Raw genomic sequence first — 144,179 nt, forward strand, 5'->3', positions numbered from 1 at the left:
AATTGATTTTTTTAAAATGTTTATTTATTTTTGAGATAGAGAGTGAGCAGGGCGGGGGGAGGAGGGGGAGAGAACGCGCACGAGAGAGAATCCCAAACAGGCTCCACGCCATTAGCCCAGAGCCCAATTCGGGGCTTAAAACCATAAACCGTGAAATTTTGACCTGAGCCAAAACCAAAGTCAGACAACTGACTGAGCCAGCCAGGGACCCCTGGTCAGTTGATTGTTGACAGTGATGTTAAGGCACTTCAATGGAAAAATAATAGCATTTTCAACAAATGGTGGTGGAAAAACTGGACATCCAAATGCAAAAGTATAAACTTTGATTCATGCTTTGCATCTTATACAAAAATGAACTCAAAAAGAATTATAGATCTAAACAAAGCCTAAACATGTAAACTTTCTAGTAGAAAATATAGGAAGCTTTTGTGAACTGGGTTAGCCACTGATTTCTTAGATACAACACAAGAGCATGATCCATAAAAGACAAAACTTATAAATTGGACTTCATCAAAATCAAGAACTTGTGCTGTTTGAAATACTCTTTTTAGAGAATGAAAAAATAAGCCACAAAATGCGAGAAAATATTTGCAAATTTGAAGGAGTTATATCCACAGTATGTAACAAACTGCAAAACTCAATAAGGAAAGAATTCAGTTAAAAAATGGGAACAAGTTTGAACAGACACTTTACCTAAGAAGTTGTATGGTTGGGAAATAAACATGAAAAGATGCTCAACATTTTTAGTCAAGAGAAATGGAAATTAAAACTACAAGGAGATGCTATCGTACATAAATGTCTAAACTTAAAAACATGGACCATATATAGTCGGTTAAACATCCTGACTCTTTTTTTTTTTTGCAACTTACTCTTGATTTTGGCTCAGGTCATGATCTCATCCTTTGTGAGTTTGAGCCCTGACTGGGGCTCTGCCTTGATGGTGTGGACCCTGCTTGGGATTCTCTCTTTCCCTCTCTCTCTCTGCCCCTCCCCTGCTTTCTCCCCCCCTCTCAAAATAAGGTAAGTAAACTTAAAAAAATAAAAATAAAAATACAGAAAAAGAAAAATAAATCTATATATGGGGCACGTGAGTGGCTCAATCGGTCGTGTGTCCAACTTCAGCTCAGGTCATGATTTCACGGTTCATGAGTTCGAGCCCTGAGTCAGGCTCTGTGCTGACAGCTCAGAGCCTGGGGCCTGCTTCAGATTCTGTGTCTCACTCTTTCTCTGCCCCTCCTCCATGCTCTCTCTCTCTCTTTCAAAAATAAACATTAAAAATAACAACAACAACACAGACTGTATAAGATGATGATGAGGATACGGGGCAACTAGAACTCTTAAACACTGGTGTGGGAATATAAAATAGTAAAACTATTTTGTGAAAATAGTCTAGGAGTTTCTTAAAAATTTAAACACATGCAATAATATGACCCAAACATTCTACTCCTAGGTATTAACCTGGGAGAAATGAAGGCATATGCCCATACAAAAACTTGCACATGAATGTTCGTAGCAGCTTTATTTGAAACAATCCCAAACTGGAAACAATCTAAATATCTATTAAAAGGTAGATAAATTGTGTTATATTCATGTAATGGAATAGTACTCAGCAATAATGGGCAATAAACTGTTTATACACATGACAAAATGGATGAATCTGAAAATAATTATGCTGAGTGAAAGAAACCAGACAGAATATACATAGTGCATGATTTCATTAACATCAAATTCCAGAAAATGCAAACTAATGTATGGTGACAGAAAGCAGAACCTGTCACTTTGAGTGGGGGTGGGGGGGAAGCCAAGTATTTTTCTGGGGCATGAGGATACTTTTGAAGGTGGTGAAGGAAATGTTACCTTGATTGTGAGGATGATTTCAACAGTTGTATACATATGTTCACCTATAAAATTGCATACTTTTAATAACTGCAGTTTACTGGACATTAATCATACCTCAGTAAAGCTGTTAAAAATTAACAGGGATGGGGTGTTTGGGTGGTTCCGTGGATTAAGCCTCCAATTCTTGATTTTGGCTCAGGTCATGATCTCACAGTTTGTGAAATCAAGCCCAGAGATGGGCTCCATTCTGAGAGGAAGAGAGAGGAAGAGAGAGAGAAAGAGAGAGAGAGAGAGAGAGAGAGAGAGAGAGAGAGAGAATGAGAATGTTAAATGAGCTCATGCTAAATTCACGTGACATGAGCCGAAATCAAGAGACCAGGGCTCAACCCAGCTCAACCCACTGAGCCACCTAGGCGCCCAACAGAGATAACTTTCAACTGTTGTGCAAAGTTTGCCACAAATAGGTGCATATAACAGCTAAGCTCTACTAATTTTTGTTCCTTATTGTCCTGAAAAAAGGCCGCAACAAGAGAAAGATCTGATGCCAAGGTTTGGCTGGGAAGTGCTTGTAAAGCTACTGATTTAAAAGTCACATTTCATTTACTTATTTTCCAACTTGTATAACAAATGTTGGGATTCTTCTATTTCGGTTGTTTTAAAATTTAAATCAATATGAGCAAATTAGTAGACTGTGGAATCCAAACCACTCTCTTCCGTCATTATTTGAAGCCTTGTAAAATTAACCTCCCACCTGCCAGCGCGCGTGGAGCGCGGAAGCTCAGGAATCCCCGCACTTGCAGCCTCTGTGCGCAGCGTTCCCCGTGCGTGACCCCGCCCAGCACGCCGTGCCTCAGGCCCCAGGCTTTGGCGGCCACGTGAACCAAGCAGCGGCTCCCGAAAAGCCAGGGTGATGGCGCAGCAACGTGGGCGCAAGCGCAGTGCGGGGCCTGAGCGACCTAGGCAAGCGCGGTAAGTCTCTCTGCACGTGCGCGACGGCGGGCTGACGGCAAGCCGCGGTGGCGGGCGGTGGAGGGCTGAGGGCCCAGCATGTGGGGTCAGGGGCACTTTTCTGGAGCTTCTGTGGTGGAAAGTGTGAGGTCAGTGGTAGTCTTTTTGGTAGGTGCGGTTGTAGCCGCCGCAAGGACCGTCTTTTCACCTCTGCTTGCCGTTTAGGGCTCCCAAGTATGGGGTAAGGCCCATTTCCCGGCCTTCCTTCGCCTTGGAGCCGCCCACCTATTTCTGAGGGTGCCGGGCACCCCCGGTTTTGAGTGCAGGGCTGCGAGGCGAAACCTGTTTACAAATAACTTGGGCCTACGTAGTCTCGGTGGAGATGGGGATTTGCAGGCCTGTTGTGGGGTGGAATTCTCTTCCCGCAAATTCTGTGCCATTTAAACTTCAAAATCCCTCAGAAAATAGGTGTCAAGGGGCAACCTGGACTCACTTATTCCGAATTTTGCCACGAATTGGAGATTTGGAAGTGCCATCTGGTAATCCACTTTTGCTGGAAGCGGGTACAGCGCCGGTTTCTTCATAATCATCGCGGGAAAGTCTTTTTGACCCCTTTTAAAATCAGATTTTATGATGAACCATACAGCTTCTCGGCATTTCCAGATATTTTCAGTTTTACTAAATCTAAGCCAATGGCTTACAGAGAAATACAGTCTCTCTCAACATTTCATCTTGGTTTTACGACTTTTTGCTCTATTAAATAAAAAAGTATTTTTGACCAGTAGTGGAGGTAGGATACGTATTTTGAACACCTTTTCATGCAGCTTAATGTATGTGAAAAAACTATATAAGGTATAACAAAAACCAGAAGAATAAAAGTTTAAAATTTTTGACTTTTTTTTTTTTTTTTAACCTGGGACAATTTTTCTCTTTCTGTAAGTACTTGAGGGAGCGTTTGAAACTCTGGTGTAACACAGTTCTTCGGTAACTTTTAAAGCTCTTAAAAAGTCTGTTTTCTGTTTCCTTCCAAGAACTAACATTTATGTAAAGGGCAGTATTCTAGTATATTAATGATAAAGTTATAAACGAGTAGACATTTATTTTGAAATATTTTGGAGTTAGAACGTATAATACTATATAATGAAAATTAGTTTTGAAGTAATAGGCAAAATTTGATTTGATTTTGCAGTCTTTAATTGAAATATCTCTTCAAAAATAGAAATCACTGTATCTTTTAAATAAAATTGATTACCAGTCTGAAGCGTTTGGTCTCTATATATTTGTAGTGTTTCTTTTTGTTTGAATTGTAGAAGTCCTGCTCTCCTTTTGGGAGGGCATCAATTTTTTTGAAAGAATATGCATATTGTTCTGAAGTATTGATTTATGTAACTGACTAGAATGTGTCTAGATATCTACTTCAGTGTAAATTTGTAAAATCTTGGCTAAAAGAGATAATTTCAAAAGATGGAGATTGTATATGATGAAATGGCAGAGTACAGTATACTCAAGACAAGAATTATTGGAGAAAATCTCTCAGGTCATGTTTGATATAGAGGTTGAATTTTGATAACTTTATTTAGGAACAAAACATACTTGCAGGAATTTGAACATTATATAGTTTAGTCTTTCTTGATTTACTGTGAATGGACAGATTATTAGAACTTAATTTAAGGTATTGAATTGTTTTAGTTTTTCAGGAATTGCCCAGATGGATGAAGATACACATTACAATAAAGGTACTGACACTAAAAATTATTTTTGGATGTAAGAGCTAGATAATCTTGATTAATTTCTAATTTTCTTTGCATTTTGATTTGGTTTTAGTTGAAGATGTGGTTGGAAGTCATGTGGAAGATGCGGTAACATTTTGGGCCCAGGTAAATAGCCTGGTTGATTTCTTTCCCCATCCCTTTCCTCCACCAACCCAGGTCCTGCTCAACAGAAACAAAAACAAAAACCCCAGAATATAGATATCCTTGTCATTCTCAGTGCCTAATTATTGAACATTTAACACAAGCCATTTTTGGAAGCGCACTGGTTACAGCTGGGACTTACTACCTGAGTTATGAGTAGTATGCTTATAATGCACTGAGTTAAAAAAGAAAGAAAGCGGCAAGATTATAGTTGTGGTTTCAGAATTACACTCAATTTAACACCAACAATCTAGGCTGCATAAATTACTGAATGCGCTAAGAAACTTGTATTTGTGAAGTTATAGCCCCATCTAGGGGTCTTTTATAAGATTGTTTCTTGAAAGATATTACCTTTTTAATGTCATTTTTTTTAATACTTTAACTTTGAATTTGGCATATAATCTCTTTTTCATCATGAAGTTGGAAACACTAGTGGAACATTTATAGTTTTCTACGGACTTCAAGTCAGATAAGTTTCCTTAGGTTTAAATATAAAGCAAAGTACCAAAATGCTTGTGTTCTAGAATTTAAAAAGGTGAATTCCTCTAATTACACAATTACTCACTAGTTTTTAATTTCGTGAACTACACATAATATGGGAGGGAAAGGTATGGCATTTTTCTGTAAGAACTGCAGTATGAGAACTCTTTTGTGGTGGTGGAGCGAATTGGCGATATAGGAAATAGAATTTACGAGAAGAAAAGTTGTAGAAGAATTCGATTAACCACTGTTCTTATATCTATATAGAAAACACTGTGGAAGGGTGGTATTCATAGAAAACTTGTGGTAAATTTGTATTTCTGCTTATGCAAATATTTTCTGCTTATGCAAATATATTCTACCCAAATGTTTTATGCATGTTGTCTCTGTATTAATAGCAACTGTGTCACTCAACAATGTCCCAGGTTAGATGATAGATATGTTTAAGCTCATAGCTTAAATAAGATTTTCTAGACCAGCACTGTCCAGTAGAAATGTGTGAGCCACATAAGCAATTTAAAATTTAGCAGACTCATGAAAACCTAAAAAGAAAGGGTGAAATAAATTTTAATATACTCAATATATCCAAAATATTTCAAAATGCAGTTAACACAGATATATTTACAAGTATTTTATTTTCCTTTTCATATTAAGTTTTGAAATCTGATGTGTATTTTAGATTTACAGTATACTCTATCTCAAATCAGACTAGCTACATTTCAGGAGGGTATTGCCTATTGATCAGTGCAGCTGTAGACTTTGATTTCAACTGACCTTTTTGTGAAGCTGTTGATTGAATTTGGAGTTATTATTTTTTAATTTTTAAAATTTATTTATTTATTTTGAGAGAGAGAACCAACAAGGGGGGGCAGAGAGAGAGGGAGACAGAGGATCCGAAGCAGGCTCCACGCTGACAATGGAGAGCCTGATGTGGAGCTTGAACCCACGAACTGTGAGATCATGACCTGAGTCGAAGTCGGATGCTTAACCGATTGAGCCAACCAGGCACCCGAATTTGGAGTTATTATTTAAACCAGGAGTCAGCAAACTATTCCTGTAAAAGATTAGATTGTAAATATTTTTAAGGATAGTGGGCCATATAGTCTATAGTAACTATTCAACTCTGTCAGCTCTGCTGTTGTAGTGCAAAGGCTTATGAAGACAGTACATAGATGTGGCTGTGATCCATTAAAACTTTATTTACCAAAGCAAGTGGTGGAGGCCAAAATTTGCCAACCTCTGATATCAACCATGAAGTGGAGGCCTTGTAGAAATTTAAACATTTTAAGAAGTTATGAAACATGTCATAAATGTATGAAAAGATTAAGAGTTAAAGCTACTAATGGCATTCATATGAATTGAATGATTATTTCAAGAAGCAAATTATAAAATTTGACTGGAGTTGGAATGGGATATAAATAAAGAATAAATATTCACAAATATGTGGAGGCTGATCAAGATGAAGTTCTTCTCACCTATACTCTCTGTTTTTCTGACTCCATGGATTTCTGCCATATAGGCCACTTATATGAGAATTTTTGGTAGGCCAAGTGGAATGAGTAGCAGCTGAAGGAATCCTAAGTGGCCTTCACCTTTTTTTGAAAGAAAGATATTTCCTTATTTTAGTCATATAGCTACAAAATATTTTGTTGCTATATTAAGAACATATATGTACATTTAATTATTTATTTTGAAATAACTTTAGATTTATGGGAAGGTCATAAAATTAGTACAGAGTCTTTCTTTATACCCTTCATGTAGCTTCCAGTACTGCTAACATTTTACATAACCATAATACAGTTAAACAAAGCCAGATAATTAGCTGCAGCCTGTATTCAACTTTCAACAGTTTTTTCATTGTCTTTTTTTTTTAATTCCATTTTAAATTAAAAAAATGTTTTATTTATTTTGAGAGAGTGTGAGCGCATGCATGCGTGAGTGGGAGAGGGGCAGAGAGAGAGAGGAAGAGAGAGAATCCCAAGCAGGCTCTGCACTGTGAGCAAGGAGCTTCACTCAGGGCTGGATCTCACGAACCTTGTGAGATCATGACCTGAGCCAAAATCAAGAATCGGATGCCTAACCAACTGAGCTACCCAGGTGCTCCCATCTTTTTTTCTAGTCTAGGATCCCTCATTGTATTTAGTTGTCATGTTTTTTTAGTTTCTTCTAACTTTGGTTTGTTCTTTTATTTATCCTTGTCTTTACTGATTTTGACATTTTTGATGAGTACTGGTCACTTATAGACTATTTCTCAGTTTAAAGTTTTGATGAGTACTGGTCACTTATTTTATACAACATCTCTTAGATTTGTTTGATGGTTTTTCATAAATAGATTGGCTGTAATACTACAGAAATGATACTTTGTTCTTTCTAGTGCATTATCTTGGGGATTCATGATATTGATAAATCATTATTGATAATGTTAACCTTTATCCACTTGGTTAAGGTGCTATCTGCTGGGTTTCTTCACTTTAAAGTTACTGTTTTCCTTTTGTAATTAATAAGTGTTTTAGGGGTGCCTGGGTGGCTCAGTCAGTTAAGCGTCCAGCTTTGGCTCAGATCATGATCTTATGGTTTATGAGTTTGAGCACTGTATTGGGCTCTGCACTGACAGTGTGGAGCCTGCTTGAGATTCTCTCTCCCCACCCCCCCGCTCTGCCCCTCCCCCACTTGTGCCCTCCTCCCTCTCCCTCCCTCCCTCCCCCTCTCTCTCTCTCCCCCCCTGAAAATAAATAAATAAATAAATGTTTTAGAGGGAGATATATTAAGATTGTCTAGTTGTATTTCTCTTCAACTTTTCACCCACAAATTTTATTATTTATTACTGTAGTCATTGTCTAATGATGATTTTTTTAATTTTTCGTATGCTTTCTGCATGTATTAATTGGAATTCTTCTGTGAGGAAGCGCTGTATCTTCTCCAATCATTTACTCAATTATTTAGGTTAATATGGACTCATGGTTATTTATTCCATGGGCTATAATACAGCACTATCACTACTTATTTTGTTGTTTACATTGTTGCAGCTTTGGGCATCAGGAGATTATTCACATAGGCTGTTGTGCCTTTTAAAACATATCCCCATTTATTTTTTTTATTTTTATTTTTAAAAAAAAATTTTTTTTTTTTCAACGTCTTTTATTTATTTTTGGGACAGAGAGAGACAGAGCATGAACGGGGGAGGGGCAGAGAGAGAGGGAGACACAGAATCGGAAACAGGCTCCAGGCTCCGAGCCATCAGCCCAGAGCCTGACGCGGGGCTCGAACTCACAGACCGCGAGATCGTGACCTGGCTGAAGTCAGACGCTTAACCGACTGCGCCACCCAGGCGCCCCTCCCCATTTATTTTTTGAGCATTTCTTTACTTTCTGGCATGACCAAAAATTCCAGGATCATCATTTTCCCTATCTTCATCCTGGAATCCACCACTCTCCAGAACCCTGGTTCCTTTTATTGGAGAATGGTGTTTAGATATCAAGATCTGGGCACTAGTTGTGCTTTTTGCTGATGGAGTGTCATTGCTTTTAGGCCCTGTCAGCAGACAGAGCTGGAAAAAATATGTGTATAAAAACGTACACATGTACATATCTATATTTTTGTATCTTTCATATATGCATGTATATGCACACAAATGTGTATATATACACATACATACTATGAGTTCATATGAATATCTTCCAATTCTAATCTGACAGTGCAGGTTCATTTTAGCCTTCTTTCTTTTTTTTGTAACTTCTTTCCTGCTATCATTGTCTGTGGTATATTTACTTATTTGTTCGATCCTAGTATACACTTCAAAATTGTTAGCCCATACCCATGACAAATGAATTTACTAACTAGATGCAGTATTTGTGTATAGAGGGTTATATACATTTAACTTTTTTTTTACATCTGTTTTATCCAACAACAAATATATGAGAAGACTCATCATTTGACCAAAATATGCTATCCATTTTGAACCATTAGATGTATAGTAAAATCCAGACACAATTGTTTATATTACATTTTAGGATTTAATAGTTTTTGCTTTCTTAGTTTGAATTCCAAGTAATTTGAACTCACTGCAAAGTAAAGATTTTCTAAAGCGTAGTACCACTTCTTAATAAAGAACTCATTTGAATTATGAAAAAATGTTACTGTAAGAATTTGATTTAATCTCTAATGCTCCAAAATCTTTTTTTAATGTTTATTTATTATGTTTTGAGAGAGTGCATGAGTGAGGGAGGGGCAGAGAGAGAGGGAGTGAGAATTCCAAGCAGCATCTGTGCTGTTAGCGTGGGGCTTGATGTCCTGAACCGAGAGATCATGCCCTGAGCCGAAATCAAGAGTCCCAACGCTTAGCCAACTGAGCCATGTAGGTGCACCTTGAATGCTCCAAAATCTTTTAAGTAATGCTTAGTAGAACTCTCAGTTGTATAGCACTGTCAAATAATTTATTGAATTTTACACTATAGCTATTCTTCCTTCTAGAGTATCAGTAGAAATAAGGATATTATGAAGATTGGTTGCTCACTGTCTGAAGTTTGTCCCCATGCCAATTCAGTTTTTGGGAATCTTGATCCAAAGAAGGTGAGCCATATTCTCGGGTATAATTATTCCCTCTCTCCTGATGGCTTTCTTAGGTCTTAGATTTTATAATTGTTGGAAGTTTTGATGTATTTGAAAAAGAGAGGCAACTTTTTAGAAGTGATATAAACTATAGTCCTAATAAATTCTTTCAAAAATACTATGGACTGTGTGCTCTTATGGTGGTAAGCATTGAGTATACAATGGTGAACAAAACACAATCCTTGTCTTCGACACTGATTGGAAAAAAATCTGTAAAAGTTATCTTTATGGAGAAAATTTTGATGATGTTTTTTTCTTTTTTTTAAAAATTGAGGTATAATTTACATACAGTAATGCACACAAGTCATAGCTGTACAGCTTAAAGAATTTTTACGCAGATCAAGATATAGTAATCACTCAGATCAAGATATGGTTCCCTCTTCCTGGAAAATTCCTGCAGACCCTTTCTCAGTCAATTCTTCATCAGTAGTCCTTCTAACAAGAAGTAATTATTCTGATTTCTGTCACTGAAAATTCACTTATCTGTTCTTAAATCATACAGTGTGTACTCTTTTGTGTATGTCTGGCTTCTTTCATTCAGCAGAATTTCTGAGATTCTTCCATATTATTGTGTGTATTGGTATTGGTAGTTGTTCTTTTTCAAGCTATGCAGTACTTGTATATAAATACACCACAGTTGATATGTTTGTTCTCCTTTGATGGCCGTTTGGATTGTTTGCAGTTTTTGGCTACTGTGAATTAATGCTACTATGAAATACTTACACAGTTTTTTGTTGGATGTATTAACTTTTTTATTTTCACTGCATACCTAGGAGTAGAATTGCTAAGTCATGGGGTAGGCATGTTTCACTTTGGTAGGTACTGGCCACAGTTTGGCAAAAGTATTGAACCAATTTTTATTCTTACCAGCAAAGTATGAGGATTCTAGTTCCTCATTGTCCTCATCAATCCTTTGCATTGTCATTCTTTTAAATTTTAGCCATTTGGTGGGTGTAGTGTGGTGTTCTGATTTTATTTTCCTGAGTACAGAGCTTCACCATATTTTCATAGTTGTAGTTTTTCATAGGTTTTTTTTTTTCTTTTTTTTTTTGAGAGAGAAAGTGCACATAGGGGTGTGGCAGAGGGAGAGAGAGAATGAATCTCAAGCAGGCCCCCATGCCCAGCACAGAGCCTGATGTGGGACTCTATCTTACAGCTGACCCTGAGGTCATGACCTGAACTGAAATCAAGAGTCGGATGCTTAACCAACTGAGCCACCCAGGCGCCCCACTATTTTCATAGTTTTATTAGCCTTTTGAATATCCTCTTTTGTGAAGTGCCTTTTTACATCTTTTCCCCATTTTCAAGGTTGTTTTAATTGATATGTAGGAAGTTCTATATATATTCATTACATAATTTGGATATGAGTCCTTTGTCTTACATGTGTATTGTTAGTATCTATTCCTTATCTGTGTCTTCCCTACTCACTTTCTTTATGTCATTTGTAGTCTAATTTATAATTTTTTTTTTTTTTTGGTATATACTTTTTGTTTCCTATCTAAGACCCCTTTACTTAACCCAAGGTCATGAATATATTCTATGTTTCCTCCCAACCGCTCAAGCTTTTATCTTTTGCATTTGGGGCTGTGGTTTACCTCCAGGAAAATTTTGGTTATGATGTGAAGTAGGAGTCAAATTTATTTTTTTTCCCATATGGTTATCCAGTTATGCCAGCATCACTTATCAAAACAGTCATCCTTTCTTTATTGAGTTGTACTGGAATTTTTGTTTTCAAAAATTCCAGGTGATTGTAAATGAGTGTTTTTGAAATAATAAATGCTTATATTCTTGGATATATCAATTTCTCTGTCAAAAATTTACCCTTTGGACATTTTTATAAGTACACAAAGAAAGGTGTTTTATGATTAATTGCAGTATTATTTGTAATAGGTAAAATGGAGATTAACTAAATATCTACTAGTAGTAGTAGTAGTAGTAGTAATAATAATGGTAGCTGGCATTTATTGAATCTTATCCTTTTGAAACAGTGTTCTAAGCACTTTACACGTATTAGCTCATTTAGTCCTCATAGCATCCCTATGAAGCAGATGCTGTTATTTTATGTGTTTTTGAAAATTGAAGCATGGCTATGATAACTTTATGAAAGTCACCCACTAGTTTATAATGGATTAAGTATTCAAACTCAGAGAGCCCACCCCCTTAGATGTTAATCTGATACTGGAATAATTAATGAATTGTGGTAGATCCTTATTTTGGAATACTTCGTTATTTCAGACGCTGATACTATGGTAAAGTAAATGGAAATTTTAAGGAGGCACTTATATTTAAATTAAAATTTAAGGAGGCACTCTAACGTACACCTCAGAGTGAGTGCCTCTTTAAATTTTGGCCATGGGTGCCTTGTTTGCCTCACCCAACTCTAAGCTCTGTTTGTAAATAAGATCTCTTATTTAAGATCTCTATATTTTAATATGGAATTAGGTGTATAAAATAGTGGATGTAAAATGAGCACATTTGTGTAAATAAACATATCCTAGTATATATGTAAAATTAGTGTAAGTGTAAAATTATTTTTAGGAGGTGTATGTTGAAGAGTGTTGGTAAGGAAGTCTTACTTTTTTTGATGTGCTTTGATTGTCTTTTAATAATGTGCCTCTATTACTTTTATTTTAAAATAATTACAACCCCTCTTCTTTGTGTAAAAAGAAGAGATTAGAAGGAAGGAATGTAGGTTGGAGCTGAACATTAGAATGGTTAACTAGAATTTGTGAAATTCTAGGGTTTTTTTAAGCATCCTTGTAGCCTAGGACTGTGTTTACTAGTGTTATAAATTAAAATATACCCACTTTTCCTCTGTTGAATGCAAAATAAATTACTTGCTTTACAAAATACTCAAACTAGTTTCAATAATAGATTTCCTATTATAAATGATTACTCAGCCACTCTGGTTACTTATGAATGGATTATACTTTGTAAATTTTCCGAAGTGAATGAGTATCTGCCTCTCATCCTGTAGCTGGGTCATGGGCTATAAATAGTGGAGCTGTGAGAGGAGAAGATTGGTACCTGGCACAATGGGAGTGCATGTGTAGTTATGATAGTGTTTGAAAGTTATGAAAGTGTTGAAATTTCCTCAAGATAGAGTTGTATTTGTGCTGGTTTTTGTGATTATTCACACTAACAGAGTCAAAAACTTCAGATTCCTCAGCTTTGTTGGGTCCCAGCTCTATTCTTGGATACAAGTATCCCCACCTCTATGTACACTGGGTTGCAGTGATGCTCCATTTGTGTCACTTACTTAATATTGAATTTTTAATTATATTAGCATATTATTACAAAGTCTTAACTAAAGGTTAATGTGACCTTTTGCAGAGTTTGAAATTGGATAGGAGCTATTTTTGCTACTAAACCTTTTTGCTTGCTGAAAAATGAAGTAAGATGGTTGGGAGAATGTACCCTGCCATTTGTGCTCTCTGTTGCTCTCCAGTTTTTGAATGTTAGCTGAGGGAACCAGAGTTAAGTGCTAATTTCATACCTATCCTTTGTAATATTTGCTTTGTTAGATATCCATTGTGTTTCTGAATTGATTTGTACTTTGTTGCTTTGGGAAGTTGAGGACTTTTGTATTTCATACTGTATATATCTTTGCTTCAAAATCTGTGAATTTGTCTTACTTCAGAGTGATACACTTAAAATTAATATTTTTTATTTAAATGTTTATTTTTGAGAGAGAGTGAGAGAGTAAGCATGCCTGAGCAGGGGAGGGGCAGAGAGAGAGGGAGACAGAGGATCTGTCTCACGAAGTGGGCTTTGTGTTGACAGCAGAGAGCCCAATGCAGGGCTTGAACTCACGAACTGCAAAATCATGACCTGAGCCAAAGTCGGATGCTTAACTGACTGAGCCACCCAGGCACCCTTAAAATTAATTTTACACTTCACTTAAGGCAGTGTTCCAACCTTTCATATGCCCTTTTAAGGTATTTTTTCTCTAATGAGTCTCCTCACCTCAAGACATATTAACACCATAGATACACTATTTATCTGTTTATGCTGTCAGATAGGTTTGAACTTTAGAGGGCTACAAACAATTGTAATATTGAAGACACCCCTCTCTTCCAAACGAGTTTTCACTTCCTTGAGAATAGTATTTACCCTGTTGAGAATGTATGATTAGAATGAATGATTTAAAATGGCTGTGTGGCTCAGTCGGTTGAGCATCCCACTCTTGGTTTTTGCTCAGGTCACAATCTCATGGTTCATTGAATGAAGCCCATGTTGGGCTCTGCACTGACAGCATGGAGGCTGTTTGGGATTCTTTCTCTCCCTCTCTCTCTGCCTCTCCCCCGCTCATGTGTGCTCTCTCGCTGTCTTTCTCTTGATTTCAAATAAGCTAAAAAAAAAAGAAAAAAAGAAAGTCATTATCAACCTAGGGTGATTTTGTATCCCCCACCCTCACCCCCAGGTGATAATTTGGCAGTGTCTCGAGACATTTTTGGTTGCCACACCGGAGAGGGTGCTTCTTGGCATTGTAGGTGGAGGCTAAGGAGGATGCTGCTAACTATCCTACAGTGCACAGGATGGGAATGAGCCCCTGCCCCATCTTCCTGCCAAGGAATTATCCTGTTTGAAAATGTCAGTAGTGCTAAGATTGAAAAATTGACATAAAGTATGTAAATTTTCCTTTGTTCTTTTTTATAATTTTTTTAAATGTCTATTTTTGAGAGTGAGCAAGTGAGAGAGACAGAGTGTGAGTGAGCAAGGGAGGTGCAGAGAGAGAGGGAGACACAGAATAAGAAGCAGGCTTCAGGCTCTGAGCTGGTAGCACAGAGCCTGACGTGGGGCTCAAACTCATGAACGCAAGATCATGACCTGAGCTGAAGTCAGATGCTCAACCGACTGAGCCACCCAGGCGTCCCTCCTTTGTTTTTATATTTGACATAATTAAATTAAAATATAAATTTAAAATAAAATTCAGTATTAAGAATATTATCTAATTTAATTTTATCCATTTAATAACACTAGAGTCCTTACATATAAAGTAAAAAGTATAAAAATCTTTCTTGGCTGGTAGGATGTATGGATCCCACATGGTTGAGATTTATGGTATGTACTTGGCATCTTTATATTTTAAGAACAATTAATTGTACCAGTTATGTCTTCAGACATTAAAATAGCATGATTTTAAGTCTTTGATGCGTATGCTTTTTTTTGAATTTTGTTTTTTATGTCTTTTTTTTTTTTTTTTGAGAAGCAAAATTGAATTATGGACTCTGAAATCAGATTGCCTGACTTTGAATTGTAGCTTTATGAGTTTGGGGATATAATGGTGAACAGAAAGTATCTGCCTTTTACAGTTATTGTGAGAATAAAATAAGTTATTATATATAAGGTGCTTATTGCCATTTAGTAAGTGCTTAATAAATGCTAACCATTCTGATCTATGTAGCATACTTTGAATCATTAAAGTGCCAAATAATTTTACTTTCTTTTTCTCTTTATAGATTTATGGTGGATTATTTTCTGAAGATAAATGTTGGTACAGATGCAAAGTACTGAAAATCATCAGTGATGAAAAGGCAGGAGCAAGTGTTTCGGGTTTTTTTTGCCCTGAGTGACAATTATTTTGGTTCCAAAATTTGATGCTTATTTAGCCCTTCATTCCTTATACATAGTAGTAATAAGATCTGAAGATCTGGTTCAAATGAACTTATAAATTGATTAAAACATTTTTTTTTTTTTTTACCTAGTGAACACAAAGGAGTGAATTGCTTAAAAAAAATCCAGGTTAGATTCAGGAATATCCTTCTGAATTTAAGTTGTCATATAATCACTGCACATTGTCCTAGGATAGATTACATAATTTGTGAATGATTTTTGCTGACCAGTGGGCTCTTTGTGTCTCAGTTCTTAATCGTCAAGTTTGGTTCTTGCTAAGTAACTTTAAAAGTTCATTCTATTAAGATTGAGTAGGAAAAGAACATTTGATCTACTCAAAAGAAGTTCTCTTTATCTTTTGCTTAGTTGATTTGCAGATTGTTAATGAAGATTGGCTTACTGCTTTTTCATGCTTTGGTTAAATGTGATGAATTTTCTTTGTGTTTAGCTATTTGATTTTTTTAAACTGAACTTGAGGGAGATTTTAAGGGGATTTGTGGAGATGAGATTCTGAATGGCTGTTTGATGGCAGTTACACATTACAGGCTGTGTAAAAGCATCTCTGTAGGCTTTCCTTTACTGTTTTTTTCCTGTATCTGCTTTACTGGAGTTAAAATATTTTCTTTTTTTTTTTTTTAACGTTTATTTATTTTTGAGACAGAGAGAGACAGAGCATGAACGGGGGAGGGTCAGAGAGAGGGAGACGCAGAATCTGAAGCAGGCTCCAGGCTCTGAGCTGTCAGCACAGAGCCCGACGCGGGGCTCGAACTCACGGACCGCGAGATCATGACCTGAGCCGAAGTCGACTGCTTAACCGACTGAGCCACCCAGGCGCCCCTAAAATATTTTCTTAAATGTATATGTTTTATAAAATATTTTTCTTGGTGTAAAAGGATATGATAAGATAAAACAAGTAATGCTCAGAGTAACTTAAAAAAAAAAAATCTCATGATTTATTACCATCACAGGTAATGGTTTATCTTGGTGAAATAGATCTTTCTAATTAGATGTTTTCCCCACAGTTTGACACCTGGAGATGATATATTGTGTTTGCTTTTGCTTTGGCTGTAACTTTTTAAAATTAAGGGGCAAGATGGCTTTGACCTCATGATAAACTCATTTTCTTTTTTACTTTCTAAATAGAGCTGGATGTGAGGGTGAATTTAATTCATATCCTAGGTCTAACACCTGGGATGGATTTAATTTTACCAAAGGAAGTTTGAGAATTTTGCCTTTCTTTTCAGGTGTTACTGTTTCCAACTTGGATTTAGAAGTGTTGATTGATTTTAACATTTGAGATAGGGGAGGCCATAAGCTTCATAGATTTGTTTATTTAAATATTAGCTGTTTCTTTACCTTTTTATTTATTATTATTATTTTTTAATTTTAGAGAAAGAGAGAGAGCATGAGTGGGGGAGAGGGGCAGAGGAGGAGAGAGGGAGGAAGAGATAGAGAGAAAGGGAGAGAGAGAATATCTTAAGCAGGTTCCACTCTCAGCATGGAGCCTGATGCGGGGCTCAATCTCACAACCCTGGGATTAAGACCTAAACTGAAATCAGGGGTACTGTCTGATAGTAGTACTGTTTGATACTAGTATAACTAGTTTGATAGTACTGGTTGATACTAGTATAACTAGTTAACTTACAACCAAACGGAAATCACTGGAATCTCATGAACTATGGATGGATTTTCTTTACTTTGGGGGTATTGTTTGAGCTCTTGTTTCTGAATACATTTTGTCAATTTGAGGTGAAAGGCTGTCTTGACTTACAGGTAATTAACAGAAAGCAGCAAATTGGTGGTTTCTTTGGAGATGTTTAATCTAAGTTCCCTTGTGTTAGTATTTGTCTAATTTTTTCTCAGTGTCTGGTGAGATACATTGACTATGGAAATACTGAAATTCTAAATCGATCTGATATAGTTGAGATTCCTTTGGATCTGCAGTTTTCTAGTGTTGCCAAAAAGTATAGACTTTGGGGACTACAGATTCCTTCTGGCCAAGAAGTTACCCAGTTTGATCAGGCAAGTCACAGATTTTTAATATTTTTGTTAATAGAGGTAAAGCTGTGTGGTTGAAACAAAATATAAATGTAGTTAAATTCTTCTAATTCTTTAATATTGAAGCCTGTATAAATTAGTGAAAAATATGAATTATAGAATGATTCAAAAACAATTATTTGTGCTCATCTTTGCCATGTAAACATTTGTGATGATCAGAGTGATATGTATGTGTATATATATTTACATAGTAAGTGTAAATAGTTTCTTCTCATGTGAAAATTTAAGAGTCTCTTATGATGGAGAAAATGATAATATAATTATTGTTATCTTTTGCTTTTGAGAGAGTATTAAATAAGAGTGATCTTTAACCTAGCCCTGGCCATAAATACCACAAAAAGTGGAGTTGTGAATTAATCAGATTTTATCATTTTGGCAAGGGTTTATTCTGTTTGGTGTAGCAGTTGGCAATGATGTTCTACTATCTAGATTCTAGTTTGTATTCATCCCATTAAATTTTGGATTAGTAGCCTAATTCTGGCAGATATTTCATAGTTTCAGGGGTAGTCTTAAATTCTACCTCTTTTTAAATCTCCTGTGCAGTAATGATGTTCTTTTGGTGGGTGTTACTGTTGTTGAGGAGATACTATACTGCTAAGTAATCAGATTTATATTTTTTAACTTAGTAGCTCAAATAACATGTTAAAATGATTTAATCAATACCATGAGGAATAGTAAAATTCAGAAACCTATTTGCCTCCTTTTTTTTTTTTTTTTAATTTGAGAACCTTGTAGGTTGTTGGGTGTAATTTTGTCTGCACTATAGTTACTTCGAAGAAACATTTCTGTACTTGGAACTTAAGACTTTCAGAAATACAGAGTAAAGCATAGATATTATTATAAATTGATAGCCCTAAGTTTCTGGTTTAAAATCTGAAGTTTATTATGTTTCCCTTTAATGCAGATGTTTTGACCAAGGTAGAGGCTCGTCTTGAATTTCTTGCAAGCCTAGAAATTTATTGACCTTAGAATTCATCTGCTCTCACCTCATTATTTTACAAATAAAGAAATTGGCTCTAGAACAATTAGATGACTTATTTAAAGTCATAGGCTAATTATGGCTGAGCTAAGGCTGGAACTCAAGTCTGTTCTGTTCTCATAGTAAGATGATATAAACTTTATGTTAATTGAAACAAACATGAATCAAGAATAAAAGGTCATTTTTAAAAGTTGGTTTTGGAACTGAGGAATAAACATTAGTTATTGGTAATGTTTTGTATGCTTCATAGGTTCTTTACAGGTGGTACTATTTGTGTTTGTATGTTTAAGTTCAATAAAAAGACTGTTGATTGGAGTTCAGCTAATTAGCAAACTGAATGTTTTCTGGAAAGAAATAGTTATTATTGAGTGTCTCTGCTCAAGAATCCCATGTCTAGCCATTAATTTTCAGTTTAAGGCTCAAATAAAATTTCCTGTATAATGTCTTTGCTAATACCCACCATCCATTCCCCTGCAGCTGTTTTAATCACTCATTGTATAAGGCATGCAGAGTTGTGGTCTTTTTCTTGCTCCACAAGATAGTGAGCTTGTAGAGATAAGACTGTCTTAGTAGAGAAAAGTATTTTATTTATTTTTGTATGCCTGATCTCCCTGCTCTTGCCTGTTACGTGTTAGATCACCATCCAATTTATCTAACATTTGAACAAATGAATAGTAGAGATTTAGTTAAAAAGAGAGAGACTTCCAGAGGGTGACCTTGGCACTAAAATAACTTCAATACATTTTAAGCCAGTACTTTTATACCCATGTTACAACACAGTTGAAATTGATACTCAGAATGGTGGTTACAAATGCTGACGCTCAGCAGATTTATGCCCTAAATGCCTCCCTTGTTTTAAAAAATTTATCAGGGATACTTTTAAAAAGTATCAGGGAATGAGAGGTAGAGATTAGAATTTGGGTATAACAGATTAAAGGCCTTTTTGCCTGTTTTCTAATATATCCAGACAAGATTAGGTAGACTAAAGTAGAAAGAAAGTTATGCTTTCTTGTTTCTGAATAAAGCTTACCAGTTTGGGAAACAGAATGAAATATGTCTTAGAAAAATGACCTCATCTTTTTAGTCATTGAAAGCTCTGTGTTCTAAAACAATGACCAAATTTATTTAACAGGTAAATCTTATGCCTTTTAAATGCCTAAATATGTTTTGAAAATAAATATATCTCTTTCCAGCATGCAAGATTTAATGAGAACTGTAACACATTTCTCACTATAAAAATTAAATATTTGACATTTAAAAAAGAATATGTAGAAAATATATTTATGGTAAGTTATAATATTAAAACACCCTTGTATCATCTACTGGGTCATTCTTTCTGTTAGTTAGAATTTAGGAGAACTTAGATTTTATTCCAAATTTAGGGTTCTGTCTTTGTGATTATAAATGATTCAGGGAGAATTTTGTTGAACAACTAATTGTTATTGGTGGCCATAACTAAAAGGAATTTGACTTCAGAGAAAAGTCTAAAATCAGATTTTTGCATAAAATATTCTAAGCAAGGAGTAGTATACCTTTGGAGCATTCAGCTTTAGGTAATTGGAACTTTTGTACAAAGTAGATTATTTCCATTTAAATCCATATGTTGCCCAAAGACAGAGTTACTTGATATTAAGAATTCTACATATTCCAGTAATAATTTTCAGACACTGTCACTTCCATTAATATTGGTTGGGAGTGGAAGTTGTACTTGATTTTATTTTGTTTTTATTAAAATCTTTTTTTAATGTTTATTTTTGAGAGAGACAGAGCACAAGTTGGGGAGGGGCAGAGAAAGATGGAGACAGAGAATCTGAAGCAGGCTCCAGGCTCTGAGCTGTCAGCACAGAGCCTGATTCAGGGCTTGAACTCACAAATTGCAAGATCATGACCTGAGCTGAAGTCAGATGCTTAACTGACTGAGCCACGCGGGTGCCTCAGTTGTACTTGATTTTAGATAAACTTTCAGCATAAAGGGTTGAAACCAAGGGGTTTTGTATGAAAGAGGTTAATCCAAAACTGTGTTCTGATTGATCAAAATCTTAATCTGATATGTTTCTATGAGTTGTATTTTGAGTTTGTTAGCTTTGCTTGCTTCATCTCATTTATTGGTGATGGCTTTTTTTTTTTTTTTTTTTAATGTTTATTTTGAAAGAGAGAACAGGGGAGGGGTAGAGAGAGAATCCCAAGCAGGCTCTGTACTGTCAGCACAGGGCCAGACTTGGGGCTTGATCCCATGAACTGTGAGATCATGACTGGAGCAGAAATCAAGAGTCGGACACCCAACCAACTGAGCCACCTAGGTATCCCTCATTTGTTGGGGATGCCTTCTGAACCACCTTTGCTATCTATACTGGTATTCTTGGTAAATTCAAGCCTCTCAGGATGTGTGTATTTAAACATTTTGTGGTTTGAAAAATTGATAAAAACTGTGTTTTTATAAACTTAATATACTTTGTAATTTGGTTTGTGGATGCTTGATGATCCTTGAGCATATATAGTTTGCCTTCCTGTGCCCTTTCAGATATATTCTAGGTGCAGGGTTTCTTAACTTGGGGTTTAAATGTATCACAGTGAAATAGTTTTCTCTGCATTTAAAAACATTTTTCTGAGGGGTATTCCAAAAGTTCCATCAGCCTGATAAAGGAGCCCATGGCTCAGAAAAGGTTAAGAACTTCTACACAGGTTTCACTTTTACTCTTCACATACACTTTTCTACTCTTCTATTGTATAATTAAAGAGAAGATAGTTACTTCCTACCAATGTTATTTAGTTTCTTGACATTTTTTTTTTTTTCTTTCTGTAGCTCCTCTTCCTCCTTGGACCTTGAAATTTTTTCTTTTCCCTCCCTCCTCCCCCTCTGCCGCCCCTTCCTTTTTTATTTAAATGTAGCCAGCTCATATTTTCTAGTTTTTAGTTTGGTCTTTATGCTCTTGTTACCTGGATTATTACTGGTATGATTTCCTTTTTTTATTTTTTTTCTCTCCTACTGTTGTCTTACTTTAAAACCAGAGTACCTAATTCTTTTTTTTTTTTTTTTTTTTTTTTTATATTTAATTTTTAAGTAATCTCTACATCCAAGGTGGGGCTCAAACCCACTACCCCAAGATCAAGAGATACATGCTCCACCCACTGAGCTAGCCATGTACCCGTAACCAGAGTACCTAATTCTGATTCTAAAACTATTTTTAAAGTTTTGTTGAATTTGAGCCCCTTAACTAGATACCAGAATTCATTTTTATGTGCTGTACTCCTCAGGACACCATTTCATTTCATTGGGGCCAAAATGGTCAACACAGTCTGTTTGCTTTAAAACAACTATTCTAGGATATTTAATTGGTACACATTTAAAAATTTAAAATTTATAAATATGGCTGCCTATACAGGTGCTAGTTCTACTTCTGGAAAGGAAGATTTTATTAAGTGTGTAATTGGAATATATGCATACACATGCAGAAATATATTTGTGTACAGTCAACAACAAGGTAAGACTACTTTTATAGAGATTTCAGCATGATAGAAGTATGGTTGTTTGAAAAACTGGGTAGAAACAAAATAAACATGTTGGTGTAGTTGGTTTACCTCTTTTTTTCCTCCTCATCTTTCTTAGGGAAGAACCTTTCTGGGGAGCTTGATTTTTGAAAAGGAGATAAAAATGAGAATTAAAGCAACTTATCAAGATGGAACAGTTATTGCTCAGGCTGAGTATGGCAGTGTGGATATAGGGGAAGAGGTGGCTAAGAAAGGATTTGCGGAAAAATGCAGACTTACTTCCAGCACTAACATCTGTGAGGAAAAAAAATCAGATCCTGGTCAGCTTGTCCTCAGGAACCTCAAAAGCCCCATTCCTACATGGGGACACAGATCAAACCAGTCAGCCTTTAGCCGACCAAAGGGGCGTTTAAGTGGGAGGATGATTCTGGACTCGAAGAATGAAAATGATGCAGGAAATCACGTGACGTTTCCAAAGTAAGACTGTTGTGGGGATTTTAGTCTTAACCTAGTTTCTAATTCATGGTAGAAGCTCTTGTCATAGTAGAAGGAAGGCTTATGTTTTGGAGTCCTCATCTACATGTCAGTGATTTTGAGGGATGATACTCATTTCTATTTTTCTCAAACATGTATTCCTCTCTGTTTTAGCAGGAATATTTTCATTAAAAGCCACTTTGAAAGAAAAGTCGTTTCTCAGTTGTTTAAAGTTCACATACCAACTCCTCATACTAATTCTTTTGAATATGTTTATCAAAAATAAAAATCTGTCCCTAAATCTGAATTATTTGGGCAGGGCCAGAATTTCAGTTAAACTTTGAAGTTTTCCTATGGCTTTAAGAATATTTTAATGGATTTCAGGGAATTGCCTTTCCTTTTTAACAAAAGAGAAACTCTTTGTTCTTCCTGTGATAGCTTACTGTGGTAAAATTTGATTATTATAAAGGGAATTCACTTTTTAGTGAATTTTAAACTTTTTGAATTATAAACTTGAAGCAGAAAGCCAGGTTTAATGTTTGTAAGTATCACACCATTTGTATACTTCTGTGTAATGATCCAACAACTGGAGTGGGGTTGATGGGGAGGAGGAATTGGAAGAAACTGATATAGAATGCACTTTACTGTATTTGCCTGAGTTGATATTGCTACAAGGCAGTTGGAATATATTTGAGTGTTGGTAGCATTGTTTTTGAAGTGTGACCTTAGTTATAAAACCTAGTTTGCATTAAAATATTTTATAATGTTGAACTAGATAAAGGTTAAAAAATTTTTTTTTAATGTTTATTTATTTTGGGAAGACAGAGAGACAGAGTGCAAGCAGGGGAGGGGCAGAGAGAGAGGGAGACACAGAATCTGAAGCAGGCTCCAGGCTCCGAGCTGTCAGCACTGGCCCGACGCAGGGCTTGAACCCACAAAGCAGAGGATCATGACCTGGGCTGAAGTCAGATGCTTGACTGACTAACCCACTTATGTGCCCCAAACTAGATAAAGGTTTTAAATTAGTTTTCAAAATTAACTTAAGGTATAGTGTGGTATAAAAAGTCTAGGATGATTTAGTTTATGATCTCTGTCAGCCTTACACAATTTGGTTTTTAAAATGAGTGAATTTGTTTTTAATAGGGACAGTTTGGCTGTTGGAGACTTTAATCTAGGGTCTAATGTCAGCCTGGCAAAAATTAAGCAGGACCAGAAACTGATTGAAGAAAATGAAAGGCTTAAAACAGAAAAAGAGGTTCTTCTTGAAAGTTATAAAACTTTAGAATCCAAAGTAGAACAGACCATCCAGGAGCTGCAGGTATGGTATGTTCACTGGTATAAGGTAAAGAATGACCAGCTAGGAAATCTGTGTACTCCTCTGCTCTTCTTTGTTTAATTTTCTGTTACTTTGTGTTGTCTTCCTTTTCTCTCTCCCTTCTCTCACTCTGTCCTTTCTTTATATTTGTTTACAGATGAAATTTTGTCTTACACTCCAAACTAATCATCTTTGGATTTCATTGAATGTTTGAAGGACTAATTAATAATTTCTCATTTACATTTCCTTTTATGTTTTTTAAAAAAACTTAACTATGAGAAATTTCAAACATTCCAGAAGGAGAGAGAGAATTGAATAATTGATCCTGTGTACTCATTACTTAATTTTACAATTATTAAACACATGGGCAATCTTTTTTAAAAAAAATCTGTACTTCCTGAGTTATTTTATTTTTTTAAGTTTATTTCTTTTGAGAGAGAGAGAGAAAGCACAAGCAGGGAACGAGCAGAGATAGAGGGAGAGAGAGAAAATCCCAAGCAGGCTCTGCACTGTTGGGCCTGAGCCACCTAGTTACTTCCTCCTGAGTTATTTTAAAACAAATCCCATTCATAATATTCTACTGTATATGTTTTATTGTGTATCTCTAGTTGGAAATAATTTCAAAAAAGACAACCATTATATTGTTCACACTTACAAATTAACTGTCATTCTGTAATATCTTTTAATATCCAATGTTCAGATTTCTTGGATTTCTATGAATGCTCTTTAGTTTCCTCCACTCAGGATCTCAGTCAGGCCTATGCATTGCATTTTGGATGATAAGTCTCTTTAAATTGCTTAATCTGCATCCTTGGCGTTGCTTAAGAGGCTCCTTTATCTCCATCTATTTCCTTTTATGGTAGTTAGGTCTCAAGGTTTGCTTAGATTCAGGGCATTTTTTCCCCTAAGAATACTGTGTATTTTTTAAATGTGTACATTTTTTCTAATGTCCGTTAGAATAAATGTACACTAAATGTACTATTCCAACACTGTTTCTACAGTTCACATCACCACCTGGATGTCTGTCCTGCATTTCGTTTGTGACACTAAATACCAGGAGTTGGCACAGACCCACAAGTTAAGGACTCGGTCCCATAAGACTTCTGTTTCAGATACCAGCCATGATCATGTCCCCCAGCTACCCCACTTCTGCCTATAAATTGAGGGTTCCTATGATCCCTACTCTCTTTGTTCAATAATTCACTGAAACAACTCACAGAATTCAGGAAGGTGCTATACTTATGATTATAGTTTTATTATAAAGAATATAATGCAGGAACAACCAAATAAAAGGAAGAGATGCACCGAGGATGTTATGATGAGGGTGGAGGTGGGTGGGGTAGGGGAGCAAGGGTATTTTATTTTAGCTTGCCACTCTCCCAGTACATTGGTTCACCAATCTGGAAGTTCCCTAAAATCTAATTATTATTATTTTAAAGTTTATTTATTGAGGGGAGAGGGGCAGAGAGAGAGTGGGAAAGAGAATCCTTGGGATTCTGAACAGAGTGGGGCTTGATCCCATGAACCGTGAGATTGTGACCTGAGCTGAAACCAAGAGTCAGACACTTTACCAACTGAGTGAGCCACCAGGCACCCCTGGATTTTTTGTTTGTTTGTTTGTTTTTTGTTTTAATCAGGGTTTTGTTAGGCTCAATAAATCAATGGTCAGCATTGGTAACTGAACTGAATTTTCAGCCGTTAAATCCATAAACCCATATCCATAGGGAGCTCTGCCTCATAAATCCATAAATCTTGGGTTCTAACTATTATAAATACTATTCATTTATCTAGGGACATCCTCCTAAGGGCATTTCAGAGATAAGAACTCTTCCTCTTAGAAAATAGTCTGTTTTCTTTAGAAGTCTAATTGACAAGGAGATTAATCACCTGCCTTTTATTTCTTTTCTCTGAGTGTGTTCCTCTGTCCTTTTCCATGAAGACTGTAAATGGATTAAAGGCCATTTACTTTACCTACTCAACATTAAAAATGTTTAGTTCAACTTTGTAAAGTTCCTTGGTGCCTCCTTATAGTCTGTTCTCTTCCTCCTACCCAAGGCAACCACTATTCTGATTTATATCACCATAGTTTAGTTTTAGTCTTGTACTTTATATAAATGGAATATTCTGATATATACTCTGTTGTGTCTGGTTTCATTAACTCAACATATTGTTTGTGAGATTTATCTATGTCGTGTGTATTAGAAGTTTGTTCATTTTTTATTGCAGAGTAGTATTCATTGTAGCAATATACCACAGTTTGTATTTAGGTTGTTTCTGGTTTTAGTTGTTATGAATGAAACCACTGTGTACTTACTTTTGTACACCTCTTTTTGTGGACATATGAATTCACATATTTTGGATTACAAAGATTCTTTCCTCAGCCGTGTCCAGTCTACTGATAAGTGCATCAAAATGGTTCATTTCTGCTATAGTGTTTTTGATCTCTTGCATTTCTTTTTGTATGTTTCTTAGAATTTCCATCTCTCTGTTTATAGTGGCTGTCTGTTCTTGCATGCTGTCTACTTTATGTGTTAGAGCCCATAGCATATTAATAATACCATGTTTAAAATTTCTGGCCTGACAGTTTGAGTATCTGCCCATGCCATGTCTGAGTCTGATTCTGATTCTTGCTTTATTTTTTCCAAATGTGTTTTTTTGTCTTTTACTATATATTGTAATTTTTTATTGGTAGTTGGGCATGATGTCCTGGGTAAAGGGATTTGCTGTAATCAAGCCTTTAGTAATGTGGTGATAAGGTGTGGGGGAGGAAGGAGCATTTTATAGTCCTCTGTCTCTGGACTTTGAATTTCACACAAGCTTCCCCCCACCGCCCACCCCTTTTAGGTAGGACAGGGTGGCTAGAGTGGGCTAGAGTTGGGTATTTTCCTTCCCTCAGGTTAGTCTCTGATAAAACCCCAGCAATTTAGGCTTGGTTTAAATAGTTTCCATGAGGGCAGATCTTGTTAAGAATAGAATACTCTGGCATATTTCAAAATGGTTCCTTTTCCCCTTTGCCTGGGAGCTTGAGGGGACTTTTTTATATTTATATTATGAGAACCTGGTAGAGACTCACAAAACAGATGGACATCCTGATGACAGTTTGCCTGGAGTTTCTAACTCCAGGTTGTTCACCTTGAGCCTTCAGCATTTGTCAGTTAAAGTTGAGGTGTACCTATACCAGACTGCTTCCCTCAGAAGTTTCTGCTCTAGTTAAGTTGTGGATGGCTTTTATTTGCCTGTCTCTCTAGTTTTGGGGGTAGCAGTTTTGCCCTGTGACCTCACCTCATGTAAAGTTTCAAGACTTGTTGCTGTTTCAGTTTATTTAGTTTTTTTTACTTGTTAAGATGGTGTGGTGATTTCTAGGCTTTTTACATGCTGGACCAGAAATGTGAAGTTTTTAGTGTTTTCAAAGAACTGATTTTTGGATCTCTTGGTTAAAAACATTTTTTTAATGTTTATTTTTATTTTTGAGAGAGAGACAGTGCAAGCAGAGGAGGGGCAGACAGAGAGAGGGAGACATAGAATCTGAAGGAGGCTCCAGGCTCTGAGCTGTCAGTACAGAGTCCTATGTGGGGCTTGAACCCATGGACGACGAGATCATGACCTGAGCTGAAGTTGGACACTTAACTGACTGAGCTACCCAGGCATCCTAGATCTCTTGGTTTTTTAATTTATTGTTTCTTTTGTATTGATTTCTTTGCTTTATGATTGCCTTTCTTCCTCTTTAATTTGCCCCTCTAGTTTCTTTAGATGGAAATTGATACCATTTTTTTTAAATCTTTTGTTCTTTTATAACATTTAAAGTACTTTTAAAAAAATTAAAAAAATTTTTTTTCATCTTTATTTTTGAGATACATAGACAGAGTGCAAGTAGGGGAGGAACAGAGAGAGAGGGAGACACAGAATCCGAAGCAGGCTCCAGGCTCTGAGCTGTCAGCACAGAGTCTGATGCTGGGCTTGAACTTGTGAACTGTGAGATCACGACCTGAGCGAGATCATGACCTGAACCAAAGTCAGACATTTAACTGACTGAGCCACCCAGGTGCCCCGAAAGATACTTCCTTTTAAGCACCACTTTATTTGTAGCCCACAGATTTTGATATTTTGTTTTTTATTACTTAAACATTTTTATTTTTTAATTTAATTTATTTTACTAGCTGTGTGATTAAAAAAATTTTTTTTTAATGTTTATTTATTTGAGAGACAGAGAGACAGTGTCTGAGCAGGGGAGGGGCAGAGAGAGAGGGAGACACAGAATCCAAAGCAGGCTCCATACTCTGAACTGTCAGCACAGAGCCTGACCCAGTGTTTGAACTCACAAGCTGTAAGATCATGACGTGAGCTGAAGTTTCACACTCAACCAACTGAGCCACCCAGGTTCCCCTAAACATGTTTTTAAAATTATTTTGTGATATTTTTGAATTATGAATTATGTTGCCTAATTTTAACATATTTGGAGATTTCCCCCCAATTAATTTGGGGGAAATAGTTAATTTTTTGGTATCAGAGAGCATACTCTATGATTTCAGTTCTTTAAAATTTTTTGTATTTGCTTTATTACCCAGCATATGGTTTGTCTTTGGAAATGCTCCTTGTACTTTAAAAAGTTGTGTGTATTCTATAGTTGTTGGGTAGAGTGTTTTATAAATGTTAGGTAGTTCGAATCAGTTGATAGTGTTGTTGAAGTCTTTTGTATCCTGACTGATTTTCTGTCTATTTGTCTGATCCATATCCAGGGAGGAGTGTTGAAATCTCCAAATATTATTGTGGTTTTGTCTGTTTTCTCCTTTTTTGTTAAGTTTTACTGTGTGAATTTGAAACTTTGTTATTAATTGCATACACATTTAGGATTGGTGTGTCCTCCTGATGAATTGACTCTTCTTTATGCAGTATCCCTGGGAATGTTTCCTGTGTTAAAGTCCACATTGCCTGATATTAATATAGCCATGTTTGCATGGTATATCTTTTCCATCCTTTAATTTTTACCCTTTTGTGTCTGATTAGTGTGTCTTAGCATATAGTGGAATGTAAGCTTTTTTATCCAGATTGATAATCTCCTATCTTTTAATTGGAATGTTTAGCTAATTTTCATTTAATGTGATTATTGATGTGGTTGGGTTTAAATTTGACATATTTTCTGTTTGTCTTACTTGTTCTTTGTCTTAAAAACCATACTGTTTTTATCTGAGTTCTATTTTTTTATAAGTGGATTAATAATAAATTCAAGATGTTTGAGTTTAATTTCACAGTTTTTTTAGATATAAATGATTCTTTCCCTCATATTTTATAGTTCTCATCCACATATAATTCATTAGCAGCTTGTGTTAAAGATTTGTTTTAATGTAGTCTTTGTAAATCAGTAAGCACATTTTCAAAGATTTAACTACTTTTTATTTTCCCACTTCTATTTCTTATGTTTATGCAATTTTGGAGTAATTATAAGAACAATTCCAGTAGTTGTAAACAGAGTTAAGAACAAACATAACTGATTCTTCATGGTCTCCTGTTCAACAAATGAGAGCAGAAGGGCATGAGCATACCTGAGTGTAGCATATTAGTAATAAACATTCAGTATATGCTGGTTCTCTCTTTCTTTTTTTTTCTTCAGTTTTTTAAATGTTTTATTTTATTCTTGAGGGAGAGAGACACAGTGTGAGTAGGGGAGGGGCAGAGAGAGAGGGAGACACAGAATTTGAAGCAGGCTCCTGGCTCTGAGCTGTCAGCACAGAGCTCGACGTGGGGCTTGAACCCACAAGCTGTGAGATCATGGCCTGAGCTGAAGTTGGTCGCTTTACTGACAGAGCCACCCAGGCGCCCCCTCTCTCTTTTTATTTAACCGAAGAGCATGTTGTTCAAATACTGAGTAATATTTCTATGTTTAACCGTATAATATCTGGTATGTAGTATAACTGGAATAAAACTGCCAGATCTTTATATTATTGCTCTGTATGTTATTTTGGATGATTATGGTAGACATGTATTTGAGATACCACTCAGAATCAGGGAGTTTAATCTAGTTTGGGTCAAGCAAATAATGTTTTTGATTCTTTTGTAATGTAGAATGACATAAGACTTTGTCAGAAAATAAATTGTCATTGAGAATCATTGGGTTTCTATGGGGATCTTTTACTTATCTTTTTAAAATTTAAGTGTTAAGACATGTATTATATGAAATTTGTTTCTGTTTGGATTATTAGGATGAATCCTAATCTGACTCAATGAATGAGTCCCTAATCTGTGTGAAGGCAGAAGCCTGGAATATATTATCTTTTTCAGATCCCAATTTATAGGGAAGTCAGTTGTCCTCTGGCTTAACATTAAAAAAATTCTTTTAAAGTAATTTCAGTGCCCAAAGTGGGGTTCAAACCCATGACCCCAAGATGAAGAGTTGCATGCTCCACTGACTGAGCCAGCCAGGTGCCCCCAAATTTTTTAACCTTTAAAATTTTAGTTATGCCTTAAAATCATGTAAGTGACAGTAGAAATACAGTTTCCTGTTTGAGACTCACTAAGATGTGCTTATTTTTTGTTGCAGCAAGAGAAAGCAACTACCATGGATTTGACTAAACATTTAGAAAGCACTCTGAAGACTCGTGTAGGTACCAGAATGAAAAATCTGGCAGCTAAGGTTGAAATACTGAAAGAAATTAGGTAGGTTTTTTAAGAAGGACAATTTAAAATAATTGTTAATTTGTTAGTGCTTTATTTAAATTGTATGCCCACCATTTTTGCTTTGAGACTTAATCTTTATATTTTTATGCCTCAAAGAGAAAAACTAAAACTCCTGAGATAAATTTTATAGTATTTTTGTCAGCATTCCTTTGTCATTACATGTAGTTATATTCTTAAAAAAAATTTTTTTTTGAATGTTTATTATATATTTTTTGAGAGGGAGAGAGAGAGAGAGAGAGAGACAGAGCACGAGTAGGGGAGGGGCAGAGAGAGCCAGAGAGAATCCGAAGGAGGCTCCAGGCTTGGAGCTGTGAGCACAGAGTTCGACGTGGATCTCGAAATCACCAACCATGAGATCATGACCTGAGCCGAAGTCAGACCCTTAACCAACTGAGCCACCTTGGCGCCCCCACATGGAGTTATATTCTAAAGTCATCTATGAGAGTGAAATGTAAAAATTAACAAGTTCTAAGTGGTAGTTTGATGGGAAACTACTAAGTCCAGTTGGAGTTCTTAGTGTTATTTTCAGGCTTATACTGAAACTAAAGATTTCAGTAATTTATTTCATTTTATTTTTTAATGTTTTATTTATTTTTGAGAGAGAGAGAGAGAGTGAGAGAGAGAGACAGACAGACTGCAAGTGGGGGCGGGGCACACAGAGAGGGAAACATAGAATCTGAACCAGGCTCCAGACTCACCAGGTGCTGACAGCTCAGAGCTTGATGTGGGGCTTGAACTCATGGACTGCGAGATCATGACCCAAGCTGAAGTTGGGCACTTAACTGACTGAGCCACCCAGGTACCCCATAGATTTCGGTAATTTAAATACTTAATAGTACTCTATCTAAAGAAAGAAAAAAGTGGTTTTCATACAGTCAGAAAAGTAGTCTTCCTAGAGTCAGAAGAAGAAGAAATTGGTAAGCAAGTCTTGTACACAGTTTATTTGGCTTTTCTTAGACTCCATATATGATTTATGTAGGTATTTTATATTAATAGAGAATAGCTTTATTGTTGGTTAGTGATAATTTGTCACCCTGTTCTGGAATATGGAAAAAAATAGTTCTCAAGACAATTTAGTTCCCTTTCCAATCTACACAAAGAACTTAACTCAGTAATTCATTTTCTCATGTACTTTCAAACACTAAGAAGTTGGTGACCTGAATTAATACTGTGTGTTGGTGTTTTGTCCAGTAGAAATTTATGTACTCTGGTATAAATCCATCAGTTGTCATCTGGTTTATAAGCCTTTAGATAGTTTGAGTAATTTTGTCCTTCTAGAACCTAATCAACTTTTGATGCACTACCAAAAATTAAGTGGCTACACTGGCACAGCTGTGAGTCAGACTTAGGACCAAAATAATCCAATAATTTTAATCCATCTTTGAGGAAATAATGTGCTGTTAGAATGGTGGCAGTCTAGTTGGAAACTAGAGAAAAGAATATGGATGGGCCTCATTGGTTTTGCTAACTGGCCTGCTTCTCCAAATGTTTTTTGTTTTTTCTTTTTTCAATTCCACAAATGCTAATCTGCATATTAAGGTACAAGGACTATGTGGCTGTAGTCTTGGTAAGCAAGATTGGCCAAGTCTAACATTTTTAAGGAAGTATTCAGAAATCTAATTGTAGACCGAAATTTAAGGTCTGTTTGATATCATTTAAAGTTCTGCAGACTTCGAAAGTTATCCTTTATGTAAAGGTTTTTTAACAAGTTTTATTTGCTCTTTTTCTCAATCAAATATTTTTAAGTTTTTAATGTTTGTTTATTTTGAGAGAGACAGCACATGCGTGTGAACAGAGGGGCGGGGGGAGAGAGAGGGAGAGAGAATCCCAAGCAGGCTCCATGCTGTCAACACAGAGCCTGATGTGGGGCTTGATCTCATGAACTGAACAGTGATGTCATGACCTGAGCCAGAATCAAGAGTCATATGCTTAACTGACTGAACTACCCACGTGCCCCTCAATCAAATGTATGTTTAATTATAAGTTATACCAATTATTTATGATTTTACATAAGGTTTTAAAAAGTACCTCTTCATGTTAATGTTGTACGTAGTTACTTTAGACCATTATTATTTAAGTGTAACTTCTTCCCACATCCATTAAAAAAATTTCTTTTTTAAATGTTTGTTTATTTTTGAGAGAGAGAGACAGAGCATGAGCAGGGGAGGGGAGGAGAAAGAGGGAGACACAGAATCTGAAGCAGACTCTAGGCCTGGAGCCTCATCTGGGGCTCAAACTCACCAATGGCGAGATCATGACCTGACCTGAAGTCAGATGCTTAACTGATTGAGCCGGCCAGGTGTCCTGAACTTAAAAATGTTTTGATCTTTTCCTTTTTGCTTTTGTTTTTGAATAGACGGGTCAACATCAATGTTCGTTTTGGAAATGACCTTTCAGATGCTTTGCGAGTGTTAGAGGAAGAGTGCTTTACTAACCCAGCTTCTTTGACTGAATTAGAGAGAATTTGGGCAGAATACAGTCTTGCTCAGGAGAACATACAAATTTGTGAAAATGTGGTAGGTCAAGAATTTTTTTCTGTTACGGTTTTATTTGTTGAACATGAGATATCTTTTGAAAAAGAAGAAGGATTGTAGATACTGTAGTGCTACTTTGTATGAAATCTTTAATTTTTATAGCATCTTCATGTTAATTTGATATCTTTTATTGCCTTATTAAAAAAAAAAGTAGGATAGATAATGGTGACTGTGGATAAAGAGTCAAAAAAATCTTTTCCCCTTTTGCATGAGAATTTGACCTTTGGATAATTCTCTTTCTGTTCCCTTGGTAATTTGATAAAATGATAATTCATGTTACTAGTTTAGATAAATAAAACTTCCTAGTTGGTAATTTATATCTGGACTTGAGCTATAAAGTACAAAGAATTGGTGGAGGCTTTTGCAACTGGGCATACCATCCTTGAGGGATCTTGGAAGCTATGCTTATAAAAGATGGTGCTTTTGAGGGGAGTGAAGCTTGTAAGCCAGGGTGACTTTGACACTTGCTAATGTATCTTGTTTTTGGGTCTGATTGGTGTCTTTTAAGCTTCAGTATTCAACTCTGCCTTACTATTAAATGCTATTAACGCACCCCTTGTTTAGAGGTGATTATTTGTGGGTAGGGGAGGGGTATGGAGAATGGATTATTTCCTATGAATTCTTTATTAGCATAGGTACAAGTATATTTATTTCCTCTCACAGTTTTCTTTAGTTTATCATATTGAGCTGAACAGAACTCCTTGTTTTTCATGTAAAGATAATTCACCACAGTCATAGCTTTCCAAAGTACCTGTAAGCTCTATACTTGTGTTTGGAGTTGCCCTGTTGTAAGTATTGGTGATTTCTGCCTCTGGGGATTGTACTCTGAAAGTCTTCTTCCCAGTTCATACCTGGGCTGCCCAGTTGGCAACCTAGCTGGCTCTCAGTTGAGAAGTGAACAGAATCACTAGGCCTTTGGAAATGTCGGGGATGTTTAATTTGGAGAAGCGATTATATTTGTGTCATTTTACATGTTTGACCGTAACTGATTAATTCTGATGATGGAAGAAAAAAAAGTGGCAGAAGCAAGAAGTTTTGAATCTCTATGACACACAGGTAGTGTTAATAGGTACTTTATAAACTTTTTCTTACACTTTTAAAAGGACATTTTTGCTCTTATTTATAAATGAGGAAATTGAGGCCCACGTAGCTTAAGGAAATTGCTGAAGATTACTTAGCTCTAAGTGTTAATATGGAATTTCAACCCAGGTATGTCTGACTGCAGAGTATATTTATTCTCTCCCCATTTAAACTGTATCATCAATATTAAAATATTTCATAATGTATTTTCATGTAATAAGATGAATAAGAACTGTTTTTTAACTTTTGTTTTTCTGGTTTGAGCATAGGACAGTGATTCAAGACAGAAAGGAAGAGGGCTTAATGTAGCTCCAGGACTTAGTATTTTAGTAGAACAAATGTGATTTTTTTATTAAAGTGATATATGTTTCTACTTATTGCTAATATTTTCAGGACTTACTTTTAGGCTTCATTGCCCTAAAGCTCATTTGATAGGCCGAAGAGTGGATTATTGGATAAATACAGAGTCATAACTGCCACTCAGAGTTGCCATTTTATTGCCCTTATTGAACTTAATTTGGGTCTTAGTATTGTTATTTTCATTTATGTATTTGTATTTTTGATGAAGAGATTCTTTTCTTTAGTCTATAGAGCTATAAAATGGTCTGATTGGGTGGACACAAAAAATATTCTAAAATTCAAGCTTTAAAAATTTTTTTAATGTTTATTTATTTTTGAGAGAGAGAAAGAGAACACAGCATGAGTGGGGGAGGAGCAGAGAGAGAGGGAGACACAGATCTGAAGCAGGCTCCAGGTTCTGAGCTGTCAGCACAGAGACCAATATGGGGTTTGAACCCATGAACCATGAGATCATGACCTGAGCCAAAGTCAGATGCTTAACTGACTGAACCACCCAGGAACCCCTAAAACTAAAGCTTTTAAGTGTTCATGCCAGATATTGTTATAGGTAGCAAAGATATAGATTTGTTTAAGACATGATCTTCTCTATCCTTCTTGGGTATGGGATAGATATACAAATAGTTTCAATATAGTTTGATAAGTACTATAATAGAAATCATGTATGGGGTTCTTGGATATCTCTATCTACCTAGGCAAATTGGAGGTTTTACTATGGTGGTGATTAACTGAATCTTGAAGGATAAGTAGATGAAGGAATTGAGGGTGGAATGGGAGTAGGAGGGAGGTAGTGTGTAATTAATAATAGAACTTGTATAATTTTCTTAAGAAAAACAAAAATTTCATTGTTGCACAAATAACAGGAAAAATTAGCAGGATTGTTAAATAACTTATTTCTAATTAAGGGAAAGAACTCTGAGTTTGGCGATCTCAGGAGAGATATAGTTGTCTTTTTTTGTTTGTTTTTGAGAGATTTGTCTTAAAGGCTACTGTGTTTGAAGAACATAATGTTAAATTTTTTAAAATTAATTTATTTATTTTGAGAGAGACAGAGACAGTGCAAGTAAGGATGGGCAGAGAGAGTGGGAGACAGAATCCCAAGCAGGCTCTGCATTGTCAGTACAGAGTGCTACCTGGGGCTTGAACTCATGAAACTGTGAGATCATGATCTGAGCCAAAACCAAGAGTGGGATGCTTAACCGACTGAGCCATCCAGGCGCTCCTATAATGTTAAATTTTATTCACTTTAAGAGATAATTTTTTTTAATATAGGTCAGTATGTAAAAAAAAAAACCTGATGTATTAATGACGGTTATTCTTTGTTTTCTTTTTCCAGAATGAAGTGAGTATTTTGATTGCCAGAAGAAATGAAGTGCAACAGAAGCTGAACATGGCAGTAGAAGTTTTTATTCTGGAAGTAGATGAGTTACCTCTTAATAAACGCTTGAAAACATTGCAGGTTAGAATTCAAAAATATATTATATATACATTAAAATACGTTTATCATTTGAGAGGTGAAATGAGCATTTACCAAGAGACCTCAGATAGTACTGATGGCTGCTAAATTTTTTCTTGTCTTCTTTGATGAATTCTGATTTTTTTAATAAAATTAAAATTTTACATTTATCTATTTAATATTTATATATATGTGTGTGTGTCTATCTTGCAAATAAGGTAAAATGGTCAGACACATCATGCTTGCTAGAGCAGCATTCACTGGGAAAACTCATAGAGACAGAAGCAGTAGCAGGCATGTGAATCCCTGTTTTTAGCAGAAAATCTGGTAGGGTCACGTCAAGAGTTACAAGAGTCCTGATCCTTGAGTTTTAGGGCTTTTAAGATCCAGGATTAGGAGCTAGAGTATAATAGCTATAGGATGTTATGGAACTTTGTCTTCAGCCCTTTCTCTCCATCCTAGCAATGACTTTAATTTGGAGTTAACGGGCATGACAGTATTATCATTCTACCTATTAACATAATTTTTCTCCTCACTTATTCCGATCTTTTTTTTTTTTATTGTCTCCTTTAATGATGTTTAAAATTTTTCTCTAAAAGTCCTCAGCCTTTCTTCATTTAACTCCGGGATGTTTATTTATTTATTAAAAAAATTTTTTTTAATGCTTATTTGTTTTTGAGAGAGACAGAGAGAGAGAGGCAGAGAGAGAGAGGGAGACACAGAATCTGAAGCAGGCTCCAGGCTCCAAGCTGTCAGCACAGAGCCTGACACTGGGCTCAAACCCACGAACCATAAGATTGTGACCTGAGCCAGACTCAAATGCTTAGCCGACTGAGCCACCCAGATGCCCTTAAACTTGGTTTTCTTTTTAACCACTATATAACTTTGTTTTTCCCTTGTGGTGTTAAAATATTGTTTCCTTTAATAATTCCTATTCCACCTTTTTTTTTGGTTAATAATTGCTTTGTAGATCTTTCCTTTTTCCCATCCTTTGTTTTAAATTAAATGTCTTTCTTAGACAACATGCTAATGGCTCATTTTTTTTTTTTTTTTTGAAGTTTACTGATTTTGAGAAAGAGAGAGAGAGAGAGAGAGACTAAGCTTGAGCCGGGGAGGGGCAGAGAAAGAGGGAGAGAGAGAGAATCCCAAGCAGGCTGTACACTGTTAGTGCAGAGCCTGATGTGGGGCTCAAACTCATGAGCTGTGTCATGACCTGAGCTGAAATCAAAGGTCGGAGGCTTAACTGACTAAGCCACGTAGGTGCCCCAACTAATGGATCATTTTTTAAAAGAATCTAATGTATAAAATTATCTTTTGTTGGGTAACTTGATTTATGTATTTGTAATTACTGTTTTAATAGAACTTATTTCTGTAATTATTTTGTATTTTTATCATGGATTCTTTTTTTTCCCTTCTTTTCTACCTTCTCCCCCTGTATCTTAGAACATTCTCACTTGCCTGTGGTGTGTCTTCCTCCTCTGAATTTCCCTTTCCCAGTTCGGGTAACCAAACAACCACAGTTGTTTAGGATTTTAGGCACAGAGTGTTATGGGTATTGTATAGGATAACTCAGATAAAAAATATTAGAGTTATCGCCTCATTCTTGTTTTATAAGTTGTTGGTATCTTTTGATCTTTCTCTGTGTATGAAAGTATTTTCTCTAAGAGTGCTTTCAAAGAGGTCTTTGTGGGGTTGATTTTTGTGAGGTATTAAATGTCTCAGGATATCTTATTTAAACACTAAAATAATTGCTTACATTTAAGCACTTTAAACATTTGTTTAGTTGGCTATAAAATATTAGGTCCAAAGCCCATTTTTCCTTCAAGCTTTTGACAACAGTAATCCGTTGTTTTCTTATTTCCATTGTTGTTGGTATCAGTCTGCCTTTTGTTCTGTGACCTTTTCCCTCACTGGAAACTTTAACATTTGCCCTTGACTTTGTTCCTTAAATTGCACTAAACATATTTAAGTTTAGATTTAATCTGAGTCAATTTAGTCTGAGGTTTTATATCTTTCTTTAGGAAATATTTGATAAATATTTGATAACTATTCCTCCTTTCCCCCCATTTACTTTTTCTCATTCTGAGACTTCTGTTGAATGGAGATTTAACAGAATGTTCTCTACATATTTTAATTGTTAATCCATTTTTTTCTGTTTTTTATCCTTTTCTGTGTCTTTTTGGAGGTATCTGAGGAATCCTTGACTTAACCATCTAGCTCACTAATTGGTTCTCTAGCTGTATCCTTTTTGCAGCTTAACCAACCCATTGTGTTATTTATTTCAAAGATTATTTTTTTATTCTTAATAACTTCAGTTGGTTTTTGTTTGTAAATAATTGGTTTTGCTTTGTATTTTCAATATTTCTTTTTGTTGAGAGTATTTGTTATGCTTGTTTTGAGTTCGTGACTTTCCTTTTTATAAGGTGACTTAATTTGTTATATTTCTTTCAGAGTTCTTGTTTTATTCACACATTTCACCCTCCTCTGAACCTCCTTTCAAAGATCTTATATTCCCTTTGAAAACTATAAGCTGTCTTAGTTTTGTGCTGTTTTGTAGGTATGGGATAGGGTGGTAGAGGGGTCCTAGGAAGGGGTGAAAGTTTGGACCATAACTTAAAAGACTTCGGGTGGTTTAGGGAATAGGATGGGATAGTTTGTCAGAGCTTCTAGGGTTACAGTCTGGGTTCAGATACTTCCTGTTGGCTTTTCTTGTAGAGGATCTTACTGTTCAGTGGACCTCCCAGTCCCTCTGCCTCAGCCACTAACTACTGTTTTCCAGGGCTACTACTCTTGGGTGTAAATGCTACCAGGTATTCATGGGAAAAGAGAAGAAAAGTGTTTAGGAGTGGGCAACTTTTCTGTACTGGTTATCAGTTTTTGCCTCATCTAGGTTCCTATACTGTACTTGTATAAACCCATTGCTTCTTGCTTTGTACTTCTGCTTTCTGGTGTGAGAGAGAAGGGCATATGAAGAAGGTTTACTTTTCCTACATGCTATTTTCTGTTGTGGTGCAGGCTTTTTCCCACTTTGCAGTGATTATATTCATTGTTTGCTAAGCACCAACTGTCTTCTGTCTTTCCAAAGGTTTCTTAAGAGTTTTGTGATAAAAATTTCTGGGACCTTTTAAGTTTTCCTCTTGCTTCAGTGACATTTCTAATTTTTAAAAAATTTTTTTTTAAAAAATTGAGAGAGAGAGAAAGAGACAGAGCATGAGTGGGGAAAGGGGCAGAGGGAGAGAGAGAGAAAATCCCAAGCAGGCTCCACACTGAGCATGGAGCCCAATGTGGGACTCAATCTCATGATCCTGAGATCATGACCTGAGCCGAAATCAAGAGTTGGATGCTCAACTAACTGAGTCACCCAGGTGTCCCTCAGCAACATTTTTAGAGTTTGATTCCTAGAGAGAGCAACTAAGCTCTAAGGTCTCATCTAGTCCTTTAAAAAATGCTTTTTAAGTACATGTATATGTTCAGTGTCTTCCTTAATAGAATTGTCTAACTTACACTATTATAGTCCAAGTAAATCATCTTCTAGGTAGTTTTATGCTTTCATACCTAACTTTTTCTAAGTTTTATTTATAAGATTCTCAAGGACAGGGATTCAACATACTACTTTTATGTCTCACAGATTATAATATAGTGTTTGAATCCTAATACGAAGTTAATAAACTTTAATAGAAATATCTTTCTGTAGGATTTGTCAACCTCTTTAGAGGCAGTATATGGAAAGGCCAAAGAAGGGGTGAACTCTGAAGAAATACTTAAGAAATTTTATGGCTGGAAGTGTGATAAAAGAGAGGAGTTCACCAGTGTTAGAAGTGAAACAGAGGTTTCTCTACAACGTCTTGTAGGATGGTTCCAGAACACTGTAAAGGTAATAAGAGCTCCTGCCCAGTGGTGGTGTTGGTGTTGCAGCATAAACCAGGGAATGTGGGCTTTTTAGGAATAATTTTTCAAATATAATTTACTACTTTTCTGAGGGAAAAAGGAGGAAAGGGATTGAGGAGAACAGGGCTGGGGTGAAGGAGTGAGGGATCTACATATTTCTATTGTCTAGGAGTATATATGAAAACAGCTTCAGTAAGCTGTTGTGGGTATAAGACAGTATTACTGGAATTTATTACAAGTTGTAGTGTATATTCTATAGCTGTAGTGTAACTGTATATACATGTGTTTTAGAGGGTAGTAGAGCTTTCTCTTCGTTTAGTTTCCTTTTTAGCAAGACATGTTTTAACATTAGTTGACTGACTAGTCATGCTTAAAATATGTGAATTGTTTGGCAGTGTTTAAATCTTTTCCATTCTAGAGATCTTAAATACCTTAAAGATATCTGAAATAAGTGAAGAACACTAGTCTTAGTTGATACTAGATATTAGAAAAGGTGTTTTGTGTATCATTCTTTTTAGTTCTTATTTATTACTGTAAAAACACCATGTAATTTTCTAAAAGCTATGGGGGCATATGGTTTTGTATAATGAGCTCAGAAACCTAGTTAAATTTCAGCCTCATTTTGATACTGATTCTCTGTTTTTTCTGTTCTTCTGTCTGCTTTACAACCTTCTCAGCAAGGGCAGGGACATCCGTGGTGGCATTTATCTGTGTGAATGATTTACAAATATGCATTTCTAGCTTTGTTTTGGAAAAAAAGTCTTTAATCTCCAGCTACTTCCAGAACTCTTCATTTTTGGCACTTCTTAGTAGATATATTAGTATAACTAAGTTATTTCTTTGTCTTCTTATGTTATTGATCAGAATTGTCTCTCTGATTAGGTTAACTTTCACTTACCCTTTTCTTTCATTTCCATAGCTGTTTCCCAAATCCATATCTCCATAATCACATATCTGAATCTCTGAAATCAAAGTGACTAGTTATGACCTTTATGTTCTATAATTTGGGCCCTTGATTTTATTCTGTTTAACACTTTATTTTAATAAAGTCTATTTCCTGATAGAAAATACCTTTGTTTTCCTAATGAGATGGAAGTCATCTGGGTTTAATTTTTAGTTTTTAATCTCCAGATTGCTAAATACTTAGCAGGTCATCACCAAATACCAGGTATAATTATAGGCCTTTTTTATTTGAAAGGCCTGACATTGTCTGCTTACTGTTTATCAGCTTTTAACTTTTCACCTGAGCACTTAAGTTTCCTACCAGTTTTTTGTTTTTTGTTTTAGATAGTGTGAAAGCATGTGTGTGCATGCGTGTGTGTACATGCACTTGGGGGAGGGGCAGAGGAAGCGAGAATCCTAAGCAGGCTCCACCCTCAGCATGGAGCCTGATGTGGGGCTCCATCTCATGAGATGGACTGTAAGATCATGACCTGAGCTGAAATTGAGAGTTGGTCACTTAACTGACTAAGCCACCCAGGTGCCCCAAGATTCCTACCAGCTTTTAGTTAGACTGCTTCTTTTACTTTCCCCTCTCCCCCCAAATCTTGGTCTTATTTCTGTTTGTTTGTTTCTTTTCATACTTTTCCTCTGTATTGTCCTCTTCTGTCTCTTAACCACAGATTATGTTAAAAAAAATCTGTATTTAGTGTGTAATATGTGTGTACTTTTTTTTTTAATGTCTATTTATTTTGAGAGTGAGAGTGTGCATGTGAGCAGGGGAGGGGCAGAGACACAGGGAGAGAGAGAATCCCAAGCAGTCTGCACAGCCCAGCGTGGGGGCTCAGTCTCACGAACTGTGAGATCATGACCTAACCCAAAATCAAGAGTTAGATGCTTAACTGACTGAGCCACCCTGGTGCCCCTTACCTTTTCTTCTTTGATGTGTAAGTTTTGTGAGGGTAGTTTATCTTTCTTGTGTATCCTTATTTCTGCCACATTGCCCAGTGCATAGGCTAATGCTCTGTTCTAGGTATAAGGACACAATACTAATTGAAATAATTAAATGAGATATTTCGTGTTTTAATTTTTTGCAAATGAGGCTTTCGATCTCTCTGTGGAAGAACCACTAACTTCTGAAGACACAATTGGTGTTATTGATGAAATCCTAGAGAAGACTGAGTCAAGTGTCTGCAAAGAGCTGGAGCTATCTCTGATTGTGAGTATTGTTAGTCTTTATTATTGCTTCCTTTGAAGCAATATAGTTTCTCTTCCTATTTAGAAAGTATGAAGACTGATCTTAGTTTTCTTCTTATAGACCTATTTAAAATAGTAACACTGTCAAGTTCTTTTTTTTTTTTAACCCTGTCAAGTTCTAATCCAAGTTCTAGTCCAAGAACAATGCAAACTCTTATTCTTCCACAGAGTAATATTTTCATTTAATAGGACTTTTCACATTAAAAATAAAGCCTAATGTTTAATTCTAGGAAAACTCCTAGGAAATTAATTCTAGGAAAAATTCTAGGAAAATTGTTCTTAATCTGAGTGTATCAGCTTTCTGTGTCATTTGATTCTTGGGTTTATCATACTCAAAGAGAAAGACTCTTTAGAATTTGTGAAAAATTGAAATAAAATCTGGGAGAGCTTTCGAAGTATATACACAAGACTGATTAGTATCTTCCTTTAGGTACTGTGTATGTTCTCTATTGCTGTGCCAAGTTAGAAATTAGTATAACTCCTCAAAAGAGCATTTTGTAATGTTATTATTGCTTACTGGGACTCCTTCCCAGTTTTTCAGGCGGCTTACAAAAGTCTCATTGGTTATGTTGTTCATTTTACTTATTTCTTTTTTACCTCTTGCAACCTTATTCAGATTAGCGTTAAAAAATACATCTATGTTACTATATTTCCCTATTTTCAAATAGTCTGTATTTAGAAGGTTTAGTCAAACTTTAATTTTATTATTTTATTATTTTATTGTTGAAGTATGATTAATATATAGCATTATATTAGTTTCAGGTGTACAAAATAGTAATTTGACAATTCTGTACATCACACAGTGCTCACCAGGATAAGCTTAGTCACCGTATGTTTATTTTGTAACATTATTGCAGTATTATTGACTATGTTTTCTGTGCTGTACTTTTCATCTCCATGACATATTTATTTTATAACTGGAAGTTACTTCTTTGTCAGACTTGATTTTAGAAGTGTTTAATAGATGATTTCTAAAAATAATTTAAAGTGTTGAAGTTCTGTTTAGTTCCTACATTTAATGGAGTGGTATCCCTGATTTCCTTTAGTACTACTCTAGAAAGGTATAGGAATAATAGTGTAATGGGAGCAAAATTTCCTATGTGAACATCTTTGACATCAATCTCTCTTTTGCTTAGAAAAAGATACATGCTTAAGAAATACTTTGAAATAGAAATTTCTTAAAGGCAACATTTTAAAGTTTATTCATTGTTATTGTAGGTTTAAATTATTTTGGATACTCTTTTGTCAGTAATTCCATATGTATGATTTATTTCACTTAGGAGCAAGGTGATGCAGACAAGGAGATCATTTTAAATACATATAGTCAAGTACTACAAAAGATCCGTTTAGAGGAAAGGCTTATCGCTACAGTACAATCCAAGTACAAGGACAGTATTGAGGTTGGATTATGCTTTATTTTTTTGGTCTTATATATTGATGCTTTGAATTTTTTAGGACTTAAGTTTTTTTTCAAATAGTTTAATATCCAGTGTGTAGGTAATTATTTATTATTGCTAGGAAAACAGTGTAGCCATTGTTAGCTGATTTGTAATTAAATTCACCCTACAGTGGAAATAACAATTTAGTTGATAAAAAATGTTGAATTTTTTGATTGTTATAAATCTTTGATTTCCTTGTATTCTTTAAAACCTAACCTTTACCACATCTTCTTTATTAATTCATTAGTTGTTGGACATTTGGGTTCTTTCCATAATTTGACTATTGTTGATAATGCCACTATAAACATCAGGGTACATGTGCCCCTTTGAATCCCTATTTTTCTATCCTTTGTAGAAATACCTAGTAGTGCAGTTGCTGGGTAAAGATGTGGGGGGTATATATATCCATAGACACATATATATGCATAGACACACAATGGAATATTAGTCATCAAAAATAATGAAATTTTGCCATTTGCAATGACATGGATGATGTGGATGGAGCTACAGTGTATTATGCTAAGTGAAATAAGTCAGAGAAAGACAAATACCATACGATTTCACTCGTGGAATTTAAGAAACAAAACAGATGAACATAGGGGAAAGGAAGAAAAAAGAAGAGAGGGAGACAAACCATAAGAGACTCTTAACTATGGAGAGCAAACTGAGGATTGCTGGAGAGGAGGTGGATGGGTGATGCACTAAATGGGTGATGGGTATTGAGAGAGCACTTACTGTGATGAGCCCTGAGTGTTCTATGTAAGTGATAGATCACTAAAATCTATTTTTGAAACTAATATTAAAACTCTGTGTTACCTAAGTAGAATTAAAATAAAAACTTGAAATTTTTAAAAACAAAAAAGAAAGAAATCTGTGTCAGGATCTGTGAAGATCCCAATTTGGTAAATCAAAAAACAAAACCAAAACCAAAAAACCTTATAGTTAGAATGATACTTTTGAGGTTTAAATCTGTATCATTGGGGTTTAACATTTCCCTGGTGATGGGTATCCAGAACATGGATAATGTTACTTGTGGTAATGTTACTTATGTTTAAACTTAGTGTGGTTTCATCTGTGGGACTAAATTAGAGGCAGTATGTAATATTCAACTAAACTTGATGAGTCCTTGCTCTATTCTAAATGTCTGTGTAGAATAATCAAGAATAAAAAAATAAGTATAATGGAGACAAAACAAAAAAAAAAACCATTGTTATCTTTATGCCTATACAAGTTTACAGTAGAAAATTTGCTAAAAACAGAAAGATAAGGAGAAGTAAAAATATCGATTATAATCCCCTTGACTAATGATCAGTGCCAGTTTCAGAGTATTTTCTTTTTGGATGGTGACTTATACACACACACACACACACATATGTGTGTGTGTGTGTGTGTGTGTGTGTATTTATATATATATATATATATATATATATATATATATATATATATATATATATATATATATGTCTTGTGCATTGATTGCATTGTGTTGTAAGTTGTTTTGAAGATGTTTCTTAACGGTGTATTATGAATATTGCCTATGTGATTAATGATTCTTCTATACTGTCATTTTGAGCAACTGTAACATCATCATTTGCATAGATGTATAACATGATTTAACCTTTCATCTGTGTTAGATATTCAGGTTACTTCTAATTTTTTTTAACCATGAGTAACACTGTACATACTCTTTTGCATAATTTTGTGTGTTTTTAAGATAGATTCCCAAAAATTGTTAATTACTAAGTCAAAAGGAATGAACATTTGTCTTTAGAGCTTATTATGAGAGAGAGAGAGAGAGAGGGAGAGGGAGGGACAGAGAGAGGGAGAGAGAAAGAATCCCAAGCAGGCTCTGTGCTGTCAAGGAGCCTGATGTGAGGCTGTATCTCACGAAATCGGAGATCATGACCTCAGCTGAAATCAAGAGTGTACACTTAGTCTACTGAGCCACCCAGGTGTCCCAAAAGGAATGAACACTCTTAAAACTTGATACATATTGTCAAACTACTTTGGGGAAAGGTAATTTCAGTTTACATCCTCACTAGAAATCCCAGTTTGCATCATCTCTAGCAAAATGTGTCTCATTGTGGGTCTCAGCGTGAAATATTTCTTTGCCCTTTGCTACTTTGATTGCTGGGACTGATACTCTTCTGAAAAGAAATGTGGTAACTAAGAAATCAGTTAGTAGAATTGTCTTGTTGAAAATTGTAGAATTTCTTATTTCATTCTGAACTCAGTTCAATACTAGTTGAATTTTAATAGAAATATAATAAATGGTCAGTAAGTGACTTCAGTAAATATTGTTGTCTATGTTTTGAAAATACAGTAACTTTTTTTCTTACTAGTTTAAGAGGCAGATTATCGAATATTTAAATAAAAGCCCCAATGTGGATCACTTGCTGTCCATTAAAAAGACACTGAAAAATTTAAAAGCTCGACTGAGATGGAAATTGGTTGAAAAGAATAATTTGGAAGAAGTAAGGAAACTCTTGGCTCTTGCTGAATTCTGTGTGTACCTCATTTTACTCTGCTTCGTCAAAGTAATGTGTAAATACATTCTTTAAAATAGGAGAACCATTATTTACATTTTGTTTTATATATTTCATGTTTTTTCTTTGTATGTAAGTAAAATTATTATATTAATAGTGTAAACATTTTACCATGTCATTAAATGTTCTTTAGAAACATTTTATATTGCTGCCTTGGTTTTTAGTAACTGTAAATCCTTGAAAATAATTTAAAACTTCTTTTGGTTTAGACTGTTACAATACCTGTTATAATATACACCTATTAAAGCAAGGTACTCCTCTAAAGGTAGAATTTTGTCCTAAAGTATTTTTAAGATCATGATGTTTTTTGTTAGCTCTCTTTTTAATGGCTAGACAAACTATTTCTTGTGAATATACTAAGTTGTTTTCATGTGATAATAGAACTGGAAGAATTAAGACACTCTAATCTGGACTAACCTTCTTCTTTAGGTTTGAAATTGAATAAATTTGTAATTCCTTGGGTTCCCTTGAGGATTTGATTTACAGACAAAAGGAATCCTCATTATATCTTAATCCAACTTGAACTGTCTCTCTTCCTCTTTGGAGCACTTAATTGGGCTTGAAGTGAAACTAATTTAATGGTTTAAAGATTTTTCTAGCTTCTTATTCTATTTTGGGCTGTGGGGAATGGGGTCTTTTTTAGTTGAAATTTTTTAACTTGGAGAAATACAATGTTGAAAACACACGTACTTTTTAAGGTGGCTAATTTATTATTGGAGTTTTGTGGAGTCTTTGTGAGTCCTACATTGTCTTTCCTTTAATAGACATACCATACATTTAGTCATTTTTTTTTTTTTTAACCAAATCTCATGTAGAAAACAATTCCAGGGAATGTAATTGTATTCTTGTTCCTATTCTTGACATTTACTTTGTGATGGCAGTTGGTCATCTTCTTGGAGAAAATGTATAGCAAATTAAGAGACCAGAAAAATCTGTGTTGATTTATGTCTTTAGTTTTTAATCCTTTTTGTAGGTTTGGGAAAAATCAGTGTTAGAATAAAGTAATAAATATTAATTCAGTGGGTGTTATGAGGGTCTGTTATGTGCTAGGTACAGAAGGATACATAGAAATCAGAGCGATTTGTTATAGAAGTTATATTCTAGTATACTAGGAAGACTTGTTTTGAGTCTACTTTAATAAACCTGTAAGGTCACTTTTTTCTTTCTGGTTAAAGTCGGATGACCATGATGGATCTGAAATTGAGAAAATAAAACAAGAAATAACTGACTTGCGCAATAGTGTCTTTCAGGAAGTTTATCGTGAGCAGGAGGAATATGTAAGTATTTAATTCTTTGAAGTTTTGAATTAGTTCTTACTCTAGAAATTGAATTCATATATCTATTTTATGAAGTAGACTATAATGACAAGGCTAGAGATTATATTGGCATAGTTATGTTTGCATAGTAATGTTTATGTGACTTTAGAAATTAATTTCTGATGAGAAAATAATTCATAACCATTGTACCAAATGTGGAAATCACAGAAAATTATAAAGAGGAAAAAAATCACCTGTAACTTTTCCATACAGTTATAACAGTAGTAATCACTGTTAACTTTTTACTTAACTTCCTTTTAGTCTACTTTCTGCCTGTTTTTGCAAGAATCAAGATTATAACACAAACATACTTTTGCATACTGCATGTTTTCTGTTTCATACAAAGCTAAAGATTTTTTCCTTTATTAAAATCTAAATGAACACTGTTTTAACGTAATGCTGCAATGAAAACACTAATGGGGCAGCATAATTTAGTTGAAGAATATAACAGAATGCAACTACCTGATTTTTGGGGGGAAATTACCTCTTTAAGTCTCTATTCTTATGCTAATATTTAGGAGAGTTTGTGAGTGTATTTTCTTTTTAAAATGGAAGGATCTTTTCCATTTTAAAATGGAAAGACTATTTTATGTTTCATGGATGTTATGGGGAACAAGTAAGGTAGACACTGCTTTGAACATTAAAAATACAATGAAAATAATACACATTTAAAGTGTTATAGTTTATAGTAATCTCATCTGACTGTGTATTTAATTATTTACCTTATGTGTATTTAATTATTTACCTTATGAACCTTGGATAAATAGCTGTCTCCCAGTGACTTGACAAGTATCCAAAAGTTTTACTTAATAAATGTGACAAGTGACTTTTCTAAGTATCCTCAGTTTTCACATTTGCTTCACAGTAGCTTTTGTAGGGCTGCATATTTGTTTCTTCTTTCAAGGCTTTTATGATTTTTTCTCTCCTAAATGAAATAACTATTATTTTAAAATGTTAAGTGTGTTCTTAATATTTTGAGAAATGATGACAATTCTATGATACAAATTGATGTTATCAACACACATTTTCATTTTAGCTTGGAAGTGATTATATACTTTGATTTTAGGCAAGATATTGTGCCTATTTATGTATACCAAGAGTAAAATTGGTAATTAAGTTTTTCTTCTATTAGTAAGATGGTAATTGAGATCCAAGATGACTCGGTCATTGAGATCCAAGATGATATTTCTTGTGGTAGAAGGCAAAGTCAGTGATTATGTATCTTATTAGGCTGTCTATATACAATAGATTATGTATCTTGTTAGAGATACAATAAGGGAGTTACTGGTATGTTTTTTTTTCCTGAAGACCAACATGTCACAATTGAATATATATGACCTATATATATATATCAATATATATATACACATATATATCCTTAATAAAAATATTTTTTAAATTTAGGAGAAGCTGAATAGCTTGGTACATAAATGGTTTCCTGAGCTGCCTCTCCTTTTTCCTGAAATAGGATTACTTAAGTACATGGTAAGCTTTGTTGCCCCTGAAAATTACTACTCTGCAGAGAGGGTTAAAAGTGATGGTACAATCGTGTGTTAGTGTTAAATTTATCCTTACTATGAAAATGTTCCTGATGAATAGTTTCTGGGTAATGTTAGAACTTTTCCTCAAGATTGTCTTTAGTATTGGCATATTGTATTTTAATGTTTATATTAATTTGCATGTTTGTTTTTGTTTTCTCTTTTCCTCATGTCTATTCAGTACATTGCATGGCACTTGTTTGAATGACAGGTGTTTATTTTCTTAAATGATAAAACAGTTTTAGCTGTTGTTTCAAGAGTTAGAATAGGGGTGCCCGGTTGGCTGAATCGGTTAAGTGTGTGACTGATTCCAGCCCAGGTCATGATGTCACGGTTTGTGAGATCGAGCCCCTGTCAGCTGTGCTGACAACTGGAGCCTTCTTGGGATTCTCTCTTTCCCTTTCTCTCTGACCCTCCTCCACTCACATGCTCTCTCTTTCCCTCACTCTCTGTCTCTCAAAATAAATAAACTTAAAGGAGTTAGAATAAAAGCAGGACAGTGCCACTCATGAGGAATTTAAGCAGAATATATCTTTTAAGTTAAAGCAGGTAGTAAAGAATTCTAGAGAACTGGTCAAGTAGAGATGTTGACATGGGTATAGTTTTCTAGGTAGGCAGGATTCAAAGCCTGGGAGATCAGTATATTAGATAGAAGGGCAGTATAGAACAGGATTGGTAAACTCTGACTCTTAGGGCAGAGTCTATTAGCTCTGTGTTTTATATTGCCTGCTAAGGGTAAGGGACTAGATGAAATATCTATTCTGTAAGATTGTCATTAAACTCATGATAATAGCTTAAATGTAGTACAGAAAGGGTTGTACACATAGACTTATGAACTATAAATATGTAAAATTAAAGTCTCCTTAAATTGTTACAGCAATTACTATCAAATTTTTCCAGACTAGACTTTAAAATAATGTGGTGTTTTCCTCATAATTATTTAATTCTAGCTTAGACACTCTCTCATGTAGGATGCATGGTGGGTGAGTATGTGGTGCTGTGTAGGACTTGGAAATTAGTTTTTAAAAATGTGCTGATCTCTTCATTGTGGAACATTATAAAACATTTTAATCATAGCTGATGGACTCTTTTATTGATTTTAAGTTGTTTGACTGTGATGTATGCCTAGGAAACCCCTGTTGGTTGATTATATTTTGTGGTTTACTTAAATATATTGACAACACATAAAAATAAAAACCAGAAAACACTTTTGCAACCCTTGTTACTAAAACTACACCACGATAAGATTTACCTTGATCTAAAATGTTGGTGGTCAGGTTTTAGTGCAAAAATTTTATTCCTTTTGAAAAGTGGCAGAAATATCTAATAGAATTAAAATATTTGAAAGCCATTTTCACTTTTGAGGATTCCACTTCAGAGGCAGAGGTGTTAGAATTACTTCATAGGGGTCATAATTTTTAGAGTTCTCATTCTCATTCTGCAACCTTCTTTGTATTTGTTATCATTTTAATATTTTTTAGGAAACACATGAAGTTTTCCAAGTAAACATCAGGGTTTTTTGGATGCATGTCTGATTAACCCAGTTATATTTAGAATTTGTTCTGGAACTGTAGCAGCCATTACATGTATGTTGATTATACTTTGGGTGAGAGGATTTTAAGAGCTAGGAACTAGAAAAACTAGGAAGCATTCAGTATTTTTATTTTATTGGTTTCTCTAGTAGGGTTGATGATGTTCAAACCATCTCATAGCATGTAGTTAATTATGTCGATGATTTAAAAGTAGTGGAATTGTTTGGATTCTTCAACTGTAACAAAAATTTGTGCCTAGAAATCTGGTGGTCTTCTTACTATGAGTTTGGAACGGGATCTTCTTGATGCTGAGCCCATGAAGGAACTTAGTGGCAAGCGCCCTTTGGTTTGTTCTGAGGTAAATGGACAGATAATTCTTTTAAAGGTAAGTTTAAGTTTTGATTTATGGGAGATTCAGACATATTACAGGGGAGTGGTGGCATTACTTTCAGGAAAGTGAAAATCCACTGCTTGTTTTTTGAATTATATGAGTTGACTAGCCTGATGATTATGCTTCCAGTTTGGCTGCCAGAACTAATTTTGAATTCAGAGTTTCCCTCATTTCCCTAAATAACACATGTCTTTAATTGGATATACTTGGTTGTCTATTTTGGGTGAACTTATTACTTTCTGTCCAATTCTAGCCTTTTAAAGTTCTTATTTTCTTATGCTTCTCTTAGAAATCTCAGCTATTTTGCCAATACAGTCTTCTCTTTGGTTACTTTACTGATCTGGGAAACTGTTTATCATCATAGGATAATTAATTTGGCCATTGTGGCAATGTGTTATAGAATATTTATTAAGGTATAGGTAGAATTGTTCTTTCTAAATTATAAAGGAAATTTATATATTCAAAGCAGGTAGAAAAGGTACTTATACAATTAAAAAAATTAGATGTAATTTAATTTATAATTACTATGTTTAAGTTGGAATGATGTATAACTATAGTAGGATTTTTAATGTTGGGATTATCATTGCCTCTTTTTCTGGTATCAGGGCTATTCTGTAGATGTGGACACAGAAGCCAGGGTGATTCAGAGAACAGCTGCCTATCACAGAGCTTGGAGAGAAGCTAAAGAAGATTCTGGGTTGCTACCACTGATATTCCTATTTTTGTGTAAGGTAAAGTTTTTTTTTTAATGTTCATTTTATTTTTGAGAGAGAGAGCATGATGGGGGTGGACAGAGGGAGAGGCGGGGGGACAGAGGATCTGAAGCAGGCTTTGCGCTGATAGCACAGAGCCTGACACAGGGCTCGAACTCACAATCCGCGATATCATGACCTGAGCTGAAGTCGGACACTTAACCGACTGAGCCATCCAGGTACCCCAGTAAAGTTTTTATGCTAATCTCTTACAGAAAACATTTTATTTACAGTAAGTTTTACCTCCAAGCTTTAAAAAGGTAGTTCATTCCTTTTAACAAAAAGAGAAAGTTATTTTGTATAATCACTGTATACTGAAAATACATTGAAGAATTTTTCACTTTGAGTTTCATTCTGTTTTGCTTTTTTAGTCTGATCCTATGGCTTATCTGATGGTCCCGTACTATCCTCGGGCAAACCTGAGTGCTGTTCAAGCCAGTGTGCCTTTAACTTCAGAAGTGAGTAAAAAACACTATTTCTAATAAATGAGAAAATAACACCTAATGTTAGAGGGAATACTACATGCTTTATATATTATGTAAAATTTTGCCTGGTATCAGGCTATTTCATTGTCACATCAACCCTGTGATGCTGTTATATACAGATGAGAAAAATGAGGGTCACAGAGATTCAGTGACTTGCACAGGGTCCTCAGCAAGAGGCAAAGATGAGAATTGAAATTAGGTCTTTTGGTACCAAAGCCCATGCTTATAACCTTTAAGTTGTGCTGTATGTAAATTGCATAGTATAGTGTATTTGATATTATAAGTGCTTAAGTAACAGCTTTAATTTGTATTGTAAATTTGAATTAGTAATAAAAATACAGGATGCCCTGATTCTTCTTATCTGGTAACACTATTTAGTCTCTCTTTCTAGGTGCTTTATATGTTCATTATTTGTAATCTCAATGTTAGGGGCTGTAGTGTCTTAAGTTATATGTGTATGATGTTACATAATCAGGGCTTCAGGTCTTTAATTCCTTCTCTATGCTATATTCTTATTAAAGGATCATTTGGAGGTACTCTCCTGGAAAAGTCTTTTAATTAAAGAAAAGATTCAGTGTTAAAATGATTTGCCTACTTCCTGACTTCTTTTTTGTGTGCTTATCTGTAGGAAGCTTTAAAGGTCATGAGAGGTGTTGCCCAGGGCCTGCATACATTGCACAAGGCTGACATAATTCATGGATCACTTCATCAGAACAATGTATTTGCTTTAAATCGTGAACAAGGAATTGTCGGAGATTTTGACTTCACCAAATCTGTGGTAAAATATAGTGGTTTTACAAATAGGTTAATATTTAATATTATTAGACATTAGTTCAGCATTTTACATAATATGGTAATTTATTATGAGATCTTTGCCTTGGTTAAGACATGTAGCATGTAATATAAACAATTAACTGTTACCAGCTAGGTGCTAGAACAAGAGTTTCTAAGTCTGTGTATTGTATTTTTTAAACCTAAGTATTAGGAGCAGACTAACATTATATTCATTGTCATTGACGACACTACTTGTTAATTATTTTTTCATCATCAAGAAATATTTAATTCCTTGGATATATACAAGGAAAACTCCTGTGTCCCCTTCTGCTTGTGCCCTCCCCCATGTAGATTGAATGTAGTTATAGGTACTTTGCTATTTTTTGATTAATGGGCATTTTTAGTAACTTGAGAACCTTGGACTTTTCTGGGTTTTTTTTTTGTTTGTTTATGTAAAAGTATTTTAAAGTTTATTTATTTTCAGATACAGAACATGTGAGCAGGGGAGAGGCAGAGAGAGGGAGAGAGAGAATCTGGGGCTTGATCCCATGAACCGTGAGATCATGACCTGAGTTGAAATCAAGAGTTGGATGCTCAACTGACTGAGCCACCCAGGCATACCTGGACTTTTCCATTTAGTTTAAGTGCTGGTTCAACTACATTAGTTGCTAATTTGGTGTCATATTACCTCAGAACAAGCAGTTTGTAGAGATAGGAGATATCAGACAATGAAAGAGCATATTGTGGTCTATTTTTTTTTTTTTGGCAGAATGGGTGGCCTCAAAATATATATGATCACAAGGCAGCAGTTTTTTAAATTTTATTTTTTTTAGAGATAGAGTGCATGTGCACATGAACAAGGGAGAGTGGCAGAGGGGGAGAGAGAGGATCTTAAGCAGGTTCCATGTGCAGCATGGAGCCTGATGCAGGGCCTGATCCCATGACCCTGGGATCATGCCCTCATCTGAAGTCAAGAGTTGGATACTCAACTGACTGAGCGTCCCAGGCGGCCCAGGTTTCTTTTTTAAAACAACAGCTTTATTGAGATATAATTCACATATTATAATGTGTACAATCAGTACTGTTTTTCAGTATATTGACACAGTGGTACATTGATCACCTTTCTAATTTCAGGACACTCCCTCCAAAAGAAACTCCATATGAATTTGCAGTCACTCCTCATTTCCTCCTTTACTCAGCCCTTTGGAAACCGCTAATTCAATTTCATCTCTGTGGATGTACTAGTCCAGACATTTCCTATAAATGGAATCATTCAATATGTGGCCTTTTGTGATTGGCTTATTTCATTTAGTGTAATGTTTTCAAGGTTTATGTGTCTTATAGCATGCATCTGAACATCATTCCTTTTTTAAAATGCCCAAGTAATATTTTATTCTGCGGGTGTACCATATTTTGGTTTTATAGTCATCATTTGATAGACATTTGGGTTGTTTCCACTTTTTGATTATTGTGAATAATGCTGCTATGGACATTAGTGTACAGATTTTTGTGTGGACATATATTTTCATTTCCCTTGGGAGTGGAATTTTTTGCTATATATATTTGTTTTGCTCTATAGTAACTCTTCCACCTTTTAAAAATTTTCTTTTAATGTTTATTTTTAACAGAGAGAGAGAGAGAGAGATAGCAAGCAGGGGAGGGGCAGAGAGAGAGGAAGACAGAGTCTGAAGCAGGCTCCAGGCTCTGAGTTGTCAGCACAGAGCCTGATAGGGGGCTCTAACTCATAAACTGCAAGATCATGACCTGAGCTGAAGTCGGATGCTTAACCCACTGAGCCACCTGGGCTCTTCCCACTACCCCCTTCTCCATCATTTTCCAAGTATACCATTTCCAGTGATTTCTAATGTCAAAGGATGATCAGTAACAAGAACATGAACCCTGGATTCAGACCTTGGCTGCAATTCTTACCCTCCCACTTACTTGCTGTGTGACCTTGGGTTTTAAACTCTTTGAGGCTAAATCAACTATAAAATGGGAATAATATCTACCTTAAAGAGTGATTGTAAAGGTAAAGGTAATTAGCATGATAATTACTTAGCACATACCACTAATTGTTAATTATGTCTTCTCCTCCCAGTATGTTTATCCTTGCTTCTCACAGTGTAACCAAAAGACCAGCAGCTACAGCATCACCTGAGAGCTTGTTAAGAAATGCACAGGGTGCCCGGGTGGCTCAGTCGGTTAAGCATCCGACTTTAACTCAGGTCACAATCTCGCGGTCTGTGAGTTCGAGCCCTGCGTCAGGCTCTGGGCTGATGGCTCGGAGCCTGGAGCCTGCCTAAGATTCCGTGTCTCCCTCTTTCTCTGCCCCTCCCCCGTTCATGCTCTGTCTCCCTCTGTCTCAAAAATAAATAAACGTTAAAAAAAAAAAAAAAGAGCCTCTTAAAAAAAAAAGAAGAAATGCACAATCTCCATCCCAAAAATGCTGAATAAAAATTTGCATATTAACAAGATCCCAGGTGATTCACATGCACTGTAAAGTCTGAAAAGCAGTGATCTTGACAACAGACTATCTTTCAAATTTTTCTTCCTGATTAATATTTCAATCTGAAAGTAGTGTGAAAAAGTTGAGCAAAGGTGAGTTTAATCAGTATTTCAGTGTAAATAATTTTAAATGAAAATTAAAACAATGTTTTGGGGGATAACGACAGTTGACAAGTCAGTATAAAGGGGGAAGAATAATTCTTGGAGTAATTATGATATGTATAATATTGCAAATGGCATGCTCAAAAGGTGAGTTAACCAGGACCCTTACCAGTTGAGAACTTTTTAAACTCCTCATTTAGTTGTTTTTCTTAGGACATTATCTTAATTTTCAGAAAAACTAATATAAATATTTCAATAAATATACATTGTATAAATCCTTCATAATCCAGCATTTCTTTATAGTTTTACATTTTCATTTTCTCATCTTTTTGAGCTACCATATGAAAACCATTAAGACTGCATATACACAGGTGGCATTACCGTGTGATTTGCAGATGACTGAAGTATAAAGCATTATGACTTATACTAGTCAAAAGGGAATTGCTCTGGGGCACCTGGGTGTTGCGCTCTGTTAAGCATCTGATTCTTCATTTTGGCTCAGGTCATTATCTCACTGTTCCTGAGTTCAAGACCCACATTGGGTTTGGCGCTGACAGGGTGCCTGCTTGGGATTTTCTCTCTCTTTCTAAACAAACTTAAAAAAAAAAAACTGGTCAGACAATAAAATGTTCGCAAGAATGCAGAGAAATTGAAATCCTCAAACATTGCTGATGAGAATGTGAAAAGATAGAGGAATCACTTTGGAAAATAGTTTGGTACCTCAAAAAAACCCCCAAAAACAGGGGTGCCTGGGTGGCTCAGTTAAGTGTCTGACTTCGGCTCATGTCATGATCTTGCACGGTTTGTTAGTTTGAGACCCGTGTTGGGCTCTGTGCTGACAGTTCTGAGCCTGGAACCTGCTTCAGATTCTGTGTCTCCCTCTCTCTCTGCTCCTCCCCTGTCACGTTCTGTCTCTCTTTCTGTCAAGAGTAAAAAAAACAAAAAAACAAAAAAACAACATTAAAAAAAAAAAAGAAAATGATCACAGCGCCTGGGTCACTCAATCGGTTAAGTGTCCACCTTCGGCTCAGGTCACAAGTTCACGGGTTCGAGCCCCACTTCCTGCTCTGTGGTGACAGCTCAGAGGCTCAGAGCCTGGAGCCTGTGTCGGATTCTATGTCTCCCTCTCTCTCTCTGCCCGTCCCTTGCTCCTGTTCTCTCTCAAAAATAGACATTAAAACAATTTTAAAAAATGAGGTGCCTGGGTAGCTCAGTCGGTTAAGCGTCCAACTTCGGCTCAGGTCATGATCTCATGGTTTGTGAGTTCAAGCTTGGAGTCGGGCTCTGTGCTGACAGCTCAGAGCCTGGAGCCTGCTTTGAATTCTGTGTCTCTCCCTCTCTCTGCCCCTCTCCCGCTCACACTCTGTCTCTCAAAATAAATAAATAAATAAACATTAAAAAAAAATTAAAAAGAAAGCAAATTAAAAAATGATCAGTAAGGAAGGAAAGTACTTTGTTGACTTCCAATTTTTAAAGTTATTTAGAATTTTCAGAATTAGAAAATAGCACTCCTTCTTGCCCTAATGAACTTTATTTTTACAAGAAGTACCAAATATTTAAATAATTGGTGTTTTTTGGTTTTTAATCTACTTCAATCTGTGATGTGAAATGTAACCAAAGTCTCACTATTAATTGTATGAGACTAATTTTAAGAGCAATTTATAATAGCAAAAATTGAATAAAAATATTTTAAAGCAAGAGAGAATGAAATATTTCAAATGAATTTGTTTTTTTGTGTTAATTAAATGCAGAGGACTTAACTCATCTGTGTTGCCTCTAAAATTTTTAACCTGTTGTTTTTGTAGAATCAGCGAGCTTCAGTGAACATGATGGTTGGTGACTTGAGTTTGATATCACCTGAACTGAAAATGGGAAAGCCTGCTTCTCCAAGTTCTGACTTGTATGCTTATGGCTGCCTTTTATTATGGGTATGTAATTTTTTATTGTAATAGATTAGTTTCATATATATATATATGTGTATGTGTATATATATACATATACATATATATATGTACAAACATATGTACATATATGTATATATATGTATATACGTATACATATATACGTATATGTATATATGCATATGTGTATATATATACATATACATATATATGTACAAACATATTTGTATGTGCTTAAGTATATAAAATGATAATTTTATAGTGGTTTTGCTCAACATATTGCTCTGGATGAAAAGCAGTGGTAGATTTTTAGAAGAAAAATTAGAAAAATTTAGTAGAAAATTGTTCTTTTCTTTTTTTTACAGTTTTTTCAAAAACTATTCATATACTTCCTGTCACCTATTGTATACTTTCTACAATTTGCTTGATATATATTTTACATATTATGCTATCAGTTTTACCTTTCTTTAAGGCAAGATTAACAGTGAAGATAATTTTGTCCTATATTAATCTGTAAGCAGTTCCTGCATATGTGGAAAGTAAATGTTAAATGAGCCTTGAGTAAGTGTTCCTGTTTTCATTATAAACCAAATAGCTGTTTTTTAATCCATGGCTTAAACCTATTCTTTCCTGTGAATTTTGAGGGATTGGTATTAACAAGGGAGGAATATCTGTTTTTACTTCTTTTTTTTGTTTTTCTTTTTTTATATTTTTCTGTTTTTATTTCTTTTGCTTAACATTGTTCTGGAGGTTCTAGCCCAGGGGTCAGCAAAATTTTCTATAAAGGGCCAGATGGTAAATATTTTAGGCTATGTGAGTCATATAGTCTCTGCTGCTCCATAAGGTAGCCATAAAATATGTAAATGAATGAATGGCTCTGTTGCAATAAATAAATAAGTAAAACTTTATTTATGGAATTGAAGTTTGAATTTCATATAATTTTAATGTGTCATGAAATAGTATTCTTTTTTTTTCAAGTTTATTCATTTTTGAGAGAGAGAGAGAGTGAGCAGGGATTGGGGCAGAGAGAGAGAGAGAGAGAATCCCAAGCAGGCTCTGCACTGCCAGCCCGGAGCCTGATATGGGGCTTGAACTCACGAACTGGGAGATCATGACCTGAGCTGAAATCAAGAGTTGGATGCTTAACTGACTGAGCCACCCAGGTGCCTCGAAATAGTATTCTTTTCTTTTCTTTATTTTACTTTTTAAATGTTTATTTAAAAACTGAGAATAAACTGAGGGTTGATGGGGGTGGGAGGGAAGAGAGGGTGGATGATGGGCACTGAGGAGGGCACCTGTTGGGATGAGCACTGGGTGTTGTATGGAAACCAATTTGACAATAAATTTCATATTAAAAAAATAAATAAAATAAATGTTTATTTATTTATTTTGGGAGGGAAAGAGCGTGAAGGCAGGGGAGGGGCAGAGAGAGAGAGAGAGGAGAGAGAGAATCTCAAGCAGGCTCTGTGTTGTCAGTGCAGAGCCTAATGTGGGTTTTTATCTCATGACTGTGAGATCATGACCTGAGCTGAAATCGAGTTGGGTGCTTAACTAACTGAGCCACCCAGACACTCCTAATTTTCTATTAAACACTTAAAAATGTGAAAACATTCTTGGCATGTAGGCTGTATAAGAAATAAGCAGTGGCATAAATTTGGTGTGCAAGTGAGAGTTTGCTGATCCTAGTTTTAGCCAGTATAATAAGACTACAAAAACAAATAAAATGCATACAGTTTAAAAATGGAGAAGTAAAGCTGTTTTTATTCAAAAATGACATGATTAATTATGTACAGTCTTGAGGAATGTACTTAAGAGCTACTACGACTAACCAGTAAGTTTAGCAAGGTTGCAGGATGTAGTCAGCATAATAATTAACTGTATTTCTCTATACTAGCAACCAACAATAGGAAATTGAAATTAAAATCATTTACATAGGTATCAAAAATACGGAGTTTTTAGGGATAAACATGACAAAAGATACGTAAGACCTATACCCTGAAAACTATGATATATTGAGCAAAATTAAATAAGATGTAAATAAATGGAGAGTTGCATCATGGTCATGGACTGAAGACTCAATGTTGTATGGATGTGAATTCTTTTTTTTTAATGTTTATTTTTGAGAGAGAGAGAAGAGAAGAGAAGAGAAGAGAGAGAGTGTATGTGTGTGGGAGAGGGGCAGAGAGAGAGGGAAACACAGAATCTGAAGCAGGCTCCAGGCTGAGCTGTCAGCACAGAGCCTGACGTGGGGCTTGAACTTATGGACTGTGAGATCATGACCTGAGCCAAAGTCGGACACTCAACTGACTGAGCCACCCAGGTACCTCTGGATGTGAATTCTTAAATAAGTCTATGGATTCAATACAATTTCAGCAAAAATGCTTCTGGGCCTTTTTTTTTTGAAAAATTGTTTTGATGTTTATATTTGAGAAAGAGAGACAGAGTATGAGCAGGGGAGAGGCAGAGAGAGGGAGACACAGAATCTGAAGCAGGCTCCAGGCTCTGATCTGTCAGCAAAGAGCCCAGCATGGGGCTCAAATTCACAAACCACGAGATCATGACCTGAGCCAAAGTTGGTGCTTAACTGACTTATAAAATATTTTATATAAATTATACCTGGATGTCAATTACTGCCTCAGTGTATTTCTTCTTATTCTGTACTTCTCCGTCAGCCTAAAAATATGGTTAAGTCTGGTGTATCACAAAAACAAAACGGGTGCCTGGGTGGCTCAGTCAGTTAAGTGTTGGGCTTCAGCTCAGGTGATGAAGTTGCACTTTGTGAGTTGAAGCCCCATGTCAGGCTCTGTGCTGACAGCTCAAAGCCTGGAGCCTGCTTCAGATTCTGTGTCTCCCTCTCTCTCTGCCCCTCCCAGGCTCGTTCTCTCTCTCTCAGAAATAAACATTAAAAAATTTCAAAACAAAAAATCCGCAGTAATTTATTTATTTATTTATTTATTTATTTATTTATTTATTTTAATGTTTATTTTGAGAGAGAGGGAGAGAGTGCAAGCAGGGCAGGGGCAAAGAAAGACAAATACGAAGCCATCATGGTCATAGACTGAAGACTCAATGTTGTGTGGGTGTGTGAATTATTTCTTTTTTTTTTAATGTTTATTTTTGAGAGAGAGGGAGAGAGAGAGAGAGAGGAGGGAGGGAGTATGTGTGTGGGGGAGCGGCAGAGAGAGAGGGAGACACCGAATCTGAAGCAGGCTCCAGGCTTTGAGCTGTCAGCACAGAGCCAAACATGGGGCTTGAACTACCAAATGGTGAGATCATATGACCTGAGCTGAAATCGGCAGCTTAACCAACTGAGCCACCCAGGTGCCCCCACGGTAATTTCTTTACTCATTGTTTTCTATGGCACATCTTCTGAGTTCCTTTTACCTTTGTGACTGGGCATTTCCTTTACTCTTCTTTAATGCATGTTAAGTGTTAGTGCCCCCACCATTTTTCCTTACATTCTACTAAAATTTTCACTGTATAGCCTTTCCTTGGGTTTTCTTATTTACTCTCTTAGTGTCTGGTACCATTTATTTGTTAGTAGCTCCCACATTTATGACAGTAACCCAGTTCTCTGGCCAGAGTTTCCAGTAGTGTGTACATTCCTGCTGCATAACTTCATCTTAATTTACTAGATACCTTATATTGTTCCAGAAAGGACACAAGGCAATTCATTCACAGAAGTACTTTAAAATAGAACAAGACATGATAAATTGAAAGTAGATAAAAAAGAGAGGGTGTGAACATAAAATCAAACCATGAATGAGAGTACTACCAAATATCCACCACTGAAACCTGTTTAGTACTGCTGATACACAATTCATGTGTTGCCATTCTTTTCTTATAGCAGACACTGCAAAATGATCATGGTCATGTTCATTGGGCTCAGATATGACCTGAAAATAGCACTCAAAAGGATTAGTACTGATTGAAAAACAAGCCTTTTTTCTATCCTTGATGAATACATTTTCTATGGATAAGCCACTTAGGATAGCTCTAATCTTTCATCTAGCAATTATAAGAAAGGAAGTCTAGTCTGTCATACAAACCATTATCCCTAAGATCAAAGTGGGCCAGTTAGGACAAGCACAACTATTAGTTTTTGTTTTGTTGTGGAAATTTTTACTCAGAAACAAAGAATCATGAAACTCTTTATACTCTTCAACTAGATTCACTATTGTCAACATTTAATTACCAAGCTATTCTTAGGGATAAGACTAGAGGCCCTTATAAAAACAACATTTTACATTCCTAACCCTATGTCCTGAGTTACGTGATACTTAAAAAACAAAAATAGGTAACACTTATTGAGTACTTACTATGTATCAGTTACTTTGCATGTATTTATCCAACCTTATTCTTGCAGTGGCCTTTTGTAGTAGACTCTGGGTCTGGAGTTCTCTCTTGTCCAGCAAGAGAGTGGATGCAGGATTGAAATGAGAGAGAGGCTAATGTCCAGGAGGAGACAAGAGCCTGAGTAAGGGTCCTTGCTCCATTTTTACTAGGATCAGAAGACTTATAAGCATGATGGGCATGCACAAAGAGACAATTAAACTGTGAACATTAACTCATAGGTGTGAGGGAAAGGGGGTTTTGAAGATATGTGGTATTAGGGGTTTTGGTCAGTAAAAACATATTAGGGGTTTGGGTCAATAAAAAACAAAGTCCTGATGCCAGGCAGATGGTTGTTTACAGCAGGCATGAAGTACCCCATCTGTTTATCTTAGCTAGCCTAGGGGATAAGACAGAGCATGCTACATCAGGGTCAACAAGGCATCTTATCTTTTGCTAATTAGCTCCACTCTGGGCAACTTTGCCCTGCTGCTGTCTATAGCCCTGTTTAACTATTTACCTATTTTGGTCCTTCCTTCCTGTGAAAGCAGCTTTCTGCTATTGTGCTAAATTGGGGGGTGCTTCCTCCCTGAATACCTAATCTTGTTTACCCAGTCTTGGGTATTTTCATCCTGAGATTTCCTGTTCCTATACCTTTGTCCTATATTGGGGGCCTTTGCCCTGTTTACCTAATCTTGTTTATCTAATTTTGGATGCGTACATCCTGTGTCTTTCTATTTCTTTATGGCTTGTTGACCCATCGGTGCAAGCTCAGGGAATTCCTAAGCTTATTCCCCACAGCCTTATGAGTGAGGAAACTGAGGCAAAGAGAAATTAGATGATTTGTCTAGGATCCCATGGCTGCTAAGAGGTGGAACCAAGATTCAAACCCAGCCAGTCTGTCTCCAGAATGTGCACTCTTTACTACTATCCCATTTCACCCAACTTTCCCCCAATAGCCTTTTCCAGTCATCTGAGCCAACAACTTGTGTTCTACTTTGATTCTTCCATCTCCCTCATCTTGCCTTCTAGTTAATCATGCCTTGGCATTTTTACCTGTTATGAATTCTCAAAATTTTCTAATTATCTCTTAGATCAGTGTGCTAGTTCATGCTAATAAGAGGCTAATTAGCTTCTTAGTAAGAGGCTTGTTAGAAGATAAGCCTTTGTTAAATAACAAAATGTCAACTGAATAAATTTTAAAGATCTATTAGCTTTATTAATCAATTCATGGATCTGGCAATATCCCGTCTAGTAAGTAGAAGCGAGCTCCAAAGGACTATAGAAAAGGAAAGGTTTTTAAAGGTAAAGTGGAAGTAGAATAAAAGGAATCATTTGCAAAAAATCCATTGTTTTAGGCAAGATCATTCTCCTAAGGGGAACAAAGGGGATTTGTCAGTAAATTTCCTAGGGCTGACCAGGAAATTCCTATGTTGATTGGCTAGAGGTTACATTCCTGGGGGGAGGTTGAAACTGAAGTTAAGTTAGATATTAATAAGTCTTGGTTTACTGACTTGGGAGCTTAACTTGAGTGATACCACTTTTGGGCCTGTAGTTTTCTTTTTATTAACTTCTTATAATCTGCAATTTTCTTTGCTTTGATGCTGGATAGAATGTAGTTTTGAGGACTCAGTTAGGGTTCAGTCAGGAAAACAGAAGCCATGCTTTACTTCACTTCTAAAGAGTTTTAATACAGGAAATTGAAGCTTTTGTTGAAAGGTGTAGGATAACAGAGGTAAGGGAAATAGTAATCTATTTCAGCCTGTAGCACTTGAACCACATGGTTCTTAAGAGTTTGTCTGGATGCTCCTGGGAATCTCAGGAGTCAGTAAGCAAATCTTACCTGCCGTTTCATTTTGTTTTATGTATGTTATAACTTCCGTTGAGATTTCTTCTTGACCATGAATTATTTAGAACTGTGGTATTTAGTTTTCGTGTGTTCAGACATTTTCTTACTGTATTTCTCTATTTCTACTTTGATTTAATAGTGGCCAAAGAGCGTAATCTATGTGATACCATCCTTGAACATTGGTTGAGGTTTGTTTTATTGCTAGGATATGGTCTATGTTGGTGAATATTTCTTGAGATCTTGAAAAAAAAAATGTGTATTCTGTTATTGGGTGGAATTTACTATACATATACATGTAAATTACATCTCGTTAATTATGTTCTTCATATCTTTTTATCCTTATTGTTTTTCTGTCTAGTAGTTTCATTAGTTTTTGAGAGAGCTGCTGAAGCCTGCAACTCTAATTTGAATTTGTGTATTTCTCCTTTCAACTTTACCATTTCTGCTTCCTATATCTTAAGATCTTATTGTTTGGTGTGTACATATTAGGATTGTAATGTCTTTCTGGTGTATTGATCCTTTTATCATTATGTAACATCCTTCTTTGTGCTAATTTTCTCTGCTCTAACATCTACTTTATCTTATAATTAATATGACCATCTCTTTGTTTTTAAAATTAATTTTGTGTGGTATTTTTTTTTTTTTTACCATCCATTTATTTTAAAACTGTGTTGAATTTGAAGTCAATTTCTTGTAAATATGGTTGTACATACTATTGCATTGTGTTTTATATTTGCTAAGTCTTTGCTTTTTTTTTTTTTTTAAATTTTTTTTTTCAACGTTTTTATTTATTTTTGGGACAGAGAGAGACAGAGCATGAACGGGGGAGGGGCAGAGAGAGAGGGAGACACAGAATCGGAAACAGGCTCCAGGCTCAGAGCCATCAGCCCAGAGCCTGATGCGGGGCTCGAACTCACGGACCGCGAGATCGTGACCTGGCTGAAGTCGGACGCTTAACCGACTGCGCCACCCAGGCGCCCCAAGTCTTTGCTTTTTAATTGAGGTAGTAGATACTTATGGTGATTTAAGAAATATTTTTAAAACATGGGAATTTTCTAGTTAACACTAGGAAATTTTATTATTTTTTTAATTGAAATGTAGTTGACTTACAATATTATATTAGTTTCAGGTGCACAATATAATGATTCAGCATTTATATATACACATTATGAAGTGAATCTAGTTGCCATCTGTCACCATATAAAGTTGCTGAATTATTAGTAACCATATGCCCTATGTTTTCCATCGCATCCCAATGTCTTGTTTATTTTATAACTGAAAGTTTCTATCTTTTAATCCCTTTCTCATTTTTTGTCCATCTCCCCCAAATTCCACCCCTTTAACAATCACCAGATTATTCTCTGTATCTATGCGTCTATTTTGTTTGTTTTTTAGATTCCACATTGAAGTGAAATCATATGGTATTTGTCTTTCTCTGTCTGACTTTCCTTTAGTATAATACTCTCTAGGTCAATTTATGTTGTTGTAACACTTAAGGTGATTATTGATACTTTGGGGGTAAATCTATCATTTTATTATTTGTTTTGTTTTTTTTCTTCTGTTTCTTATTTATTGATTTTTCTTGCCTTCCTTTGGGTTACTTGAATATTTTTTAAGAGTTGATCTTGATTTATTATGGTGTTTTTGAGTGTATTGCCTTCTGTAGTTTTCTTAGTTGTTAGTATGGATATTATATGTATGTGTCTTACTACATTCTACTGGTATCAGTGTTTCAACACTTTGAGTGAAGTGTAGAAGCCTTTTGTTTAGGTTCCTTGCCCTCCTACTTTTAACCAGCATTGTCTTGAATGTGAGATAGTGTAATACAATCAGTCATTGTATATGATTTAGGAAACTTATGGTGAGAGGGATAGTCTTTGGTATTCCCTTATATTTCTGTTCTTTCCATTGTTACTCCTTCCTGATGCTCCAATATTCATTTTTCTTTTAAATGTTTATTTAATTTATTGAGAGAGAGAGAGAGAGAGAGAATGAATGAATCCCAAGCAGGCTGTGCATCGCAGAGCGTGTTGCAGGACTCAGTTCCATGAACTGTGAGATCATGACCTGAGCCAAAACCAAGAGTTGGATGCTCAACCAACTGAGCCACCCAGGTGCTGCACCCCGTACTTTTTTCAAAATTTATTTCCTTTTTGGTTGAAGTACTTCCTTTAGCCAGTCTTTAAGAGTATGTCTTCTGGTGACATATTCTTTTAGTTTCCCTTCATCGGAGAGCATTTTGATTTCACCTTTTTTCCTGATGGATAGTTTTGCTGGATGTAGAATTTGTGGTTGAAAGTTCTTTTATCGGGTGAAAGATGTGCCACTTCCTTCTGGTTTCCATGGTTTCACATAAGAAATGCTCTGTTATTCAAATTGATATTTCTCAGTAGGTAATGTTTTTCTTCGGTTGCTTTCAAGATTATTTTGTTTTGTTTTTAGTTTTCAGAAGTTTCATTAATTTGAGTTTATCCTATTTGAGTCACATTTTTTTTGTTTTTGTTTTTTTTATGTGGGGGCCTTAAGACACCCTGTCACTCTCACTCCTCCCGTCCCAGGGTCTCTAATCAGTTTATTTTCCTCTTTTGACCTTTTGGAGATCGCCTTTGGTTGTTATGTTATTTGAAACATAGTTTTACTTAATGGTGAGAAGCAGGAATAAACCAGAAGTCCTTTTGCTCATTAAAAAAAAATGTTTATTTATTTTTGAGAGAGAGAGGAGGGAGGGAGGGAGGGAGGGAGGAAGGGAGAGAGAGAGAGAGAGAGAGAGAGAGAGAGAGAGAGAGAGAGAGAACAAGCAGAGGAGGGGCAGAGAGAGAGGAGGACAAAGGATCCATGCTTACAGCAGAGAGCCCAGTGTGGGGCTCAAACTGTGAACTGTGAAATCATGACGTGAGCCAAAGTTGGATGCTTAACTGACTGAGCCACCCAGGCACCCTGTCTTTTTGCTCATTTTTAAATTACAGTGTGTGGAACTTATTTGGGTATGGATTTAAATAAACTTTATATAAGTAAAGTAACTTACGATATTTATGAGATGATTAAAAATTTGAAAACTAGGGGTGCCTGGCTGGCTCATTGGGTAGAACATGTAACTCTTGATTGGGGTTAAGTTTGAGCCCCATGTTGGGTATAGAGATTACTCAAAAATAAAATCTTAAAAAAATTGAAAATGATATTTTATACAGGCATATCTAGTTTCATTGTGCTTCACTTTATTGCATTTTGCAGATGCTTCATTTTTTACAAATTGAAAGTTTGTGGCAACCCTGTGTCAAGCATTTGTTGGTGCCGTTTTTCCAACAGCATTTGTCTACGTAGTGTCTGTGTCACATTTTGGTAACTTTCATAATATTTCAGGCTTTTTTGATTATTATTAAATTCATTATGGTGATCTGTGATCAGTGATTATGACTCACTGAAGCTTAGATGGTGGTTAGCATTTTCTAACAGTAGATATTTTTTAATTTATATATATATATATATATATATATATATATATATATATATATATATATATGGTTTTTCTTTTAGGCATAATGCTATTGTACACTTAATAAACTACAGTATGATATAAATGTAACTTTTATGTGCACTGGGAAAGCAAAAGATTCATTTGACTTGCTTTATTGTGATATTTGTTTTATTGCAGTGGTCTAGATCCACACCCATAATATCTCTGAGGTATGCCTGTATTAAAGAATTACTAAAAAAAATTTACTGATTTTTAATGTGATAATATTGTGTCACAGTAAAAGACTTTATCTTTTAGAAATATGTACTAAAATATTTACAGATGAAATTATGAGACATATAGGATTTACCTCAAAAACAATATATATGGGTTTGTGCATAGGGTAAAAGTGATCATTGGTTGATGGTTGTTGGTGCTGGGTGAAATAAATAGGATTTGGAATACTTTGTGTATGAAAGAAATTCTCCATATGTAAGAGTTTTAAAAGTTTAACACGTGTTTCTTGAATTATATAGGTTAAGTATTAGGGAGGAAAGAAACATGCTTAATTTATTTGTACTTAATGTATACAACCAACATGATATAAACTGCTGAGTTTTAATATATTTACTCAAAAGGTGATGAAGTATTGAAATTGCATGTAGTTTATTCATCAAATCTGATTGATACTTGAGGAGCCCCAGGAACTGTTATCTGTGAACAAGTAGTTATTAACATGAAAGTGTTTTTATTCTTTAAAAGATAATGTGTGTCCTTTGAGTGAGCCCTTCTTTTTTCTGCAGAATCTGAAGAGTTCCAGATTTGACTGGGTTGTAAGGATTAATGTTTTGTTACATTGGGAATTTATTTGTTCTCATTTTCTTTAACAGCTTTCTGTTCAAAATCAGAAATTTGAGACAAATGAAGATGGAATCCCAAAAGTGGATCAGTTTCATTTGGTATGTGGTCTTTTTGTCATTTACTGGTTGGAAACATATGCTGTAGGTGTAGCAGTAATGTAAAATGTAAATATTTGAAAATGCCCTCTACTTTTTTGTAAGAATGCAAAACAGCATTCACAATAAAGAAATACTGAAAAAATTCAAATGCCTTGTTTACACTACTGCCAGAGAATTATTGCTAGAAAATACTGCTAGATTGTCCATTTTCCACACAAATTATATAAATAATATAAGTAATAATTAAAAATAGTCTTTATGGTATTTTTCAAGATCATATTATATTAAAATTAATGTTTTACTACTTTTTATAAGTATCTAACTTTATCTTTTCTTTGTCGTATGTTTATCATTCATATTGCTTTGCCATTTATGCTGTATTCAGCCAACGTATTTTGAGTATCTATTTTACCCTGGCAATTGAGCTAGATCCTAGATTACCAGGATTGCAGCATTGAATAAATGGATAATTTAGAAATGTGAACAAGTGAACAACCAAGATCCCTAAGGAGGGTACTAAGAAAGTACTTTGGAGAAAGATAATTTTTAATTCTGCAGAGAAAGGGAGAGGGAAGGGGTAGGTAGAAAATGCCACCCAAGTAATTTGAGGAGAATCTTCAACATTGAATTAGGAGTTTACAAGAGGTAGAATGAGATGATGGTAGCCTAGGTAAAGATAATAACCTGCACTAAGACATTAAAATATTAAATTCTTTTGAAAGGGAATAGTCCATTATGACTAGATATTAATAGGTTATAAATATGACAGTAAATGAGTTTATGGAGGTATGATAATCAAACTCTAAAAGTTCTTATGCCATTTTTAAAAAATTTACAGTTTATTTATTTTGAGAGAGAGAACAGAGTGAGGACAAGCAGGGGAGGGGCAGAAAGAGGAGGGAGAAAGAGGATCCTAAGCAATCTCCATGCTCTCAGCACAGAGCCTGATATGGGGCTCAAATTCATGAGCTGTGAGATCATGACCTGAGCTGAAAAAATCGAGTTGGACGCTCAACTGACTGAGCCACCCAGGTGCCCTTCTCATGTCATTAAAAAAATACTTATTTAAAATATTTTACAACTATTTTTATGACTTTATTTTATTAAAGAGAAGTTTTAGGTTCACAGCAAAATTGAGAGGAAGGTACACAGATTTCCCATATACCCCCTCCTCTCACATATACATAGTCCATTAGCATCCCCCACCAGAGTGGTCCATTTGTTATAGTTGATAACCTGCATTGACAAACCATTATCACCTAACGTCTGTAGTTTACATTAGGGTTCCCTCTGGCATTGTGTATCCCTATGGGTTTGGACAAGTGTATAATGACATGTATTCACCATTATAGTATCCTACAAAGTATTTACACTGCCCTAAAAATCCCCTGTGTTTTGCCTGCTCTAAACCCCTGGTACCATCAATCTTTTTACTATCTCCAGGGTTTTGCTTTTTTTAAAATGTCATGTACTGGGGCGCCTGGGTGGCGCAGTCCGTTAAGCGTCCGACTTCAGCCAGGTCACGATCTCGCGGTCCGTGAGTTCGAGCCCCGCGTCAGGCTCTGGGCTGATGGCTCGGAGCCTGGAGCCTGTTTCCGATTCTGTGTCTCCCTCTCTCTCTGCCCCTCCCCCGTTCATGCTCTGTCTCTCTCTGTCCCAAAAATAAATAAAAAACGTTGAAAAAAAAAAAAAATAAAATGTCATGTAGTTGGAATCATACAGTATGTAGCCTTTCCAGACTGGCTTTTTCCCACTTAGTAATATGCATTTAAGGTTCTTCCAGGTCTTTTCATGGCTTAATAGCTCATTTCATGTTAGTGCTGAATGATACTCCATTTTCTGAATGTACCACGGTTTATTTACCTATTTACCTACTGAAGATCATTTGGGTTTTGTGTAGGTTTTAACAGTTATGAATAAATATCCATGTGCAGGTTTTGTGTGGACATAAATTTTCATTCCCTTGGGTCAGTACCAAGGAGCACAGTTGCTGGATTGTATGGTAAGAATGTTTAGTTTTGTTAGTGCCAAACTGTCTTCTAAGGTGGCTGTACCATTTTGCGTTACCATTCCTATTGCTCCACATCCTTGCTAGCTAGCATTTGGTATTGTTAGTATTCTAGATATATAGTGGTATCTTGTTTTTATTTTACATTTTTCTGAGACATGATCTGGAACATTTTTTTCATATGCTGATTTGCCATCTGTATATATCTTCTTTGGTGAGGTGTCTGGCAAGGTTTTTGGCCCATCTTAAGTCATGTTGTTTTCTTATTGTTGACTTTTAAGAAATCTTTGTATATTTTAAAACACAGTCCTTTATCAGAAATGTCTTTTGCAAATATTGTCTCATAATTTGTGGCTTGTCTTCTAATTTTCTTGACAGTGTCTTTTGCAGAGCAGAAATTTTTAATTTTAATTTTAATGAAATCCAGTTTATCAGTTTCTTCTTTCATGGCATTTGGCCTTGTATCTAGAAGTCATCGCCAAACCCAACTTCATCAAGGTTTTCTCCTATGTTATGTATCAGAGTTTTTAGTTTTGCCTTTCACATTTAAATCTGTGATCCGTTTTGGGTTAATTTTTTGTGAAGAGTGTAGGGTCTGTGTCTTGATTCATATGGATATCTAGTTTCAGTGCCATTTGTTGAAAAGACTATCTTCATTGTATTGCCTTTTCTATTTTGTCAGAAATTAGTTGACTATAATTAACAGGTCTGTTTTGATTCATTGATCTATTTGTTTATTCTTTAGCTGATACCACAAAGTCTTCTTGATTAGTGTAGCTTTATAGTAAGTCTTGAAGTTGGTAATGTCAGTCCTTTAACTTTGTTCTTCAATATTGTGTTAGCTATTCTGGGTCTTATTGCCTCTTCATGTAAGCTTCAGAATCAGTTTGTTCATATCCACAAAATAACTTTCTGGGAATTTGATTGAGATTGCATTGAATCTATAGATCAAGTTGGAGAGAATTGATACCTTGACAGTATTGAGTCTTCTTATCCATGAACATGGAATATCTCTCCATTTATTTAGTTCTTTAATTTCTTTCATCAGAGTTTTGCACTTTTCCTCATATAGATCTTATACCTTTTTTTGTTAGATTTATATGTAAATATTTTTTTTCGTGTGCATTGTGTTTTTAAATTCAAATTCCACTTATTCATTGCTGTATATAGGAAAGTGACCTTTGTATGTTAACTTTATATGTGACAACATTTCTATAGTCACTAGTTCTAGGAGTCTTTTTCTGGTGCTTTCAGATTTTCTAATACAGACAGTTGTTATCTGTCTATGAACAAAAACAGTTTTATTTCTTCCTTCCAGATAACATGATCTCATGCCATTTTGATTGTGTGGACTGCAGTGAAGGAACGCATACAGTTTTATTTAACTCTGTAGTCCTTTAACTTATTTGGCCACAGAAATACTGTATTTTGTAACATCTAATATCCCATGAAGTTAGCATTTAAAAAACAATCATTAGAAATGATTACTAAGGAGCTTTCCACACTTCTTGGATAGTAGTAAAAAACATTGGAGACAATTTTTGGGAGACTATGAGATATTTTATTACACTTACTGGCTATAGTATAGAAATGGGATAACAAAGTTGATAATGTCTTACACTTTTAAAAAACCTATGATACAAATTTCTTGCCATTAGAAAAATACCAGTACTGCTACGTTAGAGGTTACAGCTTCCCCCAAAGTGAACACTTGAAACTCCTCTTTTAGGCTTAATATAAAAATTACACTGCAACAAGTTATCCTGAAATTTAGTGATTTAACACACATTTACTGTCCTATTGTTTGTGAGTCAGGAATCTGAGCATGGCTTCTTTGGGTTCTCTGCTTCAGGGTCTTTCACAGGCTGCAATTGAGTTATCTTCTAGGCTGTAGTAGTCATCTTTTAAAAAAAATTTTTTTTTAACGTTTTATTTTTGAGACCGGGAGAGACAGAGCATGAACAGGGGAGGGTCAGAGAGAGGGAGACACAGAATCTGAAACAGGCTCCAGGCTCTGAGCTGTCAGCACAGAGCCTGACGCAGGGCTCGAACTCATGGACTGCAAGATCATGACCTGAGCCGAAGTCGGTCGCTTAACCGACTGAGCCACCCAGGCACCCCTGTAGTAGTCATCTTAATGCTCAGCTGAGGAAGATCTACTTTTTTTTTTTTTTAATTTTTTAATGTTTATTTATTTTTGACACAGAGAGAGACAGAGCATGAACGGGGGAGGGTCAGAGAGAGGGAGACACAGAATCTGAAACAGGCTCCAGGCTCTGAGCTGTCAGCACAGAGCCCGATGCGGGGCTTGAACTCACAGACCGCGAGATCATGACCTGAGCCGAAGTCGGCCGCTTAACCGACTGAGCCACCCAGGCGCCCCAAGGAAGATCTACTTTTAAGCTCACATGATTGTTGATAGACTTCAGTTCCCCTCTAGTTGACCAGCAGTTGCCCTCAATTTTTGCCATATTTCCTTCATGGCAGCTTGTTTCATCAAAGTGTATGAGCAGAGAAAGTAGTAGACAGAGTCTGTTAGCTAGACTGAAGTCACAGTTTTTCATAACCAACTCACTATGTCAATCCTACACTCAGCGGGAAGGGATTGTATAAGGACATGAATACCAGGAAGGAGAAATCATTGGGGAACATCTTAGAAGTTTGCCTACCGCAGGTTGTAATCCATTAGCTGTGTGCTAGGCACTCTGCTAGGTGTATACATAAAGAAGGTGAGTAAATAGAAGTCTTTATTTAATGTGGGTAGCTACTTGTGGAAATCAAATTAGAAGAATACTTGGCTTGTGTAGTATTTGCTTGCGTGATCTGAGGCAGCTGTTAGTGCTGGGAATGGGGCTGTCTTTATTTATGTTTTGCAATCACACGTAGTTATCAAACAAATGAGGGAACTGTAGTCTAGACCTTACAGGGGCGATATCACAAGTGGAGAGAAATCATGGAATTATGTAACTGACAGAGGTATTAGAGGATAATTAATTCACTAGTTTCTAGCCCTCAGAAGAATTTCTTCAGTAATAGATCCAACAGATGGCCTTCAGCCTCTGCTTAAGTTCAGAGCAGTTCATTCTCTGTTGTACAGCTCTTATGTTGATTTCAAGGTAGTTCCTTAATATATCGTATGTATGATAAAATATTCAAAAGTTACGAAAAGAAGCACATCTCTATCATTATGTACCTCAGCCATCCAGAAGCACCATTGTTATTGTGAATCTTCCCAGAAAAGTCTATGTATGTATCTATCCTTTTAAAAATAGATTATTGTGGGGTGCCTCAGTGGTTCAGTCAGTTGAGCATCTGACTCTTGATTTTGGCTCACAGTTTGTGAGTTCGAGACCCACGTTGGGCTCTGTGCTGATGGCACAGAGTCTGCTTGGGAGTCTCTCTATCCCTGTCTCTTTGCCCTTTTCCTGTTTGTACTCGCTCACTTTCTCTCAAGATAAATAAGCATTAAAAAAATAAAAATAGATTATTGTTTCATTAAGTTTTTAAAAAATTATATTTAATCTGTAGCTCAGTAAGGGCAGGGACTTTGTGTTGTGCATCGTTGTATCCCTAGTGTCCATAGCAGGGTTTGAGATATAGTAAAACCTTATTAAATATTTTTTGAATGAATGAATCTTTTCTATTGTGGTAAATGTTCTTCATCTGCCATTTTTTGGACTCACTTTTTCCTCTGTTTCCCCTCTGTATTTTTAATCTCTCTGGAATCCATTTTTGTATATATTCAGTAAGGTTCTAATTGTATCTTTTTATATGTGGATAGATAATTGACCCAGCACCATTTATTCAAGTGTCATTCTGTCCCCACTGATGAATGATGCCACTCTGTTCTGTGCCAAATTTCCATGTACTCATGAATCCTGGGCTCTATTCTGTTCTTTGGCTTGTTTATTGATCCTTGTGCCAACACTATGCAGTTACATGGTAACTAGTGAATTAATTATCCTGTAATACCTCTGTCAGTTACACAATAACAGTTAAGAGGCCGTTTCTTGTTTTGTCTCTCTTTTTCTTCTGCTCGTTTGTTTTGTTTCTTAAATTCCACACATGGGTGAAATCATATGGTATTTGTCTTTCTCTGACTGAGCATTTCTTATTTCACTTAGCATTATACTCTCTAGGTCCAACCATGTTGTTGCAAATGGCAGGATTTCATTCTTTTTTATGGCTGAATAATACTTGTATTGTTATTGTGTGTGTGTGTGTGTGTGTGTGTGTGTGTGTGTGTGTCTGTGTCTGTGTATGTACCCACATTTTCTATATCTTTTGATCTATGGGTAGACACTTGGGCTGCTTCCATAATTTACACCACATTTTCTTCATCTGTTGATGTACACTTAGGTTGTTTCTATATCTTGGCTATTATAAAATAATACTGCAGTGAACATCTTTTTGGGTTAGTGTTTTTAGTTTTGGGCTATTATAGTTCTGGGCTATTATAAAATAATACTGCAGTGTATATCTTTTTGGGTTAGTGTTTTTGTTTTCTTCAAATAAATACCCAGAAGTGGAATTTCTGGATCATATGGTAGTTCTATTTAAAATTTTTTTTGGAACCTCCATACTGTCTTCCACAGTGGCTGTACCAGCTTACCTTCCCAGCAATGTTTTTTTTATTTTTTTTATTAGAAAAATTTCTTTTAATGTTTATTTATTTTTGAGAGACAGAGTCAGAGTGCTAGTAGGAGAGGGACAGAGAGAGAGGGAGACACAGAATCTGAAACAGGCTCCATGCTCTGAGTCATTAGCACAGAGCCTGATATGGGACTCAAACCCATGAACCATGAGATCACGGACCTGACCTGAAGTTGGACACTCAACCGACTGAGACACCCAGGTTCCCCCCACCCAGAAATAATTCTTCAAGGTCATGTTTTAGTTTCTTAATTTTCTCAAATATATTTATATATATGTATTTTTTCTGATCAAGATCTCAGCAAGATCAAATTGTATTTGGTTAATATATCTATTAAATTTCCTGTGATCTGTAAAGTTTCCTCACACCCACATCCTTTTCTACATGCCATTTATTTGGTGAAGAAACTTTAATTTCACATTTTGGAATTGATTGATTACATCTTTATGGTATTACTTCATATTTCCCCTTTCTCCAGTTAAAAAAAAAACTTGTAGATATGGAGACATAATTAATTCAGATTCAGTTTTTAAAAATTTTTTTTAACATTTATTCATTTGTTGAGAGTGAGGGAGACAGAGCATGAGTGGGGGAGGGGCAGAGAGAGAGGGAGACAGAATCCGTAGCAGGCTCCAGGCTCCGAGCTGTCAGCACAGGGCCCGACACAGGGGGGACTGTGAGATCATGACCTGAGCTGAACTTGGACGCTTAATTGATTGAGCCACCCAGGCGCCCCTCAGATTCAGTTTTTACACCAAGTATGTATTATAGGTGGTGCTTTCCACATCTGTTGTATCATGTGAGGGGTGTCATAAGGTGTCAGGTGTCACAGTAAGAGTGATCAATGGGTTCAGCCTAATCCATGCATTAATTAATTTTTCCATTTACTGCCTAATAGTTTTAGCATTAATTGATGATTGTAGTATAGATATTTTGTTTTATTGAAGAATGGTGATTTTTCAGTTCTGTTACTGCATCTGTGTTTATTAATTGGAATCCTTCTGTAAAAATAAACTTTGTCTCACCAGATATTGGGTTACCCTAAATTTTACTTCATTCAGTAATTTCAGGGAAAGCAATTTTAACAATAGTGAGTTGGTGTCTTTGTAGCCTCCAGAAGACATCAGTCAGATTTCAAAATTTTGTTTTAAATATTTTAAAATCATAATAGATTTAAACATAGTTTCATGTGTCTCATTTAATTTTAAGTCAATTTTTTGCTCACGTTGTCCCATTTTTTGGAGAATGTTATTTAAGATGCATCCTGTGACTTTTGTCACAGATCTGTCTTTTATAAATTGATTTTTGCATGATACTATGTACCTAATTATCTCCTACAATCCTTATCCAATAACTGGATTGGTCAGTTTTCCAAGGAATCCTGAATCCTTTTAGTTGGAAATTTGGAGACAAAGATATGGGTTTAAAGGTTGCTCATTGTTATTGGATCTTTTCAAAAGGCAGTGCATATTTTTTTTTAGAAAAATAAAAATGAGGGGCGCCTGACTCGGTTGAGTGTCTGACTTTGGCTTCAGGTCATGATCTCACAGTTTGTGAGTTCGAGCCCCACATTGGGCTCTGACAGCCCAGAGCCTGCTTTGGATCCTCTGTCTCATCCACTTCTGTCCTCCCCACCAGTAAATAAACATCAAAAAAAATTTTTTTTTAAAAAAAGAAAAGTAAAAATGAATACATTGTATAAGTTTTTCCAAGTCAAATTCAAGATTATAGACATTTTACTTAAATTTAAATCTCCTCTTCCTTTTACACTAATTATCTTAATATTTATGATATTAGCAGTTACATAATAGCTTTATTCTACAACAAATGTAATAGTTTAGTAATAACAATGATATTATTAGAGATACTTAAGGTTCTTGGATATAGTTTTTAACATTTCTTGGTAGGTTTTTCTATTTGTTCTTAGGATAAATCTCATTAGAATTTTATCCCACTAAGATCGTAAAGTCAAAATACATGTCTTAAAGTTACTTGAATTATTTTCTATATGATTATATCATCAGATACATAGTTAATTTTGGTTTTGATTTTTTAAAACATTTATTTATTTATTTATTTTAATTTAATTTAATTTTATTTTATTTATTTTTGAGAGGGAGAGAGAGAACCAACAGAGGAAGGGCAAAGAGAGGGGGGGACAGAGGATCTGAAGAGGGCTCTGTGCTTATAGCAGAGAGACGGATGCCGGGCTCAAACTCGTGAACCAAACCATGAGATCAGGACCTGAGCTGAAGTTGGATGCTTAATTGACTGAGCTACTCAGGTGCCCCTAAGTTTGAGTTTTAGAGAGATGGTTTTTGTATTTGTTCTTTAATTGTGTTTTAAGATTTAGTGAAATTTAGTAATCTATGAGAGGGAAAAGCTTAAGGAAGAATTTTTTGTTTGTCATTACTTTTGGGAGTTGAGTAATTTTTTCCTAGTACTTATATAATTTTATTTTTTACATTTAGAGTTTTGATACATTTGGAATTATCCTTTGGTGTGAGGAATAGATCTGATCTTATCTTTTTCCATGGGGTATCCCTTTGTCCCAGTGCCTTTTATTAAAAAGTTATATCCTCCCTTCAAATGCCATTGTTTTGCATACTAAAATTTCATTTGTGCTGGAGTTTATTTTTAGTTTTTCTAATTTGTTTCATTGGTTTTTTTTTTTCATATTTCAGTGTTATATTCTTTTAATTAACAGATTTTTACCTTTTAATACTTGGGAGGGCTAATTTCTTCCTCATTGCTATTTTTTTATTAGAGCTTTCATGTCACTTTTTGCTTATTGCTTTTCTAAAAGATCTTTACAGTTAACTAAATCTAGTTCCAAAAAAATGATTTTATTTTTTTAGAATCATATAAGGTTTATAAATTAACTTAGGGAAAATTGACACATTTGTGATGAGAGTCTTTTTCCAAAATCCTGATATGATTTTCTACTTGTTTTAAATCTACTTTTGTGGTTTTCACAAGCATGTGCTAATTTTTTCTCATTTAGATTTTGTAATTTTTAGTTGTTTATATCTGTTGAAGATTCTGTCTTTAAATATTTTAAAAAACATTCTGTAGAGTGCAATGTGGGCATTGTCAATCATAAATTTAGCAGGTGTTTACTGAATATCTGCTATATCCCTACCACTGTGCTAGGGGATGTGTTGGGGATGAAGTGATATACTAAAATTTCTGATCTTGAGGATCTTAGAGTCTAATGAGGACAGTAGCAATAAATAGGTGATTTTTATTCAGTGTGAAATATGTTCTGTTAGGAGTCATCATAGAGAGGAAAAAAAGACATCCCAGATGCTTCGTCAGGTGGAAATAATGGAAGAGCAGTTTTATAGTGTTGTTTAAATTGATAATACAAATAACTTTGAAATAGTGATACCTAATAAATTCTGGCTCCCATGATGATGATGATATAAAAATTGAAAAAAAAAAAGAGAATGATGACAATGGTAGTGGTGAAGAGTTCCTAGAGGTGATAACCTCAAAACTGAAACCAGAGACAGTTGATCAGTAAAGGAGATTACCCTTCCAGACGGAGCTTCAGTGTAATAATTTCATAGTGTCAAACTCTGACCAGTGCCCTAAAAAAAGGGAAAAGGAATAGTCTTAAAATACTCTTTTTTGGAATCTCACTTGTTTTTGAGATATTTCAGCTGTGATTCTCTTTCCTATTACAGTTTTTCCTTGTAATTCAATGCCATTGTTTTATTATAGGAGTAATAATTCCTTTCCAATAAAAATTAATTGAATTTTGTAGAAATCGTAAAAAATCTAAATAGGAAAAATTGATTTTAGCTTTGTGTTATTGATTAAAAGTATTTTTGAATTGGATCCTCCTTCCTTATAGAGGTTTGTCTTTTTGTTTTGGTTTTACTTTTGTTTTGTAACCTGTCTTTTTCCTTGCAGGATGATAATGTCAAATCCCTCCTCTATAGCTTGATCTATTGTAGAAGTTCAATGACTGCTGAGCAGGTTTGGAATGCTGAATGTTTCTTGGTGCCAAAGGGGAAATCACCTCCAAACCCAGAAAAAGATACTGAATATACCCAATATAAAGAGGAAGAAGAATTAAAGACAGAGAACTTGAATAAATATAAGGAAAAGACAAGAAATGGTGAAGCCAACTTTGATTGATAGATTAGTATTTTTTTGTTGTTGCAGATGTTCCTTTTAAAACTGTTTAGTTAAATAAACAGAAAAAATCTAGAAGTGTTCTGGAGCTAGTTAGGTTGTGTCTAGTATTCCAGTTGTGAAAAATAAAAGATGTTTGGCTATACAAAAAATTGTATACTTTGAAATTTCATTTAACTGGAGTTGTTATGGAAGGATTTTTTGTCTGTGGTTACTTTTTGAAATTGCATAATTAGACTATGATACTTACAATAGAAAAGTTATTAGATTTTTGGACAAATCATATGCAGATTTTCAGTTATATGAGCCAGCTAATGGTGAAAGGTGATACATTCAACAAATGATAATTGGTTTTGTACTCAGTTCTGGAGATATAAAGGTAATTAAAACATTGTCTGTACACTTATAAAGCACACAGTCTATTGAGAAAGTCAGAGATACAAATTTATCTTCAAAATACAATGTGGAATATCCAGTGATAGCTCTGTACAGAGCTTTATGGGAATGCACAAGAGGGATACTTACACTGTGGAAGAGGGATGTCATGGAAGGCATTCTGGAAGAGGTAGTACCTTAGTGAAATGTTAAAGAATGAGTAATAAAGTTGAAGGAGGGGCAAGAGTATTTTAATTGGCAGAGAAAACATTATAAAAGCACTGAAGGGAGAAACAGTTTGTTGTGTTTAATAGTATAGGCAGGTGTAATGCCTGAAGTTCCAAAACCTCCCACAAAAGACCACCAGAGTCGTAAGTCAAAGCCAAGCGGCAAGGGTCGTTTATTGCAGGTTCGAACCTGGTCCTCTGCGCACTCGTCGCCGGTGACACAAGAGGCCACGAATAGGGTTGGTATAGCGTTTTTATAGACAGAGACAAATAGCACAGGGGAGGTTTTTTACTTGTGGCGGGAGGAAGAAAGGGGGAAGGGGGTAGGTGAGGAATGTGCTAAGCAGACAGGTTTACAGAAGCGAGAAATGCCGGTTAGTTTGTATACAATCACTCATTCCATTACATATCAGACTACATTTAGGAAGTTTTACAGCCCATTCTACAGTGGGTTACAATCAGGAAAGGTCTCACAATGCTCGTAGCAAACAGCAAGCAAAACAAACTTCTCAGCAATTGTATTTCTTATCAAAGATCCATAATAAGCAGAAAAGAGAACCTAGCTTTAAACTAAGGTGGGGCTGTCATTTGAATTCAAAGCTGTTCCTTTCATTCCCCCCTTTTCCTTGTGCCTAAAGAGCCAATCTTGGATCTTCAGTTTTTTATTTGTAATGTCTCGAGCGGTTGGTACTGAGTTCGTAAGACCATTAATTGTACAGCATTGAACCTGCCTTGGATAAAATTAATAATTTTGTTTATGATGCAGAGGCCTAACGTGAGAGTGAGAAGTAGAATGGCCAGAGGCCCGAGTAAAGCGGAGAGCAGGATAGTATTATAGACTTTCTGGGTTTTTAAATTAGAAACCTCCCAAGTTAAAGTATAGGGTATGTGGGGGTTGCCTGCAATACTTATGAGTCCGTAGGAGGTGAACAGGAGCACGCTAATGAGTGTTCCTCCGATTATTGTGGGTCCAGAGCTGCTGCAACAGTCTTGGTATGGGACACCCAGGCCTTTGGTCTCAGCTGGTTTTCGGGGTCAGGTTTTCGACGCAGAGTCAATTTTAAAGGATGGGTCTTACTCTGGTCAACCGTCCAGGCGGTGTTGGCTTCCGGCACGAAGTCTTCTCGAACCGCAAAGGGATCAGCTGGTCGGGCGTGGGTGTAATGGATCCAGGTAGCAATCCTATCGACTTTGAGAGCAGTGGGTGTGGTTAGGATCACAATATAGGGTCCCTTCCACCGTGGTTGGAGGGTCTCTTGCTTGTGTTCCCTGCACGTATACCCAATCTCTGGTCGGTAGTGATGCGGCTCAGGAGGGGGCCCGTTCTCTAAATGGCTTTCAATCTAGGCCAAACTTCCTGGTGGGTGTGCTGGAGTTCCCTCAGGGAAATAAGTTTATGATCATCAGATTCAGTTAACACATTAGACTGTAGGTTGGGAATTATAGGGGGGGGGCACTCCATACATGATTTTAAAGGGGGTTAATCCCAGTTTGTAAGGGGAGTTCCGCACCCTGAACAGAGCGTAGGGGAGTAAGACTACCCAATTAGCGCCAGTCTCTATGGTCAATTTAGTTAAGGTCTCTTTTAGAGTTTTATTCATTTTTTCTACCTGTCCTGAGCTTTGGGGTTTATATGCACAATGTAGTTTCCAATCAGCCCCAATAAACTGTGCTATCCCTTGTATTACCTTTGAAATGAATGCTGGTCCGTTGTCTGATCCTATTAGGGTAGGGAATCCGTACCTGGGTATGATGTCTTCTAACATTTTCTTTGCTACTATCTGCGCAGTCTCATGCTTGGTGGGGAAGGCCTCTGTCCATCCTGAAAAGGTATCTATAAACACTAACAAATATTTATATCTATATTTTTTAGGCTTTACCTCGGTGAAGTCTACTTCCCAATAGGCTCCCGGCCTGGTTCCGCGGGTTCTGGAGCCAGGGTTTTTCCCGTGGTTGGTGGCGTTAGTTAATTGACAAGCTTTACAGCTAGTAACTATCTGCTCAATTTTTGTCCTGGAGTCTTTAATGGTGATCCTAGCATGTCTTATTAAGTCTTGCATTTTTCTTGTGCCCATATGAGTGGCTCGGTGCATCTTGGATAAGACTTTATTTCCCATTTCTTCTGGGAGGATTATGCTACAGTCTGCTGCTCTCCACCATCCGGGGTCTGGTAGGGTGGTCATTAAAGCACAGTCCACCTGTAAGGCTGCCTCTCAGGCCACCTGGTCAGCCAAATTATTTCCTCTGGCCACCGGTGTGACCAGTTTTTGGTGGCCTGGGCAATGTATGATGGCTAGTCGTTTAGGCAGCCAGAGTGCCTTTAAAAGAGCCAACATTTCTTCTTTGTTTTTGATAGTTTTCCCCTCTACAGTTAACAGTCCCCTCTCTCTGTATATAGCTCCATGTGTGTGGGCCGTAGCAAAAGCATATCTGCTATCGGTATACACGTTTAGTTTCTTGTCTTTTCCCAAAGTCATTGCCTTGGTTAAGGCCACAAGTTCAGCTCGTTGGGCAGAGGTGCCAGCTGGCAAAGGCTCTGCCCAAAGAGTCTCAGTTTCAGTTGTGACTGCTGCCCCCACGTACCTTTGACCTTGATGTACAAAGCTGCTGCCGTCAGTGAACCAGGTAACCTCGGCGTCTGGCAGCGGGTGATCCTGTAAATCTTCCCGAACTCCATGAACCTGTGCCAATATCTCAGCGCAGTCATGGAGGGGGGTATCCAAGTCCGGGTCTGCCTTCGCGTTGTGGGTCGGGGGATGCGGAGGACGGTTTCCTTCCGTGCATCAGTGAGCCATCGTTGGCCTTCTCTTAACAGATACCCCAAGTAGGTTACCTCGGATCTGCAAATTTGGGCTTTCTTTGCTGAAGCCCGGTACCCCAGGGCACCAAGTGTCCGGAGGAGATTTTTGGTGCCTTGCAAGCAAGCTTCGGCAGTCTCAGCGGCAATTAAAAGATCGTCAACGTACTGCAAGAGAGTCACTTTGGGGTTTTGATTCCGGTACTCACCCAGATCCTCGTGAAGTGCCTCATCGAACAAGGTGGGTGAGTTTTTAAATCCTTGGGGGAGCCGGGTCCAGGTGAGTTGCCCATTTATGCCTCTCTCAGGATTGGACCACTCGAAGGCGAAGAGCTCTTGACTTTTGGGGGCCAGAGGCAGGCTGAAAAAAGCATCTTTTAAATCAAGGACAGTATACCATTGTCTTTCTGGGCTGAGGGCACTTAGGAGGGTATAGGGGTTGGGTACTGTTGGGTGTATGTCCATGACTCGGCGGTTAACTTCTCTCAGATCTTGTACCGGACGATAGTCCGCACTGTTAGGTTTTCGTACAGGCAGCAGGGGGGTGTTCCAGGCTGAATGGCAGGGACGCAAGATGCCTAAGTCTAGGAGGCGACGGATATGTGGCGTGATGCCATTTCTGGCCTCCATTGACATCGGGTATTGTCGGACCCGAACTGGATCTGCCCCCGGTTTCAGCTCTATGAATAGAGCTGGGCGATGTTTAGCCAACCCCATACCCCCGGTTTCAGCCCATGCTCCTGGAAACTGTTGGAGCCAGGGCTCTATGTTTTGACTTTGTGAGGGTGGCCCCTGGTGGAGTCGATATTCATCTTCTAATCTTAGAGTAAGTGTGGTAATGGGCTGGTTGTGAGGGCCAGTCACTTGGGGGCCCCCTGGCGTAAAATGAATTTGGGCCTCCATTTTAGTGAGTAAGTCTCTTCCTAATAAGGGGCATGGGCTGTCGGGGATGACTAGGAAGGAATGGGTGACCTTTCCATTTCCTAGATCCACAGTCCTCTGGGTGGTCCAGGGATATTTTTTTATTCCGGTAGCCCCTTGGACCCAGGAAGATTTTTTAGAAATTTTTCCATGGGGCCTGATCAAGACCGAATGTTGTGCTCCTGTGTCAACTAGAAATTGAACTGGGTTCCCCTCCACTTGTAGCGTTACCCTAGGTTCGGGGAGGGGATCCGAACCCCGTCTCCCCTATTCTGCATCTTGAGTGAAGAGGGCGGGTGTGGTTTTTGGCTGCCACGGTTTTTGATCATGACGTGGCTTTAAGTTGCCTGTCCTCTGGAGTCTCTCTATTATTAAAGACACGCTGGGCAATGCGGACTAAGTCCTGAATCTGTTTTCCCTCCAGGTCCTCTAGTTTCTGGAGTTTCTTTTTAATATCAGTGGCTGCCTGATTTACAAAGGCCATTACAACAGCAGCTTGATTTTCGGGGGCCTCGGGGTTCATGGGGGTATACTGTCTGAAGGTTTCCATTAATCTTTCTAAATAAGCGGCAGGGCTCTCTGTCTTACCTTGTATCACTGAATACACTTTTGCCAAATTAGTGGGCTTGCGTGCAGCAGCCCGGAGACCCGCCACTAGAGTCTGGCGATAAATGCGTAGCCGTCCCCTACCTTCTGCCGTGTTGTAGTCCCAGCCATCCTGTGGGGGTCGGGTCAAGGGAAAAGCTGCATTAATGAGATCAAGGTTAGCAGTGGGTTGGCCGTCATCTCCAGGAACCAGCTTTCTTGCTTCCAATTGAATTCTTTCTCGCTCCTCAGTGGTGAACAGGATTCGGAGGAGCTGCTGACAATCATCCCAGGTGGGTTGGTGGGTAAACATAACGCTGTCTAAGAGACTTATTAAATCTTTAGGGTTGTCAGAAAATCGGGCATTCTGGGTTTTCCAGTTATATAGGTCACTGGTAGAGAAGGGCCAGTATTGAAGTCGGGGGTTCCCCGTCTCATCGGGAGGCCCTATTTCCCGTAAGGGTAAAGCTACGGTGGAGTCAGGAAGGCGGAGTCCTGGCTCATGTGGGGCCCGCCTACGGGTATGTCTGGCAGCCCTTGGACTTTGCCCCCACTAGGCTTGGGCGCGGGTTGAGCCTCCCTATTCTCTAGTTCTCCTATGGGCTGGGCTACGGGAGGCTCTGCCGGCGCAGCAGGGATAGGGGCAGCTTTCGGAATAAGAGGAGGAATCTGGTAAGGGGGAGCGTCAAGGGAAAGTAAATCTTGGTTGTCGGGGAGAACAGGGGGTGCAGTTGGAGTTGGCGGCTTGGGAGGGTTGATAGGTTTAGCCGCTAGGATTTGGCATGACTCTGCTATTAAGGAAGAGGCCATCCAAGGAGGTGGGTTTTCTACTAAATCTTGCCACACCAGAATATAGGGAATCTGATCCGAGTAACCTTCTTTCCCTGGTAGGAAAATTTTTTATTTTACTTTAAGGACCACAGGGAGGCAGAAGGTTCCCTCTGTAGGCCAATTGACCCCAAAGGTGGGCCATGCAGAGCGGCAATAGGTGATCAACTTCCTTTTGCGAATGTCTAGGCTTAAGTTGTGTCCTCTAGCTTTTACATCCCTGAAGTTGGCGAGAAGGAGGGAGAGAGGGGTGCTCTGCGTTTGGCCCATGTTATGATTCTGAGGAAGAGGAGAAGAGAAGGGGGCGGCACGGAGGGGGCCCTGAAGCGGTTGAAATCAGCGATGGAGTTTGCACAGGCGACCTCCGAGGGTGAGACCCCTGGCGGCCTGGCTGGGCCCCGGGGGGAGGGGCGGGAGGGAAAGCCGCAGGCAGCTGAGGAAGGAGGAAAGAGGAACAAAGGATGGAATAATTAATTCTGATCAGCCGAAAAAACACTTAATTCCAATAAAACATCCGACGCACGAAAGAAAAACAAGAGCCAACAAGAATCTCTGACAGTGGTTTCAACTTTCTGGGGCCGTCTCGGCCAGCCCAACAGAAAGGGTTATGGCTAGGACGGCGGTTATTACAAGGGCCCAGGGGTGACAATACATTTAGACTGACATAGAAGCACTCGCGTACTCGCCCGTCCGTGTCCCTCGCGGGAACTTAGGTGCCTCTTAGCATGGGCGGGCAGGTATAAACCCCCTGCTTGGATCAAAATAAATTTTGACCGCCTTAAGCCGTATGAGGATCACTGCGGAAATCGGGTTAGAGCCCACTCGAATCCCGTAGCTTATGCCGTGGGACTACACATAGGGTAAGTCAGGCGCGTGCCCCTGACTCCCAACAATCATTCCAGTCGATTTAACAGACAGACACACAGACACACATCACATCAAAATACGGGTAACAATTGGCATGCCTAGATGGTTTTTTTCTTTTTAGACGCCTAGAGATATTTCTTAGCACTCTGGAAGTTCATAGAGAAAATGAAAGTATTTAGTTCGCAGGCGCGTTGGGCATAAGCAGCCCACAGAAAAGAATCCTGATGGGCCAAAAAGGCCCCCCGATGGACCAGGAAGGTCCCCTGATGGACCAAGAAGGTCCCCAGATGGGCCAAGAAGGCCCCCAGATGGGCCAAGAAAGCCCCCAGATGGACCAAGAAGGTCCCCAGATGGACCAAGAAGGCCCCCAGATGGGCCAAGAAGGTTCCCAGATGGGCCAAGAAGGCCCCCAGATGGGCCAAGAAGGCCCCCAGATGTCAGTGGACGTCTCCAACTGACCCCGGCCGGGTGCCCTATAGCGCGTCCGCCAGGGTCACACCAGCTTCCAGACAGAACCGGTTCTCCAGAGAAGAAACACAGATCAGAGAGAAAAGGAAGAACGTTAGAGCCGGCTTACTTACCGATCGGAATCAAATACGACCCGTTGACCAGAAGTCTGGTGGGCTCGGGGGAGATCTCGGTGGAACCTCCAAATGTAATGCCTGAAGTTCCAAAACCTCCCACAAAAGACCACCAGAGTCGTAAGTCAAAGCCAAGCGGCAAGGGTCGTTTATTGCAGGTTCGAACCTGGTCCTCTGCGCACTCGTCGCCGGTGACACAAGAGGCCACGAATAGGGTTGGTATAGCGTTTTTATAGACAGAGACAAATAGCACAGGGGAGGTTTTTTACTTGTGGCGGGAGGAAGAAAGGGGGAAGGGGGTAGGTGAGGAATGTGCTAAGCAGGCAGGTTTACAGAAGCGAGAAATGCCGGTTAGTTTGTATACAATCACTCATTCCATTACATATCAGACTACATTTAGGAAGTTTTACAGCCCATTCTACAGTGGGTTACAATCAGGAAAGGTCTCACAATGCTCGTAGCAAACAGCAAGCAAAACAAACTTCTCAGCAATTGTATTTCTTATCAAAGATCCATAATAAGCAGAAAAGAGAACCTAGCTTTAAACTAAGGTGGGGCTGTCATTTGAATTCAAAGCTGTTCCTTTCACAGGGAATAGTCCTATAGTAGGTGGGTGAAGGCTTTGTAAAAATAGTAAAATACTCAGACCTAATCATTTTATAGAAAATGTGGAGTCGTTGAAGAATTTTAAATAGCTTTACCTTCTTCAAAATCCGTCTTCTGCTTACTACCAGGATAGGAGGTAGGGAGACTGGTTAGAAGGCTGTTAAAATAAAGTAGGTGAGAAATGATGAAAACAAGGTCTAGAGAAATAGAGATAGTGATGAAACTCATGGGACAAATTTATGAAATAATTAGAAGGCAGACCAGTTGAACTTGGTGATTGAAGTGTATATGGACTAAAGTAGTATGGTAGAGTATCTAGTTGCCTATTTAAAACCCAGCCTTCCTTTCTTTGTTAATAATAGGTCCCAGTTTCATTTGGGATGGTAATGTATTTGCCTAAAAGACTACATTTACCATTTCCTAACCATTAGTTGAGGTCTTTTGCATAAGTTCTTGCAAATAAGGCTCCTTAAAAGGAGCTGACTTAGCTGGGAGATGTGCTCTTTTGCCTTTACCCCTTTTTTATTGCTTAGAAGTGAACATGGTGGTTAGAATTTAGGCAGCCTCCTTGGATCATGAAGTGACTTTGATGAAAGTCAGGATGACACCCTGACTGGGGTGATGGAGTAGCAAGTTAGAAGGGGCTAATGTCCTTAACATTCTGGAGCTTCTGTACCAGCCTCGACCTTTCATATTACTTGAGACAATAAAATCCTTACGTCAAAGTGTGGTCCCTGTACTAGCAGCCTCACCATCACCTGAGAACTTATTAGAAATGCAGATTCTTGACTCCATTCTAGATTTACTAAATGAGAATCCAGGGGTAGAGCCTGAAAATCTGTGTTTTAACAAGCACTTTAAGTCATATTCTAATGCATAGTAAAGAGAACCATTGCCACACATTCAAGCCATTGCTACTTTTTGGGTTTCCTGTTTTATAGTAGAGCTTAATTTTAGCTGATTCAGTTATAAAGATGCAGTAGTTAGGTTTAAAGTAAACTTGGATAATTAAAAAGAACAAAGAATAGATCACTTTGTTTATACTTAGTGTTTAAAGAATTAGACCGGCATTTTCCAAATGTGTTTTGCTGAACACTAGTCCCTTGGGATGTTCAGCACAAAAAGAGTTCTGTGATTAGTTGTTTGGAAAATAATGAATGCTAAATTGGAGATTGATTATACACATTAGATGGTAACATTTCTAAAATGTCTAGAAAAGAAACTGTTTAGTTTTATTTAACCCAGTGTTTGCCAAAATTGGTGAGATCCTTTTTTTTCCACATAATGCCTAGAAACTTTTCTCTTGTGAAACTGGGGTGGCAATCAGATTTTGTGACATACCAAGGTAGTATTTATTTTTATTTATTGTTTTAAAATGGCAAATAATGATGTGTGATGAAAAGAGACAAATTCTTAAGTATCTCTTTAATGCCCCATGTTTATTTAAAAATTTTTTTTAAAAGTTTATTCATTTTTGAGAGAGGCAGAATAAGGGAGGGGCAGATAGAGAAAGGAGACACAGAATCCGAAGCAGGATCCAGGCTCTGAGCTGTCAGCACAGAGCCTGACGCGGGGCTCAAACTCACAAACCGTGAGGTCATGACCTGAGCTGAAGTCAGATGCCTAATCAACTGAGCTACCCAGGCACCCCAAATGCTACATATGTTTCTTGAAATATGTGTATATATGTTTAACGGCAATGCAAAGGCAAGTAGATATGTTCACTGTCCTGTGGGCAGTTTGAGAATGATGCAGTATAATGAGCTATAAGAAAAGCAATAATGTATGTCACTACAAGAAAGAAAGGCAAGAGAAGAATGATAAGGTTGAGGAATAGACATTTGAACCATTTTAGAGGAACAATGGAATTTCACTTGTTTGTAAATGGAGATGGTATTTCAGGCCAAGGGAATTAAAAGAGCTCAAAGAGTAGATTTGGGAAAAGGCAAGAATTTGGCTGGAGTATAGGACATTAATGGGGGAGCTGAGAATGGGCTTGGAAAAATATTTTGCACATAGATCATAGAGGATTGTGAGTTCTATAGGAGATGAAACTATTAGAAACTTATGAGCAGCTGAATTGCACAGTCCAGTTTATGTTAGAATAAAGTAGCTAATCAGGATGATTTGGGCAGGGAAATAACGGATGTGAGGAAAGAGTCAAGGATGGCACATTTCACTAAAGTAATTGAGGCAAATAAAATGTCCTGTATTAGATCAAGGTACTGAAAAGGCGAGAATTAAGAATATGAACTTTTTCTGAAAAGAAATTTATGGGAAGCTTCTGGTTCATTTCATAGTATCAATGCTAAGTCATTTCAGGGTGTATTTAAATGTCAACATCTGTTAACTCAGCAAGTGACATGCTTTATCATTTCTTAGTTGTTGGTATAACATATCTTCTGTTATTAAAACTACATGTGGAAGCAGTTCTGGATTGGTCAGAGTAAGGACTTCTGAAAATATCCTCCATAAAAGCAATAAGAACACTGGCAGAATATTGTCAAAATCAACTTTTTCAGAACTCTGGGAATTAACCAAGGACTTGCATCAATTTGAAGAACATTTATTCAAGGAAAAACAGCTGAATCTTGGTAAGAATTGTAAGCTTTGTCATGTTTTAACTTGTCCTGTTCCCATGCCCCTGCCCCCAGCTCTGCAGTAGCCTCATAAACCAGCAGCCTTACAGTCATGTTAGCTGTGAAAACCAATGGTTTTAATAACCAATATTCTCAAAAAGCACCATTGCCAGGAGTTGTCACTATTCGACCTATATGGCAGCTCTCTGGGAAAGCCCCATGCACAGGGCTTGTCTTTATTGACCTGAGTCAGAGTTTGCTCAGTGGAAAAACTCTTTTCCCAGGGCATTTGTTGAAAAAAAAATCATGGCATTTGTTGAACATCACAGCTGCCTGAGGTGGTAACACCTCAACACCTGTTGAGGGAAAACAGTTTAATAGGAAAACCTGGGAATGATGTTAATAGGCTGCTTTGAAAAACTGTAATGAATTCCTGGATTTCTAAAGGCTGTGGACATGTTCAAAGCTGTGTGTATGTCCTACAAAGACTTTGATCTTTCATACTGGCTGATCTTGAGGTTCTGGAAAACAGGATGTGAAGGCTAAGGCAGAATTGTAAACTGCCAGGGTGTTGAAAATGTGCTCTAAAATACAGCCTCTAAGCAAAGGTTCAGAGGTTTATTGGTTTCAGGCATTTTAAGGAAATGTCTGTCCAATTATTAACTGACCACTAAACAAAGCTCAACATGAAAAGAATACACATTTCATAGAATTAGCCCAGGAAAGTCACTAAGTAAACATCATCATTGTTAATAAAAACTGGTAGTAACAATAAACTCTGGGTTGAGAGGGGAAAAAATCTGATTCCACAGTTGGAAATTGCTATATTTAAAATGTCCAGTTTTGAAAACAACAAAAGTGAGCGATGCAAAGAAACAGGAAAGTATGGTCTGTGTGCGAGAAAGAATAAGCAATCAAGAAAAACTGTCCAAAGCAAGCCTGGATGTTGAACTTAGTACACAAAGAGTTTATATCATCTATTATAAATGTGTTCAAAGAACTACAGGAAACCATATATAAAGAATTAAAGGAAGGTATGAGAATAACATCTCCCCAAACAATATCAATAAAGAGAAATTGTAAGAAAGAATCAAATAGAAATTAGGGAGCTGATAAGTATAATAACTGGAATGAAAAATTCATTAGAGAAGCTCAAGAGCACATTTGGATTGACAAAAGATCAGTGAATTTGAAGATGAGTCAGTTGAGATTATCTTGAATGAGGAACAGAAAGAAAAAGAAGAAAACTGAAAAGACTGAGGCTTCAATAGCACTGCTAGGAATTTACCCAAGGAATACAGGAGTACTGATGCATAGGGGCACTTGTACCCCAATGTTTATAGCAGCACTCTCAACAATAGCCAAATTATGGAAAGAGCCTAAATGTCCATCAACTGATGAACGGATAAAGAAATTGTGGTTTATATACACAATGGAGTACTACGTGGCAATGAGAAAGAATGAAATATGGCCCTTTGTAGCAACATGGATGGAACTGGAGAGTGTTATGCTAAGTGAAATAAGCCATACAGAGAAAGATACCATATGGTTTCATTCTTATGTGGATCCTGAGAAACTTAACAGAAACCCATGGGGGAGGGGAAGAAAAAAAAAAAGAGGTTAGAGTGGAAGAGAGCCAAAGCATAAGAGACTCTTAAAAACTGAGAACAAACTGAGGGTTGATGGGGGGTGGGAGGGAGGAGAGGGTGGGTGATGGGTATTGAGGAGGGCACCTTTTGGGATGAGCACTGGGTGTTGTATGGAAACCAATTTGACAATAAACTTCATATATTGAAAAAATAAAAAAATAAAAAAAACTGAGACACCAAAAAAAAAAAAAAAAAACCAAAAAAAAAACAAAACTGAGGCTTGGGACCACCTTCAAGGATACCAACAGCATAATGGGAGTCCCAGAAAGGAGGGAAAGAGATGGAAAGAATATTTGAAGAAATGGCTGAAAATTTTCCAAATTTCATGAAAATTATGAATCTGCGTATTCAAGTTTAGAAAACTCCAAGTAAGATAAACTTGAAGAGATCTACCACCAAACATATCATAAGCTATTAAAAGCTAAGCTAAAGAGGGAATCTTGAAAGTAGCAAGAGAAATGACTGAGTACAAGGTATCCTCAATAAGAGTAACAGCTGATTTTTCATCAGAAATAACAGAGGCTAGGGCTGCCTGGGTGGCTCAGTCACTTAAACCTCCCACTCTTGATTTCAGCTCAGGTCATGATCTCATGGTTCGTGAGTTTGAGCCCCACATCAGACTCTGCGCTGACAGTGTGGAGCCTGCTTGGGATTCTCTCTCTCTCCCTCTCTGTCTGCCCCTGCCCCACTCTTGTGTGTGCACAAATGTGCACTCACTCTCTCTCACTCAAAACAAATAACCTTAAGAAAATAGAGGCTAGAATTCATTTGAATGACATATTCAAAGTGTTAGAACCCTCTCAACCAAAATTTTATATCTAGCAAAAATGAAGGTGTTATTAAGACCTTATAACATTAAGACATTGTTACATACACAAAAATTGAGAGAATACCTGGCCTACAAAAAAAATACAGGCCGAAGTAAAGGCACACTAGATAGTAACTTCAATCCATACACAAAAATACAGACACTGGTAAAGGTAACTATATAGGTAAATATAAATGACAATATGTATTTTTGTTTGTAGTTCTTCTGTCTGATTTAAAAGAAAACTACATAAAGCATTAATTATAAAACTGAAGGGGCTTAAAATGTGTAAAGATACAAATTGTATGACAATTATAGCACAAAGGAGAGGGGAGCAAATGGAAATATATTGGGGTAAAGTTTCTGTTTCCTATTGAAATTAAAGCTAGCAAACTAGATTGCTTTAAGTAAGGTTTTAATTGTAATTACTGGGGAAACCATTAAGTAAATAAAAAATGTAAAGGGGAAACAAGGGAATGGTATATTAGAAATATCTAACACTAAAGAAGACAATAGAAAAATTAAGAGAAAGCTTGATATATTTTATTGTACATAAAATGATATATAAAATGTATTTTATGGTATATAAAGTATATTAAGCTTTCTAATCAAAAGATACAAACTGGAAAAGTATATGTAAAAATATCAGATTATGTGCTGTCTTTAGGAAACAATTTAGAATCACTATCACAGGGCAGTGTTGACACCTTCAGATCAACAAGAGGAAATGCCCTTCTGTTAACATTGGCAAAGCTGGTATTCAGATTGGGGGCACTTTCTGGGAACACAGTTGCCTGGAATATGGAATCCAGCCAGGTGACATCATTTTTGACAATAAAAAGCATCAGTTGGAAAAATTAAAATGGAGACTATGAGTGCCTTTTGATACCTTTTTTTGTGAGGCAAGAGCTGGGAAGTGTGTGCCCAAGGAACCCCTCCCAGATCAAGAACCAACTGTTGTAGATGGAATTCTTACAGGGAAGTACCATTCACTCTTCCACCTAGAGCAGCTTCTTAGCATAACGGAGGGGAGATGCTACAAACAACCACGCCTGGGTTCACAACTCTGTGGGGTCAGAGATTGTCAGTCTTGAACTAGAGATGATCCAAAAGCTGGCAGACACTGTAGAGGACTTAAGGGAAAGGGATTTTTAATTTTCTTAAGCTTTGGAGGAGGTGTTGAATTAGGGTTCACATCTCTCTTAGTAGTGTGGCTTTTGATAGAATATAGCAGGAAGATTAAATTGGGAGTTCTTTGTGTATCCAGCCCTCAGGATCCCCACTGCTGCAGTAGAGCCTTACAGCTCTATCCTCACCACCCATGACCATCTATGACATGTGCCATCACGTAGTTGGGGTAGAACACCTGTCTTATTACTGCATAAATAGGCTGATAGATCTTCCATTACTGTTTCCCTCTGGTTTGAAGGGTCCTTGAATGTAGACCTAATTGAGTTCCAGACTAACACTGTACCTTATCTGAGAATACATTTCCCCATGACAGCCTTTGCCCTCATCATCTCTGCTGACAAAACCTATTGCAAGTAGATCTCTGTGTCAGTCATACCATTATTTTCTTTAAGTTCTCTAGCCAACCAGTCAAGTGTGATTTTCAACTTGGCAAGTATATGGCCTGTTGCTTACTATACAGAGGGGATATGGTCCCTAAGGATGTGAATGCTGCAATTATAGCCATGAAGTCAAGGAACTCTGTTCAGTTTGTAGATTGGTTTCCAGCTAGTTTCAACAACCATCCAGCCTTGATGCCAGGAGGCAATGTGACCAGAGTGCAGTGGGCTATCTGCTTGCTGAGCAACACCATGGAGGCCTGAGACCTAATGGACAGCAAGTTACTTAAAAAAGAAGAGGTCAATCAAAAACTAACCTAATCTAATCTTAGTTTCTATCTAGTTAACAACTAGAAGGAGATGAGCAAAATAAAGCCAAAACAAGCCGAAGGAAGGAAATGAGAACCAAAATAAAGAATAGAAAAACAATAAAGAAAATTTGTGAAACCAAAAGTTGGTACTTAGTAAACGTCAACAAAATTGAGAAAACTTCAACTAAACTGACTGAGAAAAAGAAGACTCCAGTTATTAAAATCAGAAATGAAAAAAATTTCACTATAGACCTTACAGAATTAAAAAGGATTATAAGGGAGTACTATTAACAACTGTATGCCAACAAATTAGATAACATAACTGAAATGGACAAATTCCTAGACCTGTGAAACTGACACTAGAAGAAGCAGAAAATCTGAATAGATAATGAGGAAAGAGAATTAGTAATTATAAAATTCTTACAAAGGAAATGTCAGGCTAAGATTACTTCATGGTGAATTGACCAACCATTTAAAGAAGAGGTTTCAGTTTTTTCCTTGTAATTGATTTCCAGTTTCACCGTGTTGTGGTTGGAAAGATGCTTGATATGATTTCAATTTTCTTAAATTTATTGAGGCTTGTTTTGCAACCTAACATGACCTATCTTGGAGAATGTTTCATGTGTATTTGAAACAAATATGTATTCTTTTTTTGGATAGAATGTTCTTTATCTGTTAGTCTATTTGGTCTAATGTGTTGTTTAAAAACACTCTTTCCTTATTGATTTTCTGTGTGGGTGATCTATCCATTGATGTATGTGGAGTGTTAAAGTTTCCTACTATTGTATTACTGTCAATTTCTCCTTTTATGTCTATTAATATCCACTTTTAAGTATTTAGGTGCTTCTATGTTGGGTATGTAAATCTTTACAATTGTTATCTCCTCTTATTGGATTGATCCCTTTATCATTATGTAATATCCTTTGTTTCTTGCTACAGTCTCTGTTTTGAAGTCTATTTTGTCAAGGTGCCTGGCTGGCCCAGTCATTGGAGCATGTGACTCTTGATCTCAGGGTTGTGAGTTCAGGCCCCATGTTGGGCATGGAGCCCACTTTAAAAAAAAAAAAAGTCTATTTTCTCTGATAAGTATTGCTATCCTGTTTTATGTTTTTCATTCTTTCACTTTCAGTCTGTATGTGTCCCTAGGTCTGAAGTAAGATTCTTGCAGGCAGCATATAGATGGGTCTTGTTTTTTAAAGCATTCTACCACCCTGTGGTTTTTTTATTAGAGCATTTAGACCATTTACATTTAAAGTGATTATGCATGGTTATGTACTTATTGCCATTTTGTTAATTGTTTTCTGGTTGTTTTGTAGTTCTTTCTTCCTTTCTTATTCTCTTCCCCAAGGTTTGATGGCTTTCTTGAGTGTTATGCTTAGCTTTTTAACTCTTTATTTTTTATGTATCTATTATAGGTTTTGTGATTACTGTGAGGTTCATATGTAACATCCTATAGCAGTCTATATTAAATTGATGGTTGCTTAAGTTTGAACACATTCTAAAAGCACTACATTTTTAATTTTCCTTCCATGTTTTATATATATTGTTATATTTTACATTTTTTAATTTTGTGAATTCATAAATATAATTGATTTTACTACTTCTTTTAACCTTCATAGTAGCTTTATAAGTGATTGATCTCCTACCTTTACCATGTTTGCTTTTGTGCATGACATTTATTCCTTTTATAATTTTTTCTAGTTATACTCTTTTCTTTTAATTTAAAGAATTCTCTTTAGTCCCAGTAGCTCAGTTGGTCATTTGACTTGAGGGATAAACACCATTAGTTTTCCTGCTTCATAGATTAAATGTTTGATTGTCTGCTCTACTGCTGAGGTATCTTATGGGAGGTCCAGGAGAAATAAAACATGGGACAAATAAATAGTAGAATCTTCACTGTACTCCTGGATTACATGGGTTGTGAAGAAAGCTTCAGGGTGCAAGCCAACAAAACATCAAAGGAATCTGTGTTCTGCAGTGTGCCTCATGACATGAGGAAAAATAGTGTGACATATGGTACTTAACCTTATATGTTCCAGATGGCAACATGAGAAGGACTTCTTGTGACTTTAAACATATAATATGGAGAAGGACCACAGTCCAAAGGAGGGAGCTTATCTGCCTCTGGGGGTGCTTCCTGGAGAGAAAGAGCTTAAGAATATTATCTATCTAGGGGTTCCTGAGTGGCTCAGTTGGTTAAGCATCTGACTTCAGCTCAGATCATGATCTTGTGGTCTGTGAGTTGAGCCCTACATCAGGCTCTGTCCCTCTCCCTCTGCCCCTCCCTTGCTCATGCTCTGTCTCTGTCTCCCTAAAAATTAAATAAATGTTAAAAAAAATTATTATAAGAATATTTTGTATTATAGATGTTCAGCTGGGTTTTTAATGTTTTCAGTTAAAAAATTGTTTTTCAAGTATGCAAAGATGCAAAAAAAAAAAACCCTAAAACCAAACATAATGATTATGTGTATACTTACCTCTCAACTGAAAAAATAAAATAAAGCATTATCAGTACAAGTTAAAAAAAAGAAAAAAATTCTCTTTAACATTTTTATAAGGCTGTTTCAGTGGTGATTAATTCCTTTAACACTTGTTTATTTGAGAAACTCTTTATCTTTCCTAATTTGAATGATAATCTTGCTAGATAGAGTATTCTTGGTTGTAGGTTCTTTTCTTTCAGCACTTTGAATATATTAAGCCACTCCCTTCTGGCCTGCAAAGTTTCTGCTGAAAAATCAGGTTATAGCCTTATGGGGTTTCCTTTGTATGTAACTAGTTGTTTTTCTCTTGCTACTTTTACAATTCTTTCTTTATCTTTAATCTTTGCCATTTCAATTATTATGTGTCTTGATATGGATTTCTTTGAGTTCATCTTGTTTGGCAACTCATGATCATGCTTCCTGGCCCCCCCCAACCCCCCCTCCAGCTAGAGAAGTCTTCAGCTATTATTTCTTCCCTTTTCTCTTCTTCTGAGATCCCTATAATGTGAATGTTATTATTCTCAATGATGCTACAGATTTCTCTCAAACCCTTCTCATCTTTTATTATTTTTCTTTTTGCTGCTCAGCTTTCTTGCTTTCCATTATCCTCTCTTCCACATCATTGATCCTCTACCCTGCTTTTGAATCCTTCTAGTGTTTTTTCTTTTAAATTTTTTAACATTTATTCATTTTTTTTTTGAGAGATTGTGAGTAGGGGAGGGGCAGAGAGAGAGGGAGATGCAGAATCCGAAGCAGCTTCAGGCTCTGAGCTGTCAGTACAGAGCCCGATGCACGGCTCAAACTCACAGACTGAGAGATCATGACCTGAGCTGAAGTCGGACACTTAACTGAATGAGCCACCCATGCACCCCTCTAGTGTATTTTTCTTTGTAGTTATTGACTTCTTCAGTTCTGACTAGTTCTATTTTTCTTTTTAATTTTCTGTCTCCTTGTTGAAGTTCTCATGGAGTTCATCCAGTCTTAAATCCAGTGTGTATCTCTATGACCATTACTGTGAATTTTATATCATGCATATGTATCTCCATTTCATTTGGCTCTTTTACTGTTGATTTTGTCTTGTTCTTTCATTTAGGACATATTCCTTTGTCTCCTTGGTTTATCTAACTCTCTGTTTGTTTTATGTATTAGGTAGGTAAGCTACATTTCCTGGTCTTGAAAGTAGTGGTCTTATGTAGAAGAGGTCTTGTGGAACCCTATAGTGCAACACCTGCCAGTCACCAGAACTGGGTGTCCCCTGTGTGGGCTCTTTACACCCTCCTGTTGTATCTAAGCCATGATTGTTTTTAGCCCAGCTTGCTTCAGTGACCTGCTTTGCCTGCTGTAGGTGCATCGGGCATCGTTTGCTCTCTGTATTGTTGAATGGCTTGGTGAAAGCTGCTACAGGCTCATTGGTAGGTGAGGTCAACAGTCAGCATAGCCATCTGTAGTTAGCCTTTCTGTCATAGCTGCATGTCCACCGAAAGACCGGGCTTGTTCCTCGCACAGCCAGCTGAAAGGCTTGGCTACAGGAACTGGGTGCATTGGTGTGTGTAGTTATCCCCTCTGCCTCCTCAGTGAGGGAGTCACTTTGGAGTGACACTGATCCTGGCTGAGACTTCATGCTGGGTGTGGTGGGGTAGGATCTGCTTTGAAGGAATACTTCTGAGGCAAGTGGTTTGGATGGGGTGGGGCCACAGGGGAACAATGGAACAGGGCACGAGGTGCTAGCAAGGTAGATGAAGAATGTTGGCACTGGCTCCTGCAAAGGTCTGGCTATCCAGGCTTGGGGAGAGGAGGAAAAATGGTGTCCACTAGCACTTTTATTCCTGTAGAAATCTGCAGGTCCTTGCCCCTCTGGCATACATTCTAATATTAGTCAGTAAATGTCCTTTATGTATACCCCAGGTGCTGCTTTTGTGCTTTGTCTTGGGCTGAGTTATTTAGTATGCTGGGTATTAAGGTCAGAAACTTGGTTTCCTATTTCCTTCCAGCTCTCCTGGAGTTAAGCCAGGAGAGTTTTATAATATATAAAATTTATATAAATTTTAAATTATATATAGAGAGAGTACATGAGTTGGGGAGAGGGGCAGAGGGAGAGAGAGAGAATCTGAGCATGGAGCCTGACACGGGGCTCGATCCTCTGACTCTGGTATCACATTCTGAGCCAAAATCAAGAGGACACTCAACCGACTGAGCCACCTAGGTGGCTAAGTTTTAAATCTCTGAATTAAGCCCTGCTGGTTTTCAAAACCAGACATTATGGTGGCTGGTCTTCCCAGTGCAGTTCCCCAGTACTGGGAGTGCCTAGTGTGGAGTCTGATCCCTTTGCTTCTCTTTGCTTGTGTTGTCCCTCCCATTTGTGGTTGGTCACTCAGGGGGTCTGTTTCCAAACAGTATCTCTGCCTCTCCTACCCTTTTTGATGTGGCATTTTCTCTGCAACCAGCTATGGTAGGTCTGCTCTGCCAGTCTGCAAGTAATTTTCAGAGTTAGTTGCATAGTGCTAGCTGTTACCTTGGTGTATCTTTGGGACATGGTAAACTCAGGATCCTTCTCCTTTGCCATCTTTCCTTCTTCCATATCTAGTAACATTTAAAAAGGATTATACCTATGAACAACTGGGATTTATCTCAATACAAGGCTGATTAATATTTGAAAATCAATATACTATACTATATTAACAGAATAAAGACAAAACTCCATGATCATGTTAATAAATACAGAAAGAGCATTTGACAAAATCCAGCACCCTTTTATAAAAACACTCTACAAACCAAGAATAATAAGGAACATCCTCAACCTGATAATATTTGTAAATAACCCACAGTTAACATTATACTTCATGGTAAAAGGCTACGGATGCTTTCCAGTAACAAGACAAAGATGTCCACTCCTGCTACTTCTATTCAACACTTGACTATTTTTGTTCTAGCCAGGCCAATTAGACAAGAAAAAGATCTAAAAGACATCTAGATTGAAACGGAAGATGTAAAACTGTCCTTATTTGCAAATGACCTGATCTTGTACATAGATAATCTTAACAAATCCATTAAAAATCTTTTAGAATATGTTCAGCATGGTTGCAGACACAAGATCATTACACAAAAATTAATTGCATTTCTATACCCTAGAAATGTCTATAACTGAAAGCAAAATTAAGAAAACAATTCCATTTACAATAACATCAGAAAGAATAGTAAATTTAACAAAAGAAGTGTAAAACTTGTACACTAAAACTATGAAACGTTGGTAAAAGAAAGTAAAGAAGACCAAAATAAATTCAAAGTAATAATGGATTGGAAGATAATATTGGCAAGTTGGTAATACTCCCCAATCATCTAAAGATTCAACACAATCTCTATCAAAATCTGTGCTTCTGTTTTTATAGAAATTAACAAGCTGATGCTAAAGTTCATATGGAAATATAATAGACTAAGAATAGCCAAAACAATACTGAAAAAGGAGAACAATTTAATTTTTCTAGGAACATACTCCTAATTTCAAAACTTACTATAAAGCAACAGTGATCAAGATGGTGTGGGTGCTGGTGTAAGGATAGACATATAGATCCATGAAATCGGATTGAGAGGTTTTTTTAATGTTTATTTATTTATTTTTGAGAGAGACAGAGCAAGCGGGGGAGAGGCAGAGAGAGGGCATCCCAAGCAGGCTCCACGCTGTCAGTGCAGCCCAATGTGGGGCTTCATCTCATGACAGAGAGATCATGATCTGAGCTGATATCAAGAGTCAGATGCTTAGCCGACTGAGCCACCCAGGTGCCCCTAAGATTGATAGTTTCTTTTATAAATTTCATTATGGCCAGTTGATTTTTAACAAGTGTATCAGGACATTCACTAAGGAAAGAAGTATTTTCAACAAATGATGCTGAGACAGCTGGATATGTAAAGGAATGAAGTTGGACCTCCTATCTCATACTGTATGTAAAAATTAAGTCAAAATGGTTCACAGACCTAATGTAGAGCTAATACTATAAAATTCTTAGAAAAAAAATAGATGTAAATCTCTGTGATCTTGGGTTAGGCAAAGTTTTCTGAGATATGATGCCAAAAGCACAAGTAAGAGATGAAAAATTAGATATATTAGAATTTATTAAATTATAAATTTTGTGCTTCAAAGGACACTATTAAGGAAGTAAAAAAACAACCCACAGAATGGGAGAAATACTTTCAACTCCTATATCTGCTAGAGGACTTGTATTTAGTTTAAATAACTCTTACAACTCAATAATAATGTAAAAAAAAAAACTATTTAAAAATGGGCAAAGGGTCTGAATAGACATTTCTCCAAAGAAGAGATAAAAATGGCCAATAAGCACATGAGAAAATACTCAATATCATTAGTCATTAGGGAAATGCAAACCAAACTACAATGAGATACTTCATACCTACTAGGACAGTTCGAATCAAAAAGTCAGATGACCAATGTTGGGGAGGACTGGTAGAAACTGGAATGCTGGTGGAAACGTACAATGGTGCAGCTGCTTTGAAAAACAGTTTGACAATTCTCCTAAATGTTACACATGGAGTTACCATATAGCCTGGCAATTTAACTCTAGCTAATTACCCAATAGTCATGAAAACTTATGTTCACACAAACACCTCATACATGAGCATTCATGGCAGCATATTTATCAGAAAATGGAAAAAATCCATTTATCTACTGATGAAAAGATAAATGTAATATGGTATATTCATACAATGGAATGTTATGGGGCAATGCAAAGGAATAAAATGCTAATACATGTCATAATATTGATGAACCTTAAAAATATGACACTAAGTGAAAATCAGTCACAAAAGACTATATACTGTGTGATTTCATTTATCTGAACATTTCATATCTGGGTATTGTGGAATGTCCAGAATAGGTAAATTTGTCAAGACAGAAAGTAGATTAGGGATTGCCTGAAGATGGAGAGTAGTAGGGAGAAGGTGTGACTACTAATGGGTATGAAATGTCTTTTTTGGTGTGATGGAAATATTCTCTAGTTGATAGTGGTGATGGTTTCACAATTCTGGATATAGTAAAACCACTGAATTGTTCACTTTTTTAAAAGGGTGAATTTTGTGGTGTGTGAATTATACCTCAAAAAACTATCCTGTGAGAAAAAGATGCATGTATTATTCATTCAGAACATATTTGAGTATCTCCTGATTGTCAGGCATCTTAATAACCCCACTGTGTGACTCACCTAGAATCTTACTCTTGGTTTGTGATTTTGGGCCTAAATCAGCATGAAAATCACTTGGTTATCTTTTTAAAAAATGGAAATTTCCGAGTGTCCATACCCAGAGATTCAGCCTTAATATAACAGAGATGGGATTTGAGAATGTATATTTATAACAAGTGCCCTTAAGTATCTCTGATATAGCTACTTGGGAGGACCACATTTAGAAACAGTGCTCTGGGGGCTTCTGGGTGGCTCAGTCAGTTAAGTGTCCAACTTTTGATTTAGGCTCAGGTCATGATCTCACTGCTTGTGAGATTGAGCCCCAGGTGGGGCTCAATGCTGACAGTATGGAGCCTGCTTGGGATCCTCTCTCACTTGTTCTCTGCCCCTTGCCTGCTCACGCACATGCACAGGTGCGCTCTCTCTCTCAAAATAAATGAATAAACTTAAAAAATAAAAATAAAAACAGTGATATGGGAGAATAAAGTCTCAGTTTTACCAGCTACATTTCAATTTCCTTCTTCCCTTCTTAAAGGGACATTTTCTCCTCCTCCTCCTCCTCCTCCTCCTTCTTCTTTTTTAAAGTTTATTTATTTTGAGAGAGAGAGAGAGAGAGAGAGAGAGAGAGAGAGAGAGAGAGAGAGAATGAGCAGGGGAGGGGCAGAGAGACAGGGAGAGAAGGAGAGAGAGAGAGAATCCAAAGCAGGATCTGTGCTGTCAGCGTGAAGCCTGATGCGGGGGAAAGGAACTTGACTTTCTGAACTGAATGTGTATAGATTAAAATAAAAACATTTTATTTTTAAAGTTTATTTATTTATTTTGAGAGAGACAGAGTGCGAGGGGAGGAAGGGCAGAGAGAGAGGAAGAGAGAGAATCCCAAGCAAGTTCTGAGCTGTCAGCCCAGAGCCTCACACAGGGCTCCATCCCATGAACCTAGAGATCATGACCTGAGTGGAAATCAGTAGTCCAAAGCTCAACCCCAGGTGCCCTGAAAACATTTTATTTTATTTTTTCATGTTTCTCAGTGCCTTTGATCAGGTCTTTTTTCAAAATTAGCTGTCCATAATGGTTTGACATTTACAGAGTAAACAAAGTTTATGCAGCAGGCTTCACTTCTTCCGTGGTGGGTTGCTTTTCTGCAGGCTTCTTCTCAGCTGCTGGTTTCTTCGTAGCTGCAGCCTTTTTCCCACCAAAGGTTCTTCTGCTTCTTCACACCAACAGCTTTCTTTCCTTTCTTCCCACAGGCTTCTTGCCTAGATACCCCTTCTCATCTGATTTGGCTTCTAAGGCTACTCCTGCTTATCCATCTGGAGTTTATGATTCCTGGCCTGGTGAAGAATGGTTGTTCCAGCACATGGTCTTTGCATATGGATTTATGTTCAGCATGATACTCGGGTTATTCAGTGGATTCTTTTTTAGGACTCTGTGATGACTCTTCTTGGATGGTGCTCAGAGGGTTCTTTGGATCTCTGGGCTTTTTCAGGATTCTGCTAAGGTCTGTATTAAGCATCTTGTGCATGGGAAGGTTATAGTCACTCTTGAGAGAGGCAGCCTTATGCCAAGTGCCATACAGATCGTCTAACTGCAGAAAGCACTTTCAGTACAAATGGAGAAACATCCCACATGCCCACGAGGAGCAAGTTTCAAAATGTTCAGTTTGCTTACATTAAGTAGATTAATTCCAGGGATGTTTCTGCAGGCCTTGATGGTACTTTTGTCTTCATTATAGATAATGCAGGATCCCCTGCATTGGATACAACAAATTTTTTTTTTTTTTTTTTTACATTTTGCCCTTGCCATTTCTCATGTACAGAGAGGCATAGACCTTTTTGATCTCATTCTTGGCTTTAAGTGTCTTAAGAAGCGAAACAGCCTCCTTGGTCTTCTTGTAGCCTTCAACGTTATCTTCAACCACCGGAGGAAGTTCAGGAACTTCCTCAATACGATGATCTTTAAGGCATGAGCAGTGATGGTAAGGCTGAGGAGGCAGCCAAGGCAGAGCAGATTACGTATTGCTTGTGTTGTGTTCACTCTGTGGTGCCAGTGGTTGGTACAAACATGTGGCCCCCATGACACATATTTCTAGAAGCACCCTGGCCAGAAGAGTGAGCCCCACCACCTCAAACTCTGGGAATTCAAGCCACTGCCCTGCTAGTACCCCAAGATTCAGCGCTGGTTTGATGACCGGCTAATTCACTGACAGCATAGTACTATCTGTTGTTTTTGTGCAAATTGGTGTGAACGAAGTTCACAATATCAGGTCAAATGGGAGCCTCGAACCCAGCAGGCAAAGTATTTTCGCTCAATGACTGCCCCTTTTTAGAGTACATGGATATCAGTGGATAAGCATATGTAATGGCAGGGACAGGAGAGAGCTCTGCTCTTCTCAACCCTACAGCTCCCACCGGAAAAAAAAGAAAACAAAACATTTTAGAATATTTATTATTATATTTCTGGAGAAATAGTCTATTTCTTAGTTATCAATGGATTGAAGAAATCACAATAGATGATACTGACAGATTAGAACGTATAAAAATAAACAATGAAAATGGTAAAAAATGGTAGCTGATGAGAAAAACTTGCCTGAGTGTAGGAGACAGTGGGTTAATAGTTATAACAAAGTGATTATTCAAATTTATAAGAAAATTATTAAGATTCCAGTAGATGAATGCAGAAATAAATATGTAAAAAATTTTAAAAAATAAAAGAAGTGCAAATTAACTTCTGGATTATATTTTTATGCTTAATAAAGCAGCAAATTATTAAAATGGTTAGGTCCTATGGTTGTGGTTAAATTGGTGTGGGTTTCCATTTAGGAAAGCAGTGTGAAGTTAGTATAAAGTAGTTTGATCATGTCTCATGAGCCATAAAAATAATTATCTCCTTTGATTCCAATGATATCAGTCATGAAAATTTGTCTTAGAAACATGATTTAACAGAAACAAAAATGTGAATTTTTAGATATTCAGTTGGAAATTGAATAAATGTGAAACAAGTAAATTGTTTGATAATTCATTGTATGTCAATATAATAGACTGTTACACAAGCATGAATTATAAAGACATGCATTATGCTCATACATAAGGGAAACAATACCTAAAAAGGTGTTTGTGCTAAAAATAACAGTGGTGGAATGTTTTTAATACTATCTTTTTTTTTTTTTTTAATGTTTATTTATTCTTGAGACAGAGAGAGACAGAGCATGAATGGGGGAGGGTCAGAGAGAGGGAGACACAGAATCGGAAACAGGCTCCAGGCTCCGAGCTGTCAGCACAGGGCCCAATGTGGGGCTCGAACTCACGGACTGCGAGATCGTGACCTGAGCTGAAGTCGGCCGCCCAACCGACTGAGCCACCCAGGCACCCCTGGAATGTTTTTAAAAATCCTTAATTTTTTCAACATTTTATCATGGAGATTTCCCAACATACAACAAAAAGAATTTTACAGTGAATATCCATATATCACTACTTAAATGCTGCCACTAACATGTTGTTATACTTTATCATATAGTTATATACTGTAATATTTTTATATTTATTTTTCATTAAAAATTTAAAATTCCCCCTGTTATGCATATTTTTGATTAACAGAGACATAACTTCTAAGTTTCCATTAAAAGATTTAGAACAGTTTCTTGTAAGTTTGTAAACTGGCCACCAGGTGTAGCTCTGGACCCATAGCATCCTGGGATAAGCATCTTCAAGGAAGGTTTTAGAAGGGTAACTTCCAAATTCAATCAGACTTGTTTTGTTCGTTCAGTAAGAGTACAGTAAATCTCTTTTTCATTAAGATCTAAAGTAATTTAGGTTACATATTTATTTTATTGTTCATAAAGTCTTTGCCACAATTTCTTTTACCTGGAACTTGACTTTCTGACTCCACAGCATCCAGGTCAAAAGTTTTGGGTTATGTTATTTGAAATGATTATTTTAAGACGGTTAAAATTAGTTATGGAAATGCAAATGTTCATATTTTTTTGTACAATGAAAACTCATCTGAACTATAATTTTTCTTTAGTGTGATTTATGTCCTTATCTCTTTAAACATAAACTCTGTAAGGTTTGGAACTATGTCTAGCACAATGACAGGCATGCAGTGAATATTTGTTGAATAGGTACACAAAAAGAATAATTTGAAACATTTTTCTGAAGGCTGTTTTGAAGGAATTGGAAAATCTGTTCTTTAAGAAGTATGATTGCTCCTTTTTATTTTCTTTTAATAAAGGAGAAAATGATTCATTTTAAATATTCTTCATAGTTTAAAAATAGCTCCCAGATAAAAATAGTTTTCTGCTTTTAATTGTAAAAAAGAACATTGTCATTTTTAAAGGAAAATAGAGCCTATGTTGAAATCCATTTTAAACAAAAATACTGTCTCTTCTTTTCTTCCCCTTAAAGGAATCCTCAATTTCTCTCTATGTTAGATGCCATCGACTGTCAATTTGTTTCTACACACCAGAGGATAAAATCATGGAGGCAAGAACCTAATGGTATGGTCAAATAAACTCTCAACTGGAGTAACCAGGGGGAAGGATTTTCCAATTTAAAGTCTCCCCCCCCCCGCCCCTTTTTTAAAGGAGAGAATATTTGATAAGCTGTCTATGAAACAGTAGTGTTTGTTTTTTTTTTCTCATAAAATAAAGCTATTCAGAATAAAAGGTGTTGGGAGAATTTTAGTGTAAGTAGAGATGTCTTTCTCAAGGAATTTAATATCATGTTTTAGAATTTTTTATAGTAAGATGGAAAGATTCATCATGAATAAACATTATAGTTGTTTTGGGGCACTTGGGTGGCTTAGTCGGTTGAGTGTCCTACTTTGGCTCAGGTCATGATCTTGTGCTTCATGAGGTCGAGTCCTGCACTGGGCTGTGTTGACAGATCAGAGCCTGGAGTCTGCCTGGAATTCTGTGTCTCCCTCTTTCTCTGCCCCTCCCCTGCTCACCCTCTGTCTGTTTCAAAAATAAATAAACATAAAAAAAAAACAAAAACCCAAAACATTATAGTTGTTTTCAGAAGGATTTTTGTTGTATAGAAAAAAGAAATATTCTAAGAAATAAGACCACAAAATTACTTAGCTCAAGAATTAAATTACTGGCAAACTTTATGTTTTGTCACTGTATTCTGCTTTTACATGTATTCTTTTAATTATACTTGACAAAGAAGAGTCATTTCATATATAGCCTGAAGGGCTGGAACTTTGAGGGTCTTTACTGTTCTTCATTTCCTTGAAAAGTAAGTAATGTCTATATTGCATACCTGTCTTGCATACTTTCTCTCCCTTCCTTTGTCTTTTCTCTCCTCTTTCCCCTCTTTTCTAACCCACACTTTTTTTTTAAACCATTACTAGTTTGTTTAGAGAAAGATTAGTTACCGCTGAAAGAATTTTACAACAGATATTTGGGGAATATAAAATACTTCTTAAACAAAGTTATACTAGGTACAGATTTAGGTCATTATCACAATGTTCTTTATAACTGCCCCCAAATATACAGATTAATATTTTAACATTTATTTGCTTTTACTTGAATATCTTGATTCATTTTTATCTAACATCAGCTCCACTTATGATAATCAGCAGATAACTTCAAATTATAATTCCTATTGCAAAGTGTATATGAAAAATGCATGCATAATTTTGATCATGATTATTGTACTTGCCTGAGTCATGGGTTGCATCATCTTCTGCAATCTGATTTATGATACAGAAACTTTTATTTCCACTATATATTTTCAATCCCTACATAAGCATCAGGCATAGCAGATAAATATGCGATTACAATTTGGGTTAGTAGAAAAATCTGGATAATTTCTTCTGGGCTATTGTAAGAATTTTCAGCTTTTTCTTTAAATAATAAACTTTATGCCCTGCTAAATGACATTTTTTTTTCTGTTTCATAATTTTTAGAGGTTATTTTAAATTTTATTTTTTACTAGTTAATGAACTTGACAAAATCATTTTATTTTGCAAGTTGGGAAGGCATGTGGTGTGTTCTCATGTGAATTTAGCACATTCACAGTAAAAATCAGAGCCAGAGTAGCCATAGAAGACTTTGATGTTCTAGGGGAAGGAAACTTTCCCCTTCTTTTCTTCTAGGCTCTTTGGCTGGACTAATATTACATTGAAATAAGACAGATTGACTAAAAAACAAATTTAATTTTGTATGTATGGGAGCCTGACACAGGCATTAGAGGGTCAAAGATAGTATATATGCCATGTTAGGCTAAAGAGAAAAGGGTAGGCATCTGGGCTCAAAGGGAAGGAAGACAATTCATAGGAAGACAAGAAGAGCAAATGTTTGCCATGTTATGCAGTTAAGTCTTTCTGATTAAAAATTATCTCTGGTAATAGCTCTCTTCCTGATACAAGTCCCATATCTAAAATTTTTTAGGTAGTTAAGGGGGAGGTAAAAAGCTCTTCTTGAGTCTGAGAGATGCCTTGATTGCCTTCCAGTCAAATAATCCATATGCCAAAGTGGCATATTCTAGGGTGGCTTGTCCTGAACCCCATCAATATAATTAAGTAAACCTTCAGACCCTGACAGAACAATTGATTTTAAAACATACATTGGTTGTTAGTTTAATTTCCTTGCTTTCAATTTTCACCTTCTTTTTGTGTTTAAAAATTGGTGAATATGGAAATGTTATTTTGTTTCATAATTAAAGGCTATGTACAATTATCACAGTGCCCAAGATGAGGTGGGTGCTAGGCATTATGTCTACATTATCTTATGGAATCTTTACAATAACCCTATAAAGTACAAGTAGTGTTGCAGGATTTTTTACCACAATACCCAGGATTTGTTGGCTCGCTGCTTCAAAGAATAAAGAAATGAACAAAACTGAGCAGCAGGCAAAAGTTTATTAGAGTATAAGATCAGAAAGGAAGAATAGTATGAAAGTACTCTTTACAAAGAAGGGGCATTGGAAAGTGAATACCCGCAACTATAGGCAAGGGTCTTTGTTTTATACGGTTTTGGTCAGCCCCCTTTTCCCTTCCCCCTTATTCCTTCTCAGGTTCTACCCTCATTGGCTGGATAACTCTAGGTGCTGTGTTGTCCATTTCTTATTGGCTCATTTCCATTGTGTGAGGGGTAGTTTATGACCGTACCATTCCTTGTGGGTCATATGTTTTATGGTCTACTTATTTATAGTCAGGTTTTTTGTCAAATTCCTGAGGGAAAACTGAGGGGGAGTTGGTGGTGTCTGTTACATTCTTAAGAGGAACCTTATGCCTGAGGGGGTTTGCTGTGGTCAGACACTCCCAGCATTGTTCCAAAATATGTGTTTTTCCCCACCCAAGGACCTCAGGTTCTAATCTTTCCCTACTGAATCCTATCTTTTCCTACCATAGTAGTAGTATTCTTTTACAGAGGATGAAGGAAAATGAGGCACAGAGGCTAGGTTCTTAGCAAGGATCACATTTATCATCGTTGAAATTATGTGTGGGGAACCAGGGTAGATACTGAAGACACTAAGAGGTATGAGTCTTTATTCTAGAAAATCTTCAGTATGGGTTACTGAGACAAGGCATATCTGAAAAAAAAAAAAAAAGAGAGAGAGAGATAAGACCTTTCATTTTTTGGCAAGTGCCATAAATCTTACAGTAATATCTCCTGGGAGAAGTGAGTCAATTTTGGGGTTGGAAAACTTATCTGAGACTATTCTAGAGACCAAAGTGAAGTGCAACTCTACTATTTTTTCATGAATCTATTTATTGCCCTTATATTCTTAAGAGTTAAAATGTATTTCCCCGTATTATTTTTTTGAAATGAGATGGAAGGATAATTTCTTTTCTTTTCTTTTCTTTTCTTTTCTTTTTCTTTCTTTTTTTTTTTTAATTTTTAACATTTATTATTGAGAGAGCGTGAACAGGGGCAGAGAGTGTTAAAGTCCTCATATGAGTGAAGTCATATGATTTTTGTCTTTCTCTGACTAATTTCACTTAGCATAATACCCTCCAGTTCTATCCACATAGTTGCAAATGGCAAGATTTCATTCTTTTTGATTGCCGAGTAATACTCCATTGTGTATATATACCACATCTTCTTTATCCATTCATCCATCATTGGACATTTGGGCTCTTTCCATACTTCAGCTATTGTTGATAGTGCTGCTATAAACATTGGGGTGCATGTGTCCCTTCAAAACAGCAACCCTGCGTTCCTTGGATAAATACTTAGTAGTGCAATTGCTGGGTCATAGGGTAGTTCTATTTTTAGTTTTTTGAGAAACCTCCATACTGTTTTCCAGAGTGGCTGAACCAGCTTGCATTCCCACCAACAATGCAAAAGAGATCCTCTTTCTCTGCATCCTCGCCAACATCTGTTGTTGCCTGAGTTGTTCATGTTAGCCTTTCTGACAGGTGTGAGGTGGTATCTCATTGTGGTTTTGATTTGTATTTCCCTGATGATGAGTGATGTTGAGCACTTTTTCATGTGTTGGTTGGCCATCTGGATGCCTTTGGAGAAGTGTCTATTCATGTCTTTTGCCCATTTCTTCACTGGATTATTTGTTTTTTGGGTGTTGAGTTTGAAAAGTTCTTTCTAGATTTTGGATACTAACCCTTTATCTGATATGTCGTTTGCAAAAATATTCTCCCATTCTGTCGGTTGCTTTTTAGTTTTGTTGATTGTTTCCTTCGTTGTGCAGAAGCTTTTTATTTTGAGGAGGTCCCAATAGTTCATTTTTGCTTTTGTTTTCCTTGCCTCCAGAGACATGTTGAGTAAGAAGTTTCTGCGGGCAAGATCAAAGAAGTTTTTGCCTGCTTTCTTCTTGAGGATTTTGATGGCTTCCTGTCTTACATTGAGGTCTTTCATCCATTTTGAGTTTATTTTTGTGTATGGTGTAAGAAAGTGGCCCATGTTCATTCTTCTGCATGTCGCTGTCCAGTTTTCTCAGCACCACTTGCTGAAGAGACTGTCTTTATTCCATTGGATATTCTTTCCTGCTTTGTCAAAGATTAGTTGGCCTTATGTTTGTGGGTCCATTTCTGGGTTCTCTATTCTGTTCCATTGATCTGAGTGTCTGTTTTTGTGCCACATAATGCTTACTTTTTATTACTAAATGTGTATACACACATGGGAAAACCCAGAAGAGTAGAAATATGAGGAAATAAAATACCACATTTCAATCACTTAAAATTTTTTTTAATTTTAGTGTTTCCATTACATTTTTTCTGCAGATTTAAAAAATCTGTTATTTTAATGTTATATATATAATAATAATTTTTTTCAGTTTAAATCTTATAACTTTTTCATATAATTATAAATTCTGTACAGACTTTTAAAAAATGGCTTTAAAAAGTATTCTTTTGGGGTACTTGGCTGGCCCAGTCAGAAGAACACGTGACTCTTGATCTCAAGGTTGTGAATTCAGGCCCCACATTGGGTGCAGAGATTACTTAAAAAAATAAATTCTTTTTAAAAAATGTATTCTTTTAAGTAAATATATCATAGGTCACTTAACTTCATATTTTTGTTTTTATTTTTATTTTTTCCAGTTTGTTCTGGAAGGTAGGAGATAGGGTTAAGTTAGTTAGGTGGACTGGACTTAGAAGGTGGAACAGAAATCTGGATTCTGGTGCACCTGGGTGGGTGGCTTACTCGGTTAAGCATCTGACTTGGGCTCAGGTCATGATCTCGTGCTTTGTGGGTTTGAGCCCCATGTCAGGCTCTGTGCTGACAGCTCAGAGCCTGGAACCTGCTTCAGATTCTGTGTCTCCTTCTCTCTCTGCCCCTCCCCTGCTCATGCTCTGTCTCTGTCTCTCAACAATAAATAAGTGTTAAAAAAAAAAAAAGTCTGGATTCTGAACTATTAAATTAATGATTAAAATTACTCAAATTAGAAACAACTTAAAGATCAAGTCCAGGACAAGATTAACAAAAACTAAAATGCTACCCTCTGGCTCCATGGTTGATCCTTTAGTAGATCATGGCATTCTTTCCCGTGAACCCAGGTCCTTTTGCCGTCATAGGCTAGAGATTTAAGATAATCAGTTTTTAGGTGAAAGCCAAGGATATGAAGTTAGAGATTACAATAACCAGGTCTAATTTGTCAAAGAGAATATACAAAGATCCAGGAAACAGGAGCAGAAAGTCATAGGTAGCATCAGTAATCAGAACATAGATATTTGAACTGGGAGTAAAGATAATTTTCCTCCCAAATGTCTTACACTTAATTTGCTAAATGCAGTTTCTCTAAATGTTTTCAAGAAGTCTCTGCATTGTGATATAGTGTTAAAGGGAACATAATAAGGTTATATGTTAGAATAATAATAATAGTAATTTTTTCTTTCTCTCAAGTTTCTAAATTTTCTGTGTTGTGATTATATTTACTATTATAATTAAAATAATTTAAAAAGTATTCAAATAATTTAAGGACTATCAATTATCATAATGAATTTTAACCAAAAATTTCATGGCACATAATACATGTTTCAGATGCCTGTGTGTGAATTAGCACTGGACTTGGGGGTTAAAGGAATTGGGTTTTAGGCCAAACTGCTCCAGTACTATGTATGCTTTTTATTCCAATTCTGATGTGTATTTTTTCCCCACACCATCAAGCAGTTCTTGGACACCAGCTCAGTATCCTACAATTCAACTCATTTCTGATACTGTCTACCTAGAGATAGTGTCAGATTCAACAGGTTAATGGCTCAGTTCCACAAGACTGCCCCTACTTCAGATGTCAGTCATAAGTTCAGATTGGTATCTATGCTTCTGACCAAATGACTGTAAATTAGATGTTCCCAAGTCCCCTTCCTTAGGTTTAATTAATTTGCTAGAGTGCCTCAAGAACTCAGGAATCTAGTTTACTTAATAGAATACCAGTTTGCTGTAAAAGGATATAACTCAGGAATGGTCAGATGGAAGAGATGCATAGGATGAGGTATGTGGGAAAGTATGTGGCTACAGAGCTTCCATGCTCTCTCTGGGTGTATGACTCTCATCAAATCTCCACAAGTTCACCAGCTGGAAGCTCTCCAAACTCAATCCCTAGGTATGATTGATTAAATCATTGGCCATTGTCTATCAATTCAACCTCCCATTTCCTCTTCCCTTCTGAGGGATCAGGGTGGGTGGGATTGAAAGTTCCAACAATCCAATTTCATGGTTCACCTGGCTTTTTAAAAAGTCACTACATTAACATAAACCCTGGTGTGTTTAAAAGAGATTTGTTGTGATATCAAAGCCCCATCATGGTTCTTACCATTTCGGAATTATAAGGGTTTTAGGAGCTCTGGGACAGCAACAGGGACAAAGACCAAATGTATATAATTCTTATTATAAGTGACAATGTTACACCCTGCAAGTCACTTTTATATCTGGTTTTCTACTTTCTTTTCTGTAAAATTGAGATAAAATAGTATCTACCTCTTGGGCCTATTGAAGAGATTATGATAATATCTTTGAAAGTGCTTCCTAATATGCCTCACAAATGTAAGCTATTGTGGAAATTTTAGAATGATATAAAACAAAAGCAAGTTCTTTCAAGTTTTGAGAAATATTTAAAAATACAAAATGAAAGTTAAATGTTATAATCAAGGAAAACAGCTTTTTTCTAAATGCTGCCTCTTCCTAAAAGAAGTATCTGGAAGTATAAGTATAAAAAAATCTAAATAGTTGGAATAACACAGTAGATGAGGCAAATAATGAAGATATAGCTAAAGAGTGAATTGGTAAGTTGTAAGGAACACTCCTTACACATTTGTAAGCACATTTCTAGAAGGAAAACTTGAGATATGGAAGATGAAAATGGTAGTATTAATAATAGAATTTCAGAAACAGAAATGAAAATGGAGAGGAGGAAACAATTGAGGAACACAGTGGAAATATATTTCTTGGAATTAAAAAAAAAATTACCTCAGATCAAAAAGGCACAAGGAGCACCAATCAGGAGAAAGAAAAGCTCACATCTAGACATCCAGAATATTTAAGAAATTCAAGATTAAAGAAAAATTTTAAAGCCTTTAGAGAAAAGGAAGTAACTTGCCTAAAAATTAACAAAAATCAAATTAATTTTAGGTTATTATTTTTTTTGACTTTAGGTTTCTTAACAGCATTACTGAATGCAAGGAGACAATGGAGTAAAATTAAAAAATCTTTTTAAAAATTAAATAGTTGACATACAGTGTTACATGTGTTAGTTTCATGTATACAACATAGTGATTTGACAAGTCTATAATGTTATGCTAATTCACAAGTGTAGCTACCACCTGTCATCACACAATGCTATTATTAAATACCATTGACTATATTCCCTATGCTATATCTTTCATCTCCATGACTTATTCATTCCATAACTGGAAGCCTGTGTCTTCCACTGCTTTTACCCATCCCCACCTGCTCCATGAGTTTGTTTTCTGTATTATGGGTCTGTTTCTCCTTTATTTTTGTTTGTTTTTGTTGTTTTTTAGATTCCATGTATAAGTGAAATCATGTGGTATTTGTCTTTCTGTCTGATTTGCTTAGCTTAGCATAATATCTTCTAGATTCATCCATTTTGGGGTACATCCATACATGTACACACACACCACATCTTTATCCATTGCTCTATCAATGGACACTTGGGTTTCTTCCATATCTTGGCCATTGTACATAACGCTGCAGGAAACTTTGGAGTGTGTGTATGTCTTTTCAGATTAGTGTTTTCATTTTCTTTGGATAAATACCCAGTAATGGAATTACTGGATTATATGATATTTCTTTTAAAAAAAAATTTTTTTTTTTAATGTTTTTTTTTTTTATTCATTTTTGAGACAGAGAGAGACAGAGCATGAGCAGGGGAGGGGCAGAGAGAGAGAGACACACAGAATCCACAGCAGGCTCCAGGCTCTGAGCTGTCAGCACAGAGCCCGACGCGGGGCTCGAACTCACAGACTGTGAGATCATGACCTGAGCTGAAGCCAGACACTTAACCGACTGAGCCACCCAGGCGCCCCTAAAAAATTTTTAATATTTGTTTTTGAGAGAGAGAGAGAGAGAGAGAGAGAGAGAGAGAGAGAGAGAGAGCACCCAAGTGGGGGAGGGGCAGAGAAAGCCCGAGACACAGAATCCAAAGCAGGCTGCAGGCTCTGAGCTGTCAGCACAGAGCCTGACACGAGGCTCTAACCCACAAGCTGTGAGGTCATGACCTGAGCTGAAGTTGGATGCTTAATTGACTGAGCCACCCAGGTGCCCCTGGTATTTCTGTATTTAATGTTTTAAGGAACTTCCATGCTGTCTGCCACAGTGGCTAACCAATTTACATTTCTACCAATAGTGTGTGAAGTCTCCTTTTTCTCCACATCCCTGCCACATTTGTTTTTTCTTATCTTTTTGGTATTAGCCATGAGTGATAGCTCATTGTGGTTTTGATTTGCATTTCCCTGATGATTTGTGACATTAAACATCTTTTTTTTTTCTTTTTTCTTTTCTGGCTTCTTTATTTTATTTTATTTTATTTTATTTTATTTTATTTTATTTTTTTCCCCAAGATTTTATATAAATTCAAATTAGTTAACATATAGTGTAGTATTGGCTTCAGGAGTAGAATTTAGTGATTCATAATTTATATGTAACACCCACTCCTCATCACAAGTGCCCTCCTTAATACCCATCACCCATTTAGCCTATTCTTCCCTTGCCTTACCTCTAGCAGCCCTCAGTTTTTTCTCTATACTCAAGAGTCTCTTATGTTTGTGTCTACTATTTCTATGTCTTCTTTGGAAAAATGTCTGTTCATGTCCTCTGCACATTTTAAAATTAGATTATTTGGGATTTTTTTGGTGTTGATTTGTATAAGTTCTTTACATGTTCTGGATTTAACCTTATCAGATATATCATTAGCAAATGTCTTCTTCCATTCACTAGGTTGTCTTTTTTTTGTTGTTGATGTTTTCCTTCACTGTGCAAAAGTTTTTTATTTTGGTGTAGTCCCAGTAGTTTAATTTTGCTTTTGTTTTCCTTGCCTGAGGAGACATATTCATAAATATGTTGCTAAGGCTTATGTCCAAGAGATTAATGCCTGTGTTTTCTTTAAAGAGTTTTATGGTTTCAGCTCTCATGTTTAGGTCATTTATCCATTTTGAGTGTATTTTTGTATATGGTATAAGAAAGTGGTCTTAGAATTTTTTGCATTGTAGCTTCCAGTTTCCCCCAAGCCATTTATTAAAAAGACCATCTTTCCCCCATTGTGTATTCTTGCCTCCTTTGTCGAAGATTAATTGACCATATGTGTGGGTTTACTTCTGGGCTCTCTATTCTGTTCCATTGATCTAAGTGTCTATTTTTATGTCAGTATCATATTGTTCTAATTACTGTGGGTTTGTAGTATAGCTTGAAATCTGAAATTGTGATACTTTGTTGTTCTTTCTCAAGATTGCTTTGATTATTTGAGACCTTTTGTGTTTCATACACATTTTAGGATTATTTGTCCTAGTTCTGTGAAAAATGCTATGGGGGGGTGCCTGGTGGCTCAATTGGTTAAGCATCTGACTCTTGATTTTTGGCTCAGCTCATGATCTCATGGTTTGTGGGTTCAAGCCCTGCATCAAAGGTTCATACCTCAAGGTTTGAGCCCTTCTTTTTTCTCCTTGGTTTATGCCTAGGTATTTTATTCTCTTTGGTGCAACCTTAAGTGGGATTGTTTCCTTAATTTCTCTTTCTGCTTCTTCATTATTAGTGTATGGAAATGCAATGGATTTGTAGTTTTCTATATATACTATCATGTCATCTGCAAATAGTGACAGTTTTACTTCTTCCTTACCAGTTTGGATGCCTTTTATTTCTTTTTGTTGTCTGCTGTGGCTAGGACTTCCAGTACTATGTTGACTATGTGAGAATGGATATCCTTGTGTTGTTCCTGACCTTAGGGTAAAAGCTCTCAGTTTGCTCCCATTAAAGATGATGTTAGCTGTGGGTTTTTCATATATAGCCTTTATTATGTTGAGGTATGTTCCTTCTAAACCTATTTTGTTGAGGGTTTTCATCATGAATGTATCTGATACTTTCTCAAATGCTTTTTTTGCATCTATTAAAATGATCCGATGGTTTTTATCCTTTCTCTTATTGATGTGATGTATCATGTTGATTGATTTGCAAATATTAAACCACCTTGCACTCCAGGAATACCACCATGATCCCAACTGGTCATGGTGAATGATTTTTATTGTTGAATTCAATATGCTAATATTTTCTTAAGATTTTTGCTATGTTCATCAAAGATGTTGGCCCATAGTTCTCTTTTTTGATAGTCTCTTTATCTGGTTTTGGTATCAAGGTAATGCAAGCCTCAAAGAATGAATTTGAATATTTTTCTTCCTTTTCTGTATTTTAGAATAGTTTGAGAATATGTATTAAATATTCTTTAAATGTTTGATAGAATTCACCTGTGAAGCCATCTGGTCCTGGATTTTTGTTTGTTGAGAATTTTTTGATTACTGATTCAATTCCATTGCTGATTCATTCATAAATACATAAAGCAAATATTAGAAAGCACAAAAGGAGAGATAGACAGTAATATAGTAATAGTAGGGGAATTTAACACCCCACTTAAGTTGATGGATAGACCATCCAGAGAAAATCAATAAGGAAACAGTGTCTTTGAAAAAACATTAGACCAGATGAACTTAACAGATATATACAGAATATTCCATCCAGAAACAAAATGAAAACAAAACAGTCCAAAATCTTTAAGACACGGCAAAAACAGTTCTACGAGGGAAGTTTATAGCAATACAGACTTACCACAAGAAACAAGAAAAATCTCAAACAACAACAACAACAGCAAAACAATCTAAACTTGCTTCCAAAGGAACTAGAAAAAGAAGCACAGACAAAAACCTAAAGTTAGTAGAGGGAAGGAAATAATAAGATCAGAGCAGAAATAAATGAAAGAGACTTAAAAAAAAAAAGGACTTCCAAGGAAGTTGGTAGAGAAGGAAGATTCTTTGCTCACGTTGTCCCACAGATACAACTAGGCAACACCCACACCGATATAAATTACCCAGAAAAATGGCCCAAAGACTGGCAGAACAGACTTTCCACAGTTAAATGCAGAGAAGAGGCCACATCAAAGTAGGCAGGAAGGGTGGAGACACAGTCAGGAGCTGTTTCATTGATTTTGCACTGAGCTTAGGGTCCTGGCCCACAGGCTTAGAGTGGGCAAGTCCTCAGGAGAACTAATGGACAGGACACACTGCTAGCAGGGAAGGTAGCAAGTGTTTGGGCAGCACCACCTCCCATGGGTGGGTTCATTGTTTATGCTGAGGGGGAGGAGTGGAAAATGTTTTTTTCCAGCTTCTTTGCTCCCAGAGAAGTCCCCCAGTACCCTCTAAAATCCTTATAAACAGATTTCTCTTCTGTGTTGCTCAGGCTTTGTGCAAACTGTTGATTTTAAACTCTGTGCAAACTGCCTCTCTCTGGGCTGTTATCTCTTAAGGGCTGGAACCCAGCTATCACTTGCCCTCCTTGCTTGCCTAGTGCTGAATCAGCAGACTTAGAAAAAAAAAGTTTATTTATTTTGAAAGAGAGAGAGAGAGAGTCAGAGAGAGAGAGACAGACAGACAGAGAGACAGAGGGAGAGAGAGATTTCCAAGCAGGCTCCATGCTGTCAGTACAGAGCCCAGTCTGGGGCTCATACTCACAGATCATGACCTGAGCCAAATCAAGAGTTGAACACTAAACCAACTGAGCCACCTAGGCACCCTGAGTCAGCAGACTTTTAAAGCTCCAGGCTCCAAGTCTCACTGGTTGTAGAAACTCACAGAATTCAGCCTCTCTTGTTTTCAAGCCCAGATGTTATGGGGGATTTGTTTTCTCTGTGTGGGCTCCCTGGTGCTTTTCCCTCTCTGCAGGAGCAGCTCCCTCCCTCCTGTGGGCAGCTCTCAACCATAGATTCTGCCCTTCCCAACTTGTATGGTGTGGCTCCTTCTCTACATTTGGTTGTGATTTGTTCTCCTAGTCTTCCAATCACTCTCCAGTTTGTTGGGTTGGATGGGAGTGATATCTAAACATGGGTTGGGATGAGTTTAGGGTCCTCCTACTCCACCATCTTTCTGGTACCCCCACTAGTACCCACACTGTGTCTTTTGATTCGAGCATTTAGACCACTTACAACTTAAAGTAATTATCGTTGGTTATGTACTTTTGTTGCTCGATTTATGATTGTTTTTGTAGGTCTTCTCTGTTCTTTCTTTTGTACTCTTTCTTAGAGATTGATGACTCTTTTTTGGTGGTGGGGAGGGGGAGGTTATGCATGGTTTTCTTTCTCTTTATTTCTTTTGTAACTTTTATAGGTTTTTTGTTTGGGTTACCAAGAAGTTCATTTATAGCATCCTAAGTATATAGCACTCTATATTAAGTTGATGAACACTTAAGTTTGAACACATTTTAAAATGATTTTTCTTTTACTTCCCCCTCCACCTTTTATGTGTGTGTTGTCATATTTTACATCTTTTATTTATAATTTTCTTACTGCTAATTATGGCCTTTCTTTTCTACTTGGAGAAGTCCCTTTAAAATTTTTTCTAAGGTTAGTTTATTGATGATGAACTCCTTTAACTTGTTTATTTGGGAAACTCTCTCTCTTTCAGATCTGAATATCCTTGCTGGGTAGAATATTTTTGGTTGTAGGTTTTTTTCTCCTTTCAATTCTTTGAATACATAATGCCATTCCCTCCTGACCTGCAAAGTTTCTGCTGAAAAATCAGGTTGTAGCCTTATGGGACTTCCCTTGTATGTAACCATTTGCTTCTCTCTGGCTGCTTTTGAATTTCTCTCTCTCTTTATCTTTTAAGTTTATTTATTTATTTTTGAGAGAGAGAGAGAGCACAAGCATGAGAGGGGCAGAGAGAGAGGGAGACACAGATCTGAAGCAGGCTCCAGGTTCTGAGCTGTCAGCACAGAGTCTAATATGGGGCTCAAACCCATGAACCATGATGTCATGACCTGAGCTGAAATCAGATGCTTAACCGGCTGAGTCACCCAGGTACCCCTCTGATTGGTTCTTTTAATATTTTCCTTGTTGAAGTTCTCACTGAAATTATCCACTCTTCTCTGAAGTCTGGTGAGCAGATTTATGACCATTACTTTGAGCTCTTTATCAGGTAGATTGCTTATCCCCCTTTTGTTTAGTTTTTTGTCTCAAGTTTTTTCTTGTTCTTTCATTTGGAGTATATTCCTCTGTCCCCTCCTTTTATTTGACTTTCTATGCTTGTTTCTATGAGTTAAGTTTAACATCTGCCTTTCCCATTCTTGAAGGAGTGGTCTTGTGTAGGAACTCCTCCTGTATAAACTGTGTGTGCCTGGTGACTTTGGCTGGCTGGCTGGAGCTAGGGTGGGTGTGGGCTGAGGTGTTCTGTGCAAGTGGTGTCCTAGTGGGATGGGTGGAGTTGAAGTGGGTCATCTGGGGGGTGTTGTGGGGTGCTTTGCACCTGGGCTGTCTTGATGATATGGAGTTTACTGTAGTGGGTGCAGGGTAGAAGTTTTCTGATGTGCACTGTGCTGGGACAGCCTTGGTGGGATAGCAGGAGCTGGGGTGGATGCTGGTAGGTGAGAGACACCTTGGGAGGACTATTGGACCTGGTTTGGCAAGGCACCTGGTGCTCACTGAGATGGCAGGCCAACTGGAGCACCCTGTGTTCTTATTTGTACTATCAAGATGGAGGGATAATGTAAACCATGGTGTTGCCAGCAGCTATGACTCTGGAGAGAGTTCCAGCAGTTCCCTTACCATTTAGTGAATGCTCTAGGATTAGTAAATGGGTTTCCTTCACTTATAGTCTAGTTGCTCTTTAAATTGTTTTTAATTCTGTGCCCCCACTGAGATTTTTAGTAGGTCTTTGTATTTTAGAGAAATTTCTCTTTTTTTATTATAGGAGTTGGTAATGCTTATTTAGTAAGTCCAACAAAAAAGCTGTTTTGTGCTGTCAAAGTTACTTGCATATCCCAGGACCTGGGTATCTCTTGTAATCTACAGTGCTCTGCTCCCTACCCTACTACTAAGGCTGAATAACTAATGGGGATATTCCTTAGAAATAGCCTGGAAAGTCTTTGAAAGATAGAGCAATTTCAGCATTTGCAGTCTTTGTTTTTCTCTTATATTGATGGAAAACCTTTGATTTTTACAGAGTCGTAGAATGGATAGAATTTGTTATATCTCACAATTAATGTAGTTGAGTTAGTATAATTTTGACAGTCCTATCATGTTTATCATAGTTACAAATTCTTCCTTTTGCATGGGAAATTAGGGATATCCACTTATGGCCATTACTAATGGGATTTCCTGATATTTGGACTTAATGGTAGCACATGTGTCTGTATTATAGGTATCGCAAAGATGAATATGAGTGGGTGTCAGAGAACTAAGGCCCTCCAGGGCAGATGGCCACTACCATCAAAAAGGAGAGACATATCTTCATATTTCCTGCAGGATTTAAAGAAGTGGCTTTGGAGCAGAAGTGGGTGAAAAAACTGAAGGTCAGTATAGATAATAATTCCTGATATATATATAGAGTGCCTTTTAAATATATTATCTCTAGGGGTGCTTGGGTGGCTCAGTCGACTGAGCCTCTGGCTCTTGATTTTGGCTCAGATCATTATCCCAGGGTTGTGGGATTGAGCCCCATGTTAGTCTCCATGCTGAGCATGGAGCCTGCTTGAGATTCTCTCTCTCTTTCCCTCTGTCCCTCTCTCCTGCTCACACACTTTCTCTCTAAAATTAAAAAAAAAATACATTATCTCTATTAAGCTTACACAATGATCCAGTGACATAATAATCCTCTTTTGCAAATGAAGAAATAAAACTCAGAAGAGTATCTCCCATGGCCACATAATTGATAAACTAATTTCAACACAAAAACTTAGTAATAAGGGAAAATATTGCCCTCTGAAATTAAAGTTTAAGTTAAAAATGTATTGGGATACACACACACATGTGCGTGCACGCGCGCGCACACACACACACACACACACACACACACACACACACACACACCCCTAGGATTGCTCCTAGGTCTGGAATGGTTGACTATAATTTGATAGACTGCTTTAATCTCTCTCAACAACAGATGTGTGACATGGAAAGGGGCTTAATCAGCAAGTGTGGAGAAAATCCTGCCTGGTTTGCTGGCTTGGAAGACAGTTGGCCTTTTGGGGGACACACTATTCCCTATGCATGCCTTGTGAACTTTTTTCTTTAATTTCTCCATTCTCCATTGCACCATGCTGCCTGTCCTTGTCTTTGTCATTTTATGTATTCAAAATATAACCCAAAGATTTATAAGGCATCTCCCTATCATGTGCATAGCAGTAGACCAGATACTGGAGACACAGAATAGAACAGACTATATGTAGTTCCTCTGTACATTGGAGAGGATAGATGTAGCAACAGGTAAGATTATTTACTCATTAGGTATGTAAGCACATTGTGACCATGGTATTATGCAAAACTAATACCTTATTTGCACTGAGATGAGAGAGGAAGGCAGGAAATTATCTTTTTCCACACCTAATTCATCACATTCCCCCTCCACTCCTTCAATCTGTGCTGTAATACTACTTGGAATTGTAAAATGAACATCTGTGCAGTAGGAAATAGCCATTGGACTTTGATAGACTATCAGTATTTTCTAGACTCTGGATTTATAGGGGGCATAAAAGTATTTCATAATTGATTTTTGATCAATTTATGCTCAATTTTGATCATAATGCCAAGTTCCATTTTAGGCCTATTCTGAATTCTGGTTCACCTTCAAACCACTTCTTTTTAAATGTCTTTTTTTCTTCCTTCTGTCTTGTCTTGTCCTTCCTACCCTTCTCTTTTTTCTCTCCCCACTCTCTTTCTCTGTATCTGACTATCTCTGTTTCTACTGAAGGCTAGAGAAAAGATGATACAATTGGAACAGAGTATTTGTTGTGGAAGAAGCATTTACACATTTAAAAGATGGTGTTAAAATGCAATAATAATTAAAACAGCAACAACATGTGGAACATTTTGTTTCCTGACCCTTTGAAAATTATTTCACTCCTGAGATTTCAGTAGCCTGGTTATGACAAACTGAAATACGAAGCTACACTTAAAATATAAAGAGTATGGAGGAAAAAGAGTTTGTCATATAGTAGTTAAGTCTTACTGCTTCTTTTAAATGCCTTTTCCCTTTTTACCTTTAATATTTAATTATTAAAAATTTCAATCATGGAATCAAGTTGCATTTTGCAGAAAACACCAATATACACAACTATATAAATTTGGAATTGTCATGTTACCGTACTTGCTTTATCTATCCATCTTTTAATCTATCTTTTTTTTTTTATACATTTCAAAGCAATTGCTTAAAAATGCTTTTGCTATGATTTCATGGGAGTGAATAGAGAATTTTTAGTCTACAGTGTTAAATTTCTTCTCTTCATTAATTCAGATCAACGCCCCACCCATCTACTCTTTACTCTGTGCCATGAAAGTTGACTACATCTTTGGGCTTCCCTAACCTCTGGTTTCTGGTTGGGTTCAGATTATGGAAAATGCTGGTAGAAATCAGAGGAAGGAAAGAGTGTAAGGTTGGATTACTTCATCTCCCAGTCTCCCTCCCAGTATGGTTTCTGGTAACTGGCTATATTCTTCAGGCTGCAGGCCTTGACTCTTGACTGTTGATTTGACTTCCTAACTAGTTCTTTAATTAAACTCTCCTCAAATTATCCTAATTCCAGTGTTTCATCTGTTTCCTGCTGGGACCTTAACAAAGAGACTTTAGAGGATTAAAAGTTTACTTTGGTTTGGGTGATCCAGGATGATTCCACAAGTAGATTGTATTGTATTTTATTATTATTATTTTTAGAAGCTTATTTTTTCTGAGGGAGGGAGAGAACAAATTGGCAGGAAGAAGAGTGAGAGAGAGAATCCCAAGCAGACTCTGTACTCTGAGTGCCGAGCCTGATATGAGGCTTGAACTCATGAATCACGAGACCATGACCTGAGCCAAAATCAAGAGTCTGATGCTTAACTGACTGAGCCACCCAGGCACCCCAGTAGATTGTATTTTAATTTTTTTAATGTTTTTTTATTTTTGTGTATGTGTGTGAGAGAGAGCGTGTGCATGTGAGCGGGGGAGGGGCAGAGAGAGAGATGGAGAAACAGAACCTGAAGCAGGCTCCAGGCTCTGAGCTGTCAGCACAGAGCCCAATGTGGGGCTTGAACTTACAAACTGGGAGATCATGACCTGAGCTGAAGTCGGACGCTTAACTGACTGAGCCACCCAGGCACGCCATTTTGTATTTTAGTTGGGTCTCCACGGAAAGGAGTAGGGTAGATAGGAGTGGAGAGTGTTCAGAAGGATGGAATGACAGGAATAGTATTACAATATGAAGGGGTGGAGAGTACCAAATATGTTTGGGTGTAGTTTAAAAACCACTTTGATTAGGGGCATCTGGGTAGCTCAGTCGGTTGGGCATCCAACTTTGGCTCAGGTCATGATCTCACCGTTTGTGAGTTCAAACCCTGTGTTGGGCTCTGTACTGACAGCTCAGAGCCTGGAACCTGCTTCAGATTCTCAGTCTCCTGTCTCTATGCCCCTCCCCCCGCTTGTGCTCTTTCTCTCTTAAAAATAAATAAATCAACTTAAAAAAATACACTTTGATTAAAGTAAGAGGCTTATGAAGGAAGGCTACTAGTTGGAGTCAGATCATACATGACCTTGAATACCAGGCCAGGAAGTCTGTTCTTTATCCTGCAGTCTTTGAGGTCCCACTTAAAAAGAGTAGCAACATGGTCAAAAAAAGTATTTTCTGATCTTTAACTTGGCCTTGGATCGATTAGAGTGGAGATATTCTAGAGGTAAGGAAAAGACTCCAGAGGGAACAGTTGAGACTTGAGGTAATTAAGATGTAAATTATATTGATATCATGGAAATGAAATGGAAGGGACAGATTCCAAAGGACAGAATGAGAGATCATGGTGCCTGGTGGATGGGAAGAAGGAATCAAAGAAGGTTCATTTTGGAAAAGAGTGATCCCATGGAGAGAAACAGTAAGATGATGCGAAAGTGATTTTGAGAGGGCTATGGTTTTATGTTTAGGTTTTTTAGGCAGGTTAAATATATAAATGTAATTCAGGTCATAACACCTGAATGGAAATGACTGGCAGGCAGAGAAAAAGGCTAAATTTGAGTGTAGATAGAGAAATGAGAGCTTAAGGGCTTGTCCTGGGGTCATCTACTTAGAAAAGGAAGGCGGATAGAGAAATATTATTATTTCAAAAACATTTTTTTAATGTTTATTTATTTTTGAGAGAAAGAGAGAGGCAGACAGACAGAGAGTGAGCAGGGGAGGGACAGAGAGAGAGGGAGATAGAGAATCCAAAGCATACTCAGGCTCTGAGCTGTCAGTACAGAGCATGATGCAGAGCTTGAACTCAACGAAGGCGAGATCATGACCTGAGCTAAAGTTGGATGCTTAACTGACTGAGCCACCCACGCACCCCAAGAAACATTATATATTACATGCTTACCATGTTCTAGGCTCAAATCACTGACTTGCTCAGTAAAGTATATTTTATTGCCCCATTATATAGATGAGGAGACTACAGTATCAGGTTAAATAAATTTGCTCAGGTGCTAATTATCAGAGTTGAGGCTTAAACTGAAGTCCAAAAGTTTCCACATCTAACATCTTTCTAAAATAGTATATCAGAGATAGAATTAAAGCTATGACAGTAGATAAAATCTCTCAAAGAAAGTGTATAGCAAGAAGATCAGTGGATTAAAACTAACTCATGGAGGGTTAACCAGGACTCTTTTGGTTGAAAGCTACAGAAACCAAACTGAAGTAGTTTGAACAATTAAGTAAGTTTTATTCGTTTTTTTTTTTTTTTTTTTGGATATTAATGCTTATATTTATGTTTCCATCTTAAAAAATTATAATGTTTAATTGAGAAAGAGCCATTGATAAGTAGAATAAAAAGATTTCAATTTTTATGCTGTAGAGGTTAAGTATTTTGGAGATTAGCAAGATCTCAGTGAATATAAAGTAGTTTCCATGACTTTTTTTCTCCTAGCATGGAATATAAATTATTTCACTGAATACATGAATATCCATATTTTAATGGTTTCTTTTTTTTTTCAATATATGAAATTTATTGTCACATTGGTTTCCATACAACACCCAGTGCTCATCCCAAAAGGTGCCCTCCTCAGTACCCATCACCCACCCTCCCCTCCCTCCCATCCCCCATCAACCCTCAGTTTGTTCTCAGTTTTTAACAGTCTCTTATGCTTTGGCTCTCTCCCACTCTAACCTCCTTTTTTTTTTTCCTTCCCCTCCCCCATGAGTTTCTGTTAAGTTTCTCAGGATCCAAATAAGAGTGAAAACATATGGTATCTGTCTTTCTCTTTATGGCTTATTTCACTTAGCATAACACTCTCTAGTTCCGTCCACGTTGCTACAAAAGGCCATATTTCATTCTTATTGCCACGTAGTACTCCATTGTGTATATAAACCACAATTTCTTTATCCATTCATCAGTTGATGGACATTTAGGCTCTTTCCATAATTTGGCTATTGTTGAGAGTGCTGCTATAAACATTGGGGTACAAGTGCCCCTATGCATCAGTACTCCTGTATCCCTTGGGTAAGTTCCTAGCAGTGCTACTCCTGGGTCATAGGGTAGGTCTATTTTTAATTTTTTGAGGAACCTCCACACTGTTTTCCAGAGTGGCTGCACCAATTTGCATTCCCACCAACAGTGCAAGAGGGTTCCCGTTTCTCCACATCCTCTCCAGCATCTATAGTCTGATTTGTTCATTTTGGCCACTCTGACTGGCGTGAGGTGATACCTGAGTGTGCTTTTGATTTGTATTTCCCTGATGAGGAGTGACTTTGAGCATCTTTTCATGTGCCTGTTGGCCATCCGGATGTCTTCTTTAGAGAAGTGTCTATTCATGTTTTCTGCCCATTTCTTCACTGGGTTATTTGTTTTTTGGGTGTGGAGTTTGGTGAGCTCTTTATAGATTTTGGATACTAGCCCTTTGTCCGATATGTCATTTGCAAATATCTTTTCCCATTCCGTTGGTTGCCTTTTAGTTTTGTTGGTTGTTTCCTTTGCTGTGCAGAAGCTTTTTATCTTCATAAGGTCCCAGTAGTTCATTTTTGCTTTTAATTCCCTTGCCTTTGGGGATGTGTCGAGTAAAAGATTGCTACGGCTGAGGTCAGAGAGGTCTTTTCCTGCTTTCTCTCTAGGGTTGTGATGGTTTCCTGTCTCACATTCAGGTCCTTTATCCATTTTGAGTTTATTTTTGTGAATGGTGTGAGAAAGTGGTCTAGTTTCAATCTTCTGCATGTTGCTGTCCAGTTCTCCCAGCACCATTTGTTAAAGAGACTATCTTTTTTCCATTGGATGTTCTTTCCTGCTTTGTCAAAGATGAGTTGGCCATATGTTTGTGGGTCTAGTTCTGAGGTTTCTATTCTATTCCATTGGTCTATGTGTCTGTTTTTGTGCCAATACCATGCTGTCTTGATGATTACAGCTTTGTAGTAGAGGCTAAAGTCTGGGATTGTGATGCCTCCTGCTTTGGTCTTCTTCAAAATTACTTTGGCTATTTGGGGACTTTTGTGGTTCCATATGAATTTTAGGATTGCTTGTTCTAGTTTTGAGAAGAATGCTGGTGCAATTTTGATTGAGATTGCATTGAATGTGTAGATAGTTTTGGGTAGTATTGACATTTTGGCAATATTTATTCTTCCAATCCATGAGCACAGAATGTTTTTCCATTTCTTTATATCTTCTTCAATTTCCTTCATAAGCTTTCTATAGTTTACAGCATACAGATCTTTTACATCTTTGGTTAGATTTATTCCTAGGTATTTTATGCTTCTTGGTGCAATTGTGAATGGGATCAGTTTCTTTATTTGTCTTTCTGTTGCTTCATTATTAGTGTATAAGAATGCAACTAATTTCTGTACATTGATTTTGTATCCTGCAACTTTGCTGAATTCATGTATCAGTTCTAGCAGACTTTTGGTGGAGTCTGTTGGATTTTCCATGTATAATATTGTGTCATCTGCAAAAAGTGAAGTTTTATTGGTTCTTAAACAACTATGGGGAGGGCAAGAAGTCACATAGATCAAGGGCAAGGATGATGGGAAAGACCACTGTATTTAGTGATTAGGATGGTGATTTTCATCTTTTGAAAATTTGATAAACTCTCACCATGCCAAACACTTAAAACTTCAGATGCAGTTAGGGTTTCATAGTCTCCCAGTTAAATCTAGGATTAGGGCCACAATTTATGTAGAGCTGAAGGAACGGAAATGAGATTTCATGGAAATAAGGGGGTAGAGTGTGCTGATTAATTTTATGTCAACTTCATTAGGCCATGGTACCTATATCTTTGGTCAAACATTATTCTAGAAGTTTCTGTGAAGGTATTTTTAGATAATATTAACATATAAATCTGCAGACTTTACATAATGCAGATTACTTTCTGCAGTGTTGGTGGGCCTTATCTAACTAGTAGAAGGCTTTAATTAAAGAAAAGAAAAACCCTAACCATCCTCAGAAGAGAGAATTCTGTTAGCGAACTGCCTTCAGACTCAAACTTCAGCATCAACTCTTCCCTGGGTCTCCAACCTGGCAGCCTACCCTGCAGATTTTGGATATGTCAACCTCCATAATCATGTGAGCTCTCTCTCTTTCTGTATGTATATCATGCACACACACATATTTGTGGATATATGTAAATATCTATTCTGCTTCTATTTCTCTGAAAAACCATGGCTAGTACATCATAGGAGAAAAGAGGATATCATTTGTAGCTTGCTCTTTTGAGAAGTTTCATAGTGAAAGGAAAGAGAAAAACAGACCTATCACAAAAGGAAAAACAGACCTATCACAAAATGTTATTTTCAGGAATATGCTAAGGAAGAGAGAGATAAAAACACTGTAAGAAGTTGTGAGAGCCTGATTAAGTTTGGCATGCACTGGTACTGTACTGCTATGAAGTGGAAGTGCTGGGTCTGTTGAATAAGAGAGGCTTCTGAGAAGTCTTAATATTAAAGGGTCTTAGCAACAGAGGAGGATGTGTGATTGCTAGAGATGTCTATAAAGGATGAGATGGTAAGCAAACCATTTCTTCGGAAGTTTGGAACTGGGCCAGATAGTAGGTCAGGGAAATTATGGTGATGGCATATATTACTTGGGGTCTAGTTCTGATTGCCATAATATAGACCAAAATCACAATGACTTAAACAGGACAAAGTTTGTTCTCTCTTACATAGCAGTCTGAGCATAAATAGCTGAGATGTGGCATGGCAGTTACATGGCATTAGGGACTCAAATTCCTCTCTTGCTGCTTAGCTATCCCTGGGCCAAGTTTGTTCATCAGCACATTCAAAGATGGCTCGCTACCCCCATTTCCACATCTGAGGAAGAAGAAAAAAAGAAAAGGGAAGGGTAAATCTTTTCCTCTTAAGAGGATGTTTTAAAAGTTGTACACTTAACCACTAGTCACAGGGCCATGCCTCGCTACAATGGAAACCAAGATTATGTTCTTTTCCTAGTGATTATGTGTCCAGCTAAAGCTGAGTACTCTGTTAATAAAGGATGTAGGAAAGAATGGTTACAGAAGGACAACTGACAGTATTTCCCATGTCATGGTAAGCAATAGCAGCAGTGATTTGATGAGGACAATATATAAGAATGGCTTCTATGCAAAGAGATCAGATATATATGTCAGTTACATGGTTCCAAAATGGTGTTAAGAATGAGCATGAGACCAGCTCTCTTCTCTCACCCTTTTTCATTAACTTAGATAACATGGTACCTCTATAGATAATGGTAGTGAGAAATGATAGTATCTTCATGGATAGCCAGGAAAGGACTAGAAAAGATAGTCAGGTGAGTAGGAATGAATGAGTACCATAGGACATATGTTCTACCCTTCCCCTAATCAACTTTCCCAAGGGAATTTAAAACTTTGTGGTCACAGTGAAAAGAATGGTCATGAGAAAGTGAAATCAAATATGTAAATGATAAAATATAAGTCATGGCACACCTACCAGAATGGTTATAATCAAAGAGACCATCACAAGTATTGGCAGAGATGCTTGGCAGAGAAACTGGGGCCTTCACACATTGCTGGTAGGAATGTAAAATGATGCAGCTACCTTGGAAAATAATTTGGCAGTTTCTAAAAAGGTTCAACAGAGTTACCATATGACCCACTCTAGGTATATACCCAAGAGAGATAAAAACCTATGTCCACATAAAAACTTGTACATAATATTTATACCAGCATTATCCATGATAGCTAGAAAGTAGAACACCCCAAATGTGTGATGAATGGGTAAATAAAATGTGGTATATCTAGGGGCACCTGCGTGGCTTAGTTGGTTAAGCATCTGACTCTTGATTTCAGCTCAGATCATGATCTCATGGTTCGTGAGTTCAAGCCTTGAGCTCTGTGCTGATAGTGTGGAGTCTACTTAGGATTCTCTCTTTCTCCCTGTCTGCTCCTCTCCCACTCACGCATGATTGTATCTCTCTTTCTCTCTAAAAAAATACATAAATAAGGGGTACCTGGGTGGCTCAGTTGGTTGAGCGGCCGACTTTGACTCAGGTCATGATCTCACATTCCTGGGTTCGAGCCCTGTTTTGGGATCTGTGCTAACATCTTGGATCCTGGAGGCTGCTTTGTAATCTGTGTCTCTTTCTCTCTGCCCCTCCCCTGCTCACACTCTGTCTCTCTCTGTCTCTCAAAAAATAAAATAAAACATTAAAAAAAATTTAAAAAATAAGCACTTTAAAAACTGTGGTATTCCACAAAATGAAATATAATTTGGTAATTTGTCTATAAAAAGAAATGAAGTACTGATACATGTCACAATGTGGACTAAACTTGAAAACATGCTAAGTGAAAGAAGCCAGTTGCAAAAGACATATTACATGATTCCACTAATATTAAATATCTGGAATAGACAAATTCATAGAGACAGAAAGTAGATTAGTGGTTGCCAAGGGCAAGGGGAATTGTGGGACAATGTGGATAATCCATATGGAATTTCTTTTTGGATTGATGGGAATGTTTTAAAATTGAACGTGGTGATCGTTGTACATCTCTGTGAATATGCTAAAAATGAATTATATACTTTAAATGGGTGAGCTTTATGGTATATAAATTGTGTGTCAATAAAGATTTTTTTTAAACAATTATCTATTTTTTGAAAGACAGAGAGAGACAGAGCATGAGTGAGGAGGAGCAGAGAGAGAGGGAAACACAGAATTTGAAGCAGGCTCCAGGCTCTGAGCTCTCAGCACAGAGCCCGATGTGGGGCTTGAACTCACAAACTGTGAGATCATGACCTGAGCTGAAGTCAGACACGCAACCAACTGAGCCACCCAGGCGTCCCATAAAGTTGTTAAAAGTAACTCATGGTTCACCTATTTGCAAATATTTTCATTATGATAAAAAGTAAAGGCAAAGAAGTAAAGGCATTAGGATTGATTGGTCAAAGGTTACCAGTGAACCAAGGTACTCTGGCTTGTAATGGCTATTGAAGACCATAGACATAAGCACACAGTCCCATTTCAGTGACAATACTCTTAATACTGTACAAATGCAAGTAAGCTAAAGGAAAAAGGAGTGTGTTAAAAGATAATATTTTTAAAAAGGTAAAAACATGGTTCTTGTGCAGATTTAAAAATGAATATGTGTTAAAGATTTTTTTTAATTCATTCATTGAGAGAACTAGACAGATGTTATAACCATTTCAAAAGAGAATTAAAAAACAGACATATTTTTACAGAGTTGTAAAACAAAGACAATAAACAGGCCCAGAATCAGAAAACCTGGAAGATTGTGCTGTATGTAGAAAGTGTTAAAAAATGAGGGGTCTCTGGGAGGCTCAATCAGTTAAGTGTCCGACTTGTCATCTCAGCTCAGGTCTTGATCTCAGGGTCAGGAGTCCGAGTTCTGTGTTGGGCTCCATGCTGCCGTGAAGCCTACTTAAAAAAAAAAAAAGTGTTCAAAAATGAAAGTCTAGAGTCATACGACCTGGAGGAATATCCTCAAGACAATGCATAGTTGTCTATTGAAGCACATTTTTTTTTCCTTACTAAATGTTTACCTCCAATAGGGCATAGTGCGGATGGAGGGTTAGAGTAGAACTAGGGTGAGAAGGAATAAGAGTTGGAAGGACAAAAACATTCAACAGTTTGTGCTCAGAGCAGTAGACCTGACAGGAATGATGGAGGCATATACCAGAGATAAGAGAAAGGGAAATTTATTGTGACAAGAGGCAGTAGCTACAGGAGTAGAAGGACACATAAAAGGGAAGTCAGGGTCACCTAGGTGAAGGACAGGAGAACTTAAATAGATGGACTTGGACATGTGACTTGATCACATGGATATTGCCACAAAGACAGTCCAGGCTAGATCCCTGCTTTTAAAATGCAAGGCTCAGTCATTGCTCAAGAAGTGCTTTAAAAACAATGACCAATTTTTCAAGTGACTAATTTACCTATAAAGTAGTTTGCCAACATCAACTTACCAAATGATTAATTTGTCAAATAATCAATTCACCAATTTGTTTCAGTTTTGCTGTAACATTGGCAAATTGCTCCTTCAAAGAATTGATTTTCATTGAATTGGTCTACTTCCAGATTCTGATCCCTTAGGCAAAGGAGTTTGCCAAAGTTGAGCTACCTTTTGTAAGCCTCACTCCATATTCATTAACTTATGCATTGATTTACTAGCAATTTCTTAAGTACCTACTGTGTGTCTGACACTATTTTAGGAGAGAACTTTCTGCCAATAGAGCTGTGGACAGAAATGCTTTCATCCACTGTATATAATGCATATATACTGTATATATAATTGACAAAGATGTCTTATTTCTGTAAAAAATATTTTTACCAAATATTAAAAAATTGCAGGACTCCTGAAATAGGAGTCTAAATGCACAATATTAAGACATGGGAAACTGGTTGGGGTGCCTGGGTGGCTCTGTCGGTCAAGCATCTGACTTTGGCTCAGGTCATGATCTTGTGTTTAGAGGGTTGAAACCCTGTGTCAGGCTCTGTGCTGACAACTCAGAACCTGGAGCATAATTTGGATTCTCTGTCTCCCTCTCTCTTTGCCCCTCCTCTGCTTGTGCTCTGTTTTCTCTGTCTCTCAAAAATGAGTAAGTGTTAAAAAAAACAAAGCTAAAAAAAAAAAGACTGGTTAAAAATCCAACTGGTTAAAACTGGTTAAAAATCCGACAGAAAGTTATGGAGTGTTTTCCTGCATTGTGCTAGGTAGGACAAAAGGGGTAACAAATATACTGCAGGAAGAACCCAAGGAAAGACTATATTGGGTTTTTAAAATTCATTTGTAGGTTGCTTTACACAGGTCACCCTTTCCTTCCATAGAAATGATGTTATGAACAGGGATTATTTTCCTGGGTTGGCTCACAGCACTTTAATCCTCAATGTAGCAGTGAGCATGGCAAGAAAGGCAGTGTGTGATATAGTGTTAAAAACAAGAACTTTGGAATCTGTTAGACCTGAATATGAGTAACTGGGTAACCCTGGGTAAATTACTTAAGTGTTTTGAATCTCATTTGTAACATGAGAATGATCATACTACCCAAAGTGATTGGTAATTAAATGAAATAATGTAATACAAAAATCTTTCTCAAGACATTCTTCACCTTTTTATATGTAAATAAACCCATCCCCTTCCCTTTTTTTTTCTGCTTTAAAAAAAAATTTTTTTTTTATTAAAAAAAAATTTTTTTTAATGTTTATTTATTTTTGAGACAGAGAGAGACAGAGCATGAGCGGGGGAGGGGCAGAGAGAGAGGGAGACACAGAATCGGAAGCAGGCTCCAGGCTCTGAGCTGTCAGCACAGAGCCGGACGTGGGGCTCGAACTCACGAACCGCGAGATCGTGACCTGAGCTGAAGTCGGACGCTCAACCGACTGAGCCACCCAGGCGCCCCTGCTTTTTTTTTTTTTTTTTTTTTTTAATGTTTATTTATTTTTGAGAGAGACAGAGACAGATTGCAAGTGTGTTAGGGGCAGAGAGAGAGGGAGACACAGAATTGGAAGCAGGCTCCAGGCTCTGAGCTGTCAGCACAGAGCCCGATGCGGGGCTTGAACTCACGAGGCGTGAGATCATGATCTGAGCTGAAGTTGGGTGCTCAACTGACTGAGCCACCCAGGCGCCCCTTTCCGCTTTCTTAAAAAGCACAGAGTAACCATAATTTAGTATTTTAGTGACTCTGGTTTATCAGCTACTTGTGTTCCTGAGGGCATCAGTCATACACCCACTGACTAAGCCACCCAGGCACTCTGACACTTACCTATTTTTGTCCATTGCACAGGTGTAACATTTGCAGAATTGCTCTTGGGTCTTCAGAATTAATCCTGTTAAACAATTCTCCCCACATGCCCATTTTCTCGACATTCTATTATTTTTATTCTTTGCTTTCATTTCCATCCTAATCGCATGCATTTTAACTAGCACTGTCAAAATTCTGTTTTGTACTTAAGAAACGTGAGGTTAATAATGTCCATTTACAATCTCAAAACTAGATGCAAACACAGTAAACATGTAGAAAACTGATAAGTCATATTGTGATTACATACAACCATTGTTGCCATCATATCTTTGTTGAAGGAGGGCAGAGATGATATGTTTTGGCTCTGGAATGTAGCTTTGTTCCTGATCCATAACTTTGGGTAAAACTATGGGTAAAGGAGTTTCTACAGCAATAACAAAAAACATGCATTCTTCATGACAGGGCCTCTAAATCCTCAGAGCCTATCTACATTTGGCTTACAGGCAATTCTAACGAATTAAGTCCTCTGGGTTCTCTCCCCAGAAGATTAAGAGTAGTACATAAGAAAGCTAGAATAACAGCCAGAAGTGATGCTTTATAGTGAAGGTGAGGCATCTAAATGATAAAAACATAAAATAACACTCTAAGACCATTTAATGTAGGAGAAATAGCCCTATATAAGTAAACTGTTCCTGAGGGCACCAGTTACTCTTGATTTCGGCTCAGGTCATGATCTCACGGTTTGTAGGATTGAGCCCTATGTCTGGCTGCATGCTGACAGTATAGAGCCTGCTTGGGATTCTCTCCCTCTCTCTCTCTGCCCCTCCCTGTGCTCTCTGTCTCTCTCAAAATAAATAAACTAAATAAAAAAAAAAGATAGGTGTTGCATGTATAAAATGACTTAGCATGAGGCTATTCACTGCAGCTTTGTTTGTAATAGAAAAAGCCTGCAAACAACCTAACTGTACAACAAAAGGGGAGTTGGTAAATAATTATTATATATTCCTGCAATGGAAAACTATGAACATCTGAACAAATGTGGGTACATATTGTTTACATATTGATATTGAATGGCTTCAGTTTAAGTTAAAAGAGCAGAAAAGCATTTATAGTATACTATTATTTCTGTAAGGGAAAGAATAAAAAATATATACTTACATATACTATTTTAAATGTGTAGAATATCTCTGTAAGAACATCTATAATATTACATCCGACACCGCAAAAATACAAAGGTTTATAAGAGTCTACTATGAACAACTATATGCCAACAAGCAGAATAACCCAGAAGAAATGGAAATGTTTTTAGAAATATACAACCTACCAAGACTGAATCAGAAAGAATAGAAAATCTGAATGGATCAGTTGCTGATAAGGAGCTTGATTCAGTAATAAAAAATATCACAACAAAGAAAAGCCTGGGACAAGATGGCTCAACAGATGAATTTTACAAAACATTTAAAAAAGAATCAAGACCAGTCCTCCCAAAATCTTTCCAAAAATCAAAGAGGAGGGAATACTCCCAATCTCCTTTTATGAGGATAGAATTACCCTGATATCAAAGCCAGACAAGGACAACTACAAGAAAAGAAAACCATAGGCCAATATCCTGATGCAGAGATTCTTAAACAAACAAACAAACAAACAAACAAACAAACAAACACAACTAACAAATTGAGTTCAGTAGCACATTAAAAGGATCATTAACCATGATCAAGTGTGATTTATCCCTGGAATGCAAAGAAGGTTAAATGTATGTAAATTGATAAATATGATACATCATAGTAATAGAGTGAAAGAAAAAAAGCAATGTGATCATCTCAGAAGACACAGAAAAAGCAGTCAGAGAAAGACAAATATCATGTGACTTCACACATATGTGGAATGTAAGGTACAAAACAGATGAACACAAGGAAGGGAAGCAAAAATAATGTAAAAACAGGGAGGGGGACAAAACATAAGAGACTCTTAAATACAGAGAACAAACTGAGGGTTGCTGGAGGGGATTTGGGTAGGGAGATGGGCTAAGTGGGCAAGGGGCATTAAGGAGGAAGCTTGTTGGGATGAGCAGTGGGTGTTGCATGTAGGGGATGAATCACTGGATTCTAATCCTGAAATCATTATTGCACTATATGCTAACTTGGATGTAAATTAAAAAATAAAAATAAATAAAATAGAAAAAAAAGAACAAGCATTTGGCAAAATTCAACATCTGTTCATGATAAAATTAGGTATAGAAGGAACATACCTCAGCATAATAAAGGACATATATGACAAGCCCACAGCTAACATCATACTCAATGGTGAAAGTTTGAAAACTCACTCTAAGATCAGAAACAAGACAAGGGTGTCCACTCTCACCACTTCTATTCAACATAGTACAGGAACTCCTAATCAGAGCAATCAGGCCAGAAGAAGAAATACAAGGCATCACAATTGGAAAGGAAGAATATATTGTTTTTATTTTCAGATGACATGATATTATATATAGAAAATCCCAGAGGCTTTACCAAAAACTGTTAGTTCTAATCAATAAATTCAGTAAAGTTGCAGCATACACAATTAACATACAGAAATCAGTTGTGTTTCTATATACTAACAATGAATTATCTGAAAAAGAAATAAAATGATCCCATTTAAAACAGCATCAAAAACAATAAAATACTTAGGAATAAATTTAGCCAAGGAGATGAAAGAACTCTACACTGAAAACTATAAAATAGGGATGAAGGAAATTGAAGAAGACACAAATAAATGGAAAGGTATTCTCTGTTCATGAGTTGAAAGAATTAATATTGTCAAAATGTCCATACCACCTAAAGCCACCTATAGATTCAGTGCAATCCTTGTCAAGATTCCAAACGGCATTTTTTACGAAAGTAGAAAAAAAAAATCTTAAAATCTATATGGAACTGCAGAAGACCCCATATAGCCAAGCAATCCTGAGAAAGAAAAAACTAAGCAGGAGGCATTAAACTTCATGATTTCAAACTATATCATAAAATTATAGTAATCAAAACAGTATGGTACTGGCACAAAAACAGACACACAAACGAATGGAACAAAACTGAAAGCTCAGATGTAAACCCATGCATATATGGCCAACTAATATTTCACAAAGAAGCCAGGAATATTCAACTGAAAAAAGACAATCTCTCTAATAAATGGTACTGGGAAACTTAGATATTCACCTGTAAAAGAATGACACTAGACCCTTATACTACTCACAAAAATTAACTCAAAATGGATTAAAGACTTAATGCAAACCTGAAACTATAAAAGTCCTAGAAGAAAACATGGGAAAAGCTCCTTGACTTAGGAATTGGTAATGGTTTTTTGGGTATGACACCTAAAACGTAAGCAACAAAAACAAAAATTAGCAAGTATGACTATATCACTCTAAAAAGCTTCTGCACAGCAAAAGAAATAGTGAGTGAAATGCAAAGGCAACCTACAGAACAGGAGAAAATATTTGTAAATCATTATCTGATAAGGGGTTAATATCCAAAATCTATGAAGAACTCCTACAACTCAATAGCAAAAAGATCAAATAATCTGAAGTTTCAAGGAGGAAGTAAGGTGGATCTTGGGGGATGAATAAGAATTATCCAGAAGGATAAGGAGAGTATGAAATAAGGAGAAACTACATTTATTGGGGGAGAGAATATGGTATAAAAATATATTTTAGGATATATTTGGTTAGGGGGTGTGTTGGGGAGTGGTATGAGTGGTCAGAGAGGTAAGAATGGAAAAGCAGACTGGGGTTTTGTGATAAGACTTATTAGCTCAGGAGTTTGGAGTTTATGCTCCTGTTTTATGTCTGTTATGATTTCCCTTCATGATGTTGAAAACTCTAGGAGAGTGTATTTCTTATTGACAGTTCAGAAGCCAAAGGAGGTGTTTCAGGTAGAGTGAGGATCAGGATTGCCTTTTGGAAAGATCATGTTGGCGGCGGGGTAGAGGGTGGACTAAAGGCGGCAACAGATGAGAGAAGAAATTATGGGAGGATTAGAGAAGGGTGAGGGGATTCACAGGATATTTAGGGTGTCTTAGTCTGCTTAGGCTGCCATAATAAAATGCCATAGACTGGGTGGCTCAGACAGAAATTTACTTTTTCACAGTTTTGGTAGTAGGCCATGATCAAAATTCTTGCCAATGGGGTTTCTGGCTAGTGTCTACTTCTTGGCTTGCAGATGGCTGCCTTGTCACTGTGTGCCCACATGACCTCTTTTTTTGTGTACCCTCAGTGGGGGGAGCTCTCTTGGTATCTGTACTTACAAGAACAGTAATTCTTTTGGATCAGAGCTCCACCATCATGGCCTCATTTATTCTTACCTCCATATAGGTCCTATCTGCAAGTATAGTTACATGAGGATTGAGATTTCAACACAGGAATTTTAGAGGAACACAATTCAGTCCACAGCATAGAGTGTCTTTTTATTCCTCAGTGCCTAGGATGGCACCTGTTCTTCATGTTCACAATGTAGAGGAACAAACATGAGTTTAGGAATCAGCCATAACTGGGTGTTTATCATTTACCAACTGAGTGACTTTAAGTTACTGATTTACTTAATCTCTCTAAATTCTCTTACCTGTAAAATGAAGATAATACTGTATTTTCACAATGTTGTGAGAATTATTTAAGACAGTGTATGTAGAGACTTCTGGCCCTTGGTCAAATGGGAGCTCAGGAATGGATATTTTTGCATAGTGGTATATACTTTATCTGCTGATTTGTCATTTCTTTTTCTGTCATTGATTTCATGGTTTCCACTTATAACCACAGGGTCACTATCTACCAGGAAAAAGGGAATGACTGTAGGATTCAGTGCCAAAAAGAATAAATTTGCTTTTCTTTTTCATGTGATTTTACAGAATACACTGCATTGAAGGGGGGCTGGACTACCTATATGCACGTGAGTGTGGCTTATGTAAACCTTTACTGTTCAAATGTTTAATTTTCAACTTTTCATTATTTTGTGGTCACCATTCTTGCTAGCCTAGTTCTCTAATATTTATGAGATGTTTAAGTAAACATTGGAATATAACACAGTGCAATGCACTGCTAATAGAAAACAGCAGGGGGAAAGAGAGAAGTCCTTTTAATTTTTGTTACCAATATACCTCTATTAAAGTTCCCAATTGAGATTAAAGTTATCTGGGAGAAACACAGAGAGGAAACCTGAGCTAACAATATGAACATTCTGTATAGTAGGTCTTCACCTGGGGCTTTCTGTTCTTTGAGGAATCTGCAGATACATCCTTTTTTGACTGCAATCATACATTTGTAGAATTCAAAATAGAAAATACAGTGCATATCAATAACAGCAGCATACCAGCCTTAGTCTTTTTAAAAATTGAGAAGTTATATGGTTTTGGTGGTTTGTTTGTTTGTTTTTAAATATACTAGGCTTAAAGGTAAGCATTTGCTAAGGAGCAAATCCTAAGCATATCTTAAGGAGAATTTTTTATTTAAGTGGAACTAGGTATGTTTTTCAAGTTCAAAGTATCCTCTGAAAGAGTTTCAATTTGCTTTCTGTTTTTGTCTTTTCACTAAATAAGGTGAGTGCAAATTGCCTCTAGTAGGACTCTTGGTGCTTTAATCAAAGACCTGGCGACATATGTGGGGGAGGGGATGTGGAGAGCAATTGCTTCCTTGGTGGATGGTGAAGTCTTGAATGAAAACAAGTATCATTTTCATTTGTGGGTTTCTGTTCAGTCTGTATCAGAGATTGGTAAGGAAAGGTGACAATAGGGACTCGCAAATTAAAAAATAATATTTCTGGTGGCTACTTCTATGAGAATCCCAGCATAGCAGAACTGGAGAGGGACCTGAGGAACACTCAGTCCAGCTCCTTCCCTGTTAGGAGAAAGGAGGTGAAGTGACTTGATCAAAGTCCATCATAGTTTGTTATAGAGCTGGTATTAAGATCTACTATTCCTGATGGATTTTTCCATGAAATGTGAGTTTTGCCCCTGGGAATCAATCCTTCCCTTCCCTTCTCTTCCCTTCCTGTCCCTTCCCTTGCCTTCTGTCTTCCCTTCCTCCTTCCCTTCCTCCTTCCCTTCCCCCTTCCTTTCCCTCCCATACCCACCTCACTCTTCCTCCCTTCCTCCCTTCTTCTCCTCTCCCCTTTCCTTCTCTTCCCTTCTTCTTATTTAAAACAGACTAATCATTTAAAAAATATCTCCTGTAGCACCTGGGTGGCTCAGTCGGTTGAGCATCCAACTCTTGATTTCAGCTCAGGTTGTGATATCACAGTTTGTGAGATCTATCCCCACATCAGCTTTTACACTGACAGCATGGAACCTGCTTGGGATTCTCTGTCTCTTCCTCTCTCTCTGCCTTCCCTTGCTCTCTCAAAATATATAAATAAACATTTTAAAAAAATTATAAGAAAAATAAAAAATGAAAAATATCTCCTGAAAACTTTGTTTGCCCTCTATTGGGTAAATTATGAAGGATTGTTGCTATTCTGGATGGAATATTTGTGCCCTCCAAACCCCAATTCATATGCTGAAAACCTAACCCCCAATGTGATAATATTTGGAGGTGGAGCCTTTGAGAGATAATTAGGTTGAGGTAGTCATGAAAATGGGCCTCCATGATGGGATTAGTGTCCTTATAAGAAGAGAAAGAAAGAATTCTTTTTCTCTCTTTCCTCCCTTGTGAAGACAGAGCTAGAGATAGCTGTTTGCAAACCGAGAAGAGATCCCTCACTGGGGAACTGAATTTAGTGGCACCTTAAACTTGGACTAAAGTCCTCCAGAAATGTGAGAAATAAATTCCTGTTGTTTAAGCCTCTCGGTCTATGGTATTTTGCTGTGGCAGCCTGAACAGACTAAGGCAGTAGCCAATGAACTAGATACGTATTAGGAGTAAACACAATAATTTTTAAAACTAAAAAAACTTAGTTAAACTATCCTGACTTCTCCTTTTTTTTTTAAAAAAAAGCATAAGTTTTATAAAGTGTTGAATTCAACCAATCATTCGTTTCATTCAGCAGCTTTTTGTTTTGTTTTGTTTTTTGAACACCTATATGCCAAGCTTGAAATGAAGAATATTTGGCTCTGACTCTGGAGTCTAATGGAAGAGGCATATCTATAAGTATATAATTACTCTTACAGGGCAGGACTCAAAGCTGTTTTGCTCACCATTTTATCCACATTGTCTAATAAGGACAAGAGGGCATTCAATTACTATTTATAAATGGCTTCAGAGAAGAGGTGATTTTTAGCTGGTTTTAATCACTCAAGTAGACTTGCCTGAAAGTAAAGATACAGAATCTGAGCAGGAATTTTCATCTGATTTCATGTTGTTTATTTGACATTGATTTTATCTGATTACAACATGCAATACCCAATGGCCATATAGTAAGATACTGAAGTCCAGGAACCAAGAAATGGAATTGAAAGCTGAGCTCTCTGCTTACAGAATCAAAAGAAACCATTGATACTTTGATCAGAAAGAAGAAAAGAGAATTAATTAAAAAAAAAACCTTTCCATTAACATTCATTTCATTCCTTTACATTTATTGCCTCATTTAATACAACTCTGAAAAACAGGTTTTATTATTTCCATTTTAGAGATGAGAAAAATGAGACTCAGAATGATTAAACAATTTGTCCAAAGTTGTATAGCTATTAAGTGGTAGAGCCAGGACTTGAATCTAGATGTTTCTGACCCCCAAGTCCAGTAGCCTCCAAAGCTCATGCCTTCCACTGTATATCTCCTTACCAGTGGGGTTCAATGCAATCCTTATGCAGTCAGTAAATTCCTACAATCTAACTATCTGCCGTGTTTCCAAACTCATAAAAATCTGGGCTTTAATCAGCTCAGTGGAAACACAAGCAATGTTAACTTCAAGTTTCTCTTAACTCACTGGAAATCTATTTGGATGAAGCTTCACATGGTATGTTTGTCAATGTGACTCACCTGAATTTTGTCAAATAAAGGAGAGGAAGTTTAGGGAATGGGTAGTAGGAAGAAGAAAGGAAGAGAGAGGGGAAGAGAGCAAATATTTATAAGGGAGTGGCTGTAAGGAGAATGAAGCTTCCTAAGAGGGGCACTGTTGGTTTTAGATAGGAAATGGCTAGGAGCTAAAGGCCATTAAAGGACAATAATTGGCATTGCAGAGCTGAAGAGAGTTTAGTATTACATTTAAAGATAAAATTTTTAAAAAGTTAGTTTTGCATATGAAGATACTTTCAGCTTTATCTCATGGAGCTCTGAATACCATGAGAGACCAGTCGTGAGGGCCTGGGCTGGACGAGGGATTTACTGGGTTGCAGTATAAATTCTAAGAGTTTTCTTACTCTTCCCTCTGCCAGATTCCCACATAGTCATCCAGCAGAGCTGAGAAACTCAATTTCTGCACACTGATAATGTTTAGGTGTTGTCTATTCATGGAATTTTATAAGGGTACATTTGACTATGCAATATGATAGAAATTATTCATTATGGTAGAGTTTAAGTTTCACGATAGGCTAGTTTGAGTTAACACAGCTACAGCCTTAAAATCATATCACACACACAACTACCACTGTGTTATGGGCAAAGATGGTCCTATGTTGTGTTCTAAGATAACTGTGCCTTGGGGGAAATGCTGGGTTGCAGTAAGGTTTCTTTATACTGTCACCTACCTGCAGAAATGCAGGCCTCATGCAGGACCCTTGAGCAGAGCCACAGCATGTAGAGAATTCCTATTCACTGTAGTTCACAGGTGGATCTGACAGCACAGACTCATTTTTCCAGGGCCTTGACTATTGAGAAGGATAAATTTCACCTTCCAAACAAGAAGCATTCCTAGAAATATGAAAACATTCCTCTGTAACTGCCACTAGAGGGGAGATCAGAAGCTGCAACCTGTAGAGGACCTTCTTTCAGTGTCAGGAGAACTCTGCATCTGTGTGACATGTCTTTCTTCTTTATCCACATTGTAACACCTGAGCAAGAAAGAAAATGGAGTTTTTTTCCTAACTCATTTTGACAGGCTCTTCAGGGTTTGGGTGGAGAGCAGTTTTGCTTTGCTGAGGTTACAGGAGCAGTGATTAATTATACCTCAGAGCTCTGCACCTGTTTTTACCAGCAGTACGACCCTCCTGATGCCTTGTGTATATGCCATTTTTGTGTGTGCGGGCATGCATGTGCATGTGTATAACTCTTTTTCTCTCAATTTGCTTCCCAGTTTGTTGCTGATACCTCTTATCTGAATGTTTCAGTCTGACTACTGACTCTCCCTTTTGACACAAGGTTGAGGTTTTCTTTAATTGACAGTTCTTTATCAGTAGATAGAATATTAGAAATGGACTTGGAGATAGGCTATCCCTGTTACACTTTTAGTTCAGATAATCTTATCTGCATCCAGCCCCTGGCATTCACTGCTTCCAAGAAACTTAAATTGGTCTACTTGCTGGCCTTTTTTTTTTTTTTTTTCCCCACCTTAAATAAAATCCTTTTCCTTTGTGGTAACCAGCTCCTGGAAAATGGCAAGCAACTATGACTGAATCCACCAGCCCTTTGATGTGGCAACCACATTAAAAGGAATAGAAGATGTCTGTTTTGGGTTACTCATTTTTTCTTCTTCAACTTCTAATAGGTCTAAGTGAGTATTTGGTGAAACCATATGGATTTTGAAAAGGACCTTACAGAAGCAGAGTGGAAATCAAAGAGGGGTTGAAATTTAGCTTCCTTGTTGATGAGTGTCCAGCTTGAGATGCTTTCTTGAGGCCATCTGGGTCAGTAGAAGGAGGATTCTGTCAGAAAACTCTGTCTCAGCCTCTTGAAAAACCCACTCTGGAAATGTTTCTTGACAAAGTGGCAGTGGAAGTGCTGCCCCTTATCACTCTTAAGGCACACAATAGAAGGCAGAGATTTGACAAGGTGAGGGTGTTTTTATGTTTATGTTTTGGCTTGTTGACTTCTGGCACCCCACCTTGGCTTGGGCACAGATCCTAGATCTGCAAGCTGTCCTGACCTCACCCCGGGCCTGGCACAGGTGGGGGAACATCACGTTGACAGCTGCAGCTTTGCATCCAAGCTAGAGGAGCTGACAGCATGGACACAGGTGAAAGCTCTTTGTCCACATCTGGTTATAGAGAAGGAAACCCTGCTGGCCTTCCTCTTGAGCATGACTGTGCATCATGAATGCTGGAGCTCTGTTCACCAGGGGGTACTTGGCTGAGCCTTTTGTGCTACAGGCTTGAGAGACTTGCTTTTCTGACATTCCCCAGGCTCAGTTTGTAGTCTGATGCCTCCTGGTTTCAATCAGTACTTTTTGGATACTGTTTCTGGGCCTTTAAAATTTCAAAGGGCATTGAGATTGGGCTGTGTGACCTTTTTCTCTAAGCTACCTCACTCCATGTCTCTGGCTGCTCATTATTCTTTCTTTTGTTATGTGTCTCCTCCTCCCTACCAAACTTCTAATTTGAGTTTCTCTGTTATCTTCTTCATCATGGCACTGCTTATTTCAGTAGAAATAGAGTAAGCAAGCAAACAAGCATAATTTCCATTTTATAAATAATATGTACTCAGACTAAGACAAGAAGTTTTTTTTGAAACATGTAAAAGTATAAAGAAAATTTTTAAAAAATGCATAATTCCATCATCAAATAATGATCCTGTCAGTCCTGAATCTTTTAACTAGCTAGTCTAGATATTGGTATTTCATTCATAAAAATAAGCATGTCAAATACCTTCAGGCAAGCACAGCTTTATAACCAAGGGAGATAGTGAGGACAATGGATAATGTAGACTGATCTATGCTTGAAACTTAACCTCTTTGAGCCTCAGTCTCCTCGACTAGAGCAGGGATGATAAAATATGGTTGTTGGGAGTATTAAACGTTACACTAAAAACTGCAAAGGCAGCCTTTCATAGGACAAATGTTCAACAAATTGTGCAATGTTGACATAATTTAAAAAGTAGGGAAGT

General features: G+C 36.9%; 1 protein-coding gene and 1 pseudogene across 2 annotated transcripts; one reads left to right on the top strand and one right to left on the bottom strand.

Annotated features, from left to right (window-relative positions):
* Positions 1–2,816: 2,816 nt before the first annotated feature.
* Positions 2,817–78,728, top strand: STK31 (serine/threonine kinase 31). Of its 2 annotated transcripts, none has more exons than XM_019443610.2 (24): positions 2,817–2,936; positions 4,477–4,523; positions 4,612–4,664; positions 9,651–9,749; positions 15,251–15,325; positions 17,268–17,426; positions 22,049–22,407; positions 23,548–23,722; positions 30,255–30,370; positions 32,748–32,907; positions 35,699–35,821; positions 39,513–39,692; positions 41,748–41,864; positions 43,183–43,302; positions 45,684–45,815; positions 47,063–47,164; positions 48,608–48,688; positions 50,533–50,658; positions 51,270–51,395; positions 51,788–51,874; positions 52,530–52,679; positions 57,088–57,210; positions 67,709–67,777; positions 78,358–78,728. In XM_019443610.2, exons 1-24 carry the CDS (start codon positions 2,887–2,889, stop codon positions 78,583–78,585), a joined length of 3,057 nt encoding a protein of 1,018 aa, XP_019299155.2. In that variant the 5' UTR covers positions 2,817–2,886; the 3' UTR covers positions 78,586–78,728. The 2 variants fall into 2 exon arrangements, with proteins under 2 accessions (XP_019299155.2, XP_019299156.2); XM_019443611.2 differs by having other exon boundaries at positions 2,852–2,936; positions 4,485–4,523.
* A 23,320-nt stretch (positions 78,729–102,048) lies between these two features.
* LOC109263599 (60S ribosomal protein L4-like) lies at positions 102,049–103,382 on the bottom strand (annotated as a pseudogene).
* Between the last annotated feature and the right edge of the window lie 40,797 nt (positions 103,383–144,179).

The sequence above is a fragment of the Panthera pardus genome, unplaced genomic scaffold, assembly GCF_024362965.1.
Source record: "Panthera pardus isolate Hobbes unplaced genomic scaffold, ASM2436296v1 HiC_scaffold_8, whole genome shotgun sequence".
NCBI classification, from domain to species: domain Eukaryota; kingdom Metazoa; phylum Chordata; class Mammalia; order Carnivora; family Felidae; genus Panthera; species Panthera pardus.

Coding starts and splice junctions, on each gene's coding strand:
- STK31 (XM_019443610.2), top strand. CDS start 2,887: ATGTGGGGTCAGGGGCACTTTTCTGGAGCTTCTGTGGTGGAAAGTGTG. Junction 35,822..39,512: donor AACGCTTGAAAACATTGCAG/GTTAGAATTCAA, acceptor ATCTTTCTGTAG/GATTTGTCAACCTCTTTAGA. Junction 67,778..78,357: donor AAGTGGATCAGTTTCATTTG/GTATGTGGTCTT, acceptor TTTTCCTTGCAG/GATGATAATGTCAAATCCCT.